This window comes from Onychomys torridus, chromosome 2 (assembly GCF_903995425.1).
Source record: "Onychomys torridus chromosome 2, mOncTor1.1, whole genome shotgun sequence".
Taxonomy (NCBI): domain Eukaryota; kingdom Metazoa; phylum Chordata; class Mammalia; order Rodentia; family Cricetidae; genus Onychomys; species Onychomys torridus.
Window position 1 is genome coordinate 124818366 of NC_050444.1, and position 143871 is coordinate 124962236.

General features: G+C 44.2%; 3 protein-coding genes, 3 non-coding genes and 2 pseudogenes across 9 annotated transcripts; 4 read left to right on the top strand and 4 right to left on the bottom strand.

Annotated features, from left to right (window-relative positions):
* The first annotated feature begins 318 nt into the window (after positions 1-318).
* Positions 319-14992, top strand: Echdc2 (enoyl-CoA hydratase domain containing 2). Of its 4 annotated transcripts, XM_036180165.1 has the most exons (12): positions 487-542; positions 780-950; positions 4643-4710; positions 4786-4873; positions 7589-7675; positions 7908-7955; positions 8587-8679; positions 10142-10198; positions 10330-10517; positions 13373-13423; positions 13792-13839; positions 14471-14992. In XM_036180165.1, the coding sequence occupies exons 2-12, from the start codon at positions 872-874 to the stop codon at positions 14546-14548; spliced, it is 885 nt and encodes a 294-aa protein (XP_036036058.1). In that variant the 5' UTR covers positions 487-542; positions 780-871; the 3' UTR covers positions 14549-14992. The 4 variants fall into 4 exon arrangements, with proteins under 4 accessions (XP_036036059.1, XP_036036056.1, XP_036036057.1 ...); XM_036180166.1 differs by lacking the exons at positions 780-950; positions 14471-14992 and adding an exon at positions 13612-13656 and having other exon boundaries at positions 319-542; XM_036180163.1 differs by lacking the exon at positions 780-950 and having other exon boundaries at positions 320-542.
* A 2585-nt stretch (positions 14993-17577) lies between these two features.
* On the bottom strand, positions 17578-37382 carry LOC118577957 (protein zyg-11 homolog A-like). Its single transcript, XM_036178587.1, has 11 exons — positions 37293-37382; positions 31655-31831; positions 29775-29839; positions 29070-29169; positions 28930-28983; positions 27327-27488; positions 27207-27251; positions 24273-24467; positions 21605-21666; positions 21156-21253; positions 17578-17753 (listed from the first exon to the last, which is right to left on the bottom strand). The coding sequence occupies exons 1-11, from the start codon at positions 37380-37382 to the stop codon at positions 17578-17580; spliced, it is 1224 nt and encodes a 407-aa protein (XP_036034480.1).
* LOC118579018 lies at positions 22502-22625 on the bottom strand. Its single transcript, XR_004944390.1, has one exon.
* On the top strand, positions 32865-32927 carry LOC118579011. The gene has a single exon (XR_004944383.1). It is a non-coding gene; the product is annotated as a small nucleolar RNA Z39 (small nucleolar RNA).
* A 4486-nt stretch (positions 37383-41868) lies between the features above and the next one.
* LOC118578939 lies at positions 41869-41974 on the top strand. Its single transcript, XR_004944327.1, has one exon. It is a non-coding gene; the product is annotated as a U6 spliceosomal RNA (small nuclear RNA).
* Positions 41975-60111: 18137 nt separating this feature from the next.
* On the bottom strand, positions 60112-113628 carry Zyg11b (zyg-11 family member B, cell cycle regulator). The gene is made up of 14 exons (XM_036178002.1): positions 113390-113628; positions 102023-102188; positions 96077-96831; positions 89597-89737; positions 83732-83908; positions 79825-79889; positions 78356-78455; positions 78058-78108; positions 75466-75627; positions 75308-75355; positions 73648-73845; positions 73487-73539; positions 63911-64008; positions 60112-61118 (listed from the first exon to the last, which is right to left on the bottom strand). Exons 1-14 carry the CDS (start codon positions 113417-113419, stop codon positions 60928-60930), a joined length of 2235 nt encoding a protein of 744 aa, XP_036033895.1. The 5' UTR covers positions 113420-113628; the 3' UTR covers positions 60112-60927.
* Positions 84601-85314, top strand: LOC118577603 (annotated as a pseudogene).
* A 17897-nt stretch (positions 113629-131525) lies between the features above and the next one.
* On the bottom strand, positions 131526-131990 carry LOC118577290 (annotated as a pseudogene).
* Positions 131991-143871: the final 11881 nt, after the last annotated feature.

A 143871-nucleotide genomic window follows, 5' to 3' on the forward strand; every position in this document is an offset into this window, starting at 1 on the left:
TAGAAACTGGCGGTTCATAACCATTTCTATGAGTTAGTTAAACTGGGAGAAGCCAGCATCGACCTTACTGCCTCTGGAAAATGAGACCTGGTCACTGGGTGCAGACCACCCCCAAGTGACTAATGCAATGACATGAGCGGAGAGTACACGTGAAGAAGGTGCATACAACCCATTCGGGTTTGGACACCACCTTCCTGCCCGCGCATCCCAAGGAAATCTGCAGCGTGCCCAGATCTTACCGGGAAGCTGAGCTTCCCCACACCGCCTCCGGGTCTCCGGGGTCGCGGCACCCTTCCCTCCGCCCGTAGGTGGAGCCCTTTGCTAGGCCTCGCCCGCCCCGGAACTCGGACTCTGGAACCCGGCGGAGGAGGTCGCCGGTCTCCGTGGTACGGAGCCAGCCTGCTCCCCGATGCTGCGCGCCCTGCCCCGCGCGCTGCGCCTCTCGCGGCCCTGGAGGTCCCCGGGGACCCGCGACTGCGCCTCCAACGCGACGACCAGGACAGCCGAGATCCAAGTGCGTGCGCTGACAGGTCCGGACCAAGGTAAAGTTACGGGCCGGGCGGGCCTGGACCCAACACGCCGCCTGGAGACGAGGGCGGGAGGGCAGGAGGATTGGATTTCAGGCCGCCCCAGGGCCGAGAGGGTGGACTTTGTACGGGTTTCCCCAAACTCTCAGGAGGCCTAGGGGGAGGTGTGAAAGGAGAGGAGAGCTCGGAGCGGAGCTGTGTTCCAGGGGATCAGGACCAAGAAGAGTGTTGGCCAGAACTTTTCCCTCCTAGGGCCTTGGCAATGATCCGGGGGGCGGAGATGGCGGATCCAATCCGGAGGGACCTGAGCGGACAAGGGGAGTCCGCTGACACAGGGCGAGTTCATGACCATCGGCAGTAAAGTCTTTTATTATATAATATGCTGTGAAGTATGGGTGTTTGTTTGGACATCAGGTGCATTAGGTGGGTGCAGTCTGTGTAACCCTCATCCCATCTCCTTCCCACATTTGATGTTTTTGTTTTTGTTTGTTTGTTTGTTTTTGGTTTTTTTGAGACAGGGTTTCTCTGTGTAGCTTTGCACCTTTCCTGGAACTCACTTTGTAGACCAGGCTGGCCTCGAACTCACAGAGATCCGCCTGGCTCTGCCTCCCGAGTGCTGGGATTAAAGGCGTGCGCCACCACCGCCCGGAGCGGGTTTTTTTTTTTTTTTTTATTGTTCATGCCACATTTATTTACTTATTTTATTATTGAATATGTGTGGTTGCATGTGCCACAGGGCACACTTCTTTAAAAAGTAATCTTTTGTGTCCTTTGAGCATTTATGTCTGTGTATGAGTGCCTGGTTCCCGTGGAGGCCAGAAAAGGGTATCATATCCCCTGGAACTGGAGATAGACGGTTTTGAGCAGCCACGTGTGTTCTGAGTCTTGAACCCAGATGCTCTGGAGTAGCAGCCTGTGTTCTTACCTGCTGAGCCATCTTTCCATACCCCACTGATCCATCTTTGTTTTTTGTTTGTTTGTTTTTTGTTTTTGTTTTTTTTTGCCAGAGCTGAGGACCGAACCCAGGGCCTTGCGCTTGCTAGGCAAGCCCTCTACCACTGAGCTAAATCCCCCCCCCCCCCCCCCCACTGATCCATCTTGTTGGCCCCTCATATCAATTTTAACTTATACAGATGGCATAGCACTAGACTTTTTATAGTGTCTCTTCCTCCTCAAGGCCCGCACCAAATTTTGAAGAAGAGCTGCTTTTCTGAATAAAGCTAAACTACCACCACCTTCCTGCTGATGTATACCGGTCCCTCTGTGCATCCGTCACTTTTGACAGACATGAACGGCCACCATTGTCCCACTGAGGCAGAATAGAAAGACAGGGAAAGTTTTGGGGACATGGGAAGAGAAAGGATTCCCCCATCCTACAGTCTGGTGAAAGCCTCTAGTCAAGGGAGAATGAAGAATTGCATCATGGGGCCAGGCACAGTGGTGCACACTAATCCCAGCACTTGGCAGGCAGAGGCAGGTGGATCTCTGACTGTTCCAGGCCAGCCTGGTTCACATAGCAGGTTCTGGGCCAGCTACACAATGAGACCTAGCAGATGATGATGATGATGATGATGATGATGATGATGATGATGATAATTATTCCACATAGACTGCATTGATGGCTTAGGGGAAAAGTCCTTGCCACCCAGCCTGACAAGATCCATTCTGAATCCAGGGATCCACACGGTGGAAGACCTAACTCACTCAAGTTGTCTTCTGATCTCCACATAATCTATATGGAATGTACATGCTATAGACAAATAAATAAACAAATGTAATAACAACACTTGTATAAGGCCTTATGCCCTTCCCAGTTGTAAACCTGCGATTTTCTAGAAAGGCCTTGCACCTGCTGGCCACTAGGGGCAGTCAGGGGGTTCACGAAACAGCTGCTAGCAGGGTCACTGGGAAATAAGCTAAAGTTTCCAGTAGGTGTAGCCTGGGACAGTTCTGACTAGAGAAACCCCACAATAGGAGCTAGTAGCTTAGGCAACAGTTGGTAGTTACAGTAATTCCTGCTGCCTGAGTGGTGTTTCTTCACAGTGATCCAAGCGGGGTGTCCAGAACCAGGGAGGGGACTGCCCTGAGCCAAGCTGACCTTTTGCCAAAGAAAGGACTGCATCATGGCAGCTTCTGGCTCAGGCTGCCAGGTGTAAACTAGGAAGCAAGGACCTGGCTCGCCCACTCCCAACAATTTTGCTTTCTACAATAAATAGCAAGGAAATGAACATTTAATAGATTTGTATAACATGTATTTTGGGTGGGAGGAGGGGACACACACCACAAAACGTGTGTGGAGGTCAGAGGATAATTTGCAAGTTTTGATTCTCCATTATGTGGGCCCCACGAATGAACTCAAGTTGTCAAGCTTAGCAGTAACTGAGTCATCTTTTCTGGCCCTGGAAATAAATTGTTTATTTGTTTTGTTTTGTTTTGCTTTGTCTTGTTTTTCCGAGACTGGGTTTCTCTGTGCAGCCTTGGCTGTCCTAGAACTCAGTTTGTAGACCAGGCTGGCCTTGAACTCAGAACTTGCTTCTGCCTCCCGAATGCTGGGATTAAAGGCATGTGCCACCACTGTCTGGCTTATTTTTTTTTCTTCTTAAAGATTTATTTTTTATCATATGTCTATGAGTATTTTGACTGCTTGTATATCTGTGCACACATGTGTGCCTGGTTTCCTTGGAGCTAGAAGAGGATGTTGGATCTCCTGGACCTGGAGTTACAGATAGTTGTGAACCACAGTGTAGATGCTGGGAACTGAGGGTCCTTTGGGAGAGCAGCCTGTGCTCTTTCTTACCACTGAGCCATCGCCCCAGCCCCTGCACTTAGTGTTCTCAGCAGTATTCACCAATGCTTAACCCCTCGGCCAAATCCCTTTAGAAAGAGCTTGTCTTCTCTGCTCTGTCTTACAAAAAAGATGTCCACTCTAAGATCTGTCCCACTGACTTCAGACAGACTGAAGTGTTAAGATTGGGTCTCTTGCTGGGCATAGAGGTGTACTCTTGTAAGCCCAGTCGTTGGTAGGTAGAAACAGGAGAATCAGGAGTTCAAGGCTACTCTGATCTGGGCAGGGTGGCACTTGCCTTTGTTTTGTCTTGTTTTTCAAGGTGGGGTTTCTCTGTGTAGCTTTGGAGCCTGGCCTGGAACTTGCTCTGCTGTGTAGACCAGGTTGGCCTCGAACTCACAGAGATCTGCCTGCCTCTGCCTCCGTAGTGCTGGGATCAAAGGTGTGCACTACCACTTGCCTTTAATCCCAGCACTTGAGAGGTAGAAGCAGGTGGACCTCTGTGAGGCTAGCCTGGTCTACATGGTGAATTCCAGGTGTGTCAAGGATACACTGGAGACCTTGTCTCCGATAAACAGATGCATTTTCTGGGGCTGAGGATATAGCTCAGTCAGTAGAGTCCTCCCCTAGCATGCCTGACCCTGGCTTTGATCGCCAGCCACACATACACTGGGCGAGGTGGACCTTGCCTGTAATCCCAGTGCTTAGGAGGTAGAGGCAGGGGGATCAGCTGCTGTGTAGCCAGCTTGGCTACATAGCAACTTGGAGGCCTGTCTGGGTTACATTAGACCCCATCTCAACAATCATATGAATAACAATAATTTTCTGAAAAAAAGAAAGAACTCCACGGAGGTGATTTCTACAAAGTGAGGAGAGGAGCTGCATGGGTCAGGTCAGGGCTGGTGGTGAGGTCCTGGGGTGCTTGTTTCAATTCTGTTCCTTTATCCTGGCTGGCAGATACTTCCCTGAATATCACTCTTTAGAGGGAAATGTATGGTTGGGGTAGGGGAGAATAATATGGAAGGAGCTATGGAATTAAAGAACATATATGAGAGAGCCTGTGGATCTGTGCACCATGCTGGTAACTTGTTTCTCTTGTAACTTTGAATCACAGTTCACAAGCCCCTCTACTCCCTCTCTGAGCAGAGAGAAAAGGTTATTCTATATAACGGATGGAGAAACTGAGGCCCAAGTCAAGTGTGTGGCTTGCTGCAGCTCACACTGCTCCTCAAGGGAAGAGGCTACCCTGAACCTGGGCCTCCTGCCTCCAGGCTTCAGGCTGACTGAACAGGGTCAGCTGGCTCACCCAAAGCTGCCTCTCCGCTTGCAGGAATCACTGAGATTTTGATGAACAGACCTCATGCCCGAAATGCCCTGGGGAACATCTTTGTCAGTGAGGTGAGAAAGGGTACACCAGGGTGCGGCCAGGGATGGGCAGGAGGAACCTGACTAATTGTCCTCTGTCCTCTCCAGCTGCTGGAAGCCCTGGCCCAGCTTCGGGAAGACCAGCAAGTCCGCGTCCTGATCTTCAGAAGTGGAGTGAAGGGTGTGTTCTGTGCAGGTGGGTTCCCTCCCACCCTCTCCTCCTCAGGGATTGGTGTGTCTTAGGGCTCTCACATAGAACGTAGTCCCATTTTACAGATAGGGAAGACACGAGCAGGTGAAGTTCCTTGCCAAGTCTGGTTTACACAGCTAGTGAGGGCTAGAATAGGAGGACTCAGTTTGAACTTGGTCTCTCTGGCCCGTATCTTTGTTCTTTCTGGTCTACCTTGCTTCCTGATAAGTTTTAAATCCCCAGGTGCTGGGTTCCCACCATCACTGATGTAATAAGCCAAATCAAACTGAATTAATCTAGGTTTAATGAGCAAAGCAATCCTGGGTGACCCTTGGGAAGGCAGGGGAAGGCTCACATGGTAAATATGGCTACTAGGTGTTGTACCCATTTCACGAAACCCCCAGAGACCACCAAGGAGCCAGTTTCTGATGCAAGCACATAAGGGTCCTTTTATTGTCAGGTTCAACCTGGGCTACTGCACTGCAGATGGAGGGAAATGTGGCGTTAGCCGCAAGCCCAGGTGTTGAGAGTTTTTATAGAAAAAAAACCCGCAAGCCAGGAATTATGTACTTTGGCAATTTTGGGATTGAGTGGAAGGGATTATGGGGCAAGGTAATTTTCTGAAACTATTAGTCTAGACTTTGGGTGTGAAACCACATTTGAAGCCATTGGGTTAGACTTTTTAGTGAGGAACCACAACTTGCTGAGCAGGATTATCTGGACTGCTCAGGAAGATAATCTGGATATTTTCAAGGGCCATAAAATGCAGACAAAATGTCTGCAGGAGCATACTGCTCTGTGTCTGTTGGAGTTGTCATGGCACATTCCTGAGGTCCTTCCTGGAAATGAGTACAGCAGGTGGTCTAAGATGGGGGCCCTACCCTAAGATGGGGTCTGTATTGCCTTCACACCAGGCCTTCAGTACCTTGTAGGCATGGTCTTGAGCAGCCCCAGGGAGGGGTTGACTTTTGGCAGGCTTTGAGGGGGCAGGTTCTGGGGAGAGGGGAGTTGAGGTGGAGCTTCCACCGGAACATTCCAGACTCTTTGGGTATGTGGGTGCCAGGGACTGAGGGGGGCTTCCACCAGAACACTTCCTTCACTGAGTCCCAACACGCTCACAAGGTAAATTCCAGTCCTTGTCCCGAGAGCACTGCCCCCAACCTGCATCACCTGACTCTCACAGGGCACCTTGAACTTGTTTCAAAAGCCAGAGAAACATGCACCCCACGCCTACAAGAGGTGAGTCAAAAAACACAGCTCTTAGCCTCCTTGGACCCCACAACCCAACCTTTAAAGAATTAATTAGCTAAGTGTGATGACACATGTCATAACCCTGGCACTTTGGAGACTGAGGAGACAAAAATGATAATTAACTTTTAGTCTTACTATTTTTTTTTTTTGTTTCCTTTTTCTTTCTTTCTTTTTTTAAGAGATATTTTTTTCTCTGTAGCCCAGGCTGGCCTTGAACTCACTTTGTAGCTGAGGATCTTGGATCCTCATATTTCCACCTCTAAGTGCTGGAATTACAGGTGTGTGCCACCACCCCCAGCTTGTGACCTTTTTATTATTTTTTTCCTTTGTGGAAAGTCACCCCTCTGGAGGCTGGGGAGGTGGTTCAGCAATTAAGAGCATATGCTGCTATCTTAGGTGGTGGAGAAGTATAAGAGAGCTATATTCTGACCAAAGGCAAAGATGGGGGAGAGGGGGAAGAGAGAGGGAGAAAGGGCAAGGGGAGAAAAGGAGGCTGGGCAGTAACACACTCCCTCCTACAAAGCCATACCTCCTAATCCTTCTCAAAGAGTGCTATTCCCTAGTGATGAAGCATTCGAATACATGAGCCTATGGGGGCCGTTCTTATTCAAACCTCCACAGCTGCTATTCCAGAGGACCTAAGTTTGGGTCCCTTCTATAAGTTTTCTCTTCATGCTTTTTTAAAAATATTTTATTATGTATGCAGTGTTCTGCCTGAAGGCTAGAAGAGGGCACCGGATCTCATTACAGATGGTTGTGAGCCACCATGTGGTTGCTGGGACTTGAACTCAGGACCTCTGGAAGAGTAGTCAGTGCTCTTAACCTCTGAGCCATCTCTCCAGCCCGTCTTCATGCTCTTGACATGTGTTCTTTTCATATTTTTTAAGATTTATTTTTAGGGGGCTAGAGAGATGGCTCAGCAGTTAAAAGCACTGGCTGCTCTTCCAGAGGTCTTGAGTCCACTTCTGAACAACCACACGGTGGCTCACAATCATCTATATAGGATCTGATGCCCTATTCTGACCTGCAGAGCACTCATACATAAATATAAATAAAATTTTAAAAAGATTTGTGTGTTTGGGTGTTTTGCTGCATGGATGCATTCAGTGTAATAGGAGTCTAGAAGAAGGTGCCAAATCCTTTGGAACTAAAGTTACAGGTGGCTGTGAGCCACCATGCTGGTGCTAAGAATTGGATCGGGTCCTCTGGAAGAGCCCTCTCTCCAGCCCCTTGACAGTGTCCTTTGATGTACAAAGGATGTTCACTTTGAAGAAGTCAATTTTGTTTTGGTGCTGCGGTTACCCCTCTCTTTACTGATGCCTGCTTTCCCCCACTGGCTCCTGGGTTTCCTGGTTCCTCCCCTTCCTCCCTGACTGCTTCTGCTCAAGTCTCCTTTGCTGGCCCCTTTAACCATCTGGGGTTTTGTAACAGGCCGTTTCGTAGTGGTCACCAGCAGCTTGCCCTCTGCAGGTGCAGACCTGAAGGAGCGGGAGCAGATGAGTGCTGTGGAGGTGGGAATCTTTGTCCAGCGCCTCCGAGGTCTCATGAGTGAGATTGGTAAGAGTCTGAGAGTGGGGTGGAGGGCTGGGGGTCCCTGCTGGCACCTCCTCTGCCTGGCCCACCCCTTCTCTAAAGAGAGTATTTTTTCTGAGTTCAGTGAAAGCACAAGGGATTACTTGGGGTGGGGTGGGGGGTTTGGGGAATGACATTTCTTCTCTTCCTTTTGAAATAATAATAATAACAACTATTATTATTATTATTATTATTATTATTATTATTATTATTTTAGACACCCTGGGTAGTCTAGGCTGGACCTCCCCCATTTCTGGGATTGCAGGTATGCATTTCTAGCAGCCTTACTCTTTAGCCATGTGCCCAGTCCAGTGGAGCTCCTTGTTCTCACGGTTCCTGCCTAGTAACTCCAGATGGTCAAGTTCACTAAACACACTTTCAGGCTTTGACAATGGCTGTTCCTACTGCCTGGCATACCCTTCCCAGCCACCTGAACCTTCAGCCACCCTTTCAGGCCTCTGATGCTTCCTGCTACAGGAAGTCCTCCTTGCCAGCTCTAAGCTCCCTCTTCTCAGAGCGCAGAAGGCCTCAGGTTGTCTTTGCCTGGTTAGGAGTTTGCCTTCCTTCTTAGGCTGGTCCCCATGGTCGGCAGGACCACATCTGGTTGAGTTCCATGCCTGGACCCTGCACAGGGCTTGGCACACAGGGAAGCAGGTCCCAGCAAGAGGGTCGGCCTGCAGCATCAGCCCACTTCCCTGCTCCCAGTCCCCAATGGGGCCCCAGAACTTACATTATTGGAAAAAAATAGTTTCCTTCTCAGAAAATCTGGCTGAGGTATATCAGGTGAGGTTCCTCAACCTGGGATCCACAAGGGCCTCTGTCCTGGACCTTGGGCCCCCTGTCTCTGCGCTGGACTTGCTAGATATTGCAGCCTAAGCCAATCTTTGTCTCCACAGCTGCCTTCCCTGCACCCACTATTGCAGCCATGGACGGGTTTGCCCTGGGCGGGGGCCTGGAACTTGCCCTGGCCTGTGATCTCCGAATAGCAGGTACTTGGCAGGATAGAGCTGGCAAAGGGGGATGGGGGGGGGGGGGGGGATGTGGACCGGGAAAACCGAGCCAAGCTGCCAAAGCCAGATTTTGTTAAGTCAGCCAGCACACTTGGCCTTCCAAACAAGAGAAAACCCGAGGCAGCGTAGGAGACGGGAAGCGGGTGAAGATGCTTCACAGCCCACTGCTGTCCTGTACCAGGCCCGAGAGAGCGGCATTCCTCATCTGAGAAAGGTTGCAGGAACCTCTGAGCCACAGCTGACTGGGCAGCAAAGAGAGGTGAAGCCCAACAGGACCAAGTTAGGGAGTTTGACCATCTAGGTCTAGCCAAATCGGATTAACTTGAACTGAACAAAGGTGAGCCATGAGGACTGTTTGTCACTGTCCCAACTCACTGCAAAGGTGACTGAGCAGTGTGATCTGGTTCATGGTGCCAGCCAGGCTTGGGGTTACTTGTTCTACACTTGAGCCCTAAGTAGGGGAGGATAACCAAGGTCATTGGTCACTTTTCAAAATCAGACTTAGCTGGGAGAGCCCTTCATAGAAGAAGACAGTTGGAGTGCCATCTAGGTGCTCACCCCCTCATGCCTTCTCTTTGAAACCCAGGAATATATGTATCCTGGCATGAAGGCACCTTCTGTCTACAGTGTGTGCGAAAGAGACACTTGAGCGGGGCTTTGGGGTATGACTCAGTGGTGGAGGGTTTGCCTAGCATGCCTAAGGGTTGGTTCCATTCCCAGTACACACACACACACACACACACACACACACACACACACACGCACGCACGCACACACTAAAAATAGCTGGAGAGGGTTTGATCCTACATCCAGGCAATAGAACTCTACAGAAGGCCACTCAATTGACCAAGGCAGCTAACTCAAGAGTGGAGAATGAAAAGCTCTCTTGAGCTATGGCTACTATGGTGCAGCCCCACTTTACTGCCTATACTGCACAGGTCGGCTGGCTTGTATTTAGGGAACCAGCAGAGGACTATGAAGGAAAAGCACCCAGGAAGCAAAACTTAGAAGACTGCCCTGTGCACCTTCAGGGAAATTTCAGGCCAATACAACCTCTGAACGAGAACCACAGTTCTAACAGGCACCATGGACAGTCCAGGTTGGACCTCAGGGTCCATGACACAGAAAATCCAGTAACCTACACATCAATGTCAGGCATCCACCAGGGACCCATTCCTTGCTGCTGGCACTCCATCGTTTCCTAGTCTGTGTGACACAGGCAGAAAGCCAGCCATCGTTTCCCACAATGGATGCGCAGGAAGACCTATTGATTGACAATCATAGCAGCTGGGTGGTGGATAGCTGGCCTGGGTGGAGTCTGGAGAGGTCTGGGTATGGCCAGACCTTGAGAAAGTAGCTGGAGAAGTAGAGCTATGGTCTACTCAGGGACTAGTAATGGAGGATGTGCAAGGGGCAACTTCATTCTTTTCTGTTTCAACAGCTTCCACAGCTATCATGGGGCTAATCGAGACCACTCGAGGACTTCTCCCAGGAGCAGGTAACTTCACCTGACTCTATGCTCATCTTCCCCATTTCCCTGTCCTAGGTCATTTCCTCCTTCCGTCCTGAGTTTCTCTGAATTTGCCTTTCTCAACTGGACTCACTGCTCTAACCTCTCCATACTGGCAGGAGGGACTCAGAGGCTACCCCGCTGCCTGGGCGTGGCCCTAGCAAAGGAGCTCATCTTCACAGGCCGGAGACTGGACGGGGTGCAGGCCCATGAGTTAGGCCTGGTAAACCACGCTGTGGCTCAGAATAAGGAGGGTAATGCTGCCTACCACCGGGCACTGGCATTGGCTCAGGAGATCCTGCCCCAGGTATGGTAACAGCTGGAACACAGAAGGGAGGGGTGATGGGAGGCCCAGGGGACCAGATTTTCCTGGACTGCACAAGATCCACATACCTAAAGACAAAAAGTGACCCCCTGGAGTTCTGGCACCTATTCGGTTACACAGGAGCTAAAGCCAACTTTAATTCTGAATTAAAACATAGTGAATTCAGAAGGACTGGAATCTAGTGGGCTTCAAGCCATCAAAGCTGCAGTATCCAGTAACTTCCTGTGATGATAGCAACCTTCATCTCTTGTCTAGAGCATGGTGGCAAGGTGAAGTTATTTAAATGGACTGCATAGTCCCTCATCCACACTAGATACCTTTTAAATGCCAGGTTGCACATGTGATATTGCACAGTACTGCCTTTACTTAAAAGTGTCTCCAACTCTAGAAATCTAGATATGCTACCAGTCACCTTTCCTACCAGAATTGCTACCAGTAACTCGTTTTTAAAAATCCTTAAGGACTAGGAGTTGGTAGAGGGGACTTCATACATTCTAAACAAACACTCATCCTTGGCTAGTGAGTTAAAGGCTAGCCTGGGCTATGTATGCATGAGTCCTGGGGTCCATCCCCAGCATTGAAGAGGGTGATCCCACAAGATTTAAACTACTTGCTGGGTAGGTTTAGCTCTGGGATCTAGCTGACTTGGGTCTCCAAGGCTCTGAGGTCTGCTGGCTTTTCACAAAGGACGCTGGAAGTGAGGTTGAGATCTCAAGTTTTCACAAAGGTATAAGGCAACTGAACTTTAGCATTGAAACACAGATAGATTACAGTCAAACCTAAGATCACAGAATGTGTGTCTGGGAGGTCAGCTAGCAAGTGTTTGCCTCCCAAGCATGAGAATCTGAGTTCAATCCCCAGAACAAATGTAAAAAATTCCAGGGGTTTATCTGGAGGCCAATGAGAGACCATGTCTTAAAAAGATGTGGACCAGCACGGCAGAGGATGAGATGTGAGGCTGTCATCTGGTCCATACACACCAACACAGGTGGGCATGTACACAAACACAGACACACTCTCAAGTACAATCTGTATAAAATTTTAATTTTAAAGTCAAATATATTAATTTCTAAACATTCCTAAATGTTACAAAACAGCCAAAATACAAACTCAGAAAAATATTACCCATACATCAGTTTTAACATTATAATGACATTTGAAGCTGGGCATGGCAGTTCATGCCTTTAAGTCCAGCAGGCAGAGGCAGGTGGATTTCTGTGAGTTCAAGGCCAGCCTGGTCTACAGAACAAGCTCCAGGACAGGCAGAATTGTTAACCCTGTCTCGAGGAGAAAAAACGAAAACAAACAAACATCAGAAGCCAATTGTGTAGTGCTAGCACTCAGGAGGTTGAGGCGACCGAGATCCTGTCCTAAGCCCCCCAAACTTGTAACTTAACTTTTTTGGAGAAGAGGGAAACTTCTCTAGTCTCTTAAATTGAAATAATCCACACGCTGAGATGTTCTTTAACTGGGGGTCAGGACAATTAATTCATTTCAGACCTTTTGCTATCTGTGTCCTCTGGCAAGGACAGCAGAGTAAAATTGAGCCCGGTGCCCTCTGGAAGGCAGCCTTCTGCTGACAAACTTCTGACACAATGCCTCTGAATGACCAAGGGAGTGACTGAAGCCTCCACAGAGGAAGCCAGGCTAGCTAGCGAGCTCACTGGACAAGTAGGCTGAATATTGCCTTTTTTAATAAACCAAACAGAAGTTCAGGGTGATCCAGATTTCCACATACTGAAGCATGGCATTATCCTAGATTTACAAGCATTTCAGTGCCTCAAAAGTAGCTAAAGGAAGGGTTGGGGGTGTGACTTAATGGCAGAATGCTTGCCTAGCATACACAAGAGTGTAGCTAGGTTCAATCCTTAGTGCTGCCCCCCCCCCCAAAAAAAAGCAAGCAGGAATTATAGGGCATGCACACCTTTACACCCAGCAGAGCCAGAGCCACATGTCTCCAAAGTAAATCCAAAGTAACTTTGTGCACCAATACCAGCCTACCCACACTGGCAACTTGTCCCACAGCTGGAACTTCCTGAATAGGGACTGTGCAGCAAGCAATTACCACCTAGCTGAATACCAAGTGAAATAGTTCTAGAGTTTACTCAGATCTATTAATATATTAAAGGTGGTGGTGGTGGCACACACCTTTAATCCCAGCACTCGGGAGGCAGAGGCAAGTGGATCTCTGTGAGTTCGAGGCCAGCCTGGTTTACAAAATGAGCTCCAGGACAGCCAGAGCTGATACACAGAGAAACCATGTCTCAAAACAAACAACAAAAAGGTATAAAACACACCCCAACACTAGCACTTGCTGGGAAGAGGGCTGGAAGGGAAGGAGCAGTGGGAAGGTGACTCGGAGTTGGGGACTCACTGGACACTTGTGGTCCCAGTGCTTTTCAATCCCATGAGCCTCTATTTCACATCTGTAAAATGTGTTGTCCGTAAGCAGTCTGTGACCACCTTTGTGGCACATGCCTGTAATCCTGAGGAAGACCAGCTTCAACAAGATCTTAAATGTCTGCTCAGAGATGAGGGGCTCACTGTGGGTCTAACTCAGTGGGAGAGCTCTTGCCTCGCATGGGCAAAGCTCTGGGTTTAATGTCCAGTGCCAAAGACAGTTATATTTTGTGACTGTAATGGGTATGACATGTTGGAAGGATGGACTGACGGCAACCTCCACTGATTTAAGACTTAAAGGGCCAGGAAGTGTGTTTCCTTCATTATAGGAAAGGAAGCTGGACTTAAGAGGCATACCCCAGGAAAGCTGGATGCAGAGTCAGACCCTTGTAAGAACTGTGTCTTTAGTCCAAGTCTCTGGATGTTCTCTCCCCTAGGCTCCCATTGCTGTACGACTGGGCAAAGTTGCGATTGACCGAGGAATGGAGGTAAGATTCCATTGGTCAGGACTTACATGTCAATTTCAGTCATTGGCCTGGATGTAGTAGATTGCTACCACACAGCTGTCAAGAATTCAGAAATGGATTCTCTGAACACCTCTAGCCCTGTGTGCATGCACCTCACTTCAGTGGGAAGTGTGTTAATATTGTGTTCTATCCTCGTGGCTTCTGTATAGGTTCAGAAGGGCAAAACCACATAAAAGTGAGCAGTAAGAAGGCAGGTCTGTGTGGTCCTCAGCTCATGTACCTGGGCAGTTATTTCTGCTCAGACTGGTAGAGGCAGTAGGGTGGGCTGGCTCTCCCGTGTGGATGGGGTTGGACAAAGTCATACTGAATCAGCGAGTACTTCTTCGCAGGTGGACATCGCATCAGGGATGGCCATTGAACACATGTGCTATGCCCAGGTACGTAACTACTGTTGGTTTGGGATGCTTGTTGGGGGCTAAGCAAATATGGGGAGCCTCATGCAGTCTAACTATGCCAGTACCTCCTAACTAACAGGTGTTCACCTCAAGACTCTTTTCCTTAATTATTTAATACCCAGAGAACCAGAACAAAAAAATACATCACAAACAGAAAAAACGGCTTTTGCTGCCCAGTACCTTAGCCTCTATTGGGGGCTGAACTGGAGTTAGTATGCTAAGGCGTGGTTAGAACATGCAACCTCGTAGAGGGGCTATACACTTGATAGCATATTATCTTGATAACTTGTGAGAAGTGGGGAGCTATTCTCCATCATAACAAATAGATAAAACTCCTAAGCTTGCGAGCAGAACCTAGCACCACCATCACAGCGCTCCCAATTCCTGATGCAGAGCCTTTTCTACCTGAGCTCTGCAGAGGTCAGTGATGACTGCACAGCTGGCCTTCCTGAGATAGCAGCCCTTGGGGCTCATGACTTTGCATAATCCAGAGTCCAGAGACAATGGAAACACTTGGACCCAGATGCTGTCACAGGCTAGATCTGCTTATGCTATGGCCTTTTTATCCTCTGGTCCTGTTCTTCCCAAACTAAGATCCATTGTATCTTTGCAGAATATCCCAACCCAGGACCGACTGGAAGGGATGGCAGCCTTCAGGGAGAAACGCCCCCCAAAATTTGTCGGCAAGTGAGCCCTCTTTAAGTTCACCTCTGGCCTTCAGTTTCTTCACGAGAACAATGACAGACGCTGTGATTGGCATGGTGCCTAGAACCAAGGTGCTGCCCAAGCCACCCACTGCCACCTTCCACACTGCTCACCTTGGCTCGTCACTGGGATCCAGGCCTTCTGGTTCTCTTCACTCAAATAAGCTTTGGGTCTTTTGTCACTGGCTCTGATCACCATGGACCAGTGAAAAAGAAGCCCTCATTTCTTCCTCACAGAAAAAAAAAATCTATCCAGGTTTATCTGAGCAAGTGTCAGGAGCCAGTCCACAGTCTCCAGCTCTCTACAGATAACTCAGTGGAAATTCTGGACAGACCATTTAACCTCTCTAGAACTCAGCTTTTTTATCTGGAAGTTAATCAGTTGTGATGAACTAAAGTCCTTATGTTCAATAAACATGCTACAACAACCATTAGCTTGTAATGAAGGTGTGGGGACCAGTGGACTGTGCCTTCCGTGGACAGTAGAGTGGTGGCAGGGAAGCCTTTGGTAGTCTCCAGGAGCACTGACAGACAAAGGGTTAGCAGTCCTGAAAGAAGGGATGGGGACTGGGTGTCTGGAGGGCACGTGGTACTTAACTGGCATGAGCGAAGGAGGGCGAGGAGGTGCCACACTTGGACAACAGAAGGTATCCAGGGCCAGCTCCTCACAGGCCCCTGCACACCCACTAAATGCCCACCTCCTCTCCTCCTCAGCACAAGCTTGGCCTGGACCCACTGAAGCATGGCTCAGGGTGCACACCAAAGCATGTACCATGTCTGTGTCCCAGGAGGGAGAAAACCACAGGAGTCCAGGCCTTAGAATCAGCACCATCCTCACCACCTTCCTGATCTTCCTTTGTCTCTCTGCTGAGTGAGTAGAGGGCTGCTGGGAAAGAAACCAAACTTGAAGGGCTGCCTGGATAGAGAGCTGGACTGCACACCTTGCACACCTTCCCACTGGCAAAGGTTAGTTCCCAGGAACACCGAGTTCCGGGGACTAGAACCCAGGTTCAGAAACTAAAACCTTTTTTTGGAATCACACAGCATTGTTGAGTAGAGAGTGCAGTTTATGGACATGGTTATAAGTTCTGCTTATCTGAGACAATGGAGAGAAGAAGCAAGGTGATACATAGCCAAGATTAGCTTGTACTTCAGATCTTTTCTGTCTCAGGGCTGGGGCTATAGTTTAGAATGTAGTTTAGAATTGCTAAGAATGAGTTTCTTCCTCAACTGATGCTCAAAGAGGGCTTATGGTACTAATCCAGTTAAGAGTCTTGACCAAGGGGCTGGAAAGATGGCTCAGCAGTTAAAAGCACTTTATAGTGTCTTCTATAGAGGACCCGGGTTCAATTCCCAGCACCCACATGGCAGCTTACAATTGTTTGTACCTCCTGTTCCAGGGGATCCAATACCCTCACACAGACACACATGCAGGCCAACACTAATGTTCAGAAAATAAAAATAAGTAAATTATTTTTTTAAAAAAAGAGGGTAAGCTCAGTGGGTACAGGTGCTTCCTACTCCTGCTTGGTTCTCAGACTGGGCTGACAACTGCCTATAACTCCAGCTGCTTTGGAATGATCTTCTGTATACTGTGAACTGGATTACTCTCATTGGTTAATAAAAGAAGCTGACTGGCCAATAGCTGAACAGGATAAAGTTAGGTGGGAGGGCCAAAACTGAGAATGACAGGAAGAAGGGTGAAGTCTGGAGTCACCAAGAAAGCAGAGGGAGCAGGAGATGAACGTGCCATGCTAACAAAGGAACCGCAACGTGGCAGAGTGTAAATAAGGAATATGGGTTAACTTAAAATGTAAGAGCTAGGGCTGGAGAGATGGCTCAGAGGTTAAGAACACTGGCTGTTTTTCCAGAGGTCCTGAGTTCAATTCCCAGCACCCACATGGTGGCTTACAACTATCTGTGTGATGAGATCTGGCTCCCTCTTCTGGCTTGCAGGGATACGTGCAGACAGAACACTATATACATAATAAATAAATAAATCTAAAAAAAAAAAAAAAAAAAGTAAGAGCTATAGCCGTGGCGGTGGCGGCTCACGCCTTTAATCCCAGCACTCGGGAAGCAGAGCCAGGCAGATCTCTGTGAGTTTGAAGACAGCCTGGGCTACAGAGAGTGAGTTCCAGGGAAGGTGCAAAGCTACACAGAGAAAACTTGTCTTGAAAAACAGCAACAAAAGTAAGAGCTAGTCAGTAATAAGCCTGAGCTATTGGCCAAGCATTTGTAATTAATAAGCTACAATGTGTTTATTTTTGTGGGACAGGAAAACTCCACCTACATCCGGCTCCAATTCCAATACCCTCTTCTGGCCTCTATAAACACTCACTCATATGCATGCAGACACACACACATACACACAAATATGCAAGCATAGTAAGACCTTCAGTCATGGGGGTTGGGGATTTAGCTCAGTGGTAGAGCGCTTGCCTAGCAAGTGCAAGGCCCTGGGTTTGGTCCTGGGGGGGGGGGGGGGGGGGGGGGGAGAAGGCCTTCAGTCAGGACCAAGCTTCAACCCCATACATTCACACATACTCAATGGTCTGATTCCTCCAATTGGAGGAAAAAGGTGAAAGAAAATCAAAGCTGTCAGGGTGTAGTAGCTCATGCTTACAACCAACCCAGCACTGAAGCAATAGGATTGCTGAGCTCAAGGCCAGTCTAGGCTACGTAGTAAAACCCGGCTTGTTTTGTCCCCTTTTACCTCTCAAAAGTATTTTGATATAAACAAGCAAAACAGCAGTAACAGCTGCCCCTCCCCGCAGCAGGGGTCACCTTCCTATCATAACCTGGAGCCTCGGAGGGATTGTAGCAACACCAATCTCCCTCCAGTCTTGGCTCCCTGTTCTGCAGGTATAGGACCCCACACCTTTTTGTAACAGAAAAAACCACACAAAACCCGCCAAGGACAGTCAGTTCATAAACACCAACAACTGGTTTCAAAATTCCATTACCCAAAGGCAGAAGCCCTGTCCTTAAGCAGCATCCCTCAAAGGCCCCTAGGTCAGAAAGAGCACTGGGACTGTGGGGGTCTCTGGTAGCTTGTGAAGTACATCCTGAAGTCCTCTAGGATGGAGGCCGCCATCTGCCTCACCTGGGCATCGGCCTGACCATGCTCCTGGATATCACACACGAGCTGTAGTCCTCCTTCTTCTACCAACAGTTGGCAGTATTTGCTAGCTAAAAGAAAAACAAAGACAATCTGTGGACAACTGGCATTTTAAATGTTCCCAGTTCACCACATTCACAGTGAAAAGATTAAAGTCTCATGGCCTGGGAATTAAGAGGTTTAAAAAAAAAAAAAAAATGAGTCAATTCCAGATGATATGGTGACACAAAAACTGTAAAGCTGGGCAGTGGTGGTGCATTTAATCCTAGCACTTGAGAGGCAGAGGCAGGTGTATCTCTGTATTCTAGGCCAGCCTGGGCTATGCAGAGTGAGTTCTAGGAAAGCCAGGACTACACAAAGAAACCCTGTCTCAAAAAACAACAACAAAAAGAAAATGTTCTCCTGGGTCAAGGGAGCTGACTCAGCGGGTATAAGCATTTGCTACACAAACCTGACCATATCATTGTACTGTGTTTTTATCTAGACAACTCCATGCTTCAAACACCTTTAGGTCTAGCTTTTGGGGAAAAAAAAAGAACACAGCAGAGCTGGAGAAAAGTCTCAGCAGTTTTAACAGCGCTCACTTTTTCTGGCTCCTCATATAGCCCCAAAGAAAACTGCAATTCCCCAAACTCTAAAGAGCAGCAATGAGCTCAGCCAGGATTATAGGAGGATTTGTGGTGGTTGGATAAAAGCCAGCATTCTCAGGAACTTGTGAAGCTGGTTTTTATCCACTAAAAATGTCTCTTACCTTTGGCAGAAGGGACAGACGGCTACCTGTGGTGCCATTAGCATATCAAAGCTCATTCTGGCCTCCCTCAGTATCAAAAGTAACTGTTAGGGTTCAAAATTCTGCCCTTCTCTTCTCCTCCCCTACAGTAAATTCCCTCCAGCTCCTTCCTGGGCTTCCCTCCCGCAGATACTCATTCCCCTAACAACCCTGCCATTCAATGTTTTCATGCCTGTGCTCTCTCTGCTTCTTGGTCCCCTGCTGGTCTCCCCTCTCTTGCAGATGGCCCTGGCCATGTCCAGCCTGCTGGCCATCTTCAGTCTACTTTTTCTGCTCGGGACTCTTGCAGATGCCTCTGGCTGTTCTCCTCCTCATATCTACAATAAAAATCCTTCCTCTTAACCACAAGTGGTCATTCCATCCTGTTACGCAGTTCCTAACACCCACAGGGCAGTCCACAACCACTTGTAATTCTAGGTTCAGGAATTCCAACACCCTCTTTTCTGGCCCCCATAGGTTCCTGCATGTACTGTATGTATATAAAGATTCTAAATGTCAGGCTGAATGGATAAAAGTGAAGGAAGGATCTTGGAACCAGAATAAGGAAAAGAAGCTGTTGGGGCTGAAGAGGTGGCTCGGCAGCTGAGAGCACTGGACTGCTCTTCCAGAGGGCTTGTCTAGAATTCCAGTGCCAGGGCATGATACCTTCTTCCAGCATTTATAGGCCCTGCACATACATGATAAACAGTCATATATGCAGGCAAAAACACCTATACGCATAAAATAAAAACATATCCAGGCATGGTAGTACACACCTTTTGTACATAGCAAGTTCCAGGACATTCAGGGCTACCTGGAGAGACCCTGTCTCAAACAACACGTATTAGAGTATTAGTGATAAGTGACTAAGGAAAAGCAAGCTGTAGGGTTGCATGCACAGAATGAGGCCAGTTCTGTTTGGTGCCTAGCATGTCCAAGGCCGAGTCCAACCCTCAGCACCTGACGACAAAAAAGGAAGAGCAGCATTAGCTCATCCTGACCTGTGAGGAGCAGGAACAGGATGTCTCTGCTACTAGACATCCACTCCCAGATGTGCTTGTAATTCTGTAGCTTTTTAAAAAACTCTAAGACATTTCCACTTTGCTTTTAGCAATGGTTAAACAGAGCAGACAAGGATGAATAATCTTTTTTTATTTTATCTAATAATTTTAGGTTTACTTTAAAATTTTTAACAATTTGTGTGTGCATGTAAGTACCTATACAGGCCAAAAAAGAGTGACAGATCCCCTGTAGATGGAATTAGATGGTATGTTACCTGAAGGTGAGTGCCAGAAACCAAACCCTGGGTTCTCTGGAAGAAAACTAAGTATTCTCTCTAGCCCAGAGTTCTCAACCTTCCTAACGCTGCAGCCCTTTAACATAGTTCTTATGTTGTGGTGACCTCCATCTATAAAATTATTTTCTGGCCGGGCAGTGGTGGTGCACGCCTTTAATCCCAGCACTTGGGAGGCAGAGGCAGGCAGATCTCTGTGAGTTTGAGGCTAACCTGGTCTCCAAAGTGAGTTCCAGAAAAGACACAAAGCTACACAGAGAAACCCTGTCTCGAAAAACCAAAATAATTAATTAACTAATTAATTAATTTTTTAGTAAATTATTTTCATTCTATTTCATAACTGTAATTTTGCCACTGTTATGAATTGTAATGTAAATATATGATATGAAGGATATCTGATATGCAACCCATGTGAAAGGGTCAATCAGCGGGCAGTGGTGGTGCACACCTTTAATCCCAGCACTCGGGAGGCAGAGCCAGCCAGCCTGGTCTACAGAGTGAGTTCCAGGAGAGGCACAAAGCTACACAGAGAAACCCTGTCTCAGGAAAAAAAAAAAAGAAAGGGTCATTGAACCCCCACAGGGGTCATTACTCACAGGTTGAGAGCTGCTACTGTAGCCCCTTTAGTAATTTTGTTTGTGGATTTGTGTCTGTGGACATATGTGCACATGCAGTCCAACACTCCATGGCATGTGTGTGGAGTTCTCATGAGAATGGCCCTTATGCTTGAATGCCTGGTTCCCAGTTAGTGGAACTGTTTGGGAAGTATTAGGAGGTATGGCCTTGTGGGTGTTACTTTGGAGGGGGTGTGTCACTGGGGATGGGCTTTAAGGTTTCAAAAGCCCATGACAGGTCCAGTCTCTGCCTGTTGCCATGGATCAGGATGTACAGCTCTCAGCTGCTGCTCCATCTGCATGCCTATCTGCTTTCTGCCATGATGATACTGACTAACCCTCTAAAACTGCAATCGAGTCCCCAGGGAAATGCTTTCTTTTATAAGGGTTGCTGTGGTCATGATGTCTCCTCACAGCAACAGAACACTGACAAGACAGACAGGTTCTGGAGATCCAACTCAGGTTGTGTAGCAAATGCTTATACCCGCTGAGTCAGCTCCCTTGACCCAGGAGAACATTTTCTTTTTGTTGTTGTTGTTGCTTTTTGAGGCAGGGTTTCTTTGTGTAGTCCTGGCTTTCCTTAGAACTCACTCTGTAGCCCAGGCTGGCCTAGAATACAGAGGTACACCTGCCTCTGCCTCCCGAGTGCTGGGATTAAATGCACCACCACTGCCCAGCTTTACAGTTTTTGTTAGGTTTTGTTCTGTAGAACATTTTCTTAAAATCAAATCTAAACTCATTCATTACTCAGGATATTAGCTGGAAGACATCTGCTGAGTGCACATTGAATACCTACGGTTTTTACTGCAGACATGATGCATGGCCCAGAGTGCCCAGAGCTGAACTTCTGGCTGAGAGAAGTTGCCAAGGAGTGGGGAAAATGCTTTGAAAGATCTAAAAAGATACAGAGATGTCAATTTAGAACTCCCAGGTATAAGATTTTTCAGTATTCCCCTACAGAGTCTGTTCTTCATGGAGACAGATGTATTGTGCAGTCTGTATTTGGGAGGGGGGGTCATTTAAGAAACAGCATTTCATATGACACTACATATTCACTGTCTCATTTTATATGAACAATTGCACACTGTCAATCTCTTCCTAAGGAAAACTTAAGTCTTAATGCTTTTCTTAGAATTTACCAAGAGGAATCACAGGATCTGAACAGAGGCTACCTGTTGACACAACACTTTATCACTGTAGACTAAACAAAAGGCAAGACTAGGTGCTGCAATACTTTCAGATTACCTGTAGGTCACCAATGCTGACATCTTACACCGTGAACTTGGCCAATTCTCGATGGTTACACGCTGCACTCCAAAAGAGAGGAAGAAATCCAGAGTGTTATGTTCTATTGTTTAATTCTATTACTTAAAAATTACCACAATAGGCTATTTCACATCTTACTTATACATATTTGAAACAACCGTTTTTTTAATATGAGGCTGATTTTAAAATCTTAGATATACCTGTTTGCCAGATCAACTAGATAACCAACCACTGTGTGTAGAATGTATGAACAACTTCCTGTGGAAAACACTGCAGTGGAAGAAGGCTGGGGTGTGAGAACTCATGGCAGAGTGCTTCCCCAGCTTGTGAAGCCTTTTGGAATCAGTGCCCAGTACAGTGAGAAGTAAGGGGACAGCGACATGACTCAGCAGTAAAACACTTGTTGCTTTTGAATCCAGAACCCACACGGTGGCTCTCAACCATCTGAAACTCCAGTTCCAGGGGATCCGCACCCTCTTCTGGCCTCCACAGGCACCAGATACATGTGTGGTACACAGACAGACAGACAAGCAAATATTCATACACATACAATTAAAATAAATTTTTAAAAAGCCAGGCTGGAGAAATGAGCACTGACTGCTCTCGAGAGGCCCAGCACCCACAGGGTGGCTCATGGCTGTCTGTAACTCCAGCCCCAGGGAATAGGACATCCTCTTCTGACCTTCACAGGCTCCGCACACATGGTGCAGAGACATACATGCAGGCAAAGTATCTGTGCGTATAAAATGAAAGTAAAGCTACAAAAATTTTTTTCAAACAAAGCAAAGACTTCTTTTTAAGATAGCAGATTGAGTGTGAATTTATCTATACACTTTCCTTAATTCTTATATTAACAGAATGGTAAATCTGTTTTGTTTTTTTAAACAAAGGACCCATCCTTTCTTCTTGCAAAAGATGAACAGAAAGCTACTACATTTCACCAGGACATTTACAAAAAGCCATCTTCACTGCAAGAAGAGACTGGCAAAATAAATGTTCACAGGGTTTAAAATAGAAGCAAACAGAAAACAAAGTAGATTGAGAAGCAATTGGTTTAACAGATGTAGCACTGGGTGAAGTTAAAAATATGAGTGAATGGGCAGTGGTGGTGCACGCCTGTAATCCCAGCACTCGGGAAGCAGGTGGATCTCTGAGTTCCAGGATAGCCTGGTCTACAAAGTGAGTTCCAGGACAGCCTGGTCTACACAGAGAAACCCTGTCATAAAAAAAGAAAACAAACAAACAAAGAATAGCAAAAAGAATGGAACTCCTGAGGAGAAAACTCTGGCACACCAGGTACTTTCTGGAATGAATTAGGGGTGCCATTGAAAACAGAAGGCTGCCCGGGCCAGGCCAGTGCCTACAGTGCCAGTACCGGCAAGGGTAGGGAAGAGGACTTCCAGGAACTGCAGGTCAGCCTAGGCTACAGAGTGAGGCCTTGCCTGGAGAAACAAACACCAGGAATCTGGCTGAAAAGACTAAAGGACCGACCTAGACTTCTGCTAACCTGACAGGCAACCTGATGAACAGTTAAGGGCAGGACACCATACTAAACTAAACTAGCCCTCTAAATGCTTGGTCAAGGTGAGGCAGCCCGGTAGCTGCTTCCTCCTTCCCTGGGCTTTCTGTGCATTTCCTCTCTGGGTAAGCTCCACCTAATCCATCCCTCTCCAACCTGAACCCAAGCAGGTAAATTCCACTCATTACACATCTCACTGCCTCCAAGGAAAACTTTAAAATTCGAAACTTTAGGGTCTAGAAAAATGGCTCAGCAGTTAAAAGAGCACTTGCTGCTTTTGTCGAGGACCCACAACTGGTTCCCAGCACCACTCTGGGCAGCTCACATCTGCCTGCAACTCCAGCACTCAGGGACCCAGTGCCTTTTTCTGGCTGTCCCAAGCACTTGTGTGCAGGCAGTATTCATACACACACATACCTGCACACCATTAAAAACAAATATAAACCCTGAAACTACTGTTAGAGCTAGGCACAGTAGCCCACACTGTGTAATCCAAAAGTCCAGTGAATCTGAGGCAGGAGAATCACCATGAATTTAAGCAGAGTCTGAGCTACACAGAGACTCATTTCAAAAATAAACAACAAAATCCAAACAGACAAAAAAAAAAAAAAAAAAGGAAAAGAAAAAAACAACACAAAACCACTAAGAACTATCACTAATGACATTTAATGAGCTGAGTGGTGAGTGGCAAAATGCAACAGACGAATCGATCTTGTTAAGAATGATTCCTGTCACAGGAACAAACAGCCAAACGAATGGAAGCACATGAATTATGAACCAATAGCTGAGGAGCCCCCAGCTGGATCAGGCCCTCTGGACAAGTGAGACCATTGAATAGCTTGATCCGTTTAGGAGGCACCCAGTCTGTGGGACCAGGACCTGTCCTTAGTGCATGAGCTGGCTGTTTGGTTGGAACCTGGAGCTTACACAGGGACACTTTGCTCAGCCTGGGAGGAGGGGACTGGACCTGCCTGAATCTACCAAGTTGAACTGAATCCCCAGGGGAGTCTTTGCCCTGGAGGAGATGGGAATGGGGGGTGGGCTGGGGGGAGAAGGGGGGAGGAATCCATGGCTGATATGTAAAATTAAATTATAAAATAAATTTTAAAAGAAGAATGATTCCTGTACCAAGTTCTGGAGAAGATCACTCCTCTGCAGGTCACGGGATAGCCAATGCTGTTTGTCACATGTCAGATGGGCTATCACGCCCGCGGCTAAGTAGCTCACTTCTATATTGGTGCTGCGGAGCAGGCTGATGATATGTCTCAACAGATCTTCTGTCACCAGCTTGGGAGAGAGCTCTCTGAGTTCAGCTATGTTGTTCTACAGGGCAGCAAGACACAGCAGGGCAGGAAGGGAGAAAGGATCAGGAACCAGCACCCTCCCTACTGCGCCCTCTAGACCCGGTCCCAGAACTTACTCCGGCCCCCTCCCTCCGAACTTGGCCTATGACCCAAATCCCATCCCTTCATGAAGGACATGATCTTTAATAGAAAAGAACCAAGTAAAGCACCTACTAAGTGCTGGGCACAATGTGAGAGAAAAATAGCTTTCTCAGTATTATCTCTCAGTTAATGTTTAATCCTGCGAAGGAACTTGGCACTCAGCAAGACTAACCTGTCGAGTGTGCACTGCTTGAACTCAGAGTTCGACCCTCGGCCTAACACAAGTGCTTCACACTATCGTGCAATTTTAAAGCGAACACTGTCCTGCACTTGTCTTTTTTAACCTACTGCATTCATTCTATGCTGTGTAATAAATTACCACAAACTTACTAGCTTAAAATAACACGCATTTACTACCTCGCAGCTCCTGTGAGGCGAGAGGCAGGGCCTGACTTAGCTCCGCCTCCACAATGAGGTCTCCCAGGGTCTCAACCTCATCCATCCTGAGGCTCCAGTGAGCAAATCTACTTCCAGCCTCACTCAGAATTCATTTCCTGGGGCTGCAGGACTAAGATGTCAGTTTCTTATTCAACTCTTAAAGTCCCTTGAACTGTGGATGTCCCTCTTTTCCAGCCAGGTGCTCACTGACATTCTGAGGCAGTGGAAGCTTTTTGTGTGTCTATGTGACTTCTGTAAAGTCTGAGGCAGCAAGTGCTCTGGTTTTGAGATACAGATTAGTCAAGCCTTCTTCAAGCTGCTCCTTGTTAATAACACTATTTCAGTGTCGAGCTCATATGACATTAGTCCCCTACAAAGAGACACAAGCTACCATTGGATACTCTGGGTATCCAAAGTCCTTGTGAGTCTTTAGCAGTTTACCACCTCCCAGACGGACTAAAAGCATATCTGTTATACCTGCAGGTAGGATGCTTCTCATCTGAGATATACAAGGCTTCCATTCAACTCTCCAGGATTATTTTCTACTGCTTTTTTTTTTTTCCACCCACTCTCCAAATTCCAACTCTTCTGGAAACAAGTTTCTACACTGTGGGATATCTTGGTCAAGAAGCAGTATAGACACAGGAATTGAGAAGCTTCTGAAAAATTAACTGCCTTGACAATCTGGAATTACAGGTAAGTGGTTCCTATTGGAGGGTCTGGAGCCTGGCTGTCCGAGTTTGTGTTTCCATCCTACCTCTTACCAACGAGGTGAGACAAATGGGTCCTGCCTGTAGACTGTGGATAGAGTGCAATCAGAACACACAATCTTGCTTACCCTTGACATAATTTTTTTTCTGATATTCCTTAGCAATGAGACGGCTGTCATGAAAGCATACCCACTGCCCTTAATCTCAGCTTGACCATATCAACTGCATTGCCTGATATTAGCAAACAGGATACAGGCAGAGCTGGGAAAGTTCTGGGGACTCTGAGACTGCTATGAGACACAAGACTCAGCAGACAACCAGTGCCAACTCAGACAGAGTCAGATCACCCTGCAGCCATTATTCAGCCTGCAGCCACAGGAATCTCTCCCTCAAAACAACAGAACTGTAGCATGAGCTGAGCTCAAACTATGGGCCCATTGGTTCTTATGGGGAGAGGTATATATGTTTGTGTGTGTTATGTTTGTGTAGTGCACATGTGTGTGGAAGCCAGAGGTCAACATCTGGTGTCTTCCTCAATCACTCTTTTCCTAACTTATTCAGACAAGATCCTTCACTGAACATGGACACAGACGTTGGCTAGACTGGCTGTGAGCCCCAGGAACTCTCCTGCCTCTGCATCCTCAGTGCTGGGGTTACAGGTGTGCACCACCACATCCAGCTTTATACAGGGGTGCTGGGGATCCAAATTCAGGTTCCTAGGCTTGCACAACAGGCACTCTACCAACTAAGCTGTTTCCCAATCTCTCTTGTTTGGTCGGTTTTAATTTGTTGTTGTTGTTGTTTTGTTTTGTTTTGTTTTGTTTTTTGTTGTTGTTGTTTTTGGTTTTTCGAGACAGGGTCTCTCTGTGTAGCTTTGCACCTTTCCTGGAACTTACTCTGTAGACCAGGCTGGCCTCGAACTCACAGAGATCCGCCTGCCTCTGCCTCCTGAGTGCTGGGATTAAAGGTGCGCACCACCACCGCCCGGCTTGGTTTTAATTTTTGAGTCAGGATCTTCCTACGTAGCCCAGCCTGGCCTTAAACTCGTTAGCCTCCCTGGGGCTGAGATTACAGGCACACACAACACACACCATCTACGGGGTTTTCAGTACATGAGATAGATACTATGTTTTTTTTTTAACTTTTAGTTTTGTGTATGTCTGTGCACCATGTGCATGCAGTGCTCACAGAGGCTAGAAGAGGGCACTGGATCCCCCAGAACTGGAGTTACAGATGACTGTTAGCTGCCATGTGGGTGCTGGGAATCAAACCCAGGTCCTCCAGAAGAACCATCAGTACTCTTAATCACTGAGCCATCTCTCTAGCCCCAGACTGCTGTTATTTTAAGCCACTAAGCTGTAGGTTGTTCACAGCAACAGATCACTACTGTATAAGGATTATCTGCTTGCTCAGAATACAATGATTAAATGAATCTAAACATCTAAACTGACTACAACAGTGCCCAACACAAAGTAGGTCCTATGTAAGGATTAGTTTTAATTAAAATCAATTCAAACAAGTCACCTTACCAAAAGGCCAAGTACTCTGCTTTGTATCACGGACACGGAAAACGTCTGTCAAGAGAACGCACGGGTTAGTACAGCATGGAGAAAAGAACTTCCCATCTAAACACAAGCCCACCTTCCCACCTCTAAGACTTGGATGATGACTGCCAATCCTTCATTCTCAATAAAGTGCTTGCAGGCCAATGGACACTCATCTGTAAGATTCCAGAGTGCTTTCAGAGTAAACAAGAAGGTGACATCATCTAAATTCTCAGCCGTCTTTTGTCTGACTATTGTTACAAGTTCCTAAAAACCAAAGAGACAGAGAGTTAAACGACCTCATGACCAACTCACTCCATATATATATATATATGGGAAGAGGATCCCTAAAGGTGGGGGCTAGGGATATGGCTCAGTTGATAGAGTATTTGTAGCATGCATGGAGCCCTTCAGTCCAGCCCCAGCCTGGCTACAAACACCTGTGCCACACATACAAAAAATAAATCTTGTTTTTGTTTTGAGACAGGGTCTCGCTTGGTAGCCCTGGCTGTCCCGGAACTCACTATGTAGACCAGGAGGGCCTTGAACCCACAAAGAACACCCTGCCTCTGCTTCCTAGTGCTGGATTAAATGCCTATACCACCATGCCTGGCCACCTCAACAAGAGTACTTCTTAAGCATGGTGGCGTATGACTTTGATCCCAGCAAAGACAGGTAGAGACAAGCCTGATCTACCTATCAAGTTCCAGGTCTGCCAAAACTACTGAGTGAGACCCTGTCTCAAAAACAAAAAGCACTTCTTAGCATCCATGGAAAAAGCTGGACTGAGCATGGCTGTGGTGGCACACGCCTTTAATCCCAGCATTTGGGCAGCAGAGGCAGACAGATCTCTGAGTGCAAGTCCAGCTTGGGCTACAGACTGAGTTCCAGGACAGCCAGAACTACACAGAGAGACCTTGTCTCAAAGAAAAAAAAAAGAAAAAGAAAAAAAGCTGGCCTGGTGTCACGCACGTACACCATCGACCCAGTGCTGTGGGTGGTAGAGAGAAGACCACCAGGGGTTGCTAGCTGCCAGCCCAGTGGGAGACCCTGTCTCAACACCCAACTTCCTCAGCTGGCCTCCTGTAAACAGGTACACAACCTCCACATACAAAGATCTCTAGTGCCAGACCTGGGTTCTCCACCCAAAGCAGGTATTTTTAATTACATTTTTATTTACTGTGTGAGTGTGTGTGTATTCGTGAGTATACATGAGTTTCAGTGTATGTATGGTCTACAGAGTGAGTTCCAGCACAGCCAGGGCTGTTACACAGAAAAACCTTATCTCAAAAAAACCCAACAATAAAAAAAAAAAAAAAATCCATATACATTAAAAAAGAAGTCATTAAAAAAATAAATAATAGCCAGGCATTGGTGGCACACGCCTTTAATCCCAGCACTCGGGAGGCAGAGGCAGGCGGATCTCTGTGAGTTAGAGGCAAGCCTGGTCTACAAAGCGAGTTCCAGGAAGGGCGCAAAACTACACAGAGAAACCCTGTCTCAAAAAACCAAAAAATAAAATAATAATAATAATTAATAAATAAATAACAAAAGCTTCATTCATAACTTTCTTCCTTTTTTCTTAAAGATATTACAGACCAAGGATATAGTTCAGCAGTAGAGTATTTGCCTAGCATGCACAAGGCCCTGGGTTCAAACCCCAGCATGGTGGGGTAGGAGTGGTGATCACCTCAGCTCATCAGCTCACCTTGACTGTCATGATGAGCTCTTCCTGAAGCTGTTCAGTCTCCTCAGGTAAGAGCTGAAAGCAAGCAGAAGACCCAAGTGAGATGCCCACGTTTTCCCAAGCCTACCTAGAGGGAGGAAATGGCGGCTGACACACACTACCTTCAGGGCTATGAAGGAGGTGATGCTCACTACCATTGTTTGCATCTTGGGGTTCTCGCGTCTGCACAGCCACCTCATGACAAGCTTTGCAGCATCAAGCCTGAAAAGCAGAATATTATTCTTCTCACACGTGCATGAAGTTTATAAAGCTATAAATAACAAGTGAAAATAAATCCTTTATTCTCCTTCCAAAAACAGTTAAAGGCTGACAGCAGAGGGCTCCTGGGGTTCCTCCCCTCCCTTAGACTATCCAGCTAGTGGCTTATAGCAGAGGGAGGGCTGTTCTCTTCAGTGGTGTGGCCTCTGGTAAGCTGCCCGTGCCTCTGCCTCTAAGTAAACCCTCACCCATGTCCCTGTAATCAGCCCTAATTAAGCTAACTGTTCACACAAAAAAAGACATGAACAGTAGAAAGAAGAGTGGCTAGTTGGGAAGAGGGAGGCTCAGAGTAGACAGGAACAAGAGAGTATTGGGGATGAACAAGATCAACACATTATACACAGGTATGAAAATACCACAATGAAATCCAGAACTGTGTATGATATATGCTAAGGAAAATTTTGAAAATAGAAGTGAAAATGTCAACTCTTAAAGCCTTAGCAATGAAAATAAGAACATTTCAGAGAAAGCCCAAGAGAAGTACATTCCAGTAAGAATGTGAGTAACCAAGCTCTGCTAGCCTCAATCCCATGTTTATCTGTACTTGCCTGTCAAATGGGACATCCATAAGAATCCTGGAACTGGTTAAGGAGAGAAGGCAATTCTTCTGTAACTTTTGGGGAAGAAAGGATGAACACTCATAAGCAAATGCAGAGCAGGTAAAGACATGTGGCTGGTGTGACCAAAGAGCACTTTTTTATGGAGAGCTCACTACTTATGTAGTCCTCTCCACAATTTTAATTCACTCCTACAATTGGAATAAAAACTGAATTGTACTCTTAAAGACCAACTCCCAGCTGCGTGGTGGTGGCACACACCTTTAATCCCAGCACTCAGGAGGCAGAGCCAGGTGGATCTCTGTGAGTTCCAAGCCAGCCTGGTCTACAGTGCAAGATCCAGAACAGGCACCAAAACTACACAGACAAACCCTGTCTCCAAAACAAAACAAAACAAAACAAAAAAAGGCCAACTTCCATTTTTTAATATATCTTTTTTATTTCATGTGCACTGGTGTTTTGCCTGCATGTATGTTTGTGTTAGGGTGTTGGATCTCTTGGAACTGGAGTTACAGACAGTTGTGAGCTGCCATGTGGGTGCTGGGAATTGAGTCCTGGTCCTCTGGAAGATCAGCCAGTTCTCTTAACTGCTGAGCCATCTCTCCAGTCCCAACACCCATTTTTTAAAAAGTTATATTAGGTTGTTTTTTGTTTTTTGTTTTTTGTTTTTTTGTTTTTTTTTTTTTTTTTTTTTTTTTTTTTGTGTGTGTGTGTGTGTGTGTGTAGGTGGGTGTATTTGGGTGTACACATCATTGCACACATGTAGAGGTCTGAGGACAACTTGGAAGTAACCAGCTCTCTTCTTCCATCATGTGGGTCCTGGAGCTCTAACTTGGGTTACCAGGGTGCAGGTGCCTTCATCCTGAGAGCTATCATGCATTTCAATTAGACAAATTTATGCTGCTGAATAACCACAACGCAATCAAGATTTAAATGGAACCATGTCATTCACTCTTTTAGCATGTTTTGCTTCCCTCATGTATTTTAGGGTCAACCATATTTCACGTACCAGCACCTCACTTCTTTCTTCTTAGACAGGACTCACTCAAACATCACATTTGAGTGTCTATTCATCTGTTGTTGAGACACTTGGGTCATTCCACCTTTTGATGATTTCAAATTAAGGTACTAGGAACATTCACGTTTAAGTTCAGTGTGTGTGTGTGTGTGTGTGTGTGTGTGTGTGTGTGTGTGAGCGCGCGCGTGCGCGCGCGTGCGCACAGATCAGAAAGCACCTTATAGGAGCTGGGTTTTTTCTTTCCATCATATGAGTCTCAAGGATCAAAATCAGGTCTTAAGCTTGCACTTTGACCTGCTAAGTGCTAACTTTTATCTTGTTGCCCAACTCAACTTTCTTTTTTCCCCTTGGATTTCTGTTTGTTTGAAATGGGACCTCATGTAGCCCTGTTGGGCTTTGAACTCTGTAAGTAGCAGCAGAGAATACCTGAACTTCTCATCCTACTTACCCTGCCTCCCAAGTGCAAATGCACTTGGCCTGACAATGGCCTGACAATGTTAGTGGATGCTTCTTAGTAAATGTCTTTTTATTTCTGTATTTTTGGTATTTTGAAACAGGGTTTCTCTGTGTGGCTCTGGCTGTCCTGGAACTCGCTCATAGACCAAGCTGGCAGCAAACTCAGAGATCTGCCTGCCTCTGCCTCTGAGTACTGGGATTCAAGGCATGCACCACCCACGCCCAGCTCTCTGAGTAAATGATTCTAGCTTCATTGCTTATTCATATTTCCTACTTTTTTCTATAATATCAAGTCCTATTTTATCTATAAAAGAATAAAAACTGCAATTCAGTAATACAGAGTTTCCCTCTATCTGCTCTAAGGTTCAATGTCAGTCAATATTTTAATTGAAATTACCTGTTGGTAGTAGGGGAAATTTTTCATTGCTCTGAAGAGCAGACAGGTGACCTCCGACAGCAGACGGATAGGCATGCCCCTGGCCAGGCCCTGGCGGGTGAGGTTGAGGACACAAGCACTGGCCATGAACTGCACTGGCAGATCCTGTGGGTGATTCCTCATTCCTATAGCCACGAGCTGAAGGGGAATGATTTCAGAGGGACGAGTCACCATTAAACTCTGGTACTGTCTCCAGTCTATTTCTGCTGGTGCAAGTATTTGCTCCTTGGGCTAACCACACACTTTTCCTATTCTTAGATTTTACTCTGTAGGACACTGAGGAACTGCAGCAATTGCTTCAAATCCAAATGTAGCCATGAACTACCTGGGTGGCGCTGGCCCTGAATCTGTGCCAGGAAAATCGTATGGCCATTTCCCGAGCACACCTGAGTTACTGTGACGAGTGTTGGAAGAGACACAAGCATCAGTCGGAGTATGCCACTTGGGGGATATTTTGAGACGGGGTCTCATTGTGGAGGTCGGCTGATCAAACTCAGCAATCTTCCTGCCTCCACCTTCTAAGAGCTAAGGATTCAGTCATGTTGTCCCAGTGAGTAAGATTAGGCCTCGTGCCTTAGCATAAATCCTCAGCGTTCACACTAGGGGATACCAGACATGACACTGAAAAATGCACCAAGGAGGGGCTGGCGAGATGGCTCAGAGGTTGAGAGCACTGGCTGCTCTTCCAGAGGTCCTGAGTTCAGTTCCCAGCACCCACAGCTATAATGAGATCCGGTGCCCTCTGCTGGTGTTCTGCATGTATGCAGACAGAACACTGTATACATATTAAATAAATAAATCTTTTGAAAAAAAAAAAAAAAAAGGCCCCAAGGAGAGGTATAGATGTGGCAGCTGGGAGGCCACACATTGGGAGACTCCACTGACAAAGCACAGGGCCTAGAACCCAGACAGGAGACAGAGGCAGAAAGGGAAACAAAAGAAACAAGAAGAAAAGACAAAATCCACCAGATGGACGGACAAAAGGAGGGGATGAGTGACCAAGGGAGAAAGAAGAACGTTCAAAGTAGAAAACAACACTGGAAAGGTAATGTAAGTGGAGGAAACCCAGAGCACAGATGCAGAACAAGGAATGTTACTTAAATTTTGTTTCTTTAGAATCACTTTACGAGTGTTTTGCCTGCATGTTATATAAAGTTAAATTTTAAGAGTTTTACATGTGATGAAACAAATTAGTATGGATAAACTCATGATAGTGTAAATGCTTTCTGATGTATAAAAAATAAAAATAAGCCGGGCAGTGGTGGTGCACGCCTTTAATCCCAGCACTCAGGAGGCAGAGCCAGGAGGATCTCTGTGAGTTCGAGGCCAGCCTGGGATACCAAGTGAGATCCAGGAAAGGCGCAAAGCTACACAGAGAAACCCTGTCTCAAAAAACCCAAAATAAACAAAAGAAACTTCCTCCAGTATATAATGAAATCCTGGTATCAAAAAGAAAATTAAAAAAAAGAAGAAGAGATGGATGAAGCAAGGGCATAAAGCCAGGCCTGGTGTGAGAAGCCTATAATCATAGATACAAGAGAAACTGAGGAGGAAGGCTAACTGCCTTGCAACTTGCTGTATAGATCAGATTGGTCTTGAACCTGCAGTGAGTCTCCTGCCTCTGCTGGAATTATAGACGTGCACCATCATACCTAATAAAATACTTATTTTTTTTAAAGATTTATTTATTTACTATGTATACAAAAGAGGGCACCAGATCTCATTACAGATGGTTGTGAACCACCAAGTGGTTGCTGGGAATTGAACTCAGGACCTCTGGAAGAGCAGTCGGTGCTCTTAACCTCTGAGCCATCTCTCCAGCCCCAAGACTAACTTTTTGAAAAGCTTTATGTATGTGTGCCCGTGTGTGGCTACATGCACATGAATGCAGGTGTTCACCGAGGTCAGGAGCATCAGACCTCCCCTGGAGCTGCAGTTACAGGCAGTTATAAGCCACACAACATAGATGCTAAGAACCAAAACTCAAGACATTTGCAAGAGCAGCATGTATTCAACCTCTGGGCCATTTCTCAAACCCACAACTAACATTTTTGACCATCTTAACATCTGTAGGTTGTGACCAATAACAGAATACATATGCTCTTTAAAAAGTGTTGTTATATATATATATGAATGCTCTGCCTGTTTTGGGAACCAAAAATTGGATGGCTGCGCCTTGACTTTTCTTGCTTGGATGATCTGGCATAACTGCACCCATTGACTTGCAAAACAATCATTCCCGGAAAAACCACAAAATGTACTTTTAGATTAACTTCCTGGAATATATTTGATTGATCAGTTGTTCAAGCATTGGACCAAAGAGACCTCTCCCTAACCCTTTTCTAATTGATTGATCAGTTGCTCAAGCACTGGACCAAACAGACCTCGTCCTGAATCCTTTCCTAACAATTTTTTCATCTCCCTCCCTTCCCCTCATATCCACCAGTATATAAGCTTGCTTCCCTTTGCAATAAACGAGACCTTGACGTGACTCAGACTGACTCTGTCTTTCTTTATGCGCCTGGTCTCCTTCCTCTCTCGCCCCCATTGGTCTTTCAGGAGGTGCCTCCTCGGGTCCGACCTAATAACCTGGCCTGCAGGGCGGGTCATGCCTGTATATATGTGTCCCATGTGTATGTAGTGGGTGAGCGTGGGTACTGGCAGGCAGTGATGATGCACGCCTTTAATCCCAGCACTGCAGGAGGCAAAGGCAGGTGGATCTCTGTGAGTTCAATACCAGTCTGGTCTACAGTGTGAGTTCCAGGACAGCTGGGGCTACACAGAGGGAAAAAAAAAATTACAGGTCCAAATCTGTAACCCCAGCACTTGTGACATAGAGGCAGGAGTTACAGGTTCAAGGGCACATTCAGCTACATAGGGAGCTGGAGGCAAGCCTAGGACATACAAGACGACAAGGACAACCAACCAAAAGCCAAACTACACATCAAGTGAGCAAAATAAGGGAAATTAGAAAGATATGACCCAGGGGGAAAAAAAAAGGTTCTCCAGGAATCCAAAGCCAAAAGATGGTGTGTGTATGCGTGTGCATGTGAGTTGAAGATTTAATGTTATTACTAACCAAAAAAAAAATTTACAGATACCAATATATTAAAAAGATAACTTAAGCCGGGTAGTAGTGGCACACAATTTTAATCCCAGCACTTGGAAGGCAGAGGAAGGTGGATCTCTGTGAGTCTGATCTACACAGCTACACAAAGAAACCCTGTCTCAAAAAACCAAAAAGAAATAATTTTTTAAAAATAATTTAAAACTCTATTAAGATTCCATTCCGATAAATTTGATAAATTGAATAGAGAATAAATTCCTTGATAGATGTTACCAAAGCCAGCAATCTGTTTAAGTCCTGGGAATGTCACCTTCCTTTTTTGTTTGTTTTTATTTTTTTTTTAAAAAGATTTATTTATTTATTATGTACACAGAAGAGGGCACCAGATCTCATTACAGATGGTTGTGAGCCACCATGTGGGTGCTGGGAATTGAACTCAGGACCTCTGGAAGAGCAGCCAGTGCTCTTAACCTCTGAGCCATCTCTCCAGCCCTGTTTGTTTTGTTTTTCAAGACAGGGTTTCTCTGTGTAGCCCTGGCTGTCCTGGAACTCACTCTAGACCAGGCTGGTCTGCCACCACCACCTATGAATTAACCCTTTGATAAACATGGAGGTATACAAAGAGCTCTAGAACACCCAAAGAAACAGATATGCATATGAGTTAAAACCTTAGAGCGGTGAGGAGATTGTCTAGTTGGTAAAATGCTTGCCTTGCAAGTACAAAGGCAAGGCAGTCGATCCTAGAAGCCAAGCAAAAAGACGCGGTGTCCAGTGTCATTTGGACGTGGCAAGACAGACAGACACACAGACACAGACACAGACACAGACACACACACACACTCCAAGCAGGATGTTATGACACAAGCCTGTAATTCTCGCAGTTGTATGACACAGGAAGATTGTTGGGAATGCAAGGCCAGCAAGAACTAGTTAGTGAGTTCCAGACCAGCCTGATCTAGGGTAGGATCTTATTACTGAAAAAAGTAAAAAGAGGGACTAAGAGATGGCACACCGCTCTTCCACAGGACCACGATTCAGTTCCCAGCACCCATATCTGCCTGCAACTCTAGATGGAGAACCGACCATATTCCCCCGGGCTGAGGGCACCTGCACTCATGTGCACACACGGGAGCTGGGAACCCAACCCATGTCCTCTCTTAACCACTGAGCCACCTCACCAGCCTCATACCCATACTTCAAAATAAAGTAGGGAAGCCTGGCGGTGGTGGCGCACGCCTTTAAGCCCAGCACTCGGGAGGCAGAGCAGGGCGGATCTCTGTGAGGCCAGCCTGGTCTACAAAACGAGTTCCAGGAAAGGCGCAAAGCTACAGAGAAACCCTGTCTCTAAAAACAAAACAAAACAAAACAAAACAAACAAACAAACAAGGTGATCTTGTTGGGGTTGGGGATTTAGCTCAGTGGTAGGGCACTTGCCTAGCACTGGGTGCGGTCCTTAGCTCTTGGGGGGGGGGGGGACCAAAAAATAAAGTAGGGACCCAGAAAGATGGGTCAGCAAAGGTACCCGAACACCTGAGCTTGACCCTCAAAATCTACATAGTGCAAGGAGAGAACATATTACCAATAAGCTGTCTTCTGATCTCCACATACATGCAAAAAGTTAAAAAAAACAAAAAACAAAAAACAAAACAACCAAAAACCTGGGGAAAATAAGTAACTTCTGGCAGGCAGGAGAATGCAAAACTGATATACAAGAGTCAATTTTATGTATTTGCAAATGCAACTCAATTTTTACATAAACCTGTAAAACCAGAGGGTTGAGCTATGCGCACGAGGATCTCTGTGAGTTCGAGGGGAAAAAATTCAAAGGTCTGGCCATACTGTCAGGCCACTGCAATCCCACCGCTCAGGAGATTGCGGTAGAACTGAAGAACTGAGGTAGGGGCCAGTCTGGGATACACAGGGTCTCGGTCACTGTCTCTCTGTCTCAGTCTCAGTCTCTGACACACACACACACACACACACACACACACACACACACACACACACACACACACACACACACACACACTTTCCAAGAGCTGGGTGTACCTCAGTGGAAAAGCAGACTACCAAGATTCACCTCAACATCCAAAACCACCAAACCCAAACCACCATCTCGACCAGACGGCTTCCTTCCCTCGAGCCCGGGCCCCCAAACTCCGGGGTAACTACAGGGGTGCGCCCGAGTTCTCATCCCCGGGTGCTCCGCGCGCCACCCAGGGTCAGCACACTGGGGACTTCGGTCTCCGCCTTCTCTGCAGTACGGAGAGGATGGGTGGGTGGGCAGCGGAGGAGGGGCTGTGGGCCCAAGAAGGGCTGCGGGGGCTGAAGGAAAGGGCTGGGTGGGATCAGGGGAGCAGGCTCTGGGGAGACCCACGGGCGGGGTCTGAGGACAGGAGCTGGCGGGGTCCGCGGGCGCGCAGTGTGGGAGCGCCTGGAGTCTCCCCCGGACCGTCACCACCGGCCGCCGGGAGGAGGCGGCCCCGCCCCGCCCGCAGCAGCTCGCGGGCGCCCGGGCCCGGCCGCACTCACCTGCACCACGCCGCGGCCCCGCGCGTCCTCCTGGGCGTCGGGCAGGACGAGGACCCGCGGCCACAGCAACGGGTGCAAGAAATGGACCATGGCGACCCCGCCCGCGCGAACCCCACCGCCCGCGTCGCGCCAAAGCTCACCCGCGGAGAGCGCAGCGAAGGGCGCAGGGCGTTTGAAGCGCCCGCCCGCCCGACGGGACCCCGCCCCCGGCCCGACGGCCAATGGTGCTCGCTAGCTAGGCTCGGCCACCCAACTCCTATTCACCCCGTCCCTGGAAACTGGAACTCAGGAGCTGGCCTTGAATTTAGGGATCCACCTGCCTCCGTCTGCTGAGCGCTGCGATTAAAGGAGTGTGCCACCGCCGCCCTTCTTGAAGTTTTAATGTTTTGTTTTGTTTTGGAGCAAGTTAGAGATGGAACCTAGAGCTTTACACGTTGTAGGCAAGAACTCTACCATGTCCCAGATTTTTAAATGCTTTAATAAGTTAAAATGAACTTCCGGAGGCCTTGGCCCTGGAAGTAAGACGCCAGTCGCGTTTCCACTCCTAGATGTCAATTACACGAAATATTTCCAGGGACTGCTGACCTGGATCAGCGAGCAGAAAGAAGCACGTGCAAGGCCCGATGACCTGAGTTCCATCTCCGGAACCCACACGAAGGCGGAAGGGGACAACCGACCCCATACACACATGACACGCGCACACAATAAAATTTCAAAAACGAAACAGCACAGACCTTTATTTTATTTATTTTACTTTTTTGTTTGTTTGTTTCGAGACAGTCTCTCTGTGTAAAAGCCGGAACTCACAGAGATCCGCCTACCTCGGCCTCCGGATAAAAGGCAAGCATTGGAGAAGTGGAGCCAGGAGGGTCAGAAGTTCAAGGTCATCCTCCAAAAAGTGGTTTGAAGCTAGCCTCCGCTCCACTAAGACCATCTTATTTCATTTAATGTACATATATTATTTCCGGGATCCATGCCGAGGAGAGAGAGAGCTAGTTCAGATCCAGTAAAATCAGGTGGGTGATCAAGTCAAAACAGCACAAGATAACGGATGTAAAAGACTATCCAAGGTCAGGCACCTCCCAGACCCCTTTAGATAAAGGAATTCAAATGTTAAAGTTTCTTTTCAAGAACAAAAGACCAGGAAATACTTGCCCCCTACAGTCTCTTTTCTTTTTCAGCTGAAAATGACCTTGAATGGATTCTGCTACTTCCCAGGGTGCAAGGTGAGCTCCACACCCTACCACGCCGTTCTTTAATAGGATTTCTAAAAATAAAACAAGGAAGAAAATCCGGTACCATCCCTGAGGTCCTCGGTTAACCTGCACGGAGGTTAAGAAACCCAGAGAGGGCACGGTCCAGCAGGCAGAAGCTGCAGAATCAACACCAGTTCCAGGCCAGCCTAATCTATTTGAGAGTCCAGCCGAGAGTACATAGCAGACCCTGCCCCCACCCCCAAAGACAAGCACCTGCAATTCCAGCACTCTTTCCTCCTCCCATTTTTGATAACATCGACAATAAAAAAAGGTAGAACTGAGTATTTGTGCGGGAACCTTCTAGACTAGAAGGTTAAGATGGAGATAATTCTGCAAACAACTTCTTCTAAAAGACTGAAGAATGTGCTAATATCCTTCCAGTCCTGTGTCTATTTCCCTTACCCCCGCCCCCACAGCGCGCTACAGCTAGCTGAGATGTAGGGGATAGCCGCTAGGTTTCAGTCACTTATCACACTGCAGCAACAGGGTTTGGAGATGAGAACAAACTACCAAAGAAACTGAAAATCAGAAGAGCCAAGATGTAGGGGTTTTAGCTGGAGGTAGCGGCACACACCTTTAATCCCAGCACGTAGGAGGGAGGCAGAGGCAGGTTGATCTCTGAGTTCTGGGCTATCTAGGGCCACATAGTGATGCCTGTTTTAAAACACACACACACACATAACAATCTAAAATTCTCTCTTTTGGTTTTTTTTTTCCTTGTTTGTTTGTTTTGAGACAGGATTATCTCTGTGTAGCCCTGGCTCTCCTGGAATTCACTCTGTAGACCAGGCTGGCCTTGAACTCTCAGAGACTTGTACCACCATGCCCATCTCACAAAAAGAGTTCTAAATATCTACTTATTAGATTTTATGTTCATGTGTGTGTGCCTGACCATGACTGACCTCTGCCGAGTGCTGGGATCATAGGTGTGCGCCCGGCTCCCAGGCTACTTTTTTAAGGTCCTTTTATGGGGAAAAAGCCCCAAGGTTAATAGAAAATAGTTGCAAAGACCTTTATAGGGTGAGGTGAATGGCAGTTAGAAGAAAAATACAATGAAAAAGCAAGTATACATCATGCAATTGGGGAGTCATACATCACAGGGGTGGTGGGCTCAGTTATAGATCAAAGTAGCCCAGAAAACATTATTCCTAATTAGAAATAGAAACCTGTCCTTGTAGGGTGTGGGGACTTAATAAAATGGCTCCTGTTCCAAAGTGAAACCAACATGGCTCCTGCTCTGGTTTCACGGCAACACATGTATACAGGAATCCTTAGGGGTCGGATGTGTGGGAGCCCCTGGAAGTGGGGGTGTAAGTGGTTGTGGGCCGTTGGGGTGCTAGGAACCAACCTCTGCAAGATCCTCTGCAAGAGCGTGAAGTGCTTTTAACCACGGAGCCGTCTCTCCAGCCCCGTGAGAATAGTTTCATTTCTATCCCAGGAAGGGCAGGAGTGCATGCTTGTGTAGAACTAAGATGACAGCGGGAATGCTCTCGGTCTCAACACCTGATCTCAAGTGAGCTGGTCCTCGTGTGAACGATAACTCCTGAGAAGAAGCTGTGTCTACCAAGGCTGATGGACCGATTTGAATTCAGTGCTGGGAAGAGATCAGAATGTTGCAGGCCCAGAGGCTAATTACCGCATCTTGGGCTCATTCTGTCTCTGCTCCAGACATTCCTTGCTCGCTTGTGTCTGAAGTAACATCTTGTGACTAATAGAGAGAAACCTTTTGGAATCTGTGAACAGACCACTAGCTTCCGCCAACCCCGTCTAAGGATGTCATCAGATAGCATCGCGGGCCCGTAGAAAAGCTTCTCCTCTGTCTCTGTAACTGCTTCTCGGGTGTACCCACCAATGTATTTATTTTATTTTTGTGCTGACTAGGGTCACTATTGCTGTGATAAAACGACATGACCAAAGAAACTTGGGGAGGAAAGGGTTTATTTGGTTTACAGTTCCACAGTGTGGTTCTTTTTATCTAGGGAAGTCAGGACAGGAAATTAACAGGTCAGGAACCTGGAGAGGTGCTGTTTACTGGCTTGCTCAACCTGCTTTCTTAGAGAATCCAGGACCACCAGTCTGGGATGGCACCACCCATAGTTGGCAGGACCCTCCCACATTGATCACTAAGAAAATGCCCTGTTACACAGAGAAGCCTGTCTCAATAAAAACCTAAATAAATACATTAATTAAATTAAATAAAAAGAAAATGCCTTGCAGCTGAATCTTATGGAGGCATTTTTCTTAATTGAGGTTCCTTTCTTTCAGATAAATGTAGCTTTTGACAAGTTGACATAAAACTCGAGCCTGACCCAGTAGTTAAGAGCACTTGCTCTTGCTAAAGGACCCAGGTTCCATCCCAGCACCCACATGGAGGCTTGCTTAGGCATCAGGCATGCATGTGGTGCACAGACAGACAGACAGGCAAAGCACTTAAATACAGAAAATAAATAAGTCTAAAAAAACCAAAAACTAGCCAGCACAATTTCTAAAAGTTATTTTATTTTATGCATGTGTGTTTTGCCTGCATGTATGCATGTATATGTCCACATGCATGCCTGGTGCCTGCAGAGGTCAGAAGAGGGTATTCCATCTCCTGGAAGTAGATTTATAAATGGTGTGAGCCACCACGTGGGTGCTGGGAATCGAACCCTAGTCATCTGAAGAGCAGCCAATGCTCTTAATAACTGAGTCAACTCTCCAGCCCCACACGAATGTATTTTAAACTTAAGGCATGATGTATGACTTTCTTTGTTCTGTAAAACTATAAAACTTTGTAAACATTGACTAACTTAAATCTGTGTTCCTGGGCCCTGGTCACTTAAAATGACTCCCAGAATAAACTCTTTCTTATTCTCTTTAAGATGAGAGCTGTGGTTTGTTTGTTTTTTTGTAGACGCCTAGAAATGACTGCTATTTTAGAAAAACAGAGGAAGGTAAGGGCTACTTTGAATAAACTACTAGCTTTGTGTTCTTTTTTTTTTGTATTTGTTTTTCGAGACAGGGTTTCTCTGTGTAGTTTTGGTGCCCAGGCTGGCCTCGAACTCACAGAGATCCACCTGACTCTGCCTCCCGAGTGCTGGGATTAAAGGCGTGCGGCCAGGCCTAGCTTTGTTTTCCTGACACAACTGATCATCTAGGTAAGAGACAGGGTCTATGTAGCCCAGGCTGGCCCGGGACTTGCTATATGTAGCTGAAGATGATTGTGAACTCCTGATTCTCCTGCCTCTACTTCACAAATGCTAGGATTATAGATAAGGGCCACCGCATACAACTCATTTTGGTAATTTTTTGTTTGGTTTTTTAGAAAGTGTTGTGCTCGCTTCGGCACATATACTTAAAAAAAAAAAAATTGGAACGATACAGAGAAGATTAACATGGCCCCTGCGCAAGGATGACATGCAAATTCGTGAAGCGTTCCATTTAAAAAAAAAAAAAAGTGTCCCAGTTGGGTGGTGGTGGCCCACGCCTTTAATCCCAGCACTTAGGAGGAAAAGGCAAGCAGCTCTCTGAATTCAAGGCCAGCCTGGTCTACAGAGCAGGTTCTGAGACAGCCAGTGTTACTCAGAGAAATCTTACCTAAAAAAAAAAAAGCCTGGCGGTGGTGGCACACACCTTTAATCCCAGCACTCGGGAGGCAGAGCCAGGCGGATCTCTGTGAGTTCGAGGCCAGCCTGGGCTACAACGCTTTCAGGAAAGGTGCAAAACTACACAGAGAAACCTGTCTCGAAAAAAAGCCAAAAAAAAAAAAAAAAAAAAAAAAAAACCAAAGAAAAAGAAAAAAGAACTGTCCAGGCTGACCTGGATGGAATTCACTATGCACAAGGTAGGTTTAAACATGTGGCAATCCTCCTACCTCTGCCTTCAGAGTGTTGGAATTATAGGTGTGGACCATAACACCAGCTTCATTTTGATAGTTCTTGTTTGTTTATATGTTTGTTTGAAATAGGGCCTTATGCAGTCTTGGCAGGCTAGGGATTCCCTATGGAGACTAGGCTAGCCTAGAATTTATAGAGCTCTACCTGCCTCTGTCTTTTTAGTACTGGGATTGTAGAGGGGTTCCCAAACACTTGACCACATAGCTGCCATGACAGGCTTAGAGGCCTATTGGTGAAATTATTCAGGCCACTCCACGTAGTTAAAAGGGAGGTTTATTTTGTGGGGTAACTTACAAATGAAGGGATAGGTTGCAGGGTCTGGCAAAGGTATAGCGCAGTCCGGCAGTGTTCTCTGGAGAACTCTGCTCAGTCTACCTCCAGCATCCAGGGTCCGGGAACCAAGAGAAGCCTCTCCTCTCAATCCTGGGTCTTCCGCTTCCTCCTCCGCCCTGCCTTGTGGACGTGACCATTACCGAATTCTCAATGGGGGTTGGAACTTCCAGGCCAATGCTGGGATGGCTACCCACTACAGAGGCCCAGACACAATTTCTGGCAGACCCCACCCAGTGGGGCCTGCATTTAAGTGGAAATACCTGAGGCCCAGACTCACGAAGAGCCGTAAGGTGACCCCACCCAGTGGGGCCTGCACCTAAGAGGAAATACCTGACATTCTACACATTCTCTATACCCCTAGACAAAAGTCAGCCGGTCAGGGTCCTGAACCCTGGAAATCCCCTCACCCCAACCTCTGCCAAAATAAAAACCCCACCCTGCTTGAACTCTCTGCTCTCACCACTATGTAAGACAGAGAGACCAAGCTCAGAGCTTGAAGATAATAAAGGCTCTTTGCTTTCACACATGGGATTCAGTCTCCATGGTGGTCTTTTGGGGGTCCCTGCAATCTGGGCATAACAGGATCAGATGCCCTCTTCTGGCCTCCTCAGATAAAGGGCATACACATGGTACACAGACACATGCAGGCAAAACATCTATAACATTAAAGAAAGATTTATTTATTTTTATTTGTATGTATATGAATGCTTCACCTGCATGTATGTATGTATGTGGCTGCACAAGCCAGGAGATAGAACTGGATGTTAGTTATTTAGTGGTGTTCCTACCCAGCGAGGAACACATCCTGAACATGACAGAAGAGCTGTTTATTAATATAGGATAGGAAGAGACGTGACAAGCTTGTGTGAAGCACACACGTGAATGAGGAGAGGAGAGAAGAGAAGGAGAGGAGAGAGAAAAGAGGAGAAACCTGTGCAACATGGTGCCAGCTTTTTAAAGAGTGAGCCGTGCATGCGTACAGGACCACATGTGGCTACTCCACGCATTTACATGGCTGCGCGCGCTTTACGCAAGCATATAAAGCCACGGAGCCCTAGTCACGTGAGATGTTCTGACCTGGAAATGGCTATTTTGAACCGGAAATAACTAGGCGGTCCGCCGGGCAAGCCCATCCCTGTGGACATGCTGTGATTTCCTATCACTGGATCTCCTGGAAATGGTTACAGATGTAAACTGCCATGTGGGTCCTGGGAACTGGACTGGTCGCCCACAACCTGCTCTTAACTGTTGAACGATCTTTCCTGCTTCTGTTCACATATTTTAATCAGTTAATTATATCTTAATTAGAAAAAAGAAAATTGAAAAGAAAAAACAAATGGCTGCCTGGAAAAGCAGGAATTATATCTGTAGATATGGTTGTTTTCTCCCCCTACCAGACAGAAAGATACATTTGTTTGTTTAGAGAAAGGCAATGATAAATACTGTGTCCTTTTCTTAATGCACCCTTAATTGTGGTAATGTTTTATTTGTGCTCCCCAATAAATCTTATCTGGGGATCAGAGGAATAAGTCAGCCACTAATTTAAACATAGAGGTCAGGCAATGGTAGCACAGACATTTAATCCTAGGATTCCGGGAGCAGATATTCAGGTCTCTATGAGTTCAAGGCCACCCTGGGAACCGAGCCAAGCATAGTGGTGGCACACGCCTTCAATCCCAGCACTAGTTAACCATAGAGGTCTGGAGGTCTGTACAGACAGACAGGAAGTGATGTAGCTGGGCAGAGAGAGGAAGTAAGATGGCAGAACAGCAAGGCATATAGTTGTGGGTGTATAGGGAGTAGCTCTCTCTTTGGCTGAGGATTTCTGGCAGTAAAAAACATGGCTGGCTTCTTTCTGCTCCCTGATCTCTCAGTTTTACCCCATTATCCCATCCAACTAGATGCCTGTCTCCTGCCTTTTGGTTTGGATTGGTTTTGGTAGTACTGTAAACTGAACTTCAGGCATCTGGAAAGCTAGACAAGGACTCTACCACTGAGCCGATTCGCCAGCCTCTCTCACACCTGTTCTTAGGTTTTCTCTTTCTGGGGTTTATTTTGTCTCTGTGGTTTTATTTGTTTGAGAGAGGGTCTCATGCTATATTGAGCTCATCTGGAATTCACTACATAGCACAAACTGGTCTCAGCACAAACTGGTGGCAATTCTCCTTCAGCCTTCCCATTCTGGGATTACTAGTTTGAGCCACCATGTGCAGCATCTCATTTGGTTTTTGAGACTGGGGATTGAACCAGGGCCTCACAAATGCTAAGCAGGCTCTCTATCACTGACTACAACCTTCTTTCCCTAGCTAAATTAAACTATCAGTGTTCCTGGTGATAGCCTTTCCCTTGACTATTGTATATTGAGATGCTGTGGTGGTTTGAGAATGGCCCCATAAGCTCATATATTTTCATGGTTAGTGACCAGTTGGTGAACTGTTTGGGAAAGATTAGGATTAGGAGGTGTGGCCTTGTTAGAGTGGGTGTGGCCTCCTTGGAGGAAGTGTGTCACTGGGGGTGGGCTTGAGATTTCAAAAACCCTTGCCAGACCCAGTGTCTCTCTCTCTGCCTGCTACCCGAGGATCACGATGTAAACTCTCAGCTATTTCTCCAGCACCATGCCTGCTTATGTGCCACCATGTTCCCTGCCATGATGATAATGGACTAAGCTTCTGAAACCGTAATCAAGCCCCCAATTAAATGTGTTCCTTTATAAGAGTTGGCTTGGTCATGGTGTCTCTTCAAAGCAATAGAACACTAAGACAAATGGTTTTACTTTAAGAATATTCTTTTTGTGGCTGGAAAGATGGCTGAGTGGTTAAGAGCACTGACTGCTCTTCCAGAGGACCCATGTTCAAGTCCCAGCACCCACATGGTAGCTCACAACTGTCTGTATTTCCATAGAACCAGACACCCATAGCAAAACACCAATGCATACAAAATAAAAATAATTTTTAAATGAGATTTGTTTTTTTAAAAAAAGAGAGAGAGAATATTCTTTTCATTGGGTATTGTGATACACATCTTTGGTTGACCCCAACACTGATGAAGCAGAGGCAGGTGGATCACTGAATTCAAGGCTAGCATGGTATGTATACTTATCTAATTCCATGCCAGCCAGGGCTACATAATAAGATCCTGTCTCACAATAAAAATAAAAGAATGTACTTTTAGCTGGGCGGTGGTGGCACCACGCCTTTAATCCCAGTACTTGGGAGGCAGAGGCAGGCGGGTCTTTGAGTCTTTGTCTTTTAAGAATCTTGTGTCTTTCTTCTGGAGTACCTTTCTCTTTTCTAACTCTAATGCCAAAAATCTAGGTTGATCTGGAAAGATGGCTCAGCAGTTAAGACAGTTCACTGTTTTTACAAGGATCTGAGTTCATATACGAACACTCACATAGGGTAGTTTACAGCTGCCTGTAACTCCACCACCAGAGCATCTTATACCCTCTTCCAGCTTCAGCAGCCACCTGCACACATGTGGCTACATACGGACACACACACACACACACACACACATGAATAAATAAATAGTAAATAAAAATTAAATCTAAAACCAACCTACAAGGAAATCTCTAATAGGGCTGGCCAGATGGCGCAGCACTTTAAAATGCTTGCCACCAAGTCTTACAGCCTGAGTTCAAGGATCCCCACAACCCACATGGTAGAAGGACAGACCAGTTCCAACAAGTTGTCCTTTGACCTCCACGTGTGTCCTGTCCCATGCACACTCACTGGAGCTCTTTCCCACTCCCTCATTTTTATTTTTATGTACATGGGTGTTTTGTCTGTATGTCTGTGCACCATGTGTATGCAGTGTTCATGGAGGCCAGAAGAGGGCATCAGAGCCCCTGGAACTGGACTGACCAGTGGTAATGAGCCACCCTGTGGTTGCTGGGATTGAACCTGGATCTTCTGCAAGGGCTGTAAGCACCCCTAACCACTGAGCCATCTTTCCAGCCCACACATCACAAAGGGACAGAGGTCCCTGACCTCTGCTTCCCCAAAATGAAGAAGATACTTCTGGGCTCACTAGTAGGGAGCACTGGCCTAACATGCACAGGGCCCGGGTTCTATCCTCAGCGCCATAAGACAAAGAGAGAAAAGGCAAAAACTCCACTATCATTTGGGTCTTATAAACATCAATCTTGTCTTCTGAAAAATGAGATAAACTGGTACATGCCTGTAATGAATGTTCTAGGGAGGTAGAGGCGGGGCACAGGAGTTCAAGATTAGTCTAGGCTATCCACTTACTCCATGGCCTGCTGTGTAGCTGGGTGGCTGGCCCCTGGAGCCCTCCTTCCTCCTCCTTCCTTCTCCTTCTCTACTCCCTCTCTGGCTACTTTTTCCTTCTCCAGAGTTCTCCTGTTTAACCTCTCTGCCTGCCAGCCCTGCCTATTTCTCTCTCCTGCCTCACTATAGGCTGTTCAGCTCTGTATTAGACCATCAGGTGCTGGGATCAAAGGCATGCTCCACCACCGCCTAGCTTGTTTGCTTGTTTTCTTAGGTTTGTTTGTCTGTTTGTTTTAAAGATTTATTTATCATGTATACAGTGTTCAGCCTGCATGTATGTCTGCAGGCCAGAAGAGGGCGCCAGATCTCATTACAGATGGCTGTGAGCCACCATGTGGTTGCTGGGAATTGAACTCAGGACCTCTGGAAGATCAGTCGGTGCTCTTAACCACTGAGCCATCTCTCCAGCCCGTTTGTTTGTTTTTTGGGTTTTTTTTGCAAGACAGGGTTTCTCCATATAGTTTGGGTGTCTGTCCTAGATCTCGCTCTGTAGACCAGGCTGGCCTCAAACTCACAGAGATCCACCTGGCTCTGCCTCTGGAGTGTTAGGATTAAAGGCGTCAGCGCCGCCACCACCACCCGACCCCTTCATACCCCCCCCCCCCCCACCTCCCCAACCCCGGCTTGTTTGCTTGTTTTTAACAATTTCTTTCGCAATGTCCTGGTGTCCAGGTCAGTGCTTCTATGACTGAAGACCTCCTCACAGGGGCTAGTGGCAAATAACTAAGGTAAAACTCTGTTCTAGGTATGGGAAGTGCAGATAAGGTTTGTCTGTTTTGGTGCCAGGGATAGAACACAGGGTCTTTCATGTATGCTAAGCACATATTCTACCCCTGAGCTATATTCCCAATAAGGTAAGATTTCTTTCCTCTTCCTTTTTAGAAAAAACTTTAATGATTTCTTTTATTATTGGTGGTGGGGGTTAGAGGGGGTGCAGGAATGCACGTTACCCAGAAGATGGTGCTGGATACTCTGGAACTGGAGTTACAGATGGTAATGCGCTGACATGTGGGTGCTGGGACAAGGGTCCTCTGCAAGAGCAGCCAGTGTGTTTAATCACTGAACCGTCTTTCCAGCCGTCTTTTTAGAAATTTTTATTATGTACTGTAAACAGAGTTTTCCTGTCCCAACTACCTGTTCCCAAATAACTGACTTTAGCTTGTGTGCTGCAGGCCACAGGAATACATCATAAGAACTCAGCTGGTTATGGCAAAGTCACTACCTGGAGGAATCAGGGAATTCCTCCAGAGGAAGCCAAATCTCAAGGAGTTTTTTGGTGTTATTTGGCTTGTTATATATCAGCTGAATTCTGTTATGAAAATCATGTGTGCCTTCATAGTTTTCCCAATTGACTTTTCCCTAAGAAGGGCTAACAGTGTGGACTGATCACTCTCTGGACATACACATTCCAGGTATTTGGAGAACAGCCTCAGGAAAGGCTTTCTCTAGAATCAGATATCTCCCTTGGCCACTCTCAAGGACTACAGGAAACACCGCCCACATGGGCACTCAACTTTCAAGGACTAACAGTGATAGCAGCCCACATATAAGTCTCCTGACTTAAGGTAAATTCCACAAGGGGACACCGCCTAGGTCAGGTGGACATTAAGTAATAGCTTTACACAATTTAGCTCGGACCCTCCCTTTTTTATACTGGGACTTCCGGGGCATGGGGGGAGAGGAGAAAAGAGAATGGAAGGACTAGATGGGTAAGAAATTGAGAGGAACAAACTGAGATGGAGAAGAACTAGATTGAAGGGCTAGAAGAGAGTACTAGAGGAACGAGATGGAAGATGAGGAAGAGCCAGATGGGGAAGCATTAGCTGGGTAAGAACAAGCTGAAAAGGACCTAGACGAGGCAGAATTAAGACGAGAGAATTAAGATAGAACTTAGAGGGAGCAGTAGATAAGTGTAGAGAGAAATCAGGCAAGAAAGGAGCTAGAACAGAACTGAAGCTGTGTTTAGGATGTTATGCCAGAGGAATTAAAGCAAGTGCACTATAGAGCTCAGGGTGCTGAGATTCTATTTCCCAAAAATAGTCCTCGCCGTTAGTAGTTCTCTCTCCTGAGCCCCTGGGATGTATAATATTAAGGCTGGACCCTCTAATATTATACAAGACTTGTGTTAAGCTGACATAAAACTGTCTAGCACACCTAGACTCAGGCCTAACTGGGATTTGTAGTTTCGATGCAGAAAAGAATTTCAGGACTAACTAGTAAGTATATGATGAAGCCAACTTGGAGAGTCTATGAAAGCTACTCTCTAGTACAGGCTTAAGAATGAGTTAGAAGGAAGGAAGGCTCCTGGAAAGAAAGACATATCCAAGTGCAGGTTTGGTAGAGGTGGAATTAGTGTCAGAGTATTCGCCACACGCCATTTTGATGAGTCTCAAGCTACATCGCTATGGCTCTTTGATAACTGAGGCAGCTCTGGACATGAACTGGCTGGAATTGTAATCTGAGAAGGTAAAACAGTGACCACCGGGATTACACATGCCCTTTCTACTTCTGCTGAGATTCCTAGAAAGTGCAGGTTTAGAGCTGGGCGGAGGGAAAGGCCTTCAGTAGTTGGTAATTAACTGTGTTGGTGTTCTTGTCCCTCTGCTGTCGAGAAGCTTCAGCCAGTCTCTAGGATGAGGGGCTCCTCTGTCTCATGTACTTGCCTGTCTGTCCTGCCTCAACATGACTGCTGCCCTTTTTTGTTTGTGGACAAGATTTTACAGTGTAACCCTGGCTAGCCTGAGTATATAGACCAGGTTGGCCTGGAACTCAAAGAGATCCACCTGCCTCTGCCTCTTCAATGCCCGGATTACAGGGGTATGCCACCATGACAGCCAGACTTAATTTTTCACAGGCTGGAAGCTACACGGAGACTGAGTTCAGAGACCACCTTATAATCTTTTTTTTTTTTTTTTTTGAAACAGGGTTTCTCTGTGTTGCCCTGGCTGTCCTGGAACTCACTCTGTAAACCAGGCTAGCCTCGAACTAACAGAGATCTGCCTGCCTCTGCCTCTTAGTTCTGGGATTAAAGACATGTGCCGCCACCTCCTGGCCTTTTTGTTTGTTTGTTTGTTTGTTTGTTTGTTTGTTTATGAGACAGAGTTTCTCTGTGTAGCTTTGCGCCTTTCCTGGAACTCACTCTGCAGCCCAGGCTGGCCTCGAACTCACAGAAATCTGCCTGGGATTAAAGGCGGGCACCACCATCGCCCTGCCCTCTTGGCCTTTTTATCTCTTTTCCTGCCTTATAGCTGCCGTGTGGGCGGCTTCCATGTCAGTCAGTAGCTTGCATGGTATGGCTCTTTTCTCTTCCATTCTCCTGCTCTAGGCAGCTGCTGAGATTTACAGCTTGCCTGCCCTGGCAGTTACTTTTTTTTACTCTTTTTAAAATTTTCCTTGATCTTCTATTTAAGTCCATTCTTAAATTATTTTTATTAATGAGACTACAAACCCAATTTCCATGATATCGGGTGGCGATCACATAGGGACTCCCTAAAATTCGGGTAACGACATGATTAAAGTGAGTTTTCTGCTCCCTGTCCTCAGCTTCCTCGTCTTAACTCCGTGGACCACGGAGCTCGATCCCGCCAAGGAATGACTCTCCTGCCGATTGGTAATGGTGAAGAGGAGGCAGAGGGCACAGGAGAAGAGAGGAAGACTCCCAAGGAGGGGAATCTATATAATGAAATATATAAAAATCAGCATAACAAGTAATAACAAAACTTCCTGTTGACAGGCCTGCTTAGATTCTAAGTAGTTCTCAACCCTCCTACTGCACCGGCCCTTGAATACAGTTCCTCGTGCTGTGGGGACCCCAACCACAAAAGTATTTCGTTGCTACTTCATACCTGTAATTTTGCTACTGTTATGAATTGCAATGTAAATCTCTGTGTTTTCCAGTGGTCTTAGGCGACCCCTGGGAAAGGGTTAGAACCCACAGGTTGAGAGCTGCTCGAGATGAAAGCGCTTGCTGCCGAGCCTGAGGACATGAGTTCCATCGCCAGGATCCACGTGGTGGAAGAAAAGAACTGATCCCCACAAACTGATTCCCACTGACCTTCACATGCTTGATGTGGCATGTGTGTGTACCCCCACACACATACCCATACACACACAAATGTGTAAATAGAATTTAAAAAAACAACCTTCAGGTTTGGTTGGTGAGATGACTCAGGGGGTAAAGGCACGTATGGCTAAGACTGTCAGGTCCCTTCTCACTGGCAAGCCAGTCTAGCCAAAAGAGCTTCAAGCTCAGCTGGAGACTGTGTCATCAGAGTGATGGGAGATACCCCAACATCCTCCTCTGCGTGTGCACAGAAGTGAGGGTACCTGTACCCCATACACACACCAAAGATAACGTTAAAAGGATTTTTATTTCCTTTTATGTGTTTGGGTGTTTGACCTGCATTTATGTGTGCACACCACATGTGCACCTCTCCAGAAGAGGGTGCCAGATCCCCTGGAGCTGGAGATACAGATGATGGTGAGCTGCCATGTGGGTGCTGGGACTTGGTGAGCTCCAGCCTCTGGAGGAGCAGCCAGTGCTCTAATGACTGGGCCATCTCTCGAGGCCCCACATATATATTTTAAATAGCAAAAGAGCAGGATGTAAAGGTACATGACTGTAACTCCAGCACGCTGGAGACAAGAGGGCGAGACAGGAAGATCCTGTCTCAAAAACAACCAGAAGATAAACCTAGGGTAAGGCAATAAAAAGCAAAGTCACTAAGTGGACAGATAATATAATGTTAGAAAAAATAAATTTTAAGGATTATATAGCGGGGCAGTAGTGGCACACGCCTTTAATACTACACTTGGGAGGCAGAGCCAGGCAGATCTTTGTGAGTTCGAGGCCAGCCTGGTCTACAGAGTGAGATTCAGGACAGGCACCAAAATTACCCAGAGAAACCCTGTCTCGAAAAACCAAAACCAACCAACCAACCAACCAACCAACCAACAACAACAACAAAAAGAAAAACCAAAAAAAAAAAAAAAAAGTTATACAGGCCTGAGGATGAACTCAGTGGTTGGACTCATGCCCAGACTTGGATCTCACAGTCCTGTGCTTAAAAAAAAAAAACAAAACACAAAACAAGAGTAGGATCCAGGCTGATTTGGTCTATAGAACAAATTCCAGGATAGCCAGGGCTACACAGAGAAACACTGTCTCAAAAAAAAAAGTATGCTCCAGGTGCGGTGGTACATGCCTGTCTTCCCAGTACTTGAAAAGGTAAGGCAGGAATATTGCCTAAATAAGTTTCAGCCTGTCTACTTAGTGACTTAGAAGCCATCTTAGGCTATCTAATCATACAGCTATACACTATCTCAAAATAAGCAAGAAAAAATATTGTAAAAGCTGGCCTTAGTGGCATGCACCATCACACCTAGTTTGGTTTTTGTTTTGTTTTTCCAGACAGTGTTTCTCTGTCTAACAGTCCTGGCTGGCCTACAACTCTGTAGACCAGGCTGGCCTGGAATCACAGGGCTGCCTGCCTCTTCCTCCCAAGTGCTGGGATTAAAGGTGTATGATAATATGCCTGCCATGTTTTAGTTTTAATTATGTGTGTACTTGTGTTTATGCCTGGAGGGGAGGGGCGGGCTCGTGTAAGTGCAGGTACCCTAAGAGGCCAGAAGAGGGTGCTGGATCACCTGCAGATCCTTGTGAATTGCCTGTAGTTGTGCTGAGAACCAAATTCATTTCTCTCCAAAAACAACACAAACTTTGTTTTAAATTTGTTTTTCCTTTCTTAGACAGGGTCTCACTATGTTGTCCTAGCTGGTCTACAACTTAATAAATAGACTAAGTTGACTCAAATTCATAAAGAGCCAATAGTACCCATTCTTAACTGCCGAGTCGTTTTCAACAGTTTTATATAGTGCCAAGAATCTAACCCAGGACTACGTTTTAAACATTTATGTGTGTGTGTGTGTGTGTGTGTGTGTGTGTGTGTGTGTGTGTGTGTGTATGGTGTGTGTGTATACGTGTATGCTTTCTGCTTGTATACATGCTATGGTGCTTGTGTGGAGGTCCCCATTTTTAGAAGTTGATTCTCTTTCCACTATGTAGGTTCTGAGCATCAAACTTCCTGCCTCTAAGCTGCCTTGCCATACGCCAATACAGCTTTATTTATCAACCAATCAGAGAAACACATATTCACAGCATACAGAAAGATATCCCACAGCATTTTCTTTTTTAAAATTGAGATAGAATCTCATTCTATAGCCCAGGCTAGCCTTAAATATTGGGTCAAACTTCTAACCACGGCCTCCTACATGCTGGGATTAAAAGTGTTGGCACTATTGACTTATCCTAAATTTGTTTTATTTTTTATTTTTGGTTTTTCGAGACAGGGTTTCACTGTGTAACAACCCTGGCTGTCCTGGAACTTCCTTTTCAGACCAGGCTGGCCTCGAACTCAGAGATTCACCTGCCTCTGAGTGCTGAGATTAAAGGCAAGCACCATCACTACCTGGCTACTTTTTATTTGTTTGTTTGTTTGTTTGTTTGTTTTTGAGGCAGGGTTTCTCTTGTGTAGTCCCCGCTCTCCTGGAACTCAATCTGTAGATCAGGCTGGCCTCAAACCCAGAGATCCACCTATCTCTGTCTCCCAAGTGCTGGGATTAAAGGCATGCACCACCATGCCTGGCTTCTGTTTTATGTTTATGTGTATAGATGTTTTCCTTTTACTTGTATATATGTCTGTGCACTACATTCATGTAGTGCCTGCAGAAGTCAGGAGGGGGTATTGGATCCTCTAGAGCTGGAGTTGTGAGTCTCCATATGGGTGTTGGGAGTAAAATCCCAGTCCTTTGGAGTAGCCTGTGTTCTTCATCACTGAGCCACTTCTTCATCTTACTTTTTTTTTTTTTTTTCCGAGACAGGGTTTCTCTGTGTAGCTTTGCACCTTTCCTGGAACTCGCTTTAGAGACCAGGTTGGCCTCGAACTCACAGAAATCCGCCTGCCTCTGCCTCCCAAGTGTTGGGATTAAAGGTGTGCGCCACCAATGCCTGGCTTTAAATTCTTTATTATAGCATCTGGTCAAGATCCCACTGTACCCAAGTAAAGAGGGGACTGCCGCTTTACTTCCAAGTCTCCACTGTTGGTGACAAACCCAGGTATCATTTTCTCCACGAATTTTTGTTGTTTTGTTTTCTGAGACAGGGTTTCTTTTCTCTGTGTATTCCTGTGTGGTAGAATATTATTTAAGGTGTGTTACTTTTGTTTATGTTACTTTTAACTCCGTGAAGCTGTGATACTTACCTGTCTAAAACACCTGGTAGTATAATAAAGAGAACCGGCCAAGAGCAGGGCATGAGAAAGGACAGGTGAGGCTGGCAGGCAGAGAGAATAAATAGAGAGAAATCTGGGAGAAAAAGAAAGAAGAAGAGAACAAGGAGAGGAGGACTCTAGGGGCCAGCCAGAGTAAGAATGGAAGGAAGATATACAGAAGTTAGACAAAGGTATAAGAAGCAAAAGATAATTTAAGAAAAGCTGGCTAGAAATAAGCCAAGCTAAAGCCGGGCATTTATACCTCCATGTGTGATTTATTTAGGAGCTGGGTGGCAGGCCCCCAAAAAGAGCACAACCAACCAACAGCAGCCCTGGCTGTGCTCCTGGAACTTGCTCTGTAGACAAGGTTGACCTCGAACTCATCTGTCTCTGCCTTCTGAGTGTTGGGATTAAAGGCATGAACCACCACTGACCTACCCTCTAGGAATTCTTTTGTGACTAATTGGACTCAACTGTCCAGTTATGAATTAGGTGTGGTCATTGGTCCCTTTAACAAGCACTTCAGACTGTTCTAGAACATGTTAAATAGTATCTATTATTATTCTCCATTAAAATTAAATTCCTTGAAGTGTCTTAAGCACGTTTGATAATCCCCCTACCACTGAGGAACTTTTTGTCGTTGTTGTTGAGGTGTGGGGGGGCTCTTACTGTATAACACAGGCTGGCCTGGACTTGAACCTTCTTCAGTCTCCCTAAATGCTAGGATTGCAGGTGTACCAACCTGCAAGCCTGGTTCTAACACAAGTACTTCATTAAGGAATGACAGAATGATGTTCTAGTATACAGACTTCTACATATTTCAGAAAGCACTGGTACAATGGATTACTAAGAAATACAAAACTTGGCTTAATACTACATTTTAAAGTATATGGAGTGAAACGAGACATAGTTCCATAAAATTTGTAACATTTATTTAGGCAAAAAAATCCCAATCTGTACATACAACATTAATACTTGAGTGATATCCTATTTGAATATATAGCATGATTTATGTGCAGAATACTCTTGTTCACCAGGCCATAACTAGAATACCTTCATTCAACCCATACAATCCAGAATTGTGTCTGAAATATACACATTCAACTTCTTGATGGGTGTCTTGTTCCTTGAAAAGAGTTGAACCTATCAGAGCTCAAGCAAAAGATAGCTTTTCATATGCACAAGTTTAGAATTTGACAGAGGAATCCTGTGAAATCAGAGATTTTCATTTTGTTATTAATTTACTTATTTTGGACTTTTCAAACAAGGTCTTTCTATATAGTCCAAGATGGCCTGAACCTCACTTAGTAGCTTGAGCTGGCCTCCAATTCAACCTTTCTGCTTTGCCTTCTGAGTGTAGACGTAAAAAGTTGGTGTTTAATTTTGTTATACCTCGCTATTTAATGCGGGCATGAGTGTGCGTTATGCACACATGGGGGTCAGAGGACAACTTGTGGAAGTCAGTTCTCTCCTTCCACCATGGGGATCCTCACCATACAGAATTGAGCTCAGGCTAGGCAGCAAGCACCTTTACCTACTAAGCCATCTCACTGGCCCACAAGGTCAGTGACCTGAAAAAATGTCTCTGCAGACTACCTGAGATATCCTGACATAACATTCAACTTTTAAAGGAAAAAATGCTCTAAAAGGTTTCCTTTTATGAAAGTATCTCAACTTTCATTATGTATGGAATGTCTTGCTTCAAAGTTGATTAAAAGAGTTCAGTGTACGCCTTTAATCTCAGCATTTGGGAGGCAGAGGCAGGTAGGTGGATCCTGTGAGTTCCAGGCCAGTCAGGTCTACAGAAGTAGTTTCAGGAGAGAAACCCTATCTCAAAAAACAAACATACCACCACTCCCCTCCTCAAAAAAACAAACAACAACAACAACAAAAAAAAAACCCAAATAAACAAAATCCTCAAAAGAACTGTTTTCCATAAAGTAACTCAAAGTGAAGTATTTACCATTAATGAAATAGATTTATGATTTGTCACAAAATAATTTTGAAAAAAAATATAAAATTGGTTTTTCCAAACAGGGTTTCTCTGTGCAGCCCTGGCTCTCCTGGAACCCGCTCTGAAGACCAGGCTAGTCTTGGACTCAGAGATGTGCCTCCAAGTTCTGGGATTAAAATCATGCACTACCACATGATTTTTTTTCCCCCAGAGATGAGCACCGAACCCAGGGCCTTGTGCTTGCTAGGCAAGCGCTCTACCACTGAGCTAAATCCCCAAACCCTACATGATTTTTTGAGGTGGGATCTTATGTTGCCCAGGTTCATCTTAAACTCCTAATTCACTTATGTAGAGGTGCAGCCCAGGATGGTATGAACTCAAGGTTTTCCTGGCTCAGTACTTCCATGTTAAAGTAACAGCATGTGTCATCACACTGCTTAGCATATTCTTTTTTTGTTGTTTTTTGAGACAGGGTTTCTCTGTGTAGCTTTGCACATTTTTCCTGGAACTTACTAGGTAGCCCAGGCTGGCCTCAAACTCAGAGATCTGCCTGGCTCTGCCTCCTGAGTGCTGGGATTAAAGGCATGCGCCACCACTGCCGGCTGCCAGTGTTATCTTAGCACAACAGTCACACTGTAGTGACTAAGAAGTCAGGCAAGTGGTGTGCTTGGGACACATAGGCAGGATGGTTGAGTTCTAAGCTAGCTCTGGTTATATGAGACAAAACAAAGCAAAACCCCCCAAAATATTGACTAGGAAGACCAGGCCATCATAAAAGGACTCATTTATAAGAGAAATTTCATTAACTGGATTTATATGACTGATGTACTTTTTGTTTTTGACACAAGATCTCACTATACAGCCCTGGCTCTCCTGGAACTATGTAGACTAACCTTGAATTCACAGAGATCCACCTGCCTCTGCTTCTGCCTCCCAAGTGCTGGATTGAAGGCATGCACCATCAAGCATGCCTGGTTGGTGGTTTTTAAACATGGACCTTTGATTCTTTAGAAACAAAAAAATACAGATGCAAACTCCCAAGGTAGTCTTCATCCTCACCTGGGTGAGCCCTCCTGCCCAGGCTAAGTAGCAGCAACGATTATGTTCAACTTTGAAACTTGTGGGTCTAATAGGACTCTTCTTAAATCCTCAGTTAAGATTAGTAGTCACTGTGTCCATCCCCTATGACTTCCTGATGTGATGTATGGTATTATTTATAAAAACATTTAAAACCCTCTTCTTTTTCTGATAGTAGGAATTGAACTCAGAGACATTCACTCTAGTACTGAGCTGAGTTACGAGCTCAACCCAGAAGGAGAAAAAAATTCAGAGTATAAAGACCATAGCAAAACTTACTCGATGCACAAACACCAGATGCTTTCATTTGCTATACTTTGCTTTATTAGATTACAGTCTTACAAAGTCTAACTCCATTTCCCTTCTGGGAGGGGTGCTGGGGCTGGCCCTGGGACCTTGTGCATGCATTTCCTTCAGCAGATCCAAGCGTTGCTATTGCTGGCCCAATGGCTTGTGTCTGAGTACACTGATGAGTTCAACAAGGTCATTCAGGTTAGTCTAAACTGGGCTTGAAAGCACATCCCTAAGCCCATGACTTTGGAGGTATCAAGTACTTACATTATGGTCTCCAATTACAAAGGGGAGGTCTGTAGAGACTGGCTGGACATACCACACATGTATTTACTATATTTTAGCTATATTCAGGACTTTATTGAAAATTCTGTCTTAATGATGGCTTTCAGATCCATCCCAGAGCCAGACACAGCAGCACATGCCTGGAACCTTACCACTTACTCTGAACTGTCAACTGAGTAGGATCAAAGTAGACTTGGGTCTACACTTGGAGACTCTATCTGAAAAAAAGACCCCCCCCCCCAAACACACAAAAGTCAAAGCCACAGAGGCACTAACATTGATACATTTGTGATGTGAGCATTTTTTATTTAAGTTTTGCAATGTAGCCCTGACTGGCCTGCAAAATATAAATCGAAATCTTTTTGAATCTTCATATATCAAATTATTCTGAAAAATTCTGTAATTTTTTTGGCCATTTCTTGTTCTGCCTCTTGAGTTAGGGTTCTGAATTTGCTATGTGGTTGGTGATATTGGGATTACAGGTGTGTACCACAACATCTGGCCTTACTTGTCTAGAGATTTGTAAAAGCAGAAAGTTTAAGTAGTAGCCTACAGGAACATGCTCTTTTGTCCTGACACTCAACAGGCTTTCCCAGAAATACTCTAGGTAGACCTGGCTGGTGGTCACCACCAACTTGCAAGCTACTGCAGATTATTCTATCGTCAGAATTTTAATTTTAGACATTAAGATTGAGGGTGAAATGTCAACAAAAAGCAAAAACTCCTTTGAAAGAATTTTCTCTGAAATATGCATGACTATGAAAATGCATCTTTTTGTGGGGAGGCTGTTGAGACCAGCATCACTAGGTAACCCAGGCTAACCTCAAACTTTCAACGATCCTGTCTCCCCAGTGGCAGATCATGTTTGAGCAACCATCGCAGGTGAATGTATCTTATGGCTCTAAAAATCCCTTGAATCAATGAAGTAAGAATTCAACCACTATTTTATATGGCTTTTTGATAATTCTATGTATCTGTTCTCTTTCAGTTTGATGCTGTATTCATCCCTACAAAGGAAGACCAAAACATTCAAGTCTGAAGTCTGTGACAGTAGTATGAAATGAGTCAGACATGCTAAAAGCATACTAATAAATCAATCAACTTGTTGGTTTCCTATAGACAGGGACTCTCACGTAGCCCAGGCTGGCTTAGAACTCACAGTCCTCTCCCTTCATTTTCCACACACTAGGATTACAGATGTGTGCCCCGTGCCCAGCTTAAACTAGCTCCTTTCTAAACGGAAGTATTTCTGACTTATTTAAAAATATCATTTTAAAACTCTATTGAAAACATGTTAGACATGTATGAGTAAAATGTGGTCAGATGAGATTTCAGATTAAACCTATTCACAAAACGAGATGTTACTGTACCTGTCTGAAAAGGGTCCTGCTTCTAGCCCATGTTGGCCTTAAATGCCACCTGCTCCTTAATGTTTTGGATTAAGGGCAAGTTCTACCAAGCCTCCTTAAAATAAGAATTTGTTCTGTTTTGTGAGAAAGGGTCTTCCTGTATAGTCCAGGCTGACTTACAGCTCTGTAGCCTAAGCTCATCTCCAATGTGTAATCCCTTCTGTCTCACCCTTGTGATGAATAGACTATAGGTCTCAACTATTCCCAACTTGAAATGGAAATGGAAATTAAGTTTGTTGGTAACATGATACCTCCCAGGGTCACAGGACAGTAACTGATTCTTCATTATATCAATTATCTTAAAGGAAAGGCAACTGTCTAAAAAAGCCCATCAAAAACATTTCCTTTTACCCGTGCAGCTCCATACGGAATCACTGAGCAGCAGTCTATTCTTTTCCTGCATGTCTGGACGTGGGATGTGGACATCTTTTTCGAACATGAACACATAATGAAGATATACTAAATGTCACTCTAACACAGGTTGGCCTCAGACTCATGGCACCCCTCTTGCCTCCGTCTCCTGAGTGGTAAGAGTACAGGAATGAGCCATTTATGCTGACAGATATCGTACTTTATCATAAGAAAAATATTAACATTTTTGTGTGTGGTGCTGGGTATTGAATCCATACATGCTAAGAACACACTCTACCACTGAGCCACAGCCCAGCTCAAGGTTAAATTTTTATAGCAAATCTTCTGTTGTCAATTGTATTTTAACTAAGCAAATTAACTCTGTGAAGTCTCTACTTCACTGAGTAAGAATGACTTTGGGAAAGAAGAGGTAAAAATAGCCAGTTTTAACCAATGACATTTTAAAAACACACTGATACAACATGACAGACTGTCTCAGAGAGGCTTTGACACTGTGGTGGCTGGGGGAGCATTTCTAGAATAACCTGCACAAACAGTCCATTCTTCCAGCGTTCAGCATGGAGAACAGCTCCTGCTCCTGGCCTTGGTAGAGGGGACAAGGAGAGCCTGTCTTCTCAGAGCTATGCCATAAAAGAAATGTCTAACCCTGTTCAACTCTGTTCTTCGTCCATGGCTTTTCTTTTGTATTTTTTTGACTGCTATCCAGGCTCCAAACAGCCAAGAACTTCCAGAGACATAATGGATTTCCACTCACACAAAGAGGCTCATCTTGTGAGAGATACACAGAGAATGAGGGCATTTTTACAGAAGCAGTATAAAACTTACAACCAAACCAGAGCTGATGTGACATCAGCAGCCCTGCTCACGCTGCAAATGACCTGGAAGGGACTCTAGACAAGTCTGCATAAGGGTTCGTGCAATTTATCATAAAACTGTAGCATCTCAAGCACAGGTTAAGTTCAAACACTGAAAGATTTCCTAAAAGACAAAATGAAGGAAGACCTTTCTTGCCTCATAAGTTAAAAATCACAAGACAAATCAGACTGTTCACATGGGCAGTACTGTACATTACCAACAGGACTCTTCTCACACACACACACACACACACACACACACACACACACACACACACACACACTACACCCCAACACCAGAGAGCATATTATTCCAAATGAACCAACCACAAAAATGATTCCTGTTGTTCATTATTCAACTATCTATGGCTATCAATTTAGTCGGGCCTGGGGCTGCTTTTTACAGGGAGGGGGCCTCCCATGGCGCACAATGTGTTTTTCTAAACTGTCCAGAATGGCTACAGCAATCTGCTGGACGTAGGGGTCTGTCTGTTCATGCTCTTTGATGTTGTACAAATGCTGTAGTCCTCCTTCTTCAATCAGCATGCTGCAGTATCTTGAAGCTGAAAGAAAAATATAAGAACATTTCTCCTAAGGTATTTATGCATTTTGAAGTTATCCCACAAACAAAACAAGTTCTTTAGAGCTCACAACAAAACAAATGCATCAAAGGCCAGGCACGGTGGTATACGGAGCAAATCTACATAGGAAAGATCCTGCCTGAATAGTCAAAAACCAAAAAACCCTCACAAATCAGGTGTCCTCCTCTATCAATCTCCACTTTATTCCCTTGAATTCAGAAAATCTTAAAAAAAAAAAAATATTCTTATTTTATGTGTATGGGTGTTTTGTCTGCATATATGTCTGTGTACCCCTTGCATGCCAGGGCCCAGAGAAGTCCAGGAAAAGGTATCAAATCCCTTGGAACTAGAGTTATAGGTGGTTTAGTCACCTTGTGGGTGCTAGGAATCTTAAACTCAGATCCTCTATGGAAGAGCAGCTGGTGCTCTTAACTGCTGAGCCATCTATTTTTTTTTTTTTTTTTTTTCTGGGTTTTTCGAGACAGGGTTTCTCTGTAGCTTTGGAGCCTGTCCTGGACTAGCTCTGTAGACCAGGCTGGCCTCGAACTCACAGAGATCCACCTGCCTCTGCCTCCCGAGTGCTGTGATTACAGGTGTGTGCCACCACCCTGGCTGCCCAGCTTTTTTTTTTTTTTTTTTTAATAAATCTTTTTTTTAAAAAAATTATTTATTATGTATACAGAAGAGGGCGCCAGATCTCATTACAGATGGTTGTAAGCCACCATGTAGCTGCTGGGAATTGAACTCAGGACCTCCGGAAGAGCAGTCAGTGCTCTTAACCTCTCCAGCCCATGCCTAGCTATTTTTTAAGTGTGTCTATTTTTCTTTCTCTTTTTCTCCCTCCTTCTTTCTGATTTGCTTTTCTTGTAAGACTGGGTCTTATTATGCAGGCTAGACTGGCTTTAAACTTTTTTGACCCTGTTTCAATTTCCTGAGTGTTGGAACATAAGTGTGTCACCAAACACATCTACCAAGCTCTCTGGAAGAATTCAATGCATTCATAATCTAAATCTCTTACTCTGTATTTTAAAAGTGTCTTGGGGCTGGGAAGATGGCTCAGTGGCTACAAGGGTTTGCTTGCTGTCCAAGCATGACAGCCTGAGTTCTAATCCTAAAACCTGTATAAAAAAAAAGCCAGACATGGCCATGTGTGCCTGTAACTCCAGCTTTTGGGATGGATACAGGCAGGTCCCACAAAATCCCTGGCCAGCCAACCTACCCAAAACAGCAAACTCCTGGGTCAGTGAGAGTAAGACAGAAGGCAAAAGAGGAAGACACCCAGTTGTCCTCCTCTGGCCTTGGAATGTGTATGCGCGGGTGCGTGTACCCACAAAGGTATGCTGCGCACTCCTCCCCACCCCCCCCCCCCAAAAAGTAAATGTACTTAAAAATCAGTGCAGCTAGTGGTCATGGCACACCCCTTTAATGCCAGCACTTGGGAGGCAGAGCCAGGTGGATCTCTGTGAGTTCGAGGCCAGCATGGTCTACAGAGCAAGATCCAGAACAAGCACCAAAACTACACAGAGAAACCTTGTCTTGAAGAACAACAAAACAAAAAAAACACAAAAAAAAACTTTCGAGTTGTGTGTAGTGGCGCATACCTTTAGCCTCAGCACTAAGGTAGAGGCAAGCAGATCTACATGAGTTCAAGGCCATCCTGGTGTACAGAGCAAGTTCCAAGACAGTCAGGGCTATACAGAGAAACCCTATCTGTCTTGAAAAACAAAACTAAACAAAACAAAATGGCTTTCTGGAGGCAGGGGAGATGGTTCAACAGTTAAGTGCACCACTGCCTGTAATTCCAGTTCCAGGGAATCTGACAGCATGTAGGTGGTGTAGAGACATACATGCAGGCAAAACACCCATACCTATAAAATAAAATTTAAATAAAAAAGGGTAGGCTTTATGGAACTGGGTATGGCAGTGGCTTTTTGAATCCCAGCATTTGGGAAGCAGGTGAATCTCTATGAGCTAGAGGCTAGCCTGGTCTAAATAGTAAGTTCTAGGCCAAACAGGCCAGGGTCACATAGTGAGACCCTGTCTCACACAAACAAGCTTAGGGTTGAAGAGACAGATCAATTGTAATGGGTACTTGTTATTCTTATAGAGGACCTGGGCTCAGCTCCCAGCACCCACATCCCTAACTGCAGTTCTAGAGGAGAGGATACCCTCTTCTGGACTCAGCAGGCACCAAGGCAAGTATATCTCCAAGTTGGGGGCTAGTCTAGTCTACAGATTTCCAGGAATGATGGGAAACACAGAGAAACTTTGTCTTGAAAAAGAAAAAATAGAAGCCGGGTGGTGGTGGCACAAACCTTTAATCCCAGCACTTGGGAGGAAGAGGTAGAAGGATCACTGTGAGTTCGAGGCCAGCCTGGTCTACAGAGTGAGATCCAGGACAGGCTCCAAAGCTACAGAGAAACCCTGTCTGGAAAAAAGAAAACAAAAACAAAACCACCCAAAAAAACAAAACAAAATAAAAATCTCTTAAAAACAAAACAAAAACCCCATGGCTTTCTGGGCTGAAGATATATGTTAGAGAAGAGTCTTATCTAGCATGTTCTAGGCATGGTGGTATATATCTATCTCACCACTCAAAAAGTTGAGACAAGAGGACTCCTGAGAGTTTATGGCTAACCTGGGCTACATAGTGAGTTCTATGCTAGCTTGCCAGGACTAAATAGGAAAAACTTAACAACCCTTAACCCCCTCCCCCAAATGACTTTCTGTAAAGGACAATTTCGCTTGAACATAGTACTAATTTTAGTACATACGATTCTTGCTGCAAACGTGTTGCATGGCCCAAACTGCCCACAGCTGGACTCCTGGTGTCGTAAAACAGCCAAGTAGTGGGAAAAATGGATTAAAGGATCTAAAGGTTCAAAATAAAAGAATCAGAGTCACATTTTATACAAAGTATCATTTTCTAAGCAGTGATTCTTACATCTTTAAAAAAACACATACCATTTCTAGACTGATATAAAGGAGTAGTGCACATCTTTTCTTTGTCATGGCTGTTTCAGAAAGGACTGCACTGAGACACCACGGTACAGAAAAGGTATTGAACATACTCTATTAAGGGAGGGTGTGGATCTTTCAAAAGCTTTTCCTTTGTTTTGTTTTCCCTTTTTGGTCTTCCCCTTAGATATGTGAAAAAATACACTTTACACTTTAAAATTCGTTAAAAGAAGACAGGTGTGGTGGCTCACACCTTTAATTGGGCGGCAGAGGTGGTTGGATCTCTGTGAGTTTGAGGCCAGCCTGGTTTACAGACTGAGTTCCAGGACAGCCAGGGCGATTAAAAAAAAAAAAAAAAAAAGTCAGGGGAGGAGGCAGAGGAGGTAAAGGCTAACACTTAGTAATAAAGAGCCATTCACCAGGGAGATAAAACAAACTTACATATATATGCACCAAAGGGCTGACAGCTTCAGAAAACAACACAGTCTGAGCTATGCAAGACCTTGTGAGAAATCTTAAAATGGTGTACCTCAAGGTCTTAGAAAAACAGGCAACCCCAAAGCAGTGCATGACAAGAATCAGTAAATAGGATGAAAGTTATAAACATGGAGACCAAAACTATGCACACAATCAATCAAATAAGGAGTTGCTTTTTAGAAAAAATAAAATTGGCAGTTCACTTAGTCATACTAACCAAAAGAAAGAGAAGACTGAAATTAATACAGAGATTTTAAACATGTTACAACAGATTACAATGAAGTCCAGAGAATTATTAGATAATATTTTCAAAACTAATATTCCAGAAAATGGATTAAAATTCTAGCCGGGCGGTGGTGGCACACACCTGTAATCCCAGCACTTGGGAGGCAGAGGCAGGTAGATCTCTGTGAGTTTGAGGCCAGCCTGGTCTACATAGTGAGTTCCAGGATAGCCTCCAAAGCTACAGAAAAACCCTGTCTCGAAAAAACAAACAAACAAACAAACAAAAACCCCAAAACAAAACAACAAAAAAAACCAAAAAAACTAAATGACCTACTAAAATTAAGCCAAGAAGACATACACAACCTAAAACAAATCCATAACAAGCAAAAAAAAAAAAAAAACAAAACAAACAAACAAAAAGCAAACAAAACCACCAAACCAAACCAAACAAAAACAAAAACAAAAGAAAACTTTAAAACTGAAAGTCATCTTGAGGGTGGGTGGAAGCCAGGAATGGTGGTAAACCTTAATCTCAATACTCAGGAAGCAGACAGATCTTAGTGAGCTACAGCTCCGGGCCAGCCAGGGCTATGTGGTCAGGCCTGTCTCAAAAAAGAAAAAATAAAATAAAAACAAAAACCAACCAACTGCCAAAACAAACAAAAGGCCAAAAGTAGATTAAATTCTTACAAAGCAAATTCAAGAACACATTTGGAAGATTATGTATCATGACCAAGCTGATTTCATTCCAGGGATTCAGGATAGCTCAATATACGCACACCAGTAAATGTCATACAGCACATAAACAGACTTGAGAACAGAAATAATGATCATCTCAATCACCAAAGTTTACATAGTTCAGCTTTCGTGATAAAAACCTGAGGAAATTAGCCTGATCAACAGGCCCAAGTAGGCTCACACTATACACCAAATGGCAAAATAAAAATAAATAATTTTCTTTAAAACCAGACTGAGACAAGGGTGTCTACTTTCTCCACTGTTACTTAATTTAATATTCATGTTTTAGCTAGAGAAATAAGACAAAAGAATGCAATAAATGAAAAGGAGGGTGTCAAGTTATCACTATTTACAGATAATTCTTCATTCTGTCAAATGTTTTCAGCAAAGGAGCAGCATACAAAACCAACATCTCCAAACCAGTAGCCTTTCTATATAGCAGTAGCAAATTTGCTGGAAAATAAATCAAGGAAGAAAATTCCATGCAGAATAGCTTCATAAAAAATAAAATGTCTAGAAATAACCCTAGCCAGGGAACTGAAAACGTCTAGAATGAAGACCGGAAGACACCAGGAAGGAAATTGAGGACACTGAAAGGTGCAAAGACCTCTAAGCTCATGGGTTGTTGTAATTCATGGTGTGAAATGGTCATGTGACTGAAAGCAACCTACAGAGTCCATGCAACCTCCAAGAAAATCCTGACATTCTTAACAGAACTAGAAAAACGACCCTAAAGTTATGAAAACATACAAACAAGCAGGCCTGTGTAATCTAAGAAATAAAGCTTGCCTGAAGATCAGAAGACAGAACTAGCCACAGAGTTAAACATAGAGGTCAGGCAGTGGTGGCACACAGCTTTAATTCTAGCACTCAGGAGGCAGAGATCCGTCTGATCTCTTTGAGTTCAAGGCCAGCCTGGGCTACATGAGATTCATTCAGTCTAGGAGAGAAACAGAGCCAGGCAGTGGTGGCACACACCTTTAATCCCAGCACTAGGAAGATTGAGATAGGAAGTGAAATGGCTGGGCAGAGAAAGGCATGTAAGGCCTGAGGAGACAGGAACTAGAGGTCTTTCAGTTGAGGACTTAGAGGTATTCAGTCTGAGGATTCATGGAGACAGGATCATCTCTTTTCGGCTAAGGAGTTGGGGAAGTGAGAAGTGGCTCTGGCTTATTCATTTCTCTGATCTTTCAGCATTTACTCCAATACATGGCTCTGGATTTTTATGATAAGACCATTTAAGATTCGTGCAACATCTGGTGTCTGACTTTTGGGGCACAAATTCATGAAAAAGCCACTTGCTTGTGGCTTTGGAGCCACAGGCTAAGGCCAGAGCTACATGTGGCCAAAGTCTCCACCCCACCTGGGCCAGAGTCCTTCCCTGCTGGCTAAGTTTCTGTTGCAGCCTCTCTGCAGCAAACTCCATAGGTTTGGGGGCTCCAAAAGCCACAGGAGTTAGCCGCTTTTGGACGTTCCCCAGTGCAGAGAGCTGACTCCACAGGAGCAGGCCCAAGCCCAGGCTCAGACTCCATGCAGAATGCTGGCTCTTTGGCTTCTCCCCTCTCCTAGGTGGCTTTCCCTGGAACCCCTCCTTGGGCTGCTGCCACACTGTCATTGTCAGCAGATTTGGTGAGTCAACTGGGATTTCTTTTTGTTTTGTTTTTGTTTTTGTTTTTTAGACAGGGTTTCTCTGTGTAGCTTTGGACCCTGTCCTGGAACTTGCCCTATAGACCAGGCTGGCCTCAAGCTCACAGCGATCCGCCTGCCTCTGCTTCCCAAGTGCTAGGATTAAAGCATGCGCCACTACCACCCAGATCAATCTCTTAAAGGAGAAATTAAAAGAAAGGATTTTTTTCCCACATTAAAAAAAAAAAAAAAAAAAAAAAAAAGGAAACACTATTATAATGGAAGGAGTTTGGACTCTGACTATAAGCTAGACAAAACAAATCATAGAGATATTCAGACCCCCAGACAGAGGAATTAAAGGAGAACCAATTTCAACATTGCATCATAAGGTTACAGAGGAACAGCCTAAGGCTTTTAAACAGCCAACCTTAATTTATCTAGTAATCTTATAGGAACTGCCAATGATAGATATCCCCAAGACTGTGTACGAGCTGACTGGACTCCTATGCAAATGTTAGGCTTGAGGAGATTCGAAGAAGCTATAGTGTCATATGGTATGCATTCTCCGTTTGTGAAGCAGGTTTTAAACTCATGGTCAACTTGTAATAGAATTAATTATCCCTCAAGACTGGAGAGATTTGGGTACAGCAGTCTTAGAGGCTGCTCCCCAATTACATTGGAGGACCTGGTGGAAAGATGAGGCTAAGACCACTGAACAACCAAGTAGGGCTAGACTGTGGAAATCTCCCAAGACCAACTTCTTGGGGAGGGCAATTATGCTGATACACAAAGACAATCTTTATATGATGATTACACCCTGGCTTTATGCTGCATGTCAGCCTTGAATGCTTGGGACAGAACTGAAGAAGAAGGAAAGAAAATTGACTCATTTAATAAAGCTATACACGGCCCAAAAGAAACCTTCACTAATTTCTTACAAAGATTGATTCAGCAGTAAACAGAATGATACCAAATTCAGAAGCTAGACAGATAATAATTGAATCTCTGGGTTTTGAAAATGCTAATGCACAATGCAAAAGGATAATTAGGCCATTAAAGGCAAGATCCTTGGAGGAATGGATCTGAGAAGTAATCAATATTGAATCTCATGATCATGATGGTGCTTGGATAGGAGAGGTGATGTCCAGAGGTTTGAAGAAAAATAGTAATGTCAGATGTTTCAATTGTGGTAAACAAGGTCACCTAAAAAGGGATTGTAAACAGGACGTTTCCAGAAACAGTATTTTTTAAAGAAATAATCCCAACAGAATACCCCTCCCTTGTGGATTATGCAGAAGGTATGGCAAAGGAAGACACTGGACTAATGAATATAGATCAACAAGGGACAGACAAGGTAATCCCTTGCCTTTGCAATCAGGAAACGCCCTGAGGGGCCTCTCTCAGGCCCCCATATCAAATTCAGTCCTTTCCTGTAATCGTGGAGGAAACTCCTTTCCAGAGAAATTAAAGAGCCTAATGCCTAGTGTAAGAAACCATACTGCTGGGGTTGGGGATTTAGCTCAGTGGTAGAGCGCTTGCCTAGCAAGCGCAAGGCCCTGGGTTCAGTCCTCAGGTCTGGAAAACAAACAAACAAACAAAAACCATACTGCTCTGGATGATAGAGCAGAGCTCTGGATGATAGAGCTATAGAAGAGAGAAGAAAAAAATCAGGAGAAACCATAAATCAAAATTGATAAAGATTAGATTGGGAACTCCCCCAAAGTTAGGGTTGGGGAAGGGTTTTGTTTTTGTCTTTTAGGAGAATGAAGGCTAAGGAATCTGAAGAACACTGGACAAATGAGAAATCTGAAGAAAAAGTACAAATCATCCAGAAAAAATGTCCCATGAAAAAGATTTTATGCAGTGAACCATGACCATGCCTAACAGCAACCTTTGAAGTCTCCAAAAAGATGATGAGACCCTTGAAGAGGATGGGATACCATAACACTGATTCCACGTGGACTATGATAACACCATTAAGCTGACAAACACCACCCAAAGATTGGCTTTGGACTACAAACTGCTCAGGGCAATTTCAAAATGGCTAGCTGAGATGATCCAGCCTCACAGACTACTCTAGCCAGGACCTGAGACAAGCCCTGCACTTTCCCATCACACAGAGACTGGACAACAAATGATACAGCTGCCTCTCCCAGGACTTGACAATTAACCCAAAATGTTCTTTTTCAGGATCCCCTAAAGATGCCTTCAACACCAGACAGCAGGAAGTAAACTTAAGAACACAAAGCCTACATTCCCAAGAGGTGGGGTGGGTGGTTTTTGGCTGATGGATGAGTTATGGATATTTGTCATTGTTTTGGTGGTTAGTTACAAGTTGTTATTGGTAATGGTCAGGAAAAAAGCTGAACAAAGGAGATTAGATTCAGGATTCTTGTTTGAAAAGAGAAAAAAGGAAAAGAAAAAAGAGGATATAAATATGATAAAAGGTAGATTATTGAACCTATTCTGAAAAGAAAGATATAAAATGATAAGATAAAAAGGTAAACTATTGAATTTACTCTGAAAAGAAAAAAAGGGAATATAGATGTAAGATTAAAAGGTAGATTTGTTTGTTTGTTTGTTTGTTTGTTTTTCTGAGACAGGGTTTCTCTGTGTAGCTTTGAGCCTTTCCTGGATCTCACTCTGTAGACCAGGCTGGCCTCGAACTCACAGAGATCCACCTGCCTCTGCCTCCCGAGTGCTGGGATTAAAGGCGTGCCGGCTAGATTATTTTTTAAACTACTATTTTCAACTCTTTTAAAAAAAATTTTTTAGCTTTACTTTTTTTTTGTTTTAATGTGCATTGGTGTTTTGCCTGCATGTATGTCTGTGGGAGAGTGTCAGGTCCCCTGGAACTGGGGTTACAGACAGTTGTGAGCTGCCATGTGGGTGCTGAGAATTGAACCTGGGTCCTCTGGAAGAGCAGCCAGTGCTCTTAACCACTGAGCCATCTCTCCAGCCCCCAAAAAGGGTAGATTATTGAATCTACTTTTAAAAATCAATTACTAGTTTTAAATATTTTACATTGAATTGAATTTTTGTATACTGTATACAAATTGTGTACATCGATACAAATTTGAGATTAATTTTGTTAGAATATACTGTACATACATTTCTACTCTTGTTCAACGTAACTATACAACTCATTTAACAATGTAATACAATTTTCTAGTCCTTGAAAGTTATTACCAACTATTTAGGATAATAAAGAAGTACAAGTTAATAGTCATTACAATCAAATTTAGGTATGTTTTCAAGGTCAAACAAATATATTTTAGATATACAGGTCATCTTCACTTTAGATATCTGCAGAATATGGCATTTAAGATGTTTTAATACATAGATTTTTTTTCTTTTTTTATGACAATGAGAAATGTCTGCTCTTGGCAGCACCAATCTACTTCAGAGAAGATGACAGGCACTGAAGAAACTCCATATGGAGTTTACTTTGTGTCAAGTCAGCCACTGTGTAAAAAAATGCCCTTGCCTCAACTGCTGACAGTGTGCTGTCCAAATGGACAAGCAGGACACAAAACAAAGGACTGCAGAACTTGGCCAAGACAAAGCAGGACAACCCTTCAGAAAATCCTGCTTCACAGAGGAGTCTGTCAGATATGCTAAGCCTGTAGGTCAAAGATGATGCCCCAACCCTAAAGAGAAACCCTGGGTGACTGTCCAGGCAACCAGCTGTTTCTGTCATTTCTCACATTTTTTGGAAGTCATTTGTTTGTACTTCCTGCTTACTAAGGTAATATTATTTCCTATTCGGGTCTCTGAGGGAGCTTAAGACTAGATAGTTATAGTTTTCCTTGTTAACAAATTCAGAAAAAAACTCACTAAAGAGGTGTATAGTGTATAAGTGTGAAAGACATCAAAAGATAGTTTTAGATTGGTAATATAAGTTAGAATAGAAAGTGAATTAGGTACAACACTTTGGACTCATCAAAATAGGATAGACAATGTAGTATTTTCTCTGAATTTGTCAAATGTTTATGGACTGGACATTGTTAATGTAATTCTTGACTATATATTGTATATGGCTATTGTACTTATTATATATAATTTTTCTTATATTAGTTATAATCTTCTTTTATTATTTTACACAAAAAAGGGGAAATGTAGTGGTATTTTGTTGTACTGTAATAAACTTTGCCTATAGATCAGAGGACAGAGACAGCCACTAGATTAAATATAGAAGTTAGGCAGTGGTGGCACACACCTTTAACCCCGGTACTTGGGAAGCCCATACACCACTGACCCCAGCACTAGGAAGGCTGAGATAGGAAGTGAAATGGCCAGGTGGAGAAAGGCATGTGAGGTGTGAGGAGACAGGAACTAGAGGCCTTTTTGGCTGAGGACTCAGAGGTATTCAGTCTGAGGATTCATGGAGACAGTATCTTCTCTTTTCAACTAAGGAGTTGGAGAGGTACAAAGTGGCTGTGGCTTGTTTCCTCTGATCTTTCAGGATTTACCCCAGTATCTGGCTCTGGATTTTTATTAGGACTATTGAGGATTTATGCAACACACGGCCTCTGGGGTAAATACTTACAGTGCAAGTCTGCTGAGAAAGTGAGCTCCAGAACCTCAGACAGAAGATGACTAACTTCCAAAGGTTCTCTTCTGACTGTCTAAGGCACATCATGGCACAAATAAATAATAATCTACTTTTAAAAAGAAACAGAAAGGGTTGGGGATTTAGCTCAGTGGTAGAGCGCTTGTCTAGCAAGCGCAAGGCCCTGGGTTCGATCCTCAGCTCAAAAAAAAAAAAGAAAGAAAGAAACAGAAAAGACCTGGAATGTCCAAACAGTCTAAGCAGAAAAGAGCAATGCTGGAGATAGCAGACCTCTAACGCTACTACAGAGCCACAACAACAGAACAACACGGAGCGGGACAAAGCCAGACCTGTAGGCCGGTGAGTAAGAAAGATAGAGGCAGGCGGATCTCTGTGAGTTCAAGGCCAGCCTGGTCTCCAAAGCGAGTTCCAGGAAAGGCACCAAAGCTACACAGAGAAACCCCATCTCGAAAAACCAAAAAAGGAAGGAAGGAAGGAAGGGAGGGAGGGAGGAAGGGAGGGAGGGAGGGAGGGAGGAAGGAAGGAAGGGAAGGAGGAAGGAAGGAAGGAAGGAAGAAAGGAAGGAAGGAATAAATGTACAAAACTATCGCTACCACCTTTGACAGTGATGACATAAACTTACACTGGGGAGCTGGAGGGATGGCTCAGCACTTAAGATCACTGGCTGCCCTTCCAGAGGACTCTGGCTAGATTCCCAGCTCCCGCATGTTGGCTCACAACCATCTGCAACTCCAACTCCAGAGTACTGATTCAATGGCCTCTGAGAGCACTGCATGCATGTGGTACACAGATATACAATCAGGCAAAACACAGACTATATATATAAATTAAAATCTAAAAAAACAAGTCGGGTTGGGGATTTAGCTCAGTGGTAGAGTGTGCGGGTTCGATCCTCAGCTCAAATAAACAAACAAACAAACAAGTAAAAAATATGCCAGCATGTATTAATTAGCCAAGAAAAAAAAATCTAATAAAATTATGCAGCAGTGGGAATAGTTCAGACAGTAAGTTGCCTATCTTACTACCTAATTGTCACATACTGATTTAGCCTTCCACAATGCCATTTTGTTGTTGTTTTTGTTTGGTTGGCTTGTTTTTTTTTGGGGGGGTAACTGTAGGATGGGAGCTGAGTGACAGTGACAGGGATTGCAAACCGAGGGTTTTATAAAAGACAGACAGCACTTTAGCAGGCACCTAACCCCAGCCCTTCTCAGTCATCTTCAATTTAAAAGCAGAGAACACATTCCAGGGATCTGCCTTCAATAAATACGGATAAAGGAAGGAATGTTGAATCAATAGTAGAAAATCAATCAAAATACTTTAAACCCCCTCGAGACAGGTGTTAGCATCAGATCCACTTCTTGAATCCTGGCCATTAAGCAGATAAATACCCTGGCCCGCCTAGCCTCATGATGTCATCCTACATTCCCGTTCCCACCAAGAAAGGACTCCTTGCTCTCCCCCCTCCCATTATTTCTTTCTTTCCCGCTCCCCTCTTTTCCACCCACCAAATAAAACTCTCCACTGAGCACTGTCCCGCCAAGGCCTCCCTCTCGCTGTATCACAATAACAGGGTCTTGTTCTATTGGCCGGGAACTTGGCAATCCTGCCTCAGCCTCCTCAGTGCAGGGATTACAAGCATGCACCACCATGAGCAGCTACTTCACATTACTCAAAACCAGTACTATGAGAGATACTTGAAGTAAAGATTGTAAGAAAAATGACCAGATTACTTAATAATCATGCTAATTACCTGTATGCTACCATCTCACACTCTGGAGTTGGCCATTTCAAAATAGCTGAATGCTAAAAGACACAAGACATAGGATATATTACAATATTTATTTTTAACAATATTACTTCATAATGAAGCTTTCACATTTAACTATTACAGAAAATACCAAATGACCCTACCAAATCATCAAGAAGAGAATTCCTCTGGCTACGGCTCAAGGTCCATGCTTGTTCACCTCTAGATATTAAATGGGCAATAATCCCAGCTGCAAAGTAACTGACTTCTACTTCCACACTGTGCAGGAGACTGCTGATATGGTCTATGAAATCCTTCCACATTAATTCAGAATGCAGCTCTTGTACTTCAGCTATATTGTTCTGGGAGAAAAAGAAGATGTAACAGTCTTATGCAAAGAAAATGGCAGAGAGAACTGTTTTCAGACACTAGACAAGCACTAATGCCGGTCTCTACAAAGTATGCAAGCTGGGCATTTTGCAGACTGCAACAAGGTAAGGGGAACTGTGGTCGGTTGTGCAGCAAATGTTCCCCAGAGTCTTGAATCCTTGAACACTTGGTCCCAAACTGATGATGCTGTTGGGAGGTTTAGGAAGTGTGGCCTTGCCAGAGAAGTTTGTCACTAGGGCGTACTTTATTTAAGGTTTCAAAGCCTTGCACCCTTCCCAGTGTGCCCCTTCTGCATCGTGCTTGCAATTCAAGATGTGAGCTATCAGCCCCTACTCCTGCTGCCATCTTGGGTTCTCTCTTTAAAAACATTCTGATTGTGAGTTCAAGGCTCGTCTGGGCTACAGAGCTAGTTCCAGTACAGACCAGGCTACACAGAGAAACCCTGTTTTGAAAAACAAAAAAAAATTTCTTTGAGATTTTTAGAAATGTGTATGTGTGAGTGTGCACCAGGTGTGTGATTTTAGAAATGTGTATGTGTGAGTGTGCACCAGGTGTGTGCAGTGCCTAGAGGCCAGGGGAGGGGCATCAGATGCCCTGGGGCTGGAGCTGCAGATGGTTGTGATTTTCCACGTGGGTAGAGGGACTTGACACTGGGTCTTCTGGAAGAGTAACCCATACTTTACTTTTTTTTTCTCTTTTGAGACAGGGTCTCACTATGTAGCCTGGCTGTCCTGGGACTCTTTCTGTAGACCAGACTGGCCTCAGATTCAGAGATCCATCTGCCCGTGCTTCCTGAGAGCTAAGATTAAAGAATTGCACCACTATACCAGGCTTGTTTTATCTTAATTTAATAATTATATTTTATTTGTTTTCCACTGTCACTAGATATTCAAAAACAACACAACACCATCTTTCTACATTTCTTCTGGTCTTTTTGGGACAGGGTCTCACCACTATGTAAGTTCACCTGAACTACCACATCCAGCTTCCTTCCTTCATTGTTTCTAAGACAAGGTATCATGTAACCCTGGCTATGCTGAAGAGGATGCTTTAAACTTCTGATTCTCCTGCTCCCACCTTTCATCTCCCAAGTGCTGAGATGCCCAAATTTATATGATGCAGAGGATGGAAACCAAGTTTAATGCATGCTAGACAAGCACTCTATCAACTGACCTATACCCCCATTTATTTATCTATTTCAAATGTATGTTTGTGTGTGTGTATCTCACGTGTACACATCAGAGGATAACTTGCAGGTGAGTTCTTTTCTTCCATCATGTGGGTTCTAGGATCAAGATCCTATCATCAGACTCTGCAGCAAGTATCCTTACCAACTGAACAGCCTTGAGGGCCCAAGCAACAACTTCCAATGTACACACTCTGACAAAAAATAATTATGCCTTGGAATTAAATCAGGAATGGAATATATCTTACCAAAAGTCCTAGAACTTTTTGTTGAATGGATGACTCGGTTGGGAAAGACTGCACAAAAGAAAAGAACATGTAACTATCTAAATAAACAAATATAATAATAAATAAATGCTCAAAGAAATCAACCACACTGAAACTATTAAGTAAATTTCCATTCTAACCTCTAGAACTCTCATGAAGAGTTCCAGCCCTTGATTTTCAATGAAATGTCTGCATGTTGTTGGGGATTCATCTGTGAGGTTCCAAAGTGCACTCAAAGTAAATTTCAATGTAGTGTCCACTGAATTTTGATTAGTTTTCTGCTTCACTATTTGAAGAAGTTGCTAAAGAAGAAAAAAAGAATTAAGTTTTCATTATTGAATTGTCATAATTTGAGATTACCAATAACCACAAATCCATGAGGACTATTCTCATAGCTTAAAGCATTCCCTGTAAAGGTGCTAAACAATGTAAACTATACTTACCCATTTAGTGTGTGTGTGAGGGCATATCCAACCACAGCATGTGTGTGGAGGTCTGAGAACAACTCCCAGGAGTTGGTTTTCTTTCCACCCTGTGGGCACTGGGGATGGAACTCATATTGTCATGGCTGGCAAGAAGCATCTTCCTTGCTGAGCCATCTTGCTAGCCCTAGTTTGTTTTATATTATTTCCTGAGACAATCTTGCTATACAACTCAGGGCTAGTCAACTTGTCACGAGCTACAGACACTTTGGAAGAGGGACTCTCAAATGAGAAAAGAGCTCCTGAAGATTGCAGGCAATCTGTAGTGTATTTCCTTGATTAGTGATTGCTGTGGAAGGGCCCAGCCCATTGTGGATGGTGCCCTTTCTGAACAGGTAGTGCTAGGCATGTATAAGGAAGCATTCCTCCATGGTCTCTTCTTCCCATTAGGTCCCAGGGACTGAACTCAAGTCATCAGATTTGGTGGCAGTTGCCTTTACAATGAATGACTCATCTCACTGGTCTTGAACGAGCTGTCTTAATTAGTCATAATGCACCACTAGAATAAAACCTGAGACTTAAGAAGAAGAAGAGGAGGAGGAGGAGGAGGAGGAGGAGGAGGAGGAGTGAGACAAAACTAGTATTTATTAATTTACAGTAAATGACACCTATAGTATCATTTTCTAGGGATGTAAACGGGATCTAAGAAAGAATAAATAATTTGGTCATAATCAAATTTCAAGTTTCAAGTTTTCTTTAAGGAAAAAAGGAAAAGGCTGGCATGGCAGCTTACACCTGTAACTCTGGGACTTGGGAGGCTGTGGCAGGAGGGCTGTCACGACTTCCAGTCCCTCCTGGGGACACATACGATGGTAAGGGAATTCAAGTTTACACTAGGTATTGAGAGAACACAACTTTCACACATCTCCTTGCACACTACGTCTAGTGTAACTAGCCTAAGAAATGCAGTCTGAGAGCTAGGCATGGTGGCGCATACCTTCAGTCTCGGGCGGGAGTAACGCACACCAGGCTCTGGGCTCAACCTCAGGAACAACAAACTTGGCTATTTTCACCATCACTGTCATCACTATGAACTCTGCTCTCACGGCATGTAGCAAGTTCCTTAACTTGGTACATGTTTTCCTGAATCTTTCTTAAATCTTTTCACATACGTTCAGCCAGAATTACTGAGATATCTACATAGCCCTCCACCTCTCTGAGAGGTCTCATTAAATAGCCCTGGTTAGTCTAGAATTCACTACGTAGACTAGTCTGGCCTTGAATTGACAGAGATCAACCTGCCTCTGTATCTCAAGTGCTAGGATTAAAGGCGTGTGCCACCATGCCTGGCTCCAAAATATGGCCCTTTTTACTTTTATTTACAATAAAGTTTATTTTTATTTTACGTGTATTTGTGTGTGCCTGAGTGTATATATGTGTACCACATGTGAGCAGCTGCCCACAAAGGCCAGGAAAGCACTGAATCCTCTGAAAGTGGAGTTGCAGGTAATTTTAGGTCACTCAATGTGAATGCTGTGAACCAAACCCAGGTCCTCTGCAAGAGCAGCAAGTGCTCTTAACCCCTGAGTCCAGGACTGACTATTAGTTCGCAGCTATTTCCATCTGTCAACGACTAAAGTTACTTCAGAAAAAGAAAAAAAAAAGATACATTTGGGCCTGGAGAGGGCACTTGCAGAGAACTCCCAGTACCTACATGGTGGCTCACAACCACCTTTAACTCCAGTTTCAGGGTATCTGTCATCTTCTGACCTCTGCAAGCACCAGGTATGCACATGGTATACATAAATACATGCAGGCAAAAGACTCATATATATAGAAATGAAATAAATAAATGTATAAAATGATAAAATGGAAAAGAATATATTTGGGGTCAGGAATACAGCTCAGTGGTGAAACATATGCCTGGTATATGCAAGCTATCTACAGTCCCTAAGTCTACAACTGACTGAAAATCAAAAGAAAACAAAACAACACAATTAAATACATTCACTTAGAAAAGTGAATTAATTAAAAAAAAAAAAAAAGCAGCTAGGACAGGCATTTCTGTAGAAAGCTGACTTAGTGTGTGTGAAGCCCTGGCCTGGATCCCCAGGAGACCATACACCTACACCCATACATACTCACTAAAGATAATACCACACTACTGTCTGCCAGTCCCATGGGACCCAGTTCACTCATCTGGCATCCACACAGTGAACAGACATACATGGAAGCAAAGAACCCAAACGCATAAAATAAATACTTAAGAAACACCATGTAGTGCCCTAAAAAGAGGAAAAGTAAACTTACCCGGACAATGAAGAGCTCAGCACCAAGCTGTGCAGTTTGTTCTGTAGAAAGCTGGAGGCAAATGTAAGATAAGTAAGTGTCCACTTATTAGTAGGTGTAAGTTTACTGTAATTCACCATAATGGCCTCCACAGCCAGGCAGAAATAGCCCATTAGCTTCCAATTCTGCAATATTTAACACACTTAAACAAGCAGGCTAGCAAAGGGGTGTGCTAACTTTTCTGGTACACAAATGGAGGGGGCGGGAGTAGCTGTAATGAGAAACAACTGCCTTAGGAAACCATTATTAGTTCAGGTACCTTGGCAGCCAGGATGGAAATGATAGCAACTGCCATTCTTTGCATGTTTTGATCTTCGTGGTTGCAAAGCCACTGCATGACAAGCTTGGCTGCTTCGAACCTGAAAACACAAGAGGGCTTCCTCAATCTTGGAGATCCCGGCAGGGTTTCAAGGAGCCAGGGGAGGGCTGATGTGCAACTTTGTTCGGAAGGGAAGGGAAGCTTTCTCTTAATGAGAATAACAAATTTCCATTAGTGTTTTCAAAATGTTGCCTTTTTGGTTTCTTTTCTGTGCTGGGTCTGGACCCAGGACCTCATCTAGGCAAAGGCTTTGTGCTGGGTCTGGACCCAGGACCTCATCTAGGCAAAGGCTCTACCACAGATATATACTCCCAGTCCTTTATCTTTTTTATTTATCTATCCATAGTGTCTATTCTTTTTATTGCCCTTACTGGTAGTGTGTGTGTTTCATGTCTGTGATGTTCATGAATGTGAATGCATGCTATGGTGTGTATGTGGACCTCAGAGGACAACTTGTGAGAATCAGTCCTTCCCTTCCACCGTGGTTCTAGAGTTTGAACTCAGGTGCAAAGTGCTTTTTACCAGCTGAGCCATCTTGCCAGCCCTTATTTATGTCTTTTTGAAATAGGGTCTCATGTAGCTCAGGCTGTCCTCAAACTCTCTATATTGCCAAGGATGACCTTGAACTGCTGATCTTCCTGCCTCTACCTTCCATGTGCTGGGATTACTGGCATGTGCCACCATACCTGGCTCTTTGTTTTTATTTTAAGAGTCTGAATAAGTTGCCTGGCAGGTGTTGAACTTCTGATTCTCCTACTGGGATTACAGGCCTGTACCACTGTGCTCATTAACTGCAATGATGGAGAAACAGGAGCATGGGGCTGAGGAGAAGGCTCAGCTGGTAAAGAACTTGCTGTGCAAGCCTGAGGACCTGAGCGGAATCCCCAGCTCTCATGTATAAGAGCTCGGCATGGCAGCGCATACCTGTGATCTTAACTCTGGGGAGGCAGAGACAGGAGGATCCCTGGGACTTGATGGCCAGCAAGTCTAGCCCACTCCATGAACTCCAGGTTCAGTGAGAGACCCTGTCTCAAAAAAATAAGGTAAGGAGCAATTGAGGAAGACACCCAATGTCAACCTCTGGTTTTCACACTGATACATGTGAACACTGTGTACACACATTATCAGCAACAACACCAACAACACACACACACACACACACACACACAAATATGTAGTCAAAATTGGCATTTTATCTTCTACAATGAAAACATTTAGTATTTCAACATAACTGTAACCATACTCTTTGTTAAAAACTTTGAGAAGTTATTTATATGTGAGTGTGTGCACTCATGCGTGTTCTCACACAGCATGCACATGGAGGTCAGAGGACAACTGGAGGGAGTCACCTCTCTCCTTCTACCATGTGGGTCCTGGGGACTGGACTCATATTGTCAACCAGTACTTGCCTGTTAAATGGAACATCTTGAAGAATCCGGTCACTGCAAAGTGAGAGGAGGCAATTCTTCTGTAACTAAAGGATAAAAGAGAGACAGAAAAAAAAAAAAAAAAAAAAAACCAAAAAACTGAAAAGAACATCATTCTGTTATCTTTTATCCAAAGACAGTCTTTTAAAAATTATGTTTAAGTGTGTATAAGGAGGATGTGGACATGCTGAGTGCTGGAAACAGAAGCCAGGATTCATGAATGCAAGGCAAACACTCCCACTAAGCTCCAGTTACTTATACAACCAGCTCTAGTTACTGGTTTGGTTTTTTTGGTTTTTTTTTTTTTGTTTGTTTGTTTCGAGACAAGGTTTCTCTGTAGCTTTGGAGCCTGTCCTGGTCTACTACCTCTGTAGACCAGGCTGGCCTCAAACTCAGAGATCAACCTGCCTCTGCCTCCCGAGTGCTGGGATTACAGGCGTGCACCACCACCACCTGGCTCAGTTACTGTCTTTAAATCTTGAAAAACACAAAATTTTTGTTCTTGATTTGAGATAGATTTCTTGATAAGCTCTGGCTGTCCAGGAACTTGCTATGTATGCTAGACTGGTCTTGAATTACCAAAGATCAACCTGCCTCTGCTTCCCAAGTGCTAGGATTAAAGGCGTGTACCACCACACCTAACCAAAATTGTGTTCTTTAAGCTAATTCTTTATAAATGCTATCAAGAATGAATTGTTTTAGGAAAACATTATACTTTTAAACATGGGAATTCAATTCAGGTGTTATCTCAGTACATTAAATTATGATCTTTGAAAATCCTTTGACTTTAAAAAGTATTTATTTTTATTTTGTGGGTGTTTTGCCTAATGTCTACAGAGGCTAGAAGAAGATAGCAATGGACCCCGGGAGGTTGTGAGCCTCCATACTGAAACTGGGAACCAAACCTGGATCCTCTGTAAGAGCAAGTCTGGTCCACTAAGTCAACTCTCCAGCCCTCAGCCCACTGCCATCCTGTTTTTGTTTGTTTTGTTTTGAGACAAGGTCTCATGCAGCCCAGGCTGGCCTCTAACTTACTATGTAGCTGAGGATGACTTTGAACTTCTGATCTTCCTGCTTCCACCTTTCAAGTGGATTACAGGCAAGCAAGTGTATGCCCTACTCCTGGAAGGAACCCTGGCATTTGCTCATTCAAGACAAGCACTCTCTTAACTGAGCTATATATAGTCTTAGGCTTTGGTATTTACATCTCTTGGGATGCTTTCCTAGTTTTCAATCGTCCTAACTGCCTCTCCAGGCCCCAGCTGAAATGTCTGGGAGCAGAAAAATCGGATTTCAGAGATTTGAGTGTAAGGCAAGATTTCTAGTGTAAGGGTAGACTGTAATGAGCCGGTTCTGTTGGAGCCATTATCTTGAAAACAGTTAGGAAGAGCAGTGACCCTATTATGAGACTAGGTAGACCACTCTAAGGGCAAGCAGCTCGTGGCCGGGGTGTAGGAAGAACAAGCACTAAGATTTGGGAACACTGGAATGACTTTAGCAGTTGAGCAGACCAAATATGAAAATCCAAAATCTGAAATGCCCTGAAATAGGAAGCTCTCTTGAGTATCAAACAGGCATCAAAAGTTTTGTTTTTCAGTCTCCAATTTTGAATTTTGACATGAGGGCTTAGTTTCTTAGTACTTTGCTATGCTATGCTAAATTATGAGTTTTCTGAACTGCAGACCTCATCATAGGTGCACATATTCTAAACTGAATAAATAAAGAGACACTAAACTGGACTAATGGCTTAAGCTGGTAACAGAGAAAAGCATCACTTGATCTGATCGATGGCTTCCCTCTGCAAAACACCATAAAGCAAACAGAGAAGACATTTGTTACATTCTTCAAGTTCTGACCAGCTGCAATTTTGACTTTTGTGGCTCTAGCCTCAAATATGCAAGTATTTAAGAATTTCCTAGACTGCCATTCAACAAATTTGGCTATCACAGGCTCAATCCTACACTGCCCTTCCTATATTCTGGTCACAAGCAACTTGCCCCCCCCCCCCGGAATGGCTTGTACATTTCCATAAAGGTCCAACTGCTTTTCTTATCCATTTTTAAAGATTTATTTATTTATTACGTATACGGTGTTCTGCCTGCATGTATCCCCGCAGGCCAGAAGAGGGCGCCAGATCTCATTACAGATGGTTGTAAGCCACCATGTGGTTGCTGGGAATTGAACTCAGAACCTCTGGAAGCAGCAGCTGGTGCTCTTAACCTCCAGCCCTCTTAGTCATTTTTCAAGATGTGGCCCCATCACCTGCTCTGAGTCTTCCCGTCCCTTCTTGTCCGTACACGATGTACTCAAGTTCCTATGACATTCAGTTCAAACAGCTGAGGAAAAGGTTCATAATAGCATCCAGTAGCTGCAACTTTTCCTTCTGGGAAGGGTTTCTTTATTTTGACAGGAGTCTTGCTAGGTTGAGCAGGATAGCCTGTAACTCCTGGGCGTAAGAGATCCTCCTTCCTCAACCTCTCCAGTAACTGGGATTACAGGTACATAACAGCACGCCTATCTAAATATTAAGTCTTTTTTCAGATTGATTGATTTATGTAATATCTGTGTGTGTACCATGTACATGCAATACCTACCCAGACCAGAAGAGGACTCAGATTCCCCCTGAAGCTGGAGTTCCAGGTGATTGTTGGCTGGTATGTAGGTGCTGGGAACTTATCTGGATCCTCGGGAAGAGTGGCAAGTGTTCTTAACCACTGAGCCATCTTTCCAGCCCCATAAATTAAGTAACATTTAAATGTTCTATCTTAAAACAATTTATTTGTGGTGTGTATGTGTGGTTTGATGTATATGAGCATGTGGAGGCCAGAGGTGTATACTGTAATCTTCCTCTATTATTCTTTATCTTATTTGAGACAGAATCTCTTACTGTGATGTCAATCTCAACTGTCAATTTGATTCGATTTAGGGATGGGCCTCTGAGCATCTCTGAGGGTTTTCTTGATTAGGTTAACTGAGGTAAAAAGGCTCACCCACTGTGGATGGCACCATTCCCTACACTAGGATCCTGGAGTGTATAAAGGGAAAGGTGTGCTTGTCTACAAAGATCTGCCTGCCTCTGTTTCCCGAGTGCTGGGATTAAAGGCGTGTGCCACCACAGGGTTGGGGATTTAGCTCAGTGGTAGAGCACTAAGGCCCTTGGTTCGATCCTCAGCTCCAAAAAAAAAGGGCATGCGCCAGCTACCACCGCCCAGCTACATAGTATTTGTACAGATTCTTTTATCTATCTATCTATCTATCTATCTATCTATTTATTTATGATTTATTTCTGTATACAGTATTCTGCCTGCATGTGCCCCTTCCAGGCCAGAAGAGGGCACCAGATCTCATTACAAGTGGTTGTGAGCCACCATGTGGGTGCTGGGAATTGAACTCAGAACCTCTAGAAGAGCAGTCGGTGCTCTTAACCACTGAGCCATCTCTCCAGCCCCAGATTCTTTTTTAACTATGAGATATTAAGATATAATTCACATAGTATACAATTTCTGTTATGTGTGATTTTTAGTCTATGCACAGTTACACACCTTTGCCACAGTTCGTTTTAGTATAATTTCTTTTTTATTTTTTCTTTGTACAGACTTAGAGATCACCAACCTCTGCCTCCCAAATGCTATGATTAAAGGTACACACCACAATGCCTGGAACACCAATAAGTTTTAATTCTGGTCATGGTGATACATGCCTAATCTCTGGACTTTGGAAATGGATTTAGGGGGATCAGGAGTTCAAGAACAGCTTGGCAAAAAAGGTCTTGCTTCAAAAGAACACAACAACAAACAGGAAGGCTTGCTTTATTCACGTGAACTGCACGAACAGAAAACAGTAAAAGAAGGATCTACGAATGCTCCAGTGGGAATAAGAGAGTGCTTACCTGCTGGTGATTAGGAAAATGTTCCATGGCCTTGAGCAGCAAATGGGTCACATCAGCAAGGAGCCGGACAGGCATGCCTAATGCAAGGTCCTGCTTAGTCAAGTTAAACACACAGGCACTCGCAGCCAGTTGCACAGGCAAATTCATAGGATGGTTTCTCATACCAGTGACCACAAGCTGAAACGAAATGAAATGAAACAAAGCATTTAGTTCTCCTAATTCACCTCAGAAACACAACCCTCTTCGTATAGTGAGGTGGCTTTGTTGCTCTAGAATAACTTCAAAGATGTGTTCATATGCAGAGAGCCTAGGCCATTATTATTCTCAATTCCCAAACTTCCAGTTAGAATGCAGTCAAAGCTACCCTCTCCCTGGACTACACCACTGTCCTTCACTTCTTTCCCTTCTAAAGTCCCTCCCATTCTTCAATGCAGCCGAAAGTGTAGCTTTAAAGTTTATTATTTACTTATGTGTGTATGTGTGTACATATGTGTGTACGTGCCCACAGAGGCCAGAAGAGGGTGCCGGATCCTTCAGAACTGAAGTTACAGGCAGTTGTGGCCTACCTGCCGTGGGTGCTAGGAAATAAGGCCCGGAGGTTCTCTGTACAGCAACAAGTGCTCTCAATCACTGAGCCCTCTCTCCAGCCCTGGCAAAACCTAGCTTTCAACCACACAAAGAAAACTGAAGTAACTAGAAACGAACTTCGGATTCTGACTCCCTGTTTGCAACCCTCTCTAAAGCTGATCCCTCCATGGATATGACAGATTACTTCCTTATCTGTCTACTCAAGGAAATAATGACTTCTACATCGTTTTAAAAATTATGGATTGGACTGCAGTACATTGAGCTCCATAGTACACTGAGCTCCATAGAGACAGCGCCGGGGCAAACGAGAGCCGGACGGGCACTGGGCGACTCTGTGCCTCACGGAGGAAAATCAACTAAACATGGGCAAAGGAGATCCTAAGAAGCCGAGAGGCAAAATGTCCTCATGTGCATTCTTTGTGCAAACTTGCCAGGAGGAACACAAGAAAAAGCACCCGGATGCTTCTGTCAACTTCTCAGAGTTCTCGAAGAAGTGCTCAGAAAGGTGGAAGACCATGTCTGCTAAAGAAAAGGGGAAATTTGAAGACATGGCAAAGGCTGACAAGGCTCGTTATGAAAGAGAAATGAAAACCTACATCCCCCCAAAGGGGAGAGCAAAAAGAAGTTCAAGGACCCCAATGCACCCAAGAGGCCTCCTTCGGCCTTTTTCTTGTTCTGTTCTGAGTATTGTCCCAAAATCAAAGGAGAGCACCCTGGTTTGTCCATCGGGGACGTTGCGAAGAAGCTGGGGGAGATGTGGAGCAACACCGCTGCGGATAACAAGCAGCCCTGTGAGAAGAAGGCTGCCGAGCTGAAGGAGAAGTATGAGAAGGATATCGCTGCTACAGAGCTAAAGCAAAACCCGATGTAGCCAAGAAGGGGGTCGTCAAGGCTGAAAAGAGCAAGAAAAAGAAGAGGAAGATGAGGAGGAGGAGGAGGATGAAGAGGATGAGGAAGAGGAAGACAAAGATAAAGATGATGATGGTGATGAATAAGTTGGTTCTAACGCAGTTGTTTTTTCTTGTCTATAAAGCATTTAACCCCCCTGTACACAACTCACTCCTTTTAAAGAAAAAAATGGAAATGTAAGGCTGTGTAAGATTTGTTTTTAAACTGTACAGTGTCTTTTTTTGTATAGTGAACACACTACCGAATGTGTCCTTAGCTAGCCCTGTCCTGGTGGTATTTTCAATAGCCACTAACCTTGCCTGGTACAGTCTGGGGTTGTAAATTGGCATGGAAATTTAAAGCAGGCTCTTGTTGGTGCACAGCACAAATTAATTATATATGGGGATGGTAGGTTTTTTTTGTTTTGTTTTTTTGTTTTTGTTTTATTGTTTTTCATCTCCAGTTGTCTCTGATGCAGCTTATATGAAGATAATTGTTGTTCTGTTAACTGAATACCACTCTGCAATTGCAAAAAAAAAAAAACAAAAAAAAAAAAACTGCAGCTGTTTTGTTGACATTCTGAATGCTTCTAAGTAAATACAATTTAAAAATAAAATAAAATAAAATTATGGATTGGAAAGATCAGCATATTTTAAAAGCTATTCATTTATAAATAAGGGGAGGGGCACTGCACTTGCCTGTAATTCCAGTATTGGGAGGCTGAGGCAGGAAGATTGTAAATTTGAGGCCAAGCTGGGTCTCATAGCAAGATCCTGCCTAAAATAACAAAACCCTCTTTAATCCTATTTCCTTAATCAATTGCCATTTTTCCCCCTTTGCTTTCTTTTACAGCAAAACTCCTTGTGTGAATGGGCTTTTAATCTTTAATCTCTAAATAAATGAAATTTTCAAATCAGAGCTAGAGATGTAGTCCTTTGTGCTCAATATTATAAAACCAAAACTGGAGCTGGGCAGTGGTGGCACACACCTTTAATCCCAGCACTCAGGAGGCAGAGGCAGGTAAATTTCTGAGTTTGAGACCAGCCTGGTCCACAGAGTGAGTTCCAGGACAGCCAGGGCTACACAGTGAGACTGTGTGGAGAAAGAAAGGAAGGAAGGAAGGGAGAGAGGGAGGAATAGAGGGACAGAGAAAGGGAGGGAGGGAGGCATCAAAAGTATGTGATCCCAAGTGCTGGAGTTAAAGATGTATGCCACCACTGCCTGGCTCTGTTCTCTTTGAGACTGGATTAATCTCCTGTAGCCCAGTGTGGCCTTGAACTCACAGAGAGCCAGACCAATCTCTGCCTCTGCCTAGAACCAAAGGTGTATGCCACCACTGCCTGACCTCTATGGCTAACTCTGTGGCTAGCTCTGTCTTCTCATCTTTAGGCAAGCTTTTTTTCCTAGATTACAAACAATACATCCCCACAAAAGAAACCAACACTGGAAGTGGGGGCAGGGAGACAAACCAAATACCGGCATCTACTGGTTTGTATGAAGAGACTGACAGGCATTGGTGACAATAATAAAATGGTATAGTTCCTACCCAAGCAGCCCATTAGAAAATCTAAGATACTTAGTTCAGCTCTGCCACTGACTTAACATCATAGACAAGTTTCACAGTCTATAAATAGAAGACAAAATCCACCTCTTCAGATTGTGCCCACTAAATGAAATGAAATCTTACACTCACTAGATTTCAAAACTGAATGTGCATAACAACTTTCTTGGTCTAAGTAAGATACAGATCCCTGAAGCCCATACAGTCTTATCAAATCTAAATTTCTTGTGTCTATAAATCTGTTGGTTATTATTTACATATGTTTGTACTAGAGGTCAAATGCAAGTTTTCTACCACTAAGCTATACACCAGGTGTAGCAAATATGCTCTTCTAACCAACCTCCATCTCTCTCTTGAGACAAGGTCTCAACTACATAGCCCTAACCAGAGTAGAACTCACTCTGTAGACCAGGCTGGCAGCAAACTCAGAGATCTGCTTGCCTCTGCCTTAAAAATGCTGGGGTTAATGGCACACACCCACACCTAACTTTAAATTTTATTAAGACAAGGCCTCCTTACTTTTCTTTTTAGTTTTTACATTTATTTTACTTAGATGGCTCAGAGGTTAAGAACACTGACTGTTCTTCCAGAGGTCCTGAGTTCAATTCCCAGCAACCACATGGTGGCTCACAACCATCTATAATGAGATCTGGTGCCCTCTTCTGGCCTGCAGTCATACATACTGTATACATAATATTTTACTTGTATGTGTATGGATGTTCAGCTTGCATGCATGTATGTGCACCAAATGCATGCTTGCTAGATGACCTGGAACCAGGGCTATGAACAGCTGTAAGCCACTATGTGGGTGCTAGGAATGAAATCTGGGTCTTCTGCAAGAACAACAAGTACTCTTAACTGCTGAGCCATCTCCTCAGCCCCAAAGCTCTCCTTAGAAAACCTAGGTTGTTCTCAAACTTGCTATGCAGCCCACATGGGCTTGAACTTGTAACCCTTCTGCCTCAGCCTCCTGAATGGCAGAGGTATGGCCTAATGTCACCATGTTCAACTGATGGTACCTGTGCATGTGTGTGTGTGTGTGTGTGTGTGTGTGTGTGTGTGTGTGTGTGTGTGTACATGCACCTGGAAGTCAGAGGAAACCTTCTGGCAGTCAGTTCTCTCCTTCTACAGTGTGGGTTCTGGGACTGAACTCATGTCTTCAGACTTAGCAGCAAGCTGGACCATTTCACTGCTCCCCACTATAACACTCGTAAGGACTGAACCCAGCGTCATGAATGTATGAGACAGGACTTTTAACAGTGGGTAACAAGCCAAGCGGCGGAGGCGGTGGCGGCGGCGGCGGCGGTGCATACCTTTAATCCCAGCACCCAGGAGGCAGAGCCAGGTGGATCTCTGTGAGCTCGAGGCCAGCCTAGTCTACAAAGCGAGTTCCAGGAAAGACTCAAAGCTACACAGAGAAACTCTGTCTTGAAAAACAAAAAACAAAACAAAACAAAACAACAAATAAACAAATAAATAAATGAAATGTAAAACAATAGGTTACATCAATGCAACTTTTTTTTTTTTTTTTGAGACAGTCTTACTGTGTAGCTCTGACTGACCTGAAACTCACTATATATACCAGACTGGCCTTAAATTCTAAAAGATCCATCAGCCTCTGCCTCCTGGGTGTTTAGATTAAAGGGTATGTGTCCCCTAGGATGACTATGGCTTATAATAAGTTTTGGTTTTACTCAATTACTGGGCAAGCCTCAATCAAACATTTCACTATTATACTGTATCAAGCTGATAATAGAAAAATAAATAAATAAATAAAATTGGAAAAAATTTTTTAAAAAAAGGGTATGTGTCACTGTACCTAACTTAATGGACATTTTTTCCTTAGACAGGGTCTCACAACCCACTGTGTAGTCAAGGATGCCCTTGAACTTCTGATTCACCTTGTCCCCATCTCCCAAGTACTGGGACTACAGGCATGTCCCACCATGCCCAGTTTATACAGTGTTAGAGATTAAAACTATGAGCTCATGCATCCTAGGCAAGCCTCTACCAACTGATCTATATCCCTAGCCCTACAATATGTGTAGTGTGTATGTCAGTGATGTTATGTGCACATGTGTGTAGATTACAGAGGAGGACACTGGTGTTCCTGCTGTGTGACACTCCACCTTCTTAGGTTAAAATGGGGCCAGCAAGTCCAAGTAATTCTCCTGTCTCCACCTGCCCCTAGCACAGGGGTTACAAGCATACAAAGCTATACTGGCTTTTTAGAAATGTGATGCTAGGATCTAACTTGGTTCTTCATGTTTGCCCACTAAACACTCTTTCCCAATGAGCTATCTTCCTAACCTTACACAATTCTAATACATATTTCTAAAACGCTTCTGAGTGGGAATATAAGGCTGACACACAATGCAGTATACTGAGTCCATTCCTACACTTCCATTTTCCTGTAATAAAACGTCACAGGGTTACTGGTCTGAGGTAATTAAATAGCACTATAAAGCATTTAAATTACTTAATGAGACTAGTATAAACTTCTGTAATGATATGCAATTAACTTTTTTTGGGGGGGGAGGGGTTTCAAGACAGGGTTTCTCTGTGTAGCTTTGCACCTTTCCTGGAACTTACTTTGGAGACCAGGTTGGCCTCAAACTCACAGAGATCCACCTGCCTCTGCCTCCCAAGTGCTGGGATTAAAGGCATGCACCACCACCACCACCACCCGGCAACTTCTTATTTTTAACTAATAACTGGAACTGGGATCATCAACCCCATTAAAAATAAAAAAGAAATAAAAGTCAAAACTAAATACACAAAATCTACTAGAAAAGTTATTTCAAATATCACCACTTTCTTGTTCTTACCTTTAAGATTTCTGGCTTTGTTTTTTCCATCACATGAGTCAAGCTAAAAAGATGAAACAAAGCTTCCCGGACAAAAAATGCCCTTTCACTGTACCGCCTTAATGCTTCTGCAATTTGAGTTTCATTGGCTTCTCCAGACACCTTTGAACAGCCAAAAGACAAGTGTTTAGAATTTGTTTAACCCTCTACCTTTCTTCGTCTTAACATCAGCTGTAAAGATGGCATTCAGCATAACTAAGGCTTGAAGCAAATAGGAATGATTACTTTCTAACCATCATCCTCCAGAGATGAATAATGAACTGAGAACTCAGGACAACACTGTAGATAGTATTTTCTATACAGCACCTAGAATAAACCTCAAGACATTTCACACTTCATCAAGCCTTGCTGTCTCACTGAGGCTTTTTTTTAAAAGATTTATTTATGTATTATATATACAATGTTCTGTCTGCATTTATGTCTGCAGGCCAGAAGAGGGCACGAGATCTCATTATAGATGGTTGTGAGCCACCATGTGGTTGCTGGGTATTGAACTCAGGACCTCTGGAAGAGCAGCCAGTGCTCTTAACCACTAAGCAGCATCTCTCCAGCGCTCACTGAGGCTTTTGCTTTGTTTTGTTTTGTTTTGTTTTTTCAAGACAGCATTTCTCTGTGTAGCCCTGGCTTGGCTGTCCTGGAACTCACTCTGTAGACCAGGCTGGCCTTGAACTCACAAGAGATCCACCTGCCTCTGCCTCCCAAGTGCTGGGATTAAAGGCGTGCGCCACCATTGCCCAGCTCTCACTGAGGCTTTTAAGCTGCCTCTTAGGGTAAACATTCCCTTAAATCATAATGCTATCAGGATTGCTGGCCTTTTCCATGATCTTTCAAAAAGCCAAGCTTCATCTCAGCAAAAGGCCATCACATACAATGTCCAGTCTAAAATTTTCTCTCTTTGCTTAACTAATTTGTACTTACTCTTCCTAAGTCAAGCCCAAAAGCCTTCTTGACACACCAATCTAAGTCAGGTTACCCCAAATTTCTTTTTCCTAGTTATCATGGTCCTCCCACTTTACTGACCCATGTACCACTCAACTGAGTATGTCAACAGTGACTAGCATTATGCATGGCTCAGAAGAACACTTACTACATATTCATCAAATAAACCTGCTAATTTCCCCAGATCAATCAATCTCTATAAGAGGGTTTATTCAAAATTGAACCTAACTTAATTTACAAACGTTAATCTACTTATGCTAAACTGCGGTTGCCAGGGATCACTGTGTAATCAGACTGGCAAGTGGAAAAAAAAAGTGATGACTAAGATACAGGGCTGGTGAGATGGCTCAGTGGGTGAAGGTGCTTGCCATGCAAGCCTGGTGACCCAAGTTTGATCCCTGAAATCCAAGCAAAGGTTGAAAGAGAAGCAATTTGACAAAGGTGTGCTCTGACATCTACAGACTCATCAGTGTACATGCACACACACATGTATCATACATTACAGACACACATACAATGACTAAGACATCACAATACAATGATCTCCAAGGAATGATCAGATCTAGGTACCATACAATCTCCAGTGAATTACTAATCTGATAATGAATACCAATAGCTGCTGGTGTTACAGGGAGAGAAGACTAGACATTACACAGAGCCCAGTCAAAGAGCACAAGGGTCTTGTCAAAGGGATCAAACCTTAATTTAACTAAATTCCAAACCCAGCTAGTGACTTGCAGAAAATATAGGAATAGTGGTTCAAAACTTAATCATAGCATTTAGGAAGTTGGGGCAGGAGAATTCTAAATTCAAAGTCAGCCTGGACTACACAGTAAGTACTAGGCCTGCATGAGATACAGTAAGACCCTATCCCAACTCCTAACCCCCCAAAAGACAGAAAGAAATATGGACCATGAACATGTATAGCCATATATTTCTAAAATTCTACTCTGAGGAGAACTCTAAAAGTCAAAAGGGCAGAAGCAGGCAGATCTTTGTTGAGTTGAGGCCAGCCTGGGCTACAGAGTGAGATCCAGGAAAGGCTCAAAGCTACAGAGAAACCCTGTCTCAAAAAACAAAACAAAACAACAACAACAAAAGTCAAAAGGACTGTAGACCAGTTTTTTGTTTTGTTTGTGACAGTCTCACTATGTATCCTTGGCTGGCCAAGAACTCTCTGTGTAGACAGGCTGGCTTTCAAGTCTGAGATGAAGGTCATGCATCACTATGCCAGGCCAGTAGACATGTTTAAAGGGAAAGACAATGAAGGGAAGGAAGGCCTATGTGACAAAGCCTTCGATAAAGGCACCTGCTATCAAGCATGAAAACTTCATTTAGTTCCTGGGACTCACACAGAAGAACCGACTCCTCAAAGTTGTCCTGTGACCACCACATGTATACTATGTCATAATACATAAATGTAATCATTTTTTAATTAATAAAAAAAGGAAGAAAAGAAAGAGAGGTTTCGAAGGGTGTGGTACATGCCTTTAATCCCAGTAATGAGGAGGCAGAAGCAGGAGGATCTCTGAGTTCAAGGCCAGCCTGGTCTACACAGTGAGTTCCAGGGGAATCAGGGTCTCAAAACCAGTAAAGGGGTATGGGAAGACAGGCACAAGAGTACATGTCTTTAAGTTCAGAACGTGAGAGGCAGGTGCGTCTCTAGGAGTTTGAGGCCAGCCAGGGCTACATAGTAAGAGCTTGTCTCAAAACAAAAAAAGGGGAGACAGAGCTGGAGAGATGGATTAGTGGTTATGAGTACTTATTTTTGTAGACTACCTGGGTTTGATTTCCCAGCACCACACATAAAGTTTAAAAATCTAAAAAGCAAAAACGAATGGGAAGGGAAGGAGGAACCTATAAACTACAAGATGCTGTGAAGACACTCCAGGGATGGAGCCCTGTTAAAGGAGCACATTGTATCAGCTGTGATGGCACAGGCCTTTGATCCCAGCTCTCAGGAGGCAGAGGCAGTTGGATCTCAGTGACTTCCAGGACAGCCAGGTCAGTTACACAGAAAAACTGTCTCAAACAGTCAAAAAAAAGGGGGGTGAGGGGGGAGAAAGAAAGCATGTTGCTCTTGCAGAAAACTGCAGTTTTGGTTCCCATCATCCACACCGGGCAGCTGGAAATTGTATGGAATTCCAGTCCCAAGAGATGTGATCTCCCTGTATCTCCAGCTCCATGGGGAAAACCAGCTCCTTTAGCTTCCACAGATACTGACACACATAGACACACACACAAAAAAAAAAATAAAATAAAAATAAGAAAAAAAAACGATTATTTTTCTTTGTTTTTTGTTTTTTCAAGACAAGGTTTCTCTGTGTATCCCTGGCTGTCCTGGAACCCATTCTGTAGATCAGACTAGCCTCGAACTCAGAGATATACCTACCTCTGCCTCCCGAATGTTTGAATTAAAGGTGTGTGTCACTATGTCCTGACTAAAATCTAAAATAAATCTTAAAAGAGACATTCCAAAAAAATTTTTTTATCCTTTTTTTTTTTTTTTTTTTTTTTTTTTTGAGGGTATGTATGCATGGCACGTGTGTACAGGTTAGAGGGCAATTTGAAGGAGTCAGCCTAGCCTGATGATCGAAGGTCAATTCTGTACATCAACACAATGAAGAAGATAAATGACACCTGATGACTTCCACACATGTGCAGCAAGCATGCACATCCCTCCCAATAAATAAATAAATGTAATAAAAAATTAAGATATTAAAAAAATACAAAATAAAATACCTAAACAAAACTAAAATAAAAGAATAACTGCAGGGCTGGAGAGATGAGTCAGCAGTTAAGAGCACTGGATACTCTTCCAGAGACCTGGGTTCAACCCTCAGCACCTACATGGTGGCTCACAACTATCTGTAACTCCTGTTCTAGGGGATCCAATGCCCTTATACAGATACACATGTAGGCAAAACACAAATGCATATGAAATAAAAATAAATATATAATAAAAAAATTTAAAAGAATAATTGCTTCTCAGACTTTTGAGTAAGAGTAATTACAAAAACAAAATAAATCACAAATTTGCAGGGCTATGGACTGGAACATTTAGACAGCAGAAGCCTTAAAAAAGGAGGAAAAACACAGTAAGAGAAAACAAGCAACAAAACAAGGAAGGAAAATAAAACAAACAAGGTGAATGTGATATCCTAGAAGCTAGGTTTAAAAAAGCACAAGTATACAAGAAGGAAGGCAGCATAACTGTGCCAAACACCACTCTAGGTCAAAGAGGATTAAGTCCAAGAATCAACACTGGATTTAGTAGATGTCAAGAGCCATAGCTTGGTTGATAAAGCAAGCCTTGGGAGTGAGGCGGCCAACAAATTTACTTGTGAAGTGCAAGACTGAGGAAACTTAATGGTGACAAAGACCACAGGAGGAATTCTGGGGTCAGAAAACCAGCTATGGTGGAAAAGCCACACCAAGACCTCCTTCAGTAGAGGTAGTAGGTGTAGGGAAGCACATACACTTTAGATTCAAACTGTCCAAGGCACAGACAGGATCTATGGTCTGCTACCCCTAGGAAAACCATATCTGGGACTGGGAGATGGCTTTGCAGTTAAGAGCACTGGCTGCTACTCTCCTAGAGGACTTGAGTTCAATTCCCAACACCTACACCGCAGCTCGAAACTGTATGGAATTTCTGTCCCCAAGAGATCTGATAGCCTCCTCAGGCATCAGGCACACAAATGGTACACATACATCCAGGTAACTCATTTGTACACACAAGTAAACTAAAATAAAAAGAACGTCTTTTGGGACAGGGAATGGTGGCATACACCTTTAATCCCAGCACTCCAGAGATAAAGACAGAAAGAAGGATCACTGTGAATTGGAGGTCAGCCCCCTCCACATAGTGAGTTCCAGGCCAGGCAGGGCTACACAGTGAAGAGACCCTATCTAAAACAAAACAAACAAATACAAGAAAAGAAAAAAAAATTGTTAAATTAGGTGTGGTGGCTCACATCTGTAATCACAGCAACAGGAATCTGAGGCAGGAGGACTATGGAGACACAAAAGTAAGCAATGCTTATGAAGTGCAACAAACACATCTCATATTCTTACAAACACCTGCCCCATGAAATACTGGGAAATTAGAATGACTGTTTCTTACTCCCATTACTGTGGTCTTATAAACAGGCACATAAAGCCAAGAGCCAACCTAAACTCATCACAATACTGAGATAACCATTTCAGACAAGATTTTTATCAATTGCACTAAATAGGATAAATCTTTTTTTTTTTTTTAAAGACAATTTCTCTGTGTAGCCCTGACTTTCCTGGTCACTCTGTAGACCAGGCTGGCCTCAAACTTACAAAGATCCACCTGCCTCTACCTCCTGAGTGCTGGACTGAAGGTGTGTGCCACCACTGCCCAGATAAATTGGATAATTCTAATAAGAGACAGGCAATCTCAGCTCTCTTCATTTAATCTTATTTTTGAGCTGTCAAATCAGCAGTCAAAGAAACATCAACCTTTGTACATATTTTAATAAAAAAAGTTCTAATGATCCTTTGTTTGTTTTGAGTCAGGTCCTTGCTATGTAGCCTAGGCTGGCCTCAAACCTTCTTGCCTTGGTCTCCTATGCTACAATTATAAAAATGAAGTACCACACCTCATTTTAAAAATTTTTTAAATTATTTACTTAATTATGTGTATGATTTTATCTGCATGTGTGCCTAATGCCTGTGAATGCCCGAAGATATCAGATCCTCTGGGACTAGTTACAGATGGTTTTGAGCTGCCATGTGGGTGAACTGGGGGTTGAACTCAGGCTAGGTCCTCTGAAGTATAGCCTGTGCTCTTAACTGCTGAGCCATCTATCTCTCCAGCCCAAATATTTTAAAACATTGTTATTGTTATTGTTGCTGTTATCATTACTATTATTAGAGACAGAGTCTCACTAAGTAGCCCTGGCTGGTCTAGAACTCTGTATATAGATAGACCAGGCTGGCCTCAAATTCAGAAATCTGCCTGCCTCTGCCTCCAGAGTATTGGGATTAGAGCTAAGCATCCAACCCAATGAACTCCACCCCCTTGTCCCATTGGACTTTTTTGAGACAGGGTATTACTATGTAGCCCTTGCTGCCTGGAATACACAGAAATCCACCTTCCTCTGCCTCTGTGAGAGCTTAGATTAAAAGCATTCACTAAGCTTGGCCCCACTGGACTTTTATTTGGGACTATTACCCTAATGCAAGCCTTTCTACTATACAATGATTTTCCATGCCTTGTTTCATATATTAGACAGTTATCCTAATGAAGTCTTATGGAACTAAAAAATCAACCAGACGCCAGGCGGTGGTGGCGCATGCCTGTAATCCCAGCACTCGGGAGGCAGAGGCTGGCGGATCTCTGTGAGTTCAAGGCCAGCCTGGTCTACAGAGCTAGTCCAGGACAGGCTCCAAAGCTACAGAGAACCCCTGTCTCAAAAAACCAAAAAAAAAAAAAAATCAACCAGTCAGACAGAATACATTTTAAGAGCTAACCTTCAAGTGTCCTTTGCCTGTAAGGAATTCAGAATAACCAGCATCTGTGGCCAGCAAACCTACAAACTGCATGCTGGGCCGCTGCTGTATAAAGGCTTCAACAGCTTTATCTGTCACATGCTTTCTCCCTGAAACATCCAGGGAGACAAGATTGGGCAAGATGTCCTTTTGCTCTAATAATCGAAGGGCTATGTCTGATGTAAACTGCTTATCATCTGAAATGTCAAGATGATTCAGATGTTTTAGTTCCCGAACAACATCCAGGATCTGGGTAGTAGTCATTTTTAAACATTTCAAATGGTGCATGGTGAGAGACTTGAGTCGGTCTTTGCAGGCCAGCAGGGCAGTGATGTCTGTGATTGAGGTGTTAGAAATATCCAGGCTCTCCAGTCTAGGCAACGAAGCAACTTCAGCCAGATCTTCATTGTAAAAGAGCACATTAGTGATGCTTAGAGCCCGAAGACCAGAAAGTCGGCTGAAACACCGCTCATAAGGGTCCTCGAGAGACAGAGTTAATGAGTTTAATACTAAGCATTGAAGATTTTGCTGGATCCACTTGTTACTGCCAAGGCCACTTATGATGTCTGTGATAGTGATGTCGGCATTAACACCTGTGGCATCAAGTTCTACTAACTTATGGTGGCAGAAGGCTTTCCGGAAAGCAACTGCGGAAATCTTTGCTTTTCGAATGCAAGCACGCTTCAGGCGCATCTGGTTACCCCTGAAAATTCCCACAGTTCCATCATTCAGCAGACCTGGGGAAAAATAAGCATATTTTAACTTCAAAACAAAAACAAGAACAAACAAACAAAGAAAAAACCAGCCAAAGAATATCAAATATTTCCATCTTATTTTAAATTTCTTTTTTTTTTAAAGGTTTATTTATTTATTATGTTTACAGTGTTCTATCTGCATGTGTCCTTGCAGGCCAGAAGAAGGCACCAGATCTCATGACAGGTAGGTTGTGAGCCACCATGTGGTTGCTGGGAATTGAACTCAGGACCTCTGGAAGAGTCATTGCTCTTAACCACTGAGCCATCTCTCCAGCCCTTATTTTCAATTTCTAACATACATGCTGCTGTATTTCACTTGATACAATTCCCTGAGATGATGATATTATTACTTAGACTGAGACTCAAAACGGGACTTTCCAAGATTATGGAGCTGGTAACAGCAGAGATTCACCAGCACTCGGCTGTCTTCACCCAACCAAGTGGATATACACACCAAGAGATACACAGGCAGCTGTGCTTCCCAGCACTTCCTTACAATAGATAGGACCACATGCCAGACCCAGTCAAGGGGCTGTGGCTTAAGCACCCAAGAGTCAACTGTGACTCCCCACACTCTTGAGAATTCTCCTTTGGTGACAAAGGAGAAGGCTTCAAATCCCAGAGACGTAGTACTCTGAGGACTGAGTCTCTATCAATCTGGACACTGAAGTGACCACGGAAGAGAATCCTCAGTGAACCTTGCAGAGTTTATGTATGAATGAGGCTTAAACTTTACACTAATATATTGATACCAATGTATTTCTAGAATATCTTTTAAGTTCAGAATACATTATTATACATATAAACATATACACAATATATTTAGTAGACATAATAACTAGAATTCATTTTTTTTGGGGGGGGAGCTGAGGATTGAACCCAGGACCCTACCACTGAGCTAAATCCCAACCCCTAGAATTCATTTTTAAACCATTAGCCAGAATTGGGTGTGATGGAACACACCTTTGATCCCAGCACTCAGGAGGCAGAGGCAGGCAGATCTACAGTCAGCACTACATAGAGACCCTGTCTCAAAACAAACAAACAAACAAATCTACTAGCCAGATTTGAAATCTTTTTATTTTGGTTTAGTTTTTTGTTGTTGTTTTTCTGTTTTGTGGACAGGTTTCTCTGTTTAACAGCCCTGGCTGTCTTGGAACTTGATTTGTAGACCAAGCTGCCCTCAAACTCACAGAGATTGTCTGCTCCTGCTTCCCCAGTGCTGGGATTAAAGGCATGTACCACCACATCCTGCTTGGCTTAGTTTTTCAATTTTTAAAAATGGTGTTTATTTATTCATGTGTGTGCACGTCTGCTCAAGGCACAGCAGGAGTGTGGACGTCAGAGGACAACTGTGTGGAGTTAGTTCTTTCCTTCCACATGGATCTCCAGAATAGAACAGAACTCAGGTCTCAGGCTTGGCAGTAACACTATTTATCCAGTGAGCCACACTACCTCTGGTGTTTTATTTGTTTTAAGACACGGTCTCACCCTGTATCTCTGACTGGCCTCAAACTTTTAGCCAGTGCTTGAAACCTTACTGAAAAGCCATAACATCTGGGCATGGTAGTACCCACGTGTGATCACCGCACTGGAGAGACTGAGGCAAGGACATCACTGTGCGTTCACTACTCTTCTTAGCAATCCCTAGATAACACGTTTCTATTCAAATGTTGTGAGACATATTGGGTACCTGGGCCAATTCAGCCTGGACATGTTGTAGGTACATAACCATCAGGGCAAATTGTGTACTAGCCGGGTGGTGGTGGCGGCGCACGTCTTTAATCCAAGCACTCGGGAGGCAGAGGCAGGTGGATCTCTGTAAATTCAAGGCCAGCCTGGTCTCCAAAGTGAGTTCCAGGAAAGGCACAAAGAAAGCTACACAGAGAAACCCTGTCTCAAAAAAAATTGTGTACTCTGAGAGACCTTTGTTGTTGTTTGTTTTTTGAGACAGGGCTTCTCTTTGTTACCACTCCAGGTGTTCCAGAACTCTCTGTAGACCAGGCTAGCCTCGAACTCACAGAGATCACCCTATCTCTACCCCCTGAATGCTGGGATCAAAGGTGTGTCCACCACTGCTGGGCACTCTAAGGGTTCTTTTAGAGAGAATCCCCCATTTACTATTTTATGCTTAGACATAATTGGGCATACATATGATTTAAATCAGCTGCATCATGGTAAGGGGTGTGTAGTAAAGAAAAGGTAGTACAACCCAAACCTGTCAATCTAACAGAGAACCATCCTCACTAACATCTCCTATACGCAGCTCCTCCTTCCAGGAAACTCCATAAAATAAAGCCCCAAACAGTAGCCAATGCCTTTCAGTACTCTCTCACTCAGTAGTCTCTCTTGGTAGTATATCCAAAACCTGAACTTTTGTTTTGCTATAATGAATCTTACTGATTTACTTTTTGTGTGTACATCTTTTCCAAGTTATGTGGACAAGGTACCACAAATTGGAAAAGAAAAATATTCTAGGGCTAGAGAGATGGCTCAGTGGATTAAGAGCACTTGCTCTTGCAGTTCAATACCCTGGGTTCAATACCCAAGCACCTACATGATGGCTCACAGCTAGATATAACTCCAGATTCAGGGAAGTCAACATCTTCCTCTGGTCTCTGTAGGTGACCAGGCATGTAAGTGATGTACAGCAACAGCCAAGCTGGGCAGTGGTGGCCCACGCCTTAATCCCAGCACTTGGGAGGCAAAGGCAGGCAGATCTGAGTTCAAGGCCAGCCTGGTCTACTGAATGAGTTCCAGGACAGCCAGGACACAGAGAAACCCTGCCTCCAAAACCCCAAAAACCAAAAACCAACAAATTTAAAGAACCCAGCAACAGAAAAGAAACTAATATAACACAAAACTGAATTTTTTTAAAAGATAGGTTTTCATGTAGTCCAGACTGAACTCAAACTCACTCTGTAGCTAAGGATGACCTTGAACTCCTGATTCTCTTGCCCCAGCGTCCAAAGTGTTGGTATTATAGGCACATGCCAATACACCTAGTATTTACTTTATTTTACTGGAGTGTGTATGCATGCCACACTGCACATGTGCAGTTCAGAAGACAACCTGTGGAAGTCACGTTTTCCTTTCACCATACAGGTCTGTGGGACTGAACTAAGATCATCAGTCTTGGCAGGAGGTACCTTTTTTTTTTTTTTTTTTAAGATTTATTTATTTATTATGTACACAGTATTCTGCCTGCATGCCTGCATGTGTCCCTGCAGGCCAGAAGAGAGCGCCAGCTCTCATTACAGGTGGTTGTAAGCCACCATGTGGTTGCTGGGAATTGAACTCAGGACCTCTGGAAGAACAGCCAGTGCTCTTAACCACTGAGCCATCTCTCCAACCCCGGCAGCAGGTACCTTTGCCCACTAAGCTATATCTCACAGGCCCATCACACCTGGCTTTTTCAAACAGATTTTTAGACTGAACATGCTGAGCACAATCGCTAAGAAATGCTGGTATTACATAATCTCTTAAATTGTGGCACAGCACTGTGAGTGACTTACTTTTTGTTGTTGTTGTTTTTTCGAGACAGGGTTTCTCTGTAGCTTTGGAGCCAGTCCTGGACTAGCTCTGTAGACCAGGCTGGCCTCGAACTCACAGAGATCCACCTGCTTCTGCCTCCCGAGTGCTGGGATTACAGGCATGCACCACCACTGCCTGGCTTGACTTACTTTTAATAGCTGTACTACTATTGACAGTTATTCTAGTTCCTGGGTCAGAATGAATTCAGCAATTCAGTGAAAACAAACAAATATACAGGTTTTCTTTTCTAAATTATACTAAAAAACTCAATTACAGCTCCATTTTCCTTATTCTTCTTTGGAATGCATAATTTGCATGCATACCTAACAGTGTTTTTTTTCTTTTTTCCTTTTACATTTAATACGGGTGGGGGTGGGAGAGAACATGAGGGGCCAGAGGAGGTTTTTAAGTGTCCTCCTCTATTGTTCTTAGTCCTCTTCCTTTGAGACAGGGTCTCTTACTGAACCTGGAGCTAATGGTTCTTCTAGTTATTTTCAGTCAGGGTGGCAACAGTAATCTTGTCTTCATCCCTTACCAACACCGGGTGTAGCCACACCTAGCTTCTCACGTGACACTAGGGATCCTAACTAAGTCCTCATGTTGAAGTACTTTACCCACTGAGACACTCCAGCATCCCAACAGTCTGTCTCTGTCTCTGTCTCTGTCTCTCTCACACACACACACACACACACACACACACACACACACACACACACACGTGAGGCAGAGGCAGGCAGATCTCTTGAGTTGTAGGCCAGCTTAGTGTACAGAGTACATTGCAGGACAGCCAGGGCTACATAGAGAAACCCTGTCTCAAAACAACAACAACAACAGAAAAGAGTCAAGAGCAGAAAGCAGTTGTTTCATAATTGTATGATTTTCCCACTGTCAAGAGAAGACGTAAAGTACTTCTATACCTGTTGACTTCTATGTAGAAATACTGTAGTTAGAGAAGTTCCTTGTGTTGTAAGAATCACTTTTTAGGTCTTGGAGAGATGGCGAAGTGATTAAGAGCATTTACTATTCCTATAGAGGGCCAGTGTTCAGATCCCAGCATCCACATAATGGTTCACAACCATCACTAACTCATGTTCCAGGGGACCTGACACCCTCTTCTGATCTCCATGGGTAACAGAAATGCACATGATAAATATACATACATGCAGGCAAAACACTCATTCACATAAAATAAATCAAAATGTGTGTGTGTGTGTGTGTGTGTGTGTGTGTACTTTAAAGAATTGCTTCTTTTTGGGGGGCGAGAGGGGGCATTTCAAGACAGGGTTTCTCTGTGTAGCTTTGCGCCTTTCCTGGATCTTGCTCTGTAGACCAGGCTGGCCTCAAACTCACAGAGATCCGCCTGCTTCTGCCTCCCAAGTGCTGGGATTAAAGGTGTGTGCCACCACCCGGCAAGAATTGCTTCTTAAATCAAAAAAGAAAAATGGTTTGCCTAAATTGGAAAAGAAAAGAAAATCATTAAATCTAAGGCAAAAACATGAATTCCTTTTCCTAGAATCAGGTTCATCTGACTTTTTCTACTATTTCTAAGAAAATAATTAAATGGGCCATAGCAGTACTTTAAAACCCAATGCCAATTTTAACAGCACACAATTTGTCTCTCCCATCTCTCATCATTTACCATGAACTGCCATGGTCTGAAGCAGTCGATCAGCCACCTCCTGAGGAAATACTCCAGGTTCCTGAAGACACAATGTTCCATCTTGTCGTGCTGAACAGAACTTCTCAAGGTTAGTGGTCAGGAAACTCAAGCAGATGTCAAGTAAGGAATAGGGAGATGCTTCCTCCTTGGAACACAGGAAGGAATATAAAGGGAATGCACACACAAAAATGAACAAATTAGTTTCCAGAAGAGCAGAGAATAAAACACTTATTTACTCATTCAGTAACTATTGCCTATGAGACAGACAACGAATACAGTGTCAGCACCAGATAGCATGTTAGGCAGTGGGATACAGTCTGCAACGTGCATCTCAGAAGCAAGAGAACAGAAGTCCTGAAACAAATCTCCACACAGTCCCTATGTACTACGAGGGAGGACACACAGAGCAGGTTCTAACGAGTCAAAGGCAGATGGGAAGGCCTCAGTGGAGCAGACTAGTCTTCCTAAGCCATCACTGTGATACCCTAAAGACAGCTATTCTCTTTTCTTTGTCTTTTCAGACAGCCTCACACCTACCTCTGGCTGGCCTGGAACTCACAGAGGTCCACCTGCTTCCACCTCTGGAGTACTAAGATTAAAGGTGAGCACCACCAAGTGTAGCCACAAAGACGAAATTCTGAAACTGTGACTTTCCTCTCTGAATCCTTCTGTGTGGCTAGTCTTATGTCCAGGTACCACACACACTAGAGTTAGCTGAATGGACAGGACCTTAGTAGAGAGACATAGATGGAAAAGGTTTATTTATCTCTCAATTCCAGATTTAGTACATCACACAGGTCAATCAAGGTGTCAGGAGCTTAAAACAACTGCTCACATCTCATCTACTACACTCAAGAGCAGAGAGATGAATCATATATATTTGGTGCTAAGTTACCCTTCTGCACTCTTACACAGCCCAGGCCCCAAAGCCAGAGAACTGTGCAGCCCACTTTCAGACGGAGTCTTCCCACATCTGCTGAGGCAACAAGACAGTCCCCCAAAGAAAGCCCACAGGCCAACCTGATGTAGATGATCTGTCCTCGAAATTCTTCCCAGATGAGTTCTGATTGTGTCAAGCTGACAAATTAACCATCACATTACCAAATAATCTTGTTTTTGGTTTTTTGAGACAGGGTTTCTCTGTAGCTTTGGAGCCTGTCCTGGAACTCACTTTGTAGACCAGGCTGGCCTCGAACTCACAGAGATCCACCTGCCTCTGCCTCCCGAGTGCTGGGATTACAGGCGTGTGCCACCACCGCCCAGTACCAAATAAGTATTTTTATAGTCTTCCCTTTCACCAGGAGTGTGGGTCCTTTAGAGTTTCTGGCTTTATTTAGTCTCAGCTCTACTTCTTTTTTTTTTTTTTTTTTTTTTTTCTGGAGCTGAGGATCGAACCCAGGGCCTTGTGCTTGCTAGGCAAGCACTCTACCACTGAGCTAAATCCCCAACTAGTTCTACTTCTTATGAATCAAGTTCAAGATCTACTACTTAAAAGGTTCCTAAGGTTGACAAGTCCATCAAAAGACAACAATGAATAAGTAAAACTTGAAAAATGAAGTGTTAGGGCTAAAGGGATGGCTCAGCAGTTAAAAACTAGCTGCTGCTGTAGAGGACCCAGGTTCATTTCCTAGTACCCACAGGATGGCCCACAGCCTGCAACTTCTAGGGGATCCAGTGCCCCCTTTGACCTCCGTGGACACAAGGTATACACGTAGACAAAACACACACATAAAAATAAACATTAAAAAATCCTCAAAAGAGTAAATAAGCCAGGCATGGTGGCACATGCCTTTGATCCCAGCCTGCATTTCATTTTTAAAAACAAACTAGCATGGAACTCTACACAGCCCAAATTGGTGTCAAACCATCTTCCTGCATCAGTTTCCCAAGCCCTAGGATTATAGGTGGATAATCTATAATCTGGCTATGAAATGCATTTTTATTAATATCTTTTTGAAGGATTGAGTAATATATTGGATTTGGGACTCCAGCTGTCTGAATTAAAATGCCATTTACAAAACTATGCAAACTTACAAGGTAAAGGACTTAATCTTCCTGTGCTTCAGTCTATGATCTAAAAAATGCAGAAGACAGGACCTACCTCATGGAACTGCTGTCAAGAATAGCTGCACTCTAAATGCAGGATTCCTGAAGTAACGCCCAGCATGCACTAACTGCTGAGTTAGCGCTTAGTACAGATGCAAGTTCCACCGGGAAAAAATGTTTTGTTCACTGATACAGTCACAAGCCTAAAATAATACCTACTACATCATAACAACAAACGTAGATTAAACAGCAAATCATCAAGCACAAACTCACTGTTAGGTGTCCTTCACTCCTAGAGAAAGAGACAACACACCCAGAGATACTAAGTCACAAGGTTAAAAGTGCACACATACCCATTTTGACTTCCCACCACCATACTTCCTGAGAAAGTATCAATGGTTTATGGATTTTTGTTTCTTTTGTAGTGTGAGGAGTTGTACAAGTACAGCGTCACTGAGCTACAGCCCCCCCTTTATTTTCTACCAATAATCCCACCAAGTCAGATTTCTAGAAATAAGCATCTGAGAATATCAAATCTTCCACTCTACCCCTTTCTGACAACATCTTACAAATGAGGAAGTCAATAAAGTAGCCTTTTTTTTTTTTTTTTTTTTTTGAGCAGAGGATCGAACCCAGGACCTTGCGCTTGCTAGGCAAGCAATCTACCACTGAGCTAAATCCCCAACCCCTAATAAAGTAGTCTTAAGGAAACAGGTGATATCCTCAAGAATACAGATATCAGGGGCTGAAGAGATGGCTCCACAGTTAAGAGCACTGGCTGCTCTTCCAAGGGACCCAGGTTCAATTCCTAGCATCCACATGGCAGCTCACACCTGTCTGTGACCCCAGTTCTGGGAATCCGACACCCTCACACAGACATGCACATTTTAAAAGAGAATGCAGATGTCATGCACATTTTAAAAGAGAATGCAGATGTCATGCACATTTTAAAAGAGAATGCAGATGTCATGAACAACTCGACTATGGGTTTATGCTTGTGTTTTGTGATAGGGCTCAACCCCAAGTTCTTTTGTTTGTTTGTTTTTGAGATAAGAGTCTCACACTCTAGGCTGGAGGAGAATTCAAAGAGAACCCTGCCTCTGCCTTTCTGAGTGCTGGGATTAAAGGCATGTTCTACCAGAACTGGCTCACACTCAGGGTCTTGTCTTGTCCATGCTACTCAAGTGCTCTACTGCTAAGCTATATCCTGAGCTGCTTTACTAAAAGAAATCACCGCTCTTCAGAAACTCCTAGATTAAAAATTTAAAAGCGGATAAAGCAAGTTTTCTGCATGTCTCACTTAAAAACCTAGCCAATATGGCAAGTAGCTATGTGCTAAAGGGCAAGGAGGTAGAGGTCTAGCTAAAAAAGATCAAGGTCTCAAATAGTAATCAATCCCTCCCTGCTTCTTTCTTTGCTCATGTAGTAAAGCTATTCTGAGAAACAAAAATTCAGGTCAGTCATCACTGAGTATTTATGGATTATACTGGGGAGTAACACAGAGATATCTCAGCATTATTTCCCTTTTAGCCACAAGCTTGAGTTTTGAAATACAATATAGTTCACGGATACAAGTTTAATAATGTAAAGAGAAGTTATGGGCTTAGAGTATCATGGTTTTGCTACTTACTAGCTATGTGGTCCAAGGAAAAGCAATTAATTTCTCAGTTTCCTTATCTGAAAAAGTGAAGCTACCTCTATCCTAACTATCTCATATGGTATTAGTACTGAGTATAGATGGGATTTGTGTGAAAACCAGATCTAAATTACTAAAGTAAGCGAGGCATGATAGCACACACCTGTAACTCTAGCAATGGCAAGGTCAGACAGAAGGATTGAAAATTCAAGGCCACTCTGGGCAATATAGCAGGTTCAAAGCCATCTAAAGCTACATAGTGAGTGTAAGTCTCAAAAAACACCCAATTACCATGGTCTATGTAGCACCATGGTAGAGCTTGTTCCTACCATATAGAAGGCTGTGGATTCAATTCCGAGCACCGCAAACAAAATAAATAAAATAAAATGCTACAATATTTGAGCTCAGGGTAGCGCTCAATGGTAAAGCATTTGTCTAGCATTCACAAGGTCCTGGGTTTGATCCTCAGCATTGCAAAAATCCAGCCAACCAACCAAGACCCTTAAGTTCTTAGCAAATATGAACACCAGTGAAATAAGAGTCCTTGGTATGAAAAGTTAGTTAATACAGCCTTCAAAGCTAAGAAGTCAAGTTTATGAAAAATTTAAACTCTTTTACAGTAATTACCTTTAATTTGCTAAAATCTTACTACCCTTTCTTTAAGAAACAGGAGAGCCAGATTTAGCAGTACACATGTGTTATCTCAGCATTTGTAAGGTAGGGACAGAATGAGCAGGAGTTCAAGGTCAGCATGGGCTACATGAGACTCAAACTCATAAACAAACAAAAACAATATATATATATATATATATATATATATATATATATATATATATATATATATATGGGGGGGTGTGTTTCTCTGTGTAGCCCTTGGTGTCCTGGAGCTCTTTCTGTAGACCAGGCTGGCCTCAAACTCACAGAGATTCCCCCCCCTGCCTCTGCCTACCAAATTGCTGGGATTAACGCATGTGCCACCTCCCAGCTAAAAAAAAATCTTTAAAGCAACCTGATAGGAAATCACAGCATGTCCACACGGTTGGGCTTGCCTGGCGGACCGCCTAATTATTTCTGGTTCAAAATAGCCATTTCCAGGTGGCTAGGACTCCGTGGCTTTACATGGTTGCGTAAAGCGCACACGGACATGTAATCTAGTAGCCACATGCGGTCCTGTACGCATGCGCGGCCCACTCTTTAAAAAGCTGGCGCCATTTTGCACAGGTGTCTCCTCTCTTCTCTCCTCTCTCCTCTTCTTCTCTTCTCTCCTCTCCTCACTCACGTGTGTGCTTCACACAGGCCTGTCACCTCTATCCTCTATTAATAAACAGCTCTTCTGTGGATTTGTCGTGTTCGGGACGTGTTCCTCGCGGGGTAAGAGCGCCACTAACTAACACAACCAAAATTGAATAAACCTAGGAAAGGCTAGTAATCTAATACATGACTTTTGCAAGAACTTTGTTTAATGAATAAAGGATTTTAGTAAATTCATCTATTGTTGTTCTGTGGTCCTGGGGAATCTGACCCTGTGCCTTGCACATGCTGAGAAGTGCTCAAAGACTAAGGTACAGTTCAAACCCTCTGGTTTTTTTCAGATGGGGTTCACTATGTAGCCCAGGCTGGCCTCAAACTCAAAATCCTCTTGTACCTTCCAAATATTGGGATTGCAGGTGTGTGTACTATTTTTAATAATCTCATAAATCCCCAATGGCAGTTTATTTGAAATTGAAAATCAGTGAGCAAATTTCCAACACTATCATCAATATGCCCTTCTCCCAAGTCCAGAGTGAGGTCACTACAAAAAAATGTACTTAGCCAAAGTGGCAAGCCAGATCCTTGCAGTTTGTCTTCTTATACTCCTTCCTCCAATTTAAATCACACTACTGGGCTGGTCATATAGCTCAGCGAGTAAAGGCACTTGCTGAAACATACATCCGGAGTTCAATCCCCAGGTTCCAGTGGTGGAAGGAAAGGACTGTTGTAAGTTGTCATTTGACCACACACACACTCTCAACACATAAATAATATAATAATGATTTTAAAATAAATAATTTCAAGGAAATTGCTATTTTAACATGATCACCTACTACCTGGCTGAACAAAGGTTGTCCCCATTCCAGACCATGTTTCATAATTCATTCAGGAAGGGCCATCCTCCATCTCAAATATGAGACTACTTACTTCACATAAAGCCTTTGCACCTGGGTACAGTGGCCTGTACCTGTAATCCTAGCACTTGAGAGAGTAAGGCAGGGGATCACCTGAATCTACAATTCAAGATCAGCCTGGACAATATAGCAAGAACCCATCTCAAAAAAGTAGCAAACAAGCTTTTCAAGCTACTGAGGGTTTTTAACAGGACTCAAGGTCTCCTCAGTCTGATCACAGGTTTGTTTTATCTAATCTACCACACCTTCAATGCTGAAGTCACAGCTTCTAGAACATATCCTGCCTAGCCTTCATGCTACCTTTAGTGACTTTTGTTTTCTTTGTGAGAGAGGGTCTCCTGCAGCACCACGGATGACTCTGACTCCTGATCCTCCTGTTGTCAGCTGAGACTAAGCATGCACCAACCCCCAACCTTCCCCCTTCCCACTGATCCCCTTACTCCTCCTAACCAGCCCCTCCTGTTTCATGTCAGAGAAGACTAGGACCCCATGAGCCTCTCCCTTACTGTGAGAGAGCAGTGATGAGCCCAATCTTGTAACAAGTAAGCAGAGCTACCATGAGTTTAAGAGCACAACAGCTGTGTCCTGATCCTCTTGCCTCTATTACACTCTGCTCTCAGCTTTTTCTGTACCCGTGACTTTTCTCAGCATAGTGTAGACTCCCTGACAAAAACCACCAAAAGGAAGGATTTCTTTTGGCTCACAGTTCAAGGAAATGCTGCGCCATAGTGGGAATGGCATGTCAGTCAAAGTGAGGCAGTTTGTTACATCCCATCAGCAGTTAGACAGCAAAAGGCTAAGGCCTGAACCAGGCCCAGCTTTAACTCCAAAGGCCTGCCCTGTGGCAACCTACTTCCCCAGGTAGGTTATTCCCTCTTTCGGGTTCCACAACCTACAACAGGAAGACCATAGGGAAGTTAACTTTAGACAGTGGAGCATGTAGAAGACATTTCACATTCAAGCCATCATACTGTTGTTTCTGATTTTTTGTTGTTGTTGTTTTTGAGACAGGGTTTCTCTGTGTAGGTTTGCACCTTTCCTGGAACTCACTCTATAGACCAGGCTGGCCTCGAACTCACAGAGATCCACCTGCCTCTGCCTCCCAAGTGTTGGGATTAAAGGTGTGCGCCACCAACGCCCGGCTTCTGATATATTTTTAATTATGTCTTCAAGTGTGATGTGAGTGCAGGTGCCTAAGGCAGCCAAAGGCCAGAAGAGGGCATCACATCCTCTGGAGCTGGAGTTACAGGAGGTTGTGAGCCATAAGATGTGGGTACTAAGGACCAAACTAAAGTCCTCTGGAGGAGCATCAAAGCACCTTGAACCACTAAGCAATTTCTTCCTTGTACCCTTTATGGCACTGTCATATCTTTAGCCCTAGGAGTTTTTGTTGTTATTTTGTTTTTTGTCTTTGAGGAATTTCTTGGATGACAAGTCAACTGCACATGTGGTTCTTTCTAACTGTACTAGCCTCTCCACAACAGAACTCTTATAATTCCTCAAGTCTCCATTTGAAAGAAGGATCCTTTGCAAAGTCACCACTGACTGTCATATATATTCCATGATGCCACCATGTCTTTCTTAGTACATTTTAAGAATGCTAAAACTCTTCACACCTAAAACTACTCTACATTCACAAAAATATGAAAAGGTGGGGATGACACCTGTCTCATCCTCTGATATTCCCAGTGCAAACCCGTCAAAGGGCAGAAACGCTGTGAGATGAACGAAAGGTCAGGCTGTAACTTAGGCCTGAAGCATCAGCATTACAACAGTTCTTGTAAGAAATACAACTCTCAAGCTCAACTCCAAACGAAATGACTCAAACTGGAGGGAGGGAGCCTAGTAAACCCTTCCTGATTCACAGTAAACTCTGAGAACCTCTGACTTAAATACCTCAAGTATCCAAACTGTACCATAACAAACGTGAAAGATGTACACTACAAATCTCTAAAATAATTATTCAATTACTTACTAAATAGATATTAAAGGTACTGTGCAAGAAAAACAAAAAAGTAGCCCCTACTAGTAATTTCCAGCTCACAATGGGCTAGTATTTTCCCTCTTCACTTCTTCCATACACTCTTGCTGTGCGTACATGTTTTAACAAGCCAGAACAACACAAGTTAGTTGAATATGAAGTTTAAAACACAATAATGCCTAATTATTGCTGTGATCTGAATATGTTTCCCCCTAATTCTTATGCTGACTGTCTATTCTAGCCTACAAGATGCCCAAGGAGGTAGGACCTTTGGAAAATGATTAACCAGCCAGGCAGAACCCTCCAAATGAAACCAGTACCCTTCTATAAAAGCAGCCCCAGGGAGCAGCCTTGCTTACCCGCCCTGTACAGATACAGAGAAAACATGCATCTATGAACCAGGGTAAAAACTCTCACTGCAGGGTAAAACTACAGGGCTACAGAGTGAGTTCCAGGACAGCCAAAGCTACACACAGAGAAACCTAGTCTCAAAAAAAAACAAACAAACAAACAAACAAAAAAAACCCAAAACAAACCAACAGCAACATTAAAAGGGGGTGGGGTGGGGTCAGAGGGAACATGAGATGGGACTCAGGATATAGCTCAGATGACAGAGTCCTCACCTGGCACGCACAAAGGTCTGGGTTCAATACACCATTCAATATAAACCAGGTGTTGTGGCACACACCTAAAATCTCAGCACTAGGGAAGCTGAGGCAGGTGGATCAGGAGTTCAAGATCATCCTTCACTACACAGTAAGTTTTACACCAGCCTGGGCTACACTGAGGCTTTGTTGTAGGGAGCAGTAAAAGAAGGGGCTGGGGAGGTAACAGTCGTATAAATGCTCTCCTTGAAAGCAGGAGGGCCTGAATTCAGATCTTCAGCACCCACATCAAAGCTGGGCACGGCAATGTGTTCCTGTGACCTTGGTGCTGGGAGGCAGAGACAGGCAGATCCCTGAAGCTCATTGTCCAACCAACCTAGCCAAATGGGACAAGCATTACGTTCAGTAAGGGATCCTGTCCCCTTATTTAATTTTCTGAGACAGGACCCCTTAGTGAACCTGACGCCTGTTCACTTGGATCACAGGTAAGAGCACTTGTTGCTCTTTCAAAGAACCAGGGTTCAATTCATGCTTACAACCATGTATAATTCCAGTTCCAGGGGATCTGACACCCTCTTCTGACCTCCACAGGCACCAGGCAAACAAGTAGTACACATCATACACACATATTAAAAATCTAGATGAAATTTTAATTAAAGAAAAAAAAATTCTGGCCTCCACACATACACATGCATACATACATACACATGTACATGAGCACTTACACACACACACATACATACACTATATACATGTTAACACACACACACTGGAAGAGAAAAGAAAGCACCTCTCAGACAATCCATATGGAGGTCCTGTCCTTGGATAGCCTATGCTCCAAAACTCTTACAACTTTCTGTTGTCTGTAAGTTTGCCAGCTGATGACATTTTGTTATAGCAACCTAAATGAGCTAAGACAGTATCTTTCTCACCTCATGCCCCACTACACATCCTAGTTCTTCCATCCTTCCAGGCAGTAACCAGGTAATCCTTCACTACAAAGCGTCTCTTTCCTTCCCCGCCCCAACCCAGAAACAGGGTTTCTCTGTGTAGCCCTGACTGTTCTGGAACTCACATTAGACCAGGCTAACCATGAACTCAGAGATCCACCTGCCTCTGCTTTCCAGATGCCAGGACTAACAGCATGCACACCACACCTGGCTTTCACAACACATCTTAAATTTTGTTCATCCTTCTCCTCACATTTATAATGAAGCTTTCTTCTTCTTTCCCAAATATTTCATATAAATTCCATCCATCTTTTAGGCCCAGCTCAAATGACTCTTTGGAATCCCGGTGGGAAGGCCCACATTTCCAAAAGTTTAGCAGTCTGCTGTCCTCTCCAGCAAGATGGCTCTCTAGTCTGTCACTATCACTGCATCCCACTATATTCCTTTCTGCACCAAAAGCAAGATGCTTCAGCTCACCCTGAATAGTCTGCTAGGTGCCTCGAATTTCAGTGTGAGACTATTTGTCAGGTGGGGAAATGAGACCATCTATCATCCAAGTGTCCACCTGATCTGGGCACTGGAAAGAAACTAAGTAAGGCACAGCCATTTCCAGAATCCACGTTCCATGAAAAGGACAGATTAGCACACAGACAGTAAAAAAGTGAAGGAGGCAGTCACTGGAGAATGACAACGTATGAAAAGCAGAGTGGAGTGAACTAGGTTTATATGTTAAACGGCCGGACAAGAAACTACTTCCCTAAAAAACGGAGGAAAACAGAACTAGGAAACTATGAATCCTTTTGACGAGAATGTATTACTCCTTTGACTAGAATGTAGATCAAAATTTGGCTTATTGTATATGATGGAACAATGTTTTCCATATATATACTGCCAAACACAGGCAACTCAACTCACTGAAAAATGGACTGTAATCACAGCCATTTTGAAGCAGAAGGAAAATTTGCACCGAAGAGGTTCCTCCAAGAAAGGACAGAAAGGGCAGAACAAATGCGCCCTTTAGAAGGAAGGAATTCGGAAGACAGTCACAATCTGACTGCCAAGCTGATTTTCAGACCTCAAATGCCCTTGGCCTTTCTGCCTCCCAACAAAAAACAAATTATTTGTTCTGAGCAATAACTGTCATGCTTGCAAATTTAAAAAGGCTTTTAATTTCCCGAACTGTAACTCCACATGAAAACACACTGGAAACAGACAATTTCAAAACCTTTTCAGGTATTTCTGTCAAAAGGCCAGATAATCACATAAAGCCACAATATGTACTCTGTAACACACTATCCCTCAGGCTGATGACACCAGGTCGTAAGGCTTCCACACTATTCTTCCATACCTCCAATCTCCCCGCTTCCGCCCTCCAAAACAGAAAAGGGAAAGGCAGGCTACGAATCGGTACGTGCCCGCCCAACAGCTCCAGGGAAGCAATCGCCTTCAAATTGTTCCTGCTTAGACTCCTGAAGTCTGAAGAAGGAAACAGAGGCAGATGTGCGAGCCGGCGACGGAGGACATCCGACAAGGGGCAGAGGAAATGCGGATGGTCGAGGACCAAGGGGAAGAGGGGGCGGCGGAGATAAAATGGGGAAGGGGGGCGAGGAGAGAAAGCAAGCTAAATGCGGGAACGAAAAACAGGGAGGAAACGGGGGGGGGGGGGGCTAACGATCACAGAGGAGAAAAGGAGAATGGCTGAGGAGAAAAGGGAAGGGTTAAGGACGGAGGTTGGGAGGGTGAGAACGAAGGAGGCTGTCACCGGGGGACAAAAGGGTGTCACCGGAGAGGAGGGAGATTAAGGGATGTCCCCTAAAGGGATTCGTTCCTGCCGGATGGGGAACGCCGGGCCGGAGGCGGCCGAGGCCGAGGCCGAGGGGAGAAGGGTGAGAGGAGGCTAGGTTGCCCAGCGTCCTCCGGCCACCCGGGGGTTGGGGGGGGGGGGCAGGCCGCGCTAGCTCACCATGGCTGCGTGGGCCTGGTCCTCCGGCATGCAGCCTCGGTCCTGCGAGCGGCGGCGGGCCGAACCCGAGCCCGCCCCTAAGATCAGCCGGCGCTGGGGCTCCAGGAGGCTCCGGTCGGGCAGCGGCTCCGGGCTGGGCCCAGGCCTCGGCCTCCGTCTTGCGAACTACAGCCCTACAGCCGCAAGCCGCAGCCTGACCGAAACACAGACTCCGCCTCGCCCGCCGTGCCCGCCGCGCCCCGCCCACACGAGGCCCCGCCCCTCTCCCCGTGCCCACCGCGCCCTGCCCCCTAGAAGTCCCGCCCCTCTCCCCGTGCCTGCCACGCCACGCCCACAAGGTCCCGCCCCCTTGAGACTCAGCCCCGTCCTAGCGGAGGCTGTCCCCTCTTTGGGCGTGGGCCCTTAAAGGCGCCACGCCCTCTCACGGGGGTCAAGCCTTTCTGAATGGAAGAGCTTTAAAGCTTACCTCCGAGGAGACTGCAGTGCCTGTCCGTCACTCACCCTCGCTTTTTTAAATTTAGCTTCTGGTTCCCGGTCATTAATTATTGTTGTCATCGTTCTTCGTAATTTCAGCATTCTGTTTTATATATATATATATATATATATATATATATATATATATATATATATATTTATATTTATATTTATATTTATATTTATATTTATATTTATATTTATATTTATATTTATATTTATATTTATATTTATATTTATATTTATATTTATATTTATATACATACATATATTTTTTTATTTTATTTTTTTGAGACAGGGTCTCTCTACATAGCCTAGCGGTCCTCAAACTCATTATGCAGATCAGCCTGGCCTGGAACCACAGAAATCCTCCTGTCTCTGCCTCCTGAATGCTAGGGTTAGAGGCATACACCACCACACCCAGTGAATGATTTTTTTTTCCTTTTTTTTTTTTTTTTGAGACAAGCTATGTAGCTCTGGCTGGCCTAGAACTCACCCTGTAAACAGGTCACCTGCCTGTGCTTCCCGAGTGCTGGGATTAAAGGCATGCGTCACCACTGCCCAGCTCAAATATTTTTTAAATTATATTTATTTGTTTTATGTGTATTTGGGCGTGTACGGGGCGTGAGTACCTGTGGAGGTCAGAAGACTTCCTGCTGAGTGACTCGGTTCTCTTCCACCACGTTGGTCTCCAGAATGGAACTCAGATGAACATTCTCGGAGGTTGGCTCTGTTAACCTCTACATCATCTGACCAGCCCTAAGTAATTTATTATTTTTAAATTGTATGAGTATGGGTGTTTTGCCTGTATGTATGTCTGTACACCACTTGTGTGTTTGGTGCCGGTGAGACCAGGAAAAGGAATCAGATCTGGAACTGGAGTTACATAGTCGTGAGCTGCCATGTGGGAACTAGGAATTATACCCATGTTCTCTGAAGAGCAGCCAATGCTCTTAGTTGCTGAACTATCTGTCCAACCAAAGCTGCTGGATTTCTGCAGTGCTCTGGCCAATCTAGCTCCTCCCCACTGGAGATCACCTTGTTCCTGCCTCTCATTGCCACATTTCTTACTGTCAGAGATTGTGACGTCTCCAAAAGTCCAATACATTTTTAAATGTATGGATGTATTTATTGTGATGCTGAGGATGAGCCTAGGGCCTGCCACATCCTCCAGCCCCACGGTCTCAATTTTGACTACCGCCCTTCCCCTCCTGTCTATCTAGTTCACTCCACAGATCTCCAACTTTCAACTCATTCAAGACCCAAAAGCCACCGGCCCACTCCCTTTAATTATTTCCTCTAGCTTCCTTCAGCTTCTCATTTCAGAACTTCATTTAGAGGCTGTTGCCCGTGATGGAAATTGTCCCCAGTATTCACTTCCTTCCTTCATTCCGTCTCTCTTTCCTTTATACTAGCAAAAAAGCTCCAGGGGCTGGAGGATGGCTCAGCAGTTCCTGTTCTTTCAGAGGACCTAGCACCCACATGGCAGCTCACAAACAACAGTAACTACAGTTCCAGGGGATCTGACACCCTCTTCTGGCGTCTGAGGAGACCAGGCATGCACATGGTACACAGACATAATATGCAGGCAAAACATCCATGCACATAAAAGAAATTATAACAGTTTTTTGGCTGGGTAATGGTGGTGCACACCTTTAATCCCAGCACTAGGGAGGCAGAGGCAGATCTCTGTGTGTTCTAGGCCAGTCTGGTCTCCAAAGCTAGTTCCAAGACAGGCAGGGCTATGCAGAGAAACCCTGTCTCCAAAAACAAGAAACAAAAACAAAACAAAACAAAAGATCCTGTATCCAACTAAAAAAATTTTTTTTGTTTTTGGTGTGTGTGTGTGTGTGTGTGTGTGTGTGTGTGTGTGTGTGTGTGTCTAACTCTGTGGCTGGCTTTGTCCTCTGATCTTCAGGCAAGGTATATTTCTTAGATTATAAATATATTTTATTTCGTATACAGTGTTCTGACTGCATATATGCCCACCTGCCAGAAGAGGGCATCAGATCTTAATACAGATGGTTGTGAGCCACCGTGTGAATGCTGGGAATTGAACTCCGGACCCAACTAAAAATTTACAAAATAGGACATGGGGTGTAACTCCAGTTTTTGATTCAGGGTCAAATATATATATATCTGAGAGAGAGAGAGAGAGAGAATTTGGAGACAGGATTTCTCTGTGTAGCTTTGTGCCTTTCCTGGAACTCACTTGGTAGCCCAGGCTGGCCTCGAACTCACAGAGATTCGCCTGGATCTGCTTCCTGAGTGCTGGGTGTTAGTTATTTATTGGCGCTCTTACCCCACAAGGAACACGTCCCGAACACGACAAATCCACAGAAGAGCTGTTTATTAATAGAGGATAGGAAGAGATGTGACAGGCCTGTGTGAAGCACACATGTGAGTGAGGAGAGGAGAGACAGGAGAGGAGGAGAGGGGAGGAGAGAGGGGGGGAGAGGGGGGGGGAGAGAGAGAGAGAGAGAGAGAGAGAGAGAGAGAGAGAGAGAGAGAGAAGAGAGAGACCTGTGCAACATGGTGCCGGCTTTTTAAAGAGTGAGCAACGCATGTGTACAGGACTGCATGTGGCTACTCCACACATGCCCATAGATTACATGGCCGTGCGCGCGCGCACTTTACACAACCATGTAAAGCCACTGAGTCCTAGCCACTCGAAATGTTCTGACCTGGAAATGGCTATTTTGAACCAGAAATAACTAGGCAGTCCACCGGGAAAGCCCACCCCTGTGGACATGTTGTGATTTCCTATCATTCCTGACTTATTTTCTCTTAAAAAAAAGAAAAAAAATGTGGATGAGTGGGTATGGGGCACCGTTTCTCTCAAAGACTGCTTCAGGCTGAACGGTGGACGTCGATTGGTCCTTGAAGGGAGATGGGGAAGCTGGCTCCTGAAGTCCTGGGATGAAGTCCTGCAGCTGTGTCCATCCTTCATGGTGTGGCTGGTCTTGGGATGAAGTTCTGTCATGCCTTGTCCTGCAGCTGTCCGTCCTTTATGGTGTGGCTGGGAACCTTCTGTCTGACAGGACACTGGTGACATAAAAGCTTAGAGAAAAGACTCATTATTATTTTGTTTTTGGAGTTGACATTTATCTGAGGTAGATCTGGCCTGTCTGGATGGAGACATGTTAAAAAGGTGGCTGTGATGTTTTAGTACTCTGCTTAATTTTTACCTGAGACAAGCCTTATTTAAGGCAGTTTATTTAAGGCACCTGCTTGTTTTGTTAGTTTAGCATTTAGGAAACACAGGTGATCAGATGCTGAGTATTGAACAGTGATAGACTGTTATATCCTTACCGCCTGGATATTTTGATGGTCCCTTTTGCCTCCGGCCCTGTGTGGCCATAGTCGGGAAAGGAAAGGGGTGATACCTTATTCCTCTGGAATTGGTGACAAGGCAGTGGATCCTGGTGTCCTCTGGAGCTTGAGATTAGAAGAGAACTTATTTTTTTGAATTAGGGACAAGGCAAAGATCATGGCCCTGTCTGTATGCTCATGAGAAACACAGGCGGTAACTTTGAAGTGAGACAATGAGCTCTTATCTTAGTTGGAAATCTTTCTCATTAAGTAACTCTGAAAGTACAATTAAATCTGGTGAGGTAAGCAAGGCTGTCCTCTGTTCCCGACAATAGAAAGGAGGAGTGACATCCTAAAACTCCCAGGACTGAGTCAATAGCTCTGGTGTCCAGAAGGAAAGAAACTGATCGCTTCCCTGCTGAGTTCTGGGTTCCCTGCTGTGTCTGTAGCCAAGCCTAGGTTTGCTGGAGGTCTTAGCTTGCTGTACCCATGGGTCTTGGTGCCTGGGGGCAGTCAGCTGACTGGTTGTCTTTCTAGGCCGCACAAGGACAAGGCTGTTGATGGGCAGGGCATTTGCTAGCCCGTGGCCTTTTTCATTTAAAACAGGGACCCAACAGCTTTTGGGAGTCAGCGAGTGCCACACAGGCCTGTCAGGTCTCTTCCTATCCTATATTAATAAACAGCTCTTCTGTGGATTTGTCATGTTCGGGACGTGTTCCTCACGGGGTAAGAGCGCCAAAATAACTAACATTGGTGCTGTGAGGGAACGGATGCTTCCGGACACTTTGCGCCTGGAAACCCTGGAACCGGGGACGGAAACTCTGGGCTACACACACCGGGAACTCCGCTCCGTTCACGACAGATCACTCTCCATTAGCCTGGTCGCACAAATCCGCATGCAACACCTCTACTGATTGGCTAGTTTTCCCCTTTGCTGCTAGTGTGAACGGTTTCCTGAATCCATGAGAAGGACCGTTGACAGTCCGGCGCCTCACTGGTTATTCTTGAGACTGGGGGAACCCCCAGCCACGGCCTTCACTGCCTACAGTCGGCCCCCATCGCAGGCCCAGATTTCCAGCCACCTCCCACGTCTGCAGCTTGAGATATTTTTCGCGATGGGACCACCACCATCAGGTGCGTCCTGGGGCTGTGTGAAGTCGGCATGTTCTTCGTGCCTGATGGGGCAGCTGGGCATTAAGGGCTGCTGGGGAGTCCTTGCTTCACAAAGCGGGTGGGGGGGGGCTTATCGGCTGACAAGCTGATAAGGTGACTTGTGCCCAAGATCCGACCAGCCTCCGGAGATCTTAGTTCCGGATCACGTTTATTTTTTAAATTTTTTGTCTTTGCCTCTCTGCTGCAGACATGGGAAATAAGGCTTCCAACCCGATCCCTTAGGCTGTCTGATAGGAAATCACAACATGTCCACACAGTTGGGCTTTCCCAGTGGACCACCTAGTTATTTCCAGGTCAGAACATCGCGCATGACTAGGACTCCGTGGCTTTACATGGTTGCGTAAAGCGCGTGCAGCCATGTAATCTACGCGCATGCGTAGAGTAGCCACATGCGGTCCTGTACACATGCGCGGCTCACTCTTTAAAAAGCCGGCGCCATTTTGCACAGGTCTCTTCTCTTCTCTCTCCTCTCTCTCTCTCTTCTTCTCTTCTCTCCTCACTCACGTGTGTGCTTCACACAGGCCTGTCACCTCTATCCTCTACCCTATATGAATAAACAGCTCTTCTGTGGTCCTGTGTTCGGGACGTGTTCCTCACGGGGTAAGAGCGCCAAAATAACTAACACTGTCTTCTTGAGGCTTAAAGATTCCTAAGCTTATCCGTGTCTGTACTGAGAGATTGCCCAAGTATGCTTTAAAAAATAAAAAAAATCCCAATCTTTTACGGGAGTTATCTAATTCTGGCCAGCGAACAGGCAAATGGAAAGAGTTGCTCTTTATCTTAGCTTTCTCTCTCAATAAAGCTCTAGAAAGGTAACCATGGCTTGTGATTCTTCCGCCAACCAGCACGCACCTCCAGCTGGCTGCCGTGGGTGGTGGCCAGCCACGAGAAGCGCGGCTTTCCACTATTGATACCGCCACGATTTTTTACAGTGAGTCTGCTGTTCTAATGGCTGAAATCTGAGCTATATGTTTGTGACGGACAATCCTGGGGGTTGTCCAGGCTGTGCTGGCATTGGCGGGCACATTTTGGCTCCCGACGAGAAGGAGCAAAAATGGCATCTAGCGGTCTTCCGGGTGGACCCACGACAGCGCAGTCGCAGCTCTTCCCATCCCTTGACGAAAGGGACTTGAGCTGATCTTAGATCTTACTTCGTTCTCAGGACGCCTGAGTTGAAGTCTGATCCCGGTTTGTTATTTTAATTTTTTATTTTCCACTCAGCTACAGCCATGGCACAGAGGGCAGATACCACCCACTTACGTTGGCAGATGGGGCGGGTACCGGTAAATCTGGCTGCTTAACAGCTTTGCGGTACCGGTAAACCTGACCACATAACAGTGTGGCAGGTACTTCAGCCAGCGAACGGGAAAATAACAGTTGCTTCATCTCCAAGCTTTCTGCTAAAGCTCGAAACCCTTTCCTTTCCCACTAAGGCGTCTACTACGTGTAACCTTTTCTGTCTGACTTCCAAGCCAGCGGTGGGCGGGCTCAAATGCGTGGGCTTGGGCGGTTTCTAAGACTCGCCCTAACTCACCTTAACTCCACCCACTCATTCTTAAACTACCTTGAGAACCACAGACGGGTCTAAAAGCAGCTGAGATCTAAACAATTAAGTTTACAATAATCGGGATAGCTCCTAAGCCAAAAAAAAAAAAAAAAAATCAGTTTATAGCCTCAAACAAGTCTTCCAAAGGATCGGTTTACAGTCTGCCTACTGGCAGATCTTCCAAAAGCTGTCCCTAAGCCCACAGAGTAAAATCCGTCTCTTGTTCCCGGCTAAAGTTAAGTATCTGGAGAGCAAGGCTCCTGACCCCACGGGCAAAAGAGTCATCTGTGGCGTTTAAGGTGTGCCAGGGAAGAGAAGCCTGAAAACAAAATTGTCAAATGCTGGCACTTGCTGACTCCCAAAAGCTGTTAGGTCCCTGTTTTAAATGAAAAAGGCCACGGGCTAGCAAATGCCCTGCCCATCAACAGCCTTGTCCTTGTGCGGCCTAGAAAGACAACCAATCAGCTGACTGCCCCCAGGCACCAAGACCCATGGGTACAGCAAGCTAAGACCTCCAGCAAACCTAGGCAGGGAACCCAGAACTCAGCAGGGAAGCGATCAGTTTCTTTCCTTCTGGACACCAGAGCCATTGACTCAGTCCTGGGAGTTTTAGGATGTCACTCCTCCTTTCTATTGTCGGGAACAGAGGACAGCCTTGCTTACCTCACCAGATTTAATTGTACTTTCAGAGTTACTTAATGAGAAAGATTTCCAACTAAGATAAGAGCTCATTGTCTCACTTTAAGGTTACTGCCTGTGTTTCTCATGTGCATACAGACAGGGCCATGATCTTTGCCTTGTCCCTAATTCAAAAAAATAAGTTCTCTTCTAATCTCAAGCTCCAGAGGACACCAGGATCCACTGCCTTGTCACCAATTCCAGAGGAATAAGGTATCACCCCTTTCCTTTCCCGACTATGGCCACACAAGGCCGGAGGCAAAAGGGACCATCAAAATATCCAGGCGGTAAGGATATAACAGTCTATCACTGTTCAATACTCAGCATCTGATCACCTGTGTTTCCTAAATGCTAAACTAACAAAACAAGCAGGTGCCTTAAATAAACTGCCTTAAATAAGGCTTGTCTCAGGTAAAAATTAAGCAGAGTACTAGAACATCACAGCCACCTTTTTAACATGTCTCCATCCAGACAGGCCAGATCTACCTCAGATAAATGTCAACTCCAAAAACAAAATAATAATGAGTCTTTTCTCTAAGCTTTTATGTCACCAGTGTCCTGTCAGACAGAAGGTTCCCAGCCACACCATAAAGGACGGACAGCTGCAGGACAAGGCATGACAGAACTTCATCCCAAGACCAGCCACACCATGAAGGATGGACACAGCTGCAGGACTTCATCCCAGGACTTCAGGAGCCAGCTTCCCCATCTCCCTTCAAGGACCAATCGACGTCCACCGTTCAGCCTGAAGCAGTCTTTGAGAGAAACGGTGCCCCATACCCACTCATCCACATTTTTTTTCTTTTTTTTAAGAGAAAATAAGTCAGGAATGATAGGAAATCACAACATGTCCACACGGTTGGGCTTTCTTGGTGGACTGCCTAGTTATTTCTGGTTCAAAATAGCCATTTCCAGGTCAGAACATCTTGTGTGACTAGGACTCAGTGGCTTTACATGGTTGCATAAAGTGCGCGCAGCCATGTAATCTACGCACATGCGTGGAGTAGCCCGCGCAGCCATGTAATCTACGCACATGCGTGGAGTAGCCACAATGCAGTCCTGTATGCATGCTCGGCTCACTCTTTAAAAAGCCGGTGCCATGTTGCACAGGTCTCTCCTCTCTTCTCTCTCTTCTCTCTCCTCTCTCTCCTCTGCTCCTCTCCTCTCCTCTCCTCTCCTCACTCACATGTGTGCTTCACACAGACCTGTCTCCTCTATCCTCTATTAATAAACAGCTCTTCTGTGGTCTTGTCGTGTCCGGAACGTGTTCCTTGCGGGGTAAGAGCGCCATAATAACTAACACTGGGCAGACCTATATTTTTGCAAAATAGAATAAAAAGAAATAACCAACCAGGTGATGGTGGCGCACACCTGTAATCCCAGCACTCGGGAGGCAGAGGCAGGTGGATCTCTGTGAGTTCGAGGCCAGCCTGGTCTACAGAGCTAGTCCAGGACAGGCTCCAAAGCTACAGAGAAACCCTGTCTCGAAAAACAAAAACAAACAAAGAAAGAAAAGAAAGAAAGAACCAGAAAAATAAAAATTTAAAAACAGGTAAACTGGCTGGAGAGATGGTTTAGTGGTGAAGAACACTGGTTGCTCTTTCAGAGGACCTAGGTTCAATTCCCAACACACTTAACAGCTCACAACTGTCTAACTCCAGCTGTAAGGAACCTGATGCCCTCTTCTGGCACCAGGCATTCATGTAGTACATACATGCAGGAAAAGCACCAATATACATCAGAAAACAAACAACAACAACAGCAAAAAAAACCTTTTGGGGACTAGAGAGATGGCTCTTCCAGAGGACCCAGGTTCAATTCCCAGCACCATCATGGCAGCTCACAACTGTCTGTAATTCCAGTTCCAGGGGATCAGACACCTTCATACAGACATCCGTGCAGCCAAAACACCAATGAATTTAAAATAAAAACAGGGATACCAAGCATAAGCTGTGTGTGTATTCACACACACACACACACACATGCTTCTGAAGACCTAACACCCCCCCCCTCCCCGGGCCCTTTGCCACTGGGCCACTCTCCATCTTCCCCACTTCCAAGTGTACAGTTCAGGTAGCACTGGTGTAACCATCATCAACCATGCAGCTTCAGATCTGCCCCTTGCTTGTTTGCTTGCACTTGGTGGTTCTGGGGATTAACCCCAGGGCCCTGCACATGCTGTGCAAGTGTTCTCTTGGGCAACATCCTCAGCTGCTCAGAACTCTTCTGCTCTTGCAACCCTGAATGTCTGTGCTCATTAAACAGTAACTCCCTGTTCCCTCTCCCCACCTTTGACAAGCACCGGGCTACCCTTTTGTTGAGGTTATTGTCGCACTGAATGTTAACTTGATGGCCTCACACATACTATGCAAATTCTCTACCACTGAGCCACACCCCAAAGCTAGCATAGTCCTGTTTGTTAGTCTCTGTGAATTTGATTACTCTAGGTCAGGGGTGTGTATTTGTGTAAGTGTTATGTGTCTGGGGATGGAGCCTATGACCTCCAGCAGGTCAGGCATGCTAGGCAAGTCCTCCACCACTGAGCTGTGTGTGTCCACCCAGATGATGATGATGTTTTGTTTTCTTTTTGAGTTTGTTGAGACAGTTCCTTACTGTGTAGCCCTTGATGGCCTGGAGCTCACTATAAAGACCAAGCTGACCTTAATCTCACAGAGATCCATTTACTTCTGCATCCAAAGTGCTAGAATTAAAGTTGCATAATATACCACACTTTGTTTTTCTTATTTAAAAAAAAAATGGGGTCCAGGCAATGGTGGCACACACCTTTAATACCAGCATGCAAGAGGCAGAGGCAAGTGGATCTCTCTGAGTTCCAGGCTAGCCTGCTCTACACAGTGAGATCTAGATTGGCTGGGGCTGCACAGTTAGATCGTGTCTGAAAACAATAACAAAAGAAAATGGAGCTTTTGTTAAAGTTGATGTGTAATCAATGAAACCAATTAGATAGTCCAAGAATATATCCAATATACATGGGAATATAACATGATCAAGATATAATATCAAATTGTAAGAAAAGGGTGGAATTATATTTGGTGTTGGGATCACCAACCACCTAGTAATTTTTAACATGAATCTACACAACATACTACTCAGCAAGATCGGCTGAAATGTAAAGAAAAAAATGAAACAAAAATATTGGGTGAAGTTTTCTTCTGTTTTGTTTTTTTGAGACAGGGTTTCTTTGTGTAAGAGAAATTTTTTATACTCTCAACATAAGGAAAGTATTTTTAAACACAAAACCAAACCTAATTCCATTAAAGAGGGGTTGGGGAGATTGCTCAGGGGTTAAGCTACTTCAGAGGATCTGAGTTGCCAGCACCACTGCTCACCAGTGCCTGTATCCCCAGCTCCAGGGGAATCTGTTGCCTCTGGCCTCCAAGGAAACCCACATGCACATAGTTAAAAATAAAATAAATCTCTTTTTAAAATGCCATAAAGAAAAGATTGATACATTTGGCATTGATGTGGGGTATTCACCGAAGAAGACTGCTCAGATGTGGGTTTAAGACAATAGAAAGTCTTTATTGGCTGGCTGGCAACTACACTGGGTGCTTGGACTGCCAGTGTAGAACTGAGCCTTTCTCTGGGAGAGCTTTTAAACACAAAAAACATGTCCTGAGTTGACACACTTCAGTTAACAAGAACAGTTAGCCAGAAGCAGAACTACAGAAGCTATAAAGCAAGGTTAATACTGTTGGGGAATATTTGTTTACACTGTGAAGATGTGTCTCTGCCTAAGGGGCCTTCTGATTGGTTTAATAAAGAGCTGAATGGCCAGTGGCTAAGCAGGAAAGGACAGGAGGAGGAGCCTAGGCACATGATTTCTCCAGTGGACTCAGAGAAAGTTGGATGTGCCGTACTAAGAAGAGGTAACCAAGCACATGGCAGAACATAGATTTTAAAAATATAGGTTAATTAAGTTAGAAGAGCTAGTTGGGGATAGGCTTTCAACATTAATAAGTCTCTGGTCATTATTTGCAGGCTGGCAGTCCAAAGATAGTCCGACAAGAAAGCTTGCTATGTAATACATTTAGAGACTCTCCCAGAACTGTGGACTTTGATGGAGTAGGTCTTTGTTTTAGTTTTGGCAGCTAGTGCTGTCTATGTGCTGAGTGTTACAGCCTGAATGGTATTTCTATCATGGAGTCTGTTGTGCTAAGGTCTCAGGGCCTACTAATGTCTGAGGCCCTGTTACAATATATAGAAATAAAAGTCTATAGAACAAAAGGCAACATACAGAGAGGCAGGGGACAAATGGCAACTCATGTATACCTGCATTTCATATCTTAGAAAGAGGGACACTTTTCACATTGATATACAGAACTTAATTCAGTAAAAACAAAACCCAACAGGTAAAATGTGCAGAGAATATGTATTGATAGAAAAAGAAATAGAGGGGCTGGTGAGATGGTTCAGTGGGTGAGGGCACTTCCCACTATGCCAAGAAAACTTCAATTCAATCACCAGGACCCTCGTGGTGGAAGAAGCCCCTTGAAGCAAGGGAGAGAGCAGTGGTCAGGGGACTCCCAGAGGGTGTGCAACGCGAGATGTTCCAGGTCCCCAGGGCTCCCTTTGATCAATGGCTACCTAACATTTCAGGGGGATCTGACACCTCCACCCCAAAAGGAAACAAATTAGAAAGTCACCCAGTCTGTCACCTCCAGAGGTGAGTCTGGTTAAGGCGCCTTCTGTTTGGACACATAAGAGAGGTAGGACATGGCTGCTGATCTAGTGTCCAGGATCATGTGAGACATTGCTGGATCCCTCTGTCTGCTCAGGTATATGAAAGTGTGGTGCCCCACCCCTAGTTGTTCTGTGTGTGTGTGTGTGTATGTATGCATGTGTGTCTGCATCTGCGTGTCTGTGTCTTTCTATGTGTTACTGTCATTTTTGTTTCCCTGTATTGACCAGTGGCTTTCTCTGGTGTGAGACCCTCCCCTGTGCCTTCTCCTTTTGGGGACCTGAATCCTTTTGGCTCTGCCAGGTCATCCAGAGAAACCAAAAAACAAAAACAAACAAACAAAACAAACCCTCCACCTGTCCCAGTCCAGAAGCAGGCACAGCTGTTTGTTTTGATGCTTCTTGACTCCTGCTCAGGGTCAGGTTGGTCCCTGTGTGGAGGTGGGGAGGGCCTGGGCCTTTCATCCAGGGCCCCTGCACCTAAGCTGAGTACATAGAGAGGGGAAATAGTTCCCCCAGGTGAGCATTCCCTCTGCCCTGCCCCGTGCCTGCCCCAAGCAGCCCCAGAGAAGGGAAAAATCGCCGTGGGCTGAGCCCGAAGGAGAAGAGAAAGCTCCACTCCTTTTTCTTTTCATGATTTATGTTATCTTTTCAACTAGTGATCTTTAAAACTCACCATTCTCTGCAAAAATAAAAATAAAACAAAACAAAAACAAAAGACCTACCCTGGGCTAGACAGGGGGATCCCAACCAGACAACAGCATAGACAGAACGGATTTTCTCTTCTGTCCTACACCAACCAAGGAGACTTAAACAACTAGGTCCTTTTTAAAGGATTAAAGACAGCTACTAAAAAGATTTCCCTTGTTACTAGTAGGCCCCAGATAGTTTTTAAAAAGTTATAAAAGTTTAAAAAACAACAAAACTCATAGCTATAATTAGGTCCTGTTGCTGGAGGTAGCTTAAAGGTTGTTTAACAGCAGAAAACTGGTTGGGACGAGACCTTTTGCATAAACTGAAAGCCACCATCACCTTCTCTGATGATGAGATGCAGTTTAGACTACAGCAAAATTTTGGTGTCTTGCTTTCTGTCCAAACAAACCAACCCTCCAGGACTGGTCCAACACCAAGTTTCTATAATTGTTCAACTAACCAGTTTAGCTACCTCCATCCAGATTAAACAATACCCAGTGACTTCATAAACAAAGGGAAAATTGCAGTCCATGTTGTCTGGCTTAAGGAGATAGGCATCCTGGTGCCCTGCCAGTCACCTTGGCATACGCCTCTCCTGCCTATGAAAAAACCTAGGACCTCTGATTCTCATGAGTCTGGTTGTTCCAGAGAAACAGGTATACACTGTCTTGGACCTGAAAGATTCATTCTTTAGCCTCTCATTGGCAGAGGTGAGTCAACCCATCTTGGCTTTTAAATGGTCAGACCCAGAAGGAAGGTTACAGTAGGATCTTACCTGGACAAAGTTGCCCCAGGATTTAAAGACACTAAATGCTGCCCTTCTGTCAGAGGTTTCCTGGGAAAAGAGTTAGAGAACTTGGGCTACAAAATGTTGGCTAAGAAAGTCCAACTTTGTAGAAGGCTACCCCTCTTGGCTACCAGCTGAGGGGATTGTGTCAGAGTAGGATTCTGGACATCCTTCAGATCCCAACTCCAAAGACTGAGAGACAAATCCAGGAGTTCCTAGGTACAGCTGGACACCAGAGTTTGTGGAAATAACAAGGCCTCTATACACCAGCACAAAGGGGGCACTAAGCCCTGAATCTGGACTGAAACTAAACAGAAGAAATTTGAGATTTAAAAACAGCTCTGACTTAGGCCCCAGAAGTCTTAAAACCCTTTCATCTGTTTTTCCGTGAAACAAAAGACAAAAGGAATTTTAACCCAAACTTTGAGGCCATGGAAATGCCCTGTGACATACCTGTCCAAACGCTTGGACCCGGTAGCTACAGGATGGCCCACATGTCTAAGGGCTGTGGTGGCTACTGCTAACTTAATGAAAGAAAGCAAAACAAGCTAACTCTGGGTCAAGATCTTGTACTCTCAGCACTCCACAACATGGTTGAGACCCTCCTCTGAGGAGCACCAGAATGCTGGCTGTGTGACCCAGCACCAGGCCCTACTCCAGGCTCACCCTCTAGTACTGTCAGAGAACCCCAGTGCCATCAGTTGAGCTACCCTCTTGCCTGATGATGCAGGTGCTCATCCATGATGGTCAGATGAGAGATGAAAGCAGGTCCATGGGGGCTGCGGTAGTGACTTTAACCAAAATGATGTGAGCCCAAGCCAAGTACCTCAGCCCAGAGAGCAAAACTGCTTCATCTGACCTAGGCTCTCAGATGGAGAAAAGGAAAGTCCACCGCCATATACATGGACCATCAGCTAATTATTCTATTTCTACCAGGCATGTCCATGGTATAATCTATAGAAGAAAAAAAAGGGGGCTTCTCACAACTGGAAAAAAATTATATTAAAAAATCTTGGTCCTCCTAGAGGCTATTTGCCTCCCTCTACAAATTGCTGTCCTTCGCTGCTGGCTGCAGACCTGGATGCCCAACAAACAACCCTATGATCATTGGGACCTATTGATATGCTGATGACATCCATGATCTGGTGCTGCCTGAGACTCTGTGGTAAAGAAATAAACAGCTCAAACCCACAGGCTGATGGAGGACAGAAGAGGGAAAGATCATTCTCCTGAAACTAATCTACACCAGGCTGCTCATCTGGTATCCACAAAACTTGCTGAGTTGCTTAGGTATGTGTTATACCTAGACTGACTAGACAGCCTAGTGTGGGATGTCTTAGCCAGATGCCATGTTTGTGCACAAGTAAATTTAAAACGGAGAGTCCTTACCCAGGAAGGGGTCCAAAGAAGAGACCAACACCCTGGTGAACTCTGGGAAAACGGACTTCCCCAAGATCTGGTCTGCTGGGGGAAGACAAAAGTGCTTGCTAGTTTTATAGATACCTTTTCTGAGAGGGTAGAAGTGTTTCCCACCCAGACTGAAACTGCTCACATAGTAGCTAAAAAGCTCCTCCAGGAATTTGTTCCCTGATTTGGCTTCCCCCTAGCAATGGGGTCACTGCCAAAACCTCTCAATTAATGGCTAAAGCTTTAGACACAGATTAAAAACTTCATTGTGCATATAGATCTTGGAGTCCTGGGCGGACAGAAAGAATAAACAGGACATTAAAAGAAACTCTAATGGGCTGGAGAGATGGCTCAGAGGTTAAGAACACTGGCTGTTCTTCCAGAAGTCCTGAGTTGAATTCCCAGCAACCACATGGTGGCTCACAAACATCTGTAGTGAGATCTGGCGCCCTCTTCTGGCCTGCAGGCATACATGCAAGCAGAACACTGTATACATAATAAATACATATTAAAAAAAAACTGTAACAAAACTCTCATTAGAGTCCAGCAGAAGGATAGATGTCCTTCATTTGCTTTGGTCTGTTCTGCTGCCCACCATGAAGGGAGGGATTTAGCTATCCCCAGGAGATTGTGTTTGGAAGACCACCCCACTGCTTCCCAGGATTAGGGAGCAGCAGTTGGCAGAATTCTCTAACCATTCCTTTTTCCAGTCATCACAAGCCCTCCTGTTCTCCATACAGGCTATTCATTAAACTGTCTCAGAGACCCAGATGACCTCTGGGTCCACCACCCGTTTCCTCTTGTTCAAGTCCAGTGATACTGTCTGAGCCAAGAGAATAGCCAAAGGGGTGCTGGAACTGACCTGGCAAGGACCCTACAAGGTGATTCCCTCCACTCTCACTGTGATGAAGATAACTACCACCACACCATGGATCTACCACACCTAGGTCAAGAAAGCAGAAGCCACAGATGCTGCTGCCAAAGAGACTGTCTCTGGACTATGGACCCATTAAAATTAAGGTTTCTTTGGGCCCTGGGCTCTTCCACCTCCTGCCCCTCTACCTCCTTTTGAGTCTTGTGTTTGTACTATGGGTATTAATACTGGGTCATGCATGGTCCAACCCCACTGCCCTCTGGCCTGGACTGGAAACTGGGGAAGACAGATACAGGGAAAGTATTAGCTAGTGTGATGACAGATGAATAACTCATATTCCATCTTGACCTTTACTTACTGATGCCCATTTTTAGTATCTGGTTGTATGGAGAAAAGGAAAGATAGGGGAATTCATTTTTTAAGATAGGAATACAAGCCAGGTGAGGTGGAACACATCTTTAGTCCCAGCACTTGGAAGGCAGAGGCAGGCAGATCTCTGTGAGTTCAAGGCCAGCCTAGTCTGCAAAATGAGTTCCAGGACAGCCAAGCCTATTACAGAGAAAAATCCCGTCTCAAACAAAACAAAACAAGACAGGAATACAGAGTTTACAATTCCATACATGCTCTGTGGTTGGGTCCCCTGGTTGCCAGAAACAAGGGAGTTTCCATTGCAAAAACTGGTGTTGTAAAACTGAGGCTTCCTGAAAAATTCTTTTTAAAAGATTCCAGCCTTTAGAAAACAGGAAAAACCTGGGGAATCAGACGCTCTGACATAGAAACATAGAAAGGGTCCCTGAGGATAGAGTTAATCATTCCCGGGCAGAAACCAGTCAGGACTGTTGGCTATGTTTAGACACCCAGCTCCTGAGTGCACAAGGATAGGAACTAACCAGACTGTCAGCCCACTGACTGATAAAACTCACTGTGACCTAGGGCAGCCCAAGTTAATGTCAGAGAACTTACAAGGGGCTGAAAGTTGTCTAATATCCAAAACTTTTTTTGTTTTGTTTTTTTCGAGACAGGGTTTCTCTATGTAGCTTTGGAGCCTTTCCTGGAACTTGCTCTGTAGACCAGACTGGCCTCAAACTCACAGAGATCCTCCTGCCTCTGCCTCCTGAGTGCTGGGATTAAAGGCGTGTACCACCACCGCCCACTTAATATCCAAAACTTTTAACCTAGGCACTTTCCTTTATTCTGATACCTACCTGCTATTCTACCTTGTGAATTAATTCATATGGATAATGGCAATATTCCCGGGCCTCTGAGAGTACTTTGTGGGCATGTACTAATGGTCTGACTAGACTTGCCTCTCTTGATGCTTTCCAAACTAAGTAGACAGATTAGAAGTATTAAAAGTTTCTATTTCTACATTAAAACAATAGTTATATTCCCTTACAAAGATGGTTCTACAAAATTGGAGAAGCTTAGACTTCTCATGAGATTAAAAAACAAAAAATGAAAAAACTCTGTATGACTTGGGAGAAACTTGTTGTTTCTATGCTAATTGATCAGGAGTAATTAGAAAATCATCTTGCCATGGTTGGGGGAATAATTGGTACCAGTCTCTGTTCTCTTGATCCCTCTGAATAACTGTTCTGCTGTCAGCACCTGCAATTCTCCTTCTGACTAGATTAAGGGCAGGCCCCTGAATCTCAAATTATATGACCAATTATGTAGCAGTTCAGTAAAATTAATCATCTTTAGGGCCAACTATGCCTCTTTAGAGCAGGATGAATCCACAACTTGACCATTTAATTTGTCATTAAGACCAGTGGGGAATGTAACAGGGTCCCAGACTGTAATAGGCTGCTGGAAGAACTGGAAAGATGGCTCAGTGATTAAGAGCACTGACTGCTCTTCCAAAGGACCTGGGTTCAGTTCCCAGCACCCACATGGCAGTTCTCAACTGTCTGTAATTCTAGTTCCAGGGGACCCGACACCCATGGCAAAACACCAATGTACATAAAATAAAAAAATAAATTAATAAAAAAATAGGCAGCTGGACCTTAGCACAACTGACTCCACAATGGAAGTACCATTCAGGTCATAAAACTCAGTACACAGCACCATCTGCCAGAACTAAAACAAAGACCTAACACACCAAAGCCCATAGTTCTGGAAAAGTCTCTAAATGCACTAACCTTGCTTTTTGGCTTCTGCAGTTCCGCTTCTGGCTAACTGTTCTTGTTAACTGAAGTATGTCAACAGAGGACATGGTTTTTGTGCTTAAAAGCTCACCTTGAGAAAGCCTTGGGGCTACAAGGATCCTGAAGCCCCAGTGTAGTCCCCACCATCTAATAAAGACTTTCTATTGGTTTAAACCCATGTCTCAGCAGTCTTCTCTGGTGGATACCCCACAGTATTGCTGGGTTATTTCACTTTGTTCTTGTGTTCCTTAGAGCACATGGAAATTATTCTTTTTGACTACTGGGATCTCCCCAACCTGTGGGGCAAATCTGCTGAATGCTCCAGGCTGGGGCCTGGAAGAAGGTCACAAAGCCTTGCCTTCCAGGGAGATAGCAGTGTTGCTTCCTAGCTTCTTTTCCAGGATGCATCTGTCCTTGACATCCTCCAAGTGGTTTGATTATAATTTATGTTTGATCCCTGTCAGCTTCCTCTTGATGGCATCCTTGGTCCTACGGAGATCCTTTTGCTCTTAAGAGGGTAATTCACAAGGGGCCCAGAAGATGAGCACCAGACCACACTTCTTCCCCTCCTAGGTGGCATCATAGAGTGCATAGATGCAGTTCTTGTCTGACAAAGATGAGTAGAGATCATCCATACTTGGCCCACATCACCTGCCAGGGTCTCCCTGACTCTTCCAGGATGATGTTTTTGGTTTAATTCAAGCAGAAGAGCACCACCTTCTTCTGCTCTTTACTTCCTCTGACGTCATGTACACTTTCATGAATACCTCAATGACACCATAAGACAGCCATATCATTCCTGTTCCCATTCCAAAAGAGGAGCCACAGAAGACCAGAGCCACTTGAGCTACTGGAGGGATTCAACTGCACCGTAAGCTCTATTACAGAGTAAAACCGGCTCTAAACAGTGTGTATCACGTGCTCATTCCAGGAAGAAGTGGTAGTGGTAATTTGCTCTCACAACTGCTTGCATGTACATCAGCTGTCCCTGGAAGAAGATCCTGTAGCAGGAGACGGGCGAGAGTGAGACGCTTCATAATGTAGATCCCCTTGGCATCTGTCCTGGTCTGCTTTCTACTGCTGTGATAAAACCCTGACCAAAACCAACCTGCAGGAAGCAAAAGTTTACTTGGCTTACAAGTTCTGGTACTTCACTGAGGGAAGCCGAGGCAGGAACCTGGAGGCAGGAACCACAGCGCTGAGTGAAAACTACTTGCTCTTCATGGCTTGCTAATACAACCCAACACCACATGACCAGGGGGTGGCACTGCCCACAGAGGGCTGGGTTCTCACATGTCAATCATTAATCAAGAAGATAACACAGCCGGGAGGTGGTGGCGCATGCCTTTAATCCCAGCAGAGGTAGGTGGATCTCTGTGAGTTCGAGGCCAGCCTGGTTTATAGAGTGAGTTCCAGGACAGCCAGGACTGCTTCGCTGAAAAACTCTGTCTGGAAAAACAAACAAAAAGGAAAAGAAAATAACACGAGGTGGTGGTGGTGCACATTTACTGTGCACAGCCCTTCTCATAATGCATCTCATTTTAATTGTAGGTAAATAAAAGAATCTCCAGAAAAGTTCATTCAGAGGACAGTTTGCCTTATTATACTTGCACCCAAAACTAATTCAGTCAGACCCATGCCCTTAATTCCAGAGGTAGACAGATCTCTGAGTTCAAGGCCAGCCTGGTCTACAGAGTGAGTTCCAGAACAACCAGGGCTTCCCAGAGAAACCCTGTCTCAAAAAATCAAAAGATAAAAATACCCAATTGACTTACCTACCAGGCCACGCTGATGGAGCTGTTTTCTCTGTTGAAGTTCCCTCTTCCCAGATGACTTGGCCCTAGCTTGTGTCAAGGTGACAAAAAAATTAACCAGTACAGTATAACTTACTATTGTTGTTGTTATTGTTTGAAACAGAATCTCATTTAGCCCAGGATATCCTCAAACTCAACTTACTATGTCCCCAAGGGTGACCTTGAACCCACATCCTCTTGACTCCCCTTCTGAAGTACTAGGACTACAGGCATGTGACACCAAGTCAGGTGTTTTATTTTATTTATTTATTGTGTGTGTTTACATGTGAGAGTGCAGGAGCCACAAAGAGGGCATCAGACCCCCAGAGCTGGAGATGTAAGCCACATGACATGGGTGCTGAGAACTGAATTTGGGTCCTCCGGAAGAGCAACAAGTGCTCTTAACTCTTGAGCCATTCGCTCTAGCCCCCAAGGATTGGTATTTTTAGTTATGAGAATGTATTTTCTATTCTAAAAGTAAATAAAGTAATGTTTAAAACAAAAATCTAGGCCAGAAATGTGGTCCAATGGTAGAGTAACTGAATAGCCCTCATGAGAGCGTGCATGAAGTCCTAGGCCTAAGCCCCAGTTATTGGAGAAAAAAGCAAGGACAATAGTTAAAAAAAGAAAAAAAACAATTCCATGAAGCCCCACATAGCAGTGTATGTCTGTAAGTCCAACACTTAGAAGGTAGAAGCAAGAGAATCAGAAGTTCAAGGTCAGGTCATTCTCAACAATAGGATGAGTTGGAAGACCTGATTGAGCAAGATGTACTGGCTCATGCCTAGAAGGGATAGGTTCTAGGTCCCCAAACCTGAAAAAATAAAAGTAGAGTCTTTTAAATTCTGAACACAATTGATTTTCTAGAGAAATAATTTATACTACCTGTATATCACAGGTGAGACTTGATTATAATTATGGTAAGATCAGTGATGACAAGGTATGAATTAACAAAAGGACACAGCAGTTTGAGAGCACAGAACACTGGATTAACCATCAACATCTGTTCCAGAAAAATAAGAGAAAACAATAGTGGAGAATTAGTGAGGTGTTATTATTGGATTTAAGTGAAAAATACGCTTTGAATCCTTCCTTCATCAAAATGAGCACAGCTTCCCAAAAACATCAGAAAGTTTATTTTAGTTGTTCTGAAGCAATTTTGTTAAACTGCTGTAGAAAACTATTTGTTCACTTAAGTAATAAGCTCTCTTTGCCAGAGGAGGTTGATGTGGTATCCAGTATTGTGGTGTGTAGCACTAATCAAGTTCTGATTACCCAGCAGGAATGTGTAGGTGGCTCACACTTGGAATCCCAACACTTTCCTGGCTGAGACTAGAGAACTACTGTGAGTTCAAGACCAGTCTGGGTTACATAGTACCAGGCCAGCCAAGATTACATAATCACCCAGATATAGTGGCTCACACAATTAATCCCGGTCCTTGGAAGGCAGAGGCAAGTGGATCACTGTAAATTCAAGGCCAGCATGGTCTACTCAGCCAGTTCCTGGACAGCCAAGACTACGCAAAAAACTCGTCTTGAAAAAACAAAAACCGCCAGGTGGTGGTGGCGCACGCCTTTAATCCCAGCACTCGGGAGGCAGAGCCAGGCGGATCTCTGTGAGTTTGAGGCCAGCCTGGGCTACCAAGTGAGTTCCAGGAAAGGCGCAAAGCTATACAGGGAAACCCTGTCTCGAAAAAACAAAAACCAAGCAAATCAAAACATATATATATAAATAAGCTAACAAAATAATAAAATATATAAAAGGATCTCATAACATTAAGAGCATAAATAAAGACAATTCTCAAGAAAATTTATTTTATTGGGGAGTGGTGGTGCACACCTTTAATCCCAGCCCTCGGGAGGCAGAGGCAGGTGGATCTCTGTGAGTTCGAGGCCAGCCTGGTCTCCAAAGCGAGTTCCAGGAAAGGCACAAAGCTACACAGAGAAACCCTGTCTCGAAAAAACAAAACAAAAAACAAACAAACAAACAAACAAAGAAAATTAATTTTAATTCTAGAATAAATAAGAGACTTGAAATTAGTGTGGATTTTTATTATTAATCATTTGATTTGAGAGAGTAGCTCAAGTGGCCTAAGCTGGCCTTGAGGTCACATGAATTAGCTGTGATCAAAATCATGACTGCTTGCCTAAATAAAAAACTAAGCCCAAAGCCAACTAGAATCACTAACATTAATGTAAACTTAACACTAACATTAAACATAACCCTAATACTGACTGATTTCCTAACCTAAATCCAAACCTGACCCTAACATTAACCAAACCTTAACACTGACTACAACCCTAACCCTAAACCTAACCCAACCCTAACCTTAACCCTAACCCTAATGCAACCTAAACACTGACTGCATTTCTAGCCCTAAATCTAACCCAACCCTAACACTGACTGCTTTCCTAAACCTAACCCTAAAACAAACCAATGCTGACTGCTTCCCTAATCCCATATATAACCTTAACCCTAACCCAACCCCAACCATAACCACAAGCCTAACTATAAATGTAACTTCCAATATTAACCCTAACCCTAGCCCTAACAGTAACCGTAAAACTAACATTAACCCAAAAACCTAACATTAACACTAACCATAAAACTGACAATTTTCATATGACAAAATTAACGCTAACCCTAAGCACAAACACTAAACAAAACCCTAAAAACAATCCAAAGACCAACCCCAAAACTAACGCTGACAGTAAACCCCTAACCCTAACTGTATCCCAAAGCCTAACTGTAACCTAACACTAAACCTAAACCTAACAGTAATCCCCTGAACTTAACCCTAAAACTAACCCTAATGCTGACTGCCTCAGTAATCTCAACACTAACCCTAAATTTAATTCTAATCCTAACCATAACCCTAAAAGTGGCCCCTTAAGCTAACTCCAAACCTACCCTCTAAGCCTAACCTTAATCATAACTGTAACCCTTAACCCCAAGCCTAACCCTAATGAGAACCCTATCTCTACCCCCTCATTCTAACCCTAACTATAAACCTTAACCTTAACCCAACCTTAACCCTAATGCTGACTGCTTCCCTAACCCAAACCCTAACCCCAACCCTAACCATAATCATAATTATAACACTAAACTGAACCTAATACTAACTATAACCCTAAATCCTGACCCTGACTGCTTCCCTAATGCAATAAGAACCCTAACTCTAACCTTAATATTGACTGCTACCTAACCCCAACCCTATCCCTAAACCTAACCATAACTTAAACCCTAATTCTGATGACCTCCATAATCGAAACAAAAGCCCAACCTTAACCCTAACCCAAATCACAATACTAATAATAACCTTAACCCTAACCATGACAGCTTCCCATAACTATAACACTAACTACAATCATAATTCAAACACTAACTCTAAACTTAAACCTAGCCCTAATCTAACACTAACCCTAAACTTTCTCTAATCAGAATTCTTAAGCCAAACCATAATGCTAACTGTGAACCCAACCCAAACCCTAATGCTAACCCTAACTTTACCCCCTAACTCTAATAATAAAACTTTCCTTAAGCACTAACCCTAACTGTAACCCATAACATTAACCATCATTCCTGTTCTGAACGCTAAACCCAATCTCAACCCCAACCCTAATCATGACCCTAATCCTAAAACTGTTTCTTTCAACACCCTGAGACCCAAACCCCCAAGCTGAGGACCAAACTCAGGGCCTTGCCTGGCTACCACTGAGCTAAATCCACAAACCCCTAAAACTGTTTCTTTAACAACAAGCCTTTTTTTTTTTTTTTTTTTTTTTTTTGGAGCTGAGGCTCGAAACCCTGGCCTTGTGCTTGTTAGGCAAGCGCTCTACCACTGAGTTAATCCAACAAGCCTAATCTTAACATCAACTCAAAACCCAACCTGAACCTTAATCCTAACTGTAACTGCTAACCATAATCTTAACCATAACACTAACCATAAACCCCAACCCTAATGCCAACTTTAACCCTAACAGTAACCCTAAACAAAAACAAAAGAATAACCCTAACCCCAAATGAAACCCTAACACTAACCTAAAACATAAACATAATGATAATTCCAATCTTATCCCTAACCCTAAACCTAATCCCAAACTCTAAACCTAATCCTAACTCTGACTGCTTTCTTAACACAACACCAAACCTAACCCTAATGCTGATTGCATTTCTAATCCAAACCCTATAGTTAAACCTAACACTAACATGAACCCTACCTCCTGTCCCCAACCCTAACACTGCTTCCCTAACCCTAACCCCTTCACCAAACCCAAACTGAACCCTAAATCTAACCCTAACATCAACTCAAACTCTAACCCTAACCCTAATGCTGACAGCTTCCTTATTTCCAATCCAAACCACAATCCTAACACTAACCCTAACTATAACAGTAAGCCTAACTACTCATCTAACCCTAACACTAGCACTGACTGCTTTCTTAACACCAAACCTGATTCTAACCTTAACTGTAACAATGCCCGATTCCATAACCAAAAGCCTAACCCTAACAATAACACTGATGGTTTCCGAAACCCTAAGCCTAGTAGTAATGCTACAAACTAAATATAACCTTAAACCTAAAGCCTAAACCTGACCCTAAACCTAACCCTAATGCTGAACTGTGGTGATATTGTGTTCTCCAAAATATCGTGCACCCTAATAAACTTATCTGGGGTCAGAGAACAGAACAGCCACTAGATATAGTGGCCAGAAAATGGTAGCACACACCTTTAATCCTAGCATTCCAGAGGCAGAGATCAGCCTGGCTCTCTGAATTCAAGGCCACACTGGAAACAGCTAGGCATGGTGATTCATGCCTTTAATCCAAGGAAGTGAGCCTTTAATCCCTAAGTGATGGCAGCAAGCAGAAAGCTATATAAGGCGCGAGGGCCAGGAACTAGCCTGGTTAAGCTTTTAGGCTTTGGAGCAGCAGAGTTTAGTTGAGAGGCATCCAGTTTGAGGAAACACGATCAGCTAAGGAATTAGCAAGGTGAGGTTGTTGTGGAGTGTTCTGCTTCTCTGATCTTCCAGCATTCACCGCATACCTGGCCTTGGGTTTATTTTTATTAAAAGGCCTTCTAAGATTCATGCTACATCTGGCGCCCAGCGAGTTTCCAAAATGCCAATCCAAACGCTAATCTAACCACAGAACCAAACGAAACTGCAAAACCCTAACTCTAACACTAACCCCTTATCACAACCTTCCCTAAATCGAATTAGAAGCAAACCATAAGCTAAACCTTAACTGTCACTCGTATTCCTAAACCTCAACACCAAAACTAACCCTAACACTGGGTGTTTCCCTAACGATAACCCTAACCCTAACATCAACCCTAACTGTAACCCTAACCCTTACCCTAAACAAACCCTAACCCTAACCCAATTCCTAACCCCTAACCTTATCCCTAAGCCTAAGCCTACCACCTAGGATATGGAATGTAGGTCAGCTGAAGAGTTAATATTCATCTTGCACAGGGTTTTAGTCCCAGCATCAACAAAACAAAACAAACAAAAATCAACCTGGGTGTGGTAGCATATTGTTGTAGAACATTATTTTAAGATGTGTTACATTTGTTTATCCTGTGGAACAGTTGTTTAATGATGCAAAGATGTGCTGCATTCCTTTATGTTGCATTGTTTAACTCTGTGAAGCTGTGTTATTTTGCCTGCCTAAAATACCTGATTGGTGTAATAAAGAGCTAGACTGCCAATAGCAAGACAGGAGAAAGGCTAGGTGGTGCTGGCAGGCAGAGAGAATAAATAGGAGAAATCTGGGAGGAGAAGATTGAGGAATGAGAAGAGAAGAGGAGAGGAGGATACAGAGGGCCAGCCACCCAGCAACATAGCCAGACGTGAAATAACAAAGAAAGAAAAGATATACAGAAATAAAGAAAGGTAAAAGCCCAGAGGCAAAGGGTAGACAGGATAATTTAAGTTAAGAAAAGCTGGCTAGAAACATGTCAAGTTAAGGCCAGGCATTATAAAAAAAATAAGCCTCTGTGATTTATTTGGGGGCTGGGTGGTGGGACCCCAAAAATAGAAAGAACAAAGAGCAAAGAATAACAATAAATATAAAAAACAAAAAATATAAAAATAAAATATAAAAAAACCTATAGCATATGCCTTTAATTCTAGCACCCTGGAGGCAGAGACAGGTGTATCTCTGTGAGTTTAAGGCCACCCTGATCTATACAGCAAGGTCTAGGACAGCCAGGACTACATAAACAAAACCTTGTAACCTATTGGAACATAGATATACCCAGTCCAGGTAGGCAACAGAGGTCAAAGAAGATTTCTATGTCACTTTTTTCAGATGCACTGTTTTTCCTGGGTTTTGAAGGACAAGGAAGAATTAAATAAATTTTGAGAAGAGGGAAGAAGTATAGAGACTCACTTATGTAAAGGCACTGGAGCATGCAACCAGATAATGTGCTTAGAGTCTACAGCATGTGACCAGATGTGGGAGACAGAGCTGGAAAGGCAGGCTGGGGCAGATTACTCTGGAGAGCGAGCTTTTGTTTTATCTTCAGTGCTGAGTGACACTTGATTAGATCACCCTACTGGCACTGGTGCTTTACCGACAGTCAGCACTTGATGACATTGAAAAGTCTATAGTAACTCATTATTAACATATTCCCCCATGCTTGAGCACTTACCTGCATCCATTCCCATGTACAGGTGGGAGGCTTTAGGAGGAGACTTTTGGGATCACAGCTTAAAATCCTGTGAGCTTAGTTAGTTGTGCTTGTTTGTGTTTATTTTATCTAAAGATTTATTTTCTTTAGTTTTCTGTGTGTGTGTGTGTGTGTATGTGTGTGTGTGTGTTGGAGTATGTGCATGTGAATGCAGATGCCCAATGAGTCTAGAAAAGGGTGTGGGGTCCCATGGAGCTGGAGTTACAGATAGTTGTGACCCAACATGGATGTAGGGAAGCTAATTTTGATCTTCCACTTAAACAGCACCCAATCTTAACCACTGAGCCATCTCTCTAGGCTGTATGAGAGCCAAAAGTTACAAAAATGTTTTAATTACTATGCCTAAGAGACCCATGAAACAGAAAAATTGCCTCTGATCTGTAAGCCTCTTGCCCAAGGACAGACGGTTCCTGAAATGCTGGAGGCTATTGTTATGGGAGATAACAAGTCACATGTTTTCATGCCCCTAAACAAGCTTGGTTGACCCATCTGCATTGGATGTGCTTTGTCACAGTGGGCAAGAAATAGGTCAGGAGGTACTCTTGCCCCTGATTGGACCTGATGAGAAATACTTTAAGCCCCTGCAAACCATAACTTAGGGCCATTTCCTGGGAACCCAGGCATGGACCTGGCCAGAGCCCATGCACCTGACCATCACTGAATTAAAGTTTGCTTCAGTGTAGCAGGGTCCTTTGTTGTTGTTCCCTTTGGGAGGTGGGGGAGTAGGCACAGAGTCAAACCACACAGACTCAACAAGCTCAGTTTATTCAGAAAGAGGCAAGCCTTATATACCCTCCACTTCACCCTGAGGGGAGGTCTAATGAATATGCATCAGCTGGTGTGACATGGCTGCCTCTCATTGGTCCAGGTCATCTCCAGATCATGTCTCAGCTGCTGTTGCTAAGACCATCAGGCAGACCCAGGCTGGCTCTCAGAAAAGTATCTTTTTTACTTGTTTTGGCCGGATGGCCCATAAGCCTGTTAGGGATAAGTCATCCCACACTTCAAGGCCTGACATTGGTCCTACACCTTTAATCTCAGCACTTGGGAGGCAGGAACAGGCAGATCTCTGTGAGTTCAAGGTCAGCCTGTGCCCCAGCCAGCAGGGTTTCAACAGGGTGCGACTCGCCTGTGGGAGAGAATGAAAGGGAAGGGGACACAAGAGACAGCAGCAAGACAGTATTCTGATCAAGCCACCAATCTTTATTTCTCTCCACATGGTTTATATAGCATAAAGGGGGAAGGGGCAGGAAGGAGGGAAAGGGAAAAGGGGCGTGTAGAACATGGAAGGGGTGCAAGATGTGTGAGGCAGATTGTGCAACTGTCGGCTAAGGTCACTGGTCAGGGGTAGTTTATTCTGTTGCTAGGCTACCTGACCCTGGAATGCTCTTTACATTTGGTTGTCATGGCACCTGACTGTGGGATGTTCTCTTATCTTTGGAGGCCTCTGGTTACTGCTCTGGGAAGGGGCTTATGACTTGTTCTCTGGTCTAGCTAGTACTTTCCATGGTTCATGTTTGGTTCCTGACATCTTGGTCCCTAACAAGCCTGGTCTACAAAGAGAGTTCCAGGACAGCCAGGGCTACAAAAAAGAAACCCTGTCTCAGAAACAAACAAACAAACAAACAACAACAAAAAACCTAAAAACTTGCTTCAAATTGGTTTTAAACTGTGGTTGTGGTCTTATTCTTGACCAGTAGAATTAACAGCTCTGTGTTTGTTTTAGACAATCCTTCTTCAGCCTCTTGAGTCTTAGAATTCATGAATCACCATTCCTAACTAAAATTATGGAACAAATTTGAATATTGTCCATGCATAGGGTTGCAATTGGATTTTTTGGGGGGCCACCAGCCAGCTTCCAAATAACAACACAGAGACGTCTTACTAATTATGAAAGCTCAGCCTTAGCTTAGGCTTTTCCCACTAGCTCCTATAACTTAAATTAACCCATTTATATTTATCTATGTTTTGTTTTTCTTTCATTCTGTGTGTCCGACTCCATCCAAGTCTTGCTGGCATCTCTCTGCACCTCAGTTATCTTCCCTTACTTCCTCTCTTGGTGCCTGGTAGTCCTGCCTATACCTCCTGCCTAGCTATTGGCAGAAATACATTTTCACACAGTACACAAATATCCCACAACATTTCCCCCTTTTTGTCTAAATAAAAAGGAAAGGTTTTAGGGTTGGGGATTTAGCTCAGTGGTAGAGCGCTTGCCTAGCAAGCGCAAGGCCCTGGGTTTGGTCCTCAGCTTAAAAAAAAAAAAAAAGGAAAGGTTTAACTCTAACATAGTAAAACGATATACCATAAGAACAATTATCAAGTAAGAATTACATTTACATGGCTGGGGATTTAGCTTAGTGGTAGAGTGCTTGCCTAGCAAGCGCAAGGCCCTGGGTTCGGTCCTCAGCTCTGGAAAAATAAATTACATTTACAATGTCCAGTCTATCTGTATTTGGCAAATTCAGAGAAAATATTACATTATCTATCCTATCTTGGTGAGTCAAAAGTTTTGTACCTAATTTACTTTTTATCCTAACTTGTATTACCAACTCAAAACTATATTTTTAGACTTCAAAACATTTTCTTAGATGAACAACTTAAGCTTTTATATTTTTAACCTTATACACTTTATACTTCTTTTATGAGTTTCTTTTCTGACTTTGGTAACAAGGAAAACTGTAAATATAACTATCTAGTCTCAACTCCATCATAGACCAAAGAAGGATATAATATTACCTGTGTAAAGGAAGTTGAGAACAAGCAATTTCCAAAACTATAGAAATGACAGAGACATCTGGCTGCCTGGACATTCACTCAAGTTTCCTCTGCAGTGTTGGTGCATCCATCTTCAGCCTGGAATATCTGACAGACTTTTCTGTGAAGAGGAATTCTGAAGGACTGTCCAGCCTTGTCTTGGTAAAGTCTGGCTGTTGCCTTCTTTTATGTTCTGCTCGTCCAATTTAGACAGCATGCTGTCAGTAGTCAAGGCAAGAGCAGTTTTTTGTCAAGTGGCTAACTTTGCCTCAACAAAGGCAAACTCCATATGGAAGTTCTTTGATGCCCATCATCCTTTTTTGGTGCTGCCAGAAGCAGACACGTCTCACTGTCATGAAAAGCCTTAGGTTATTAAAACATCTTAAATGTCATATTCTGTAGGTCTTTGAAGTGTTTAAAGACCATCTATCTAAAATATATTTCTGTTTAACCTTGAAAACACACTTAATATAACTACAAGTTTGATTATTATAGATGACTACTACAAACTACTAACCTATATTTCTTAATTATACATTACATTTTTTTTTGAGCTGAGGATCGAACCCAGGGCCTTGCTAAATCTACCACTGAGCTAAATCCCCAACCCACATTACATTTTTAAATGAGCTGCATAGGTACAATACCTTAAACAATAGTAGAAACATATATACAGTATAACAAAGTAACTTTTTAAAAAAGATTTTATTGATTAATTATGTATACAGTGTTCTGTCTGCCTGTGTCCTTGCAGGCCAGAAGAGGGCGCCAGATCTCATTACAGATGGTTGAGAGCCACCATGTGGTTGCTGGGAATTGAACTCAGGACCTCTGGAAGAGCAGTCAGTGCTCTTAACCACTGAGCCATCTCTCCAGCCCCACAAAAATAACTTTAAATTGTATCAATATATGAAAACCTATACCAATATAAAATATTTGAGATTAATGGTTGCTTTTTAAAGTAGTTTCAATAGTCTACCCCTTTATCCTATCCTTCCCATATCTCCTCTCCTTTTTTCTTTCAGAAAGAAATCCTTGAATCCAACCTCCCTTGCTTAGTTTCCTCTCTTACCATGACCAGTAACAATTTGCAACCAAAACCCCTAAAAAATAACAAACAAACATAATCCACCAAGCAACCAAAAACCACCCACCCCACCTCTTGGGAATGTGGGCATATTCTTAAAATTGCTTCCTGTTGTCTGGGGGCAATGGCATCTTTAGGAAACCCTGAGGAAATTGGGATACTGATCAAGTCCTAGGAGAGCTGGCTGTATTGTTTTTTGTTTGGTCTCTGTGTGATGGGAAAGGGCAGGGCTTATCTGAAGTCTTGGCTGGATAGTCTGTGAGGTTGGACCATCTCCGCTAGCAGCTTTGAGGTTGTTCTGGATGTAGAGGAAACAGAGGCACTCTGAGAGGATGGATCACCTGGGCTACTTGTCTT

What these genes read in the sequence shown, in the direction of transcription:
- Echdc2 (XM_036180163.1), top strand. Translation starts at nt 410, where the DNA reads ATGCTGCGCGCCCTGCCCCGCGCGCTGCGCCTCTCGCGGCCCTGGAGG. An exon ending in GAAGGGTGTGTTCTGTGCAG is followed by an intron (nt 4,874 to 7,588) that starts GTGGGTTCCCTC and finishes TGCCCTCTGCAG; the next exon opens with GTGCAGACCTGAAGGAGCGG. An exon ending in CCCCATTTCTGGGATTGCAG is followed by an intron (nt 7,956 to 8,586) that starts GTATGCATTTCT and finishes TTGTCTCCACAG; the next exon opens with CTGCCTTCCCTGCACCCACT.
- LOC118577957 (XM_036178587.1), bottom strand. Translation starts at nt 37,382, where the DNA reads ATGGTCCATTTCTTGCACCCGTTGCTGTGGCCGCGGGTCCTCGTCCTG. An exon ending in GGGGCCGCGGCGTGGTGCAG is followed by an intron (nt 31,832 to 37,292) that starts GTGAGTGCGGCC and finishes ATTCCCCTTCAG; the next exon opens with CTCGTGGCTATAGGAATGAG. An exon ending in TCATCATCCAAGTCTTAGAG is followed by an intron (nt 27,252 to 27,326) that starts GTGGGAAGGTGG and finishes TTCTCTTGACAG; the next exon opens with ACGTTTTCCGTGTCCGTGAT.
- Zyg11b (XM_036178002.1), bottom strand. Translation starts at nt 113,419, where the DNA reads ATGCCGGAGGACCAGGCCCACGCAGCCATG. An exon ending in ATTTTCCTAATCACCAGCAG is followed by an intron (nt 79,890 to 83,731) that starts GTAAGCACTCTC and finishes TTTATCCTTTAG; the next exon opens with TTACAGAAGAATTGCCTCCT. An exon ending in AAAAAGTTCTAGGACTTTTG is followed by an intron (nt 73,846 to 75,307) that starts GTAAGATATATT and finishes TTTTTCTCCCAG; the next exon opens with AACAATATAGCTGAAGTACA.